The 125207-nt window shown below is 52.2% G+C and overlaps 4 protein-coding genes across 14 annotated transcripts; all 4 read left to right on the plus strand.

Annotated features, from left to right (window-relative positions):
* The first annotated feature begins 473 nt into the window (after positions 1 to 473).
* On the plus strand, positions 474 to 87313 carry FAM178B (family with sequence similarity 178 member B). Of its 4 annotated transcripts, XM_082746874.1 has the most exons (15): positions 474 to 901; positions 2194 to 2255; positions 3969 to 4076; positions 8467 to 8619; positions 15200 to 15305; positions 19074 to 19158; positions 41797 to 41902; positions 48271 to 48364; positions 48654 to 48830; positions 49113 to 49210; positions 62996 to 63083; positions 70759 to 70884; positions 84924 to 85001; positions 85332 to 85484; positions 86951 to 87313. In XM_082746874.1, the coding sequence occupies exons 1-15, from the start codon at positions 638 to 640 to the stop codon at positions 86978 to 86980; spliced, it is 1728 nt and encodes a 575-aa protein (XP_082603000.1). In that variant the 5' UTR covers positions 474 to 637; the 3' UTR covers positions 86981 to 87313. The 4 variants fall into 4 exon arrangements, with proteins under 4 accessions (XP_082603000.1, XP_082603001.1, XP_082603003.1 ...); XM_082746875.1 differs by lacking the exons at positions 474 to 901; positions 2194 to 2255; positions 3969 to 4076; ... (5 more) ...; positions 48654 to 48830; positions 49113 to 49210 and adding an exon at positions 58948 to 59157; XM_082746877.1 differs by lacking the exons at positions 474 to 901; positions 2194 to 2255; positions 3969 to 4076; ... (6 more) ...; positions 49113 to 49210; positions 62996 to 63083 and adding an exon at positions 66519 to 66542.
* A 4114-nt stretch (positions 87314 to 91427) lies between these two features.
* On the plus strand, positions 91428 to 102207 carry SEMA4C (semaphorin 4C). Of its 8 annotated transcripts, none has more exons than XM_082746854.1 (15): positions 91428 to 92006; positions 94536 to 94679; positions 96205 to 96353; positions 96703 to 96765; positions 96930 to 97028; positions 97129 to 97225; positions 97373 to 97489; positions 97584 to 97735; positions 97822 to 97997; positions 98327 to 98471; positions 98584 to 98806; positions 98942 to 99054; positions 100033 to 100190; positions 100278 to 100345; positions 100430 to 102207. In XM_082746854.1, exons 2-15 carry the CDS (start codon positions 94571 to 94573, stop codon positions 101257 to 101259), a joined length of 2499 nt encoding a protein of 832 aa, XP_082602980.1. In that variant the 5' UTR covers positions 91428 to 92006; positions 94536 to 94570; the 3' UTR covers positions 101260 to 102207. The 8 variants fall into 8 exon arrangements, with proteins under 8 accessions (XP_082602980.1, XP_082602978.1, XP_082602975.1 ...); XM_082746852.1 differs by having other exon boundaries at positions 94539 to 94679; XM_082746849.1 differs by lacking the exon at positions 91428 to 92006 and adding an exon at positions 92242 to 92494.
* Positions 102208 to 103529: 1322 nt separating this feature from the next.
* Positions 103530 to 115682, plus strand: ANKRD39 (ankyrin repeat domain 39). Its single transcript, XM_082746923.1, has 4 exons — positions 103530 to 103737; positions 109443 to 109546; positions 109954 to 110157; positions 115238 to 115682. The coding sequence occupies exons 1-4, from the start codon at positions 103638 to 103640 to the stop codon at positions 115379 to 115381; spliced, it is 552 nt and encodes a 183-aa protein (XP_082603049.1). The 5' UTR covers positions 103530 to 103637; the 3' UTR covers positions 115382 to 115682.
* A 2592-nt stretch (positions 115683 to 118274) lies between these two features.
* ANKRD23 (ankyrin repeat domain 23) lies at positions 118275 to 123647 on the plus strand. The gene is made up of 9 exons (XM_082746909.1): positions 118275 to 118357; positions 119641 to 119787; positions 119973 to 120101; positions 120898 to 121023; positions 121288 to 121386; positions 121473 to 121571; positions 121665 to 121763; positions 121894 to 121992; positions 122078 to 123647. The coding sequence occupies exons 1-9, from the start codon at positions 118331 to 118333 to the stop codon at positions 122171 to 122173; spliced, it is 921 nt and encodes a 306-aa protein (XP_082603035.1). The 5' UTR covers positions 118275 to 118330; the 3' UTR covers positions 122174 to 123647.
* Positions 123648 to 125207: the final 1560 nt, after the last annotated feature.

Consider the following 125207-nt stretch of genomic DNA (forward strand, 5'->3'; position numbering starts at 1 on the left):
AAGGTCACTTGGAGCCCCTTTCACCCCAGCAACTTGATCTTCATGATGCATGTGCTTGGTCCTTAGGGTAGAGCTGGAGGGGGATTTCCATCCTGGGCACCAGTGGGCCCAGGCCCTCTTCTGTAGGGAACTTAGAGCTTCCGAGCCTTTAGCTTCCTTCTGGAAGCTCACCTCACCTGACAGACAGTTCCTTCTAGGACAGGAAGTCCAGTGGTTTGCAGATGGCCAGGCCTGAGGAGACTCTGCCAGCCCTTCCTCAGGACGAAGGTAGGTGTCTCTCACATGTACAGGTAGAGCCGTTCTGAAGCTTGTGGCCATGAGGGAGTGGACAACCCATGGCTGAGGGATTCTGCTTGCATTCTGCCCACATCAATCCTGAGTTGCCTCCTCTCCTCACCCAGCATGGCACAGCGGCCAGGATGGTGGTGGGTAAGTGGGGATACCACAGTACTCCATCTTATTCATAGGGGGCCAGGAAGATGAAGGGACGCCCATCCTGTTGCCCAGCCCGAAGGGCAGCTGCTTCGACCATCCCCTGCACCAGGGGTTCCTCCATGCCACCCGGCGCTGCAGCAGTCCTACCTCAGCTCTAACACCTAAGGTGTCAAAGAAGCCCAAGGTGCATGCAGCCAGGGACATGTTCCCCATTGACTGGAGCCCGCCACCTGTAGAGTTCCTGAACCTGAGGGTACCACCAGCAGGCAGGGGAACCCCAGGCCTGAGGTGGGTTGATGCAGTGGAGCCTCACAGCCTAAGGACATGGGCCCACCAGCTGCCTGACAAGTTAGAGCAGGAGCCCCAGGACTCGGACCCCCAGGGGAATCTGGCCTCGCTGGAGGAGCCATTCTGGAACATGGCAGGCCCAAGCCAAAAGGCTGAAGTGATGGACACCCACACCTTGGTAAGCTGGTGGACTCCCCTTGGTCTCCTCTCCTTGCCACTCCTCCTCAGTCACCCCTGCCACTCCCTTTTTGGCCATTCTTCCTTGGCCATACCCCAGCTACTTTTCATTGGCCAGCTCCCTCTAACTATCCCTCATCAACTGCATACCCTCTCAACCTCTCCCCAGCCCTTGGACCCTTGTGACTGGGGTGCATCTCTCCCCATATTTCTGCTGCTAACCTCTGCTAACAGTTGGCTTGGGGTGGTGCCAAATTTGATGCTACTTTTGTATGGCATCAAGGCTTTTGTGCCTAAGGTTGAGGATATCCCCTTTGGGAAAGGGGGACCTTGGTGCCCCGGTCTAAGCTAGACCAGGCACAAAGACTCAGGCTGACTCTGGTACAGTGGATTGGAATGTCTAAATGGAAACTTTAATGATGAACTTTAACTTGGGTGGGAATAAACAGCTCTTCCTAGGTAGACTGGGAACAATTAGGGGCCCACGGATCCAGGAAATTTATTTTAAGAATAGGACTTAATTATTTGTTTTGCTTATTTTTTTCTTTTTAAATAGAGGTTACTCCTTCTTGTGGGAAACCTTTTTTTTTAAGACCTTATTTATTTGTCAGAGAGAGAGACAGAGCACAAGCAGAGGGAGCAGCAGGTGGAGGGAGAAGCAGGCTCCCCATTGAGCAAGGAGCCCAACTGAATCCCAGGACCCTGGGATCATGACCTGAGCCAAAGGCAGACATTTAACCGACTGAGCCACCCAGGTGTCCCTGGTCTTAAATATTTCAAATAGCCCAAGACTGACGATAATCCAAATGCCCACCACTAGGGAATTAATACATTATGTCCTAGTCCTACATTAGAGTACCCCGAAAAAAATTTTTTAACTTACTTATTTAGTATTGATATGGAATGACCCTGAAGACATTCTATTAATTGAGCAGAGCAAAGGGTAGAATAGGATTCATAGTTTACTACCATATGCTTTATGGGGAGGGGGAAATCTGTGTTGTATTACTGTTTGTTTGTCTGTGGATAAAATGTCTCCAAAAGCACACAGAGGAGTGAACACCTGTGGTCACCTGTGAGAAGGGACCTGGGTGGCTGGGGATGCTGGTGACGGGAGACATCTTACCGCATGCCTTTATGCTTCTCGAATTTTTAATCATGTAAAGGTATTGCTTATTCAGACACATAAACAAGATAAATAAAGGGCTTAATTGAGATTAACTGAGATTAATTTTATTCTTCTCGCCCCTTGTCTGTCTTTCTGTCTGCTATTCTCATGTTCCACTGCTCCAGTTCACCTCTGGGGCCTCAGAGAGCTATGTCAATAGCTTAGACTACTTACTGCAGGAGAAGCGGTGAGTGTGGGAGGAGGTCCTTTGTGGGGTCTGCATTCTGTGGGGTGGGCATTGATTTCGGGGGATTGTTCTCTAAGACTCCTATCACCTTCCCTTCAGGATCGAGCAGCCTACCACCCTCTTGCACAGCATGTCTCCAGGAGCGCAGAGCGCCATGTGTTCTCTGATCAATAATAAGCACATGGAATGGTAGTCAGGTTGAAGGGGGTCATCCCAAAGGCATAGAACCCCAGACGAGCAGGTCGTGAACCTTGGGTTGGTGTGGAGGAGAGACAGGGAGAATCCCTTTCTCTCTCCTGCCCAATTCATGCCCATGTGGGGCCTCTTGGCTCCTGTTCAAGTGTTCCATGAGAGAGAAGGGGAAAAGGCATGTGGCTTTGACCAAGGAGTACAGCCTGAGTATCGCCACGCCGGTGATGCGGGCAGGTAAACTCATCAGGGCACCCGGCACTGGGAGATTCTTGTTCTGCTGGGTCCCACACTGGGTATTTGGAGGAGATGGTGCGGCCCCACTCACCTGGACATTTATCCTAATGTTTCTAGTATTTCCCGTGCTGTGAGGTTGCTGTGGCGGGGCCTGGAATACTGGCACCTAGTTTAACCTGGGGGTCAGAAAGGGCTCCCCACAGGTATCCTTATCTTTGAACCTGGGAGAATTAGAAGATTGGTGGGGTGGGGGGACAGCATGGGTGACGACACATGTGAAGGTGGGTAAGACAGGTGTTCTGGTGGCTGACTAGAGCTGGAATTCCCAGTGCTGGGACCTGGGGGTTGGGGGCTGACAGAGCAGGCAGTGCAGCCAAGATGCAAACCGGGGCTGGGTCACTAGAGGCCTCATGAGCACAGGGTCGAGTTGGGAGAATTTTAAGTGGGTAGTATTGTGTTTCCCACTGTGTTGCAGAGATCGCTTAGGCCACATTATGGAGAATGGATGGGAGGGAGAAGAGCAGAAGTATGGTGAATGGTGATGGGGTGGGGCCCTGGGACGAGGGCAGTGGGGCTTTGATGAGTCTGCTGACCTGGGTGGCTGGGACTCTGGAACCTGTGTGGAAGAGAATTCAAACCTATGCATGTGGCTTCGGAGATGCTCAGGCACATTCAGCTGAAATCATTCAGTTGTCACTGGCGGGGAAGATTTCCAACTGCAGACAGTGACCTGGGCTGGAGGTGAAGTCTTTAAGAACTGAGGACTTTTGGGGCAACGCCAAGGCAGGCCCCTCGAGGGGCAGGGCAAGGGCTGGGGAGGCTCTCAGGCTGTTGAGGGGCCAAGGATCCGCAAGGCACAAGGTTGGACTCTGCCTGTTCAGGGATTTGATGTGGTTAGAGCAAGAAGGAGGTGAGGGAGTCAGGATTTCAGCAAGATGATGGTTGGCATGCAGGGCTGTGGTGGGGACTGGCCTCTGAGGCTGGAGACCGAAGGGTACGGCTGGAAAGGCAGGTCATGTGTGAGGGACTCTAGGAGCCATGAGCCTGGGGGCCTCCCCAGGTCAGTGTGGCCAGACCCTGGGAGGAGGAGAAGGGGCTAGGCACAGGCCTTGTTGTGTTAAAAAGTGGGCAAATACTAAACAAGGTACACAAAGGGAGGTTTGAAGTTGTGTGGTGAAAATCCCTATTCTTAGGCCTTGCCATGTTCATGGGGTCTGCAGCTCAGTGTCCAGGTCCCTTGACTGGGGACAGCACTGACCTCTGTTGTTGGCTCTCTGCTCCCTGCAGGGACCAGGCCCTGGAGCAGGAGCAAGAGCAGCTGCTTCTGCAGGACCGTCCCCAACTCAGCTTCTCGGATCTGGATGAAGATGATGTGCCTCTCACACCTGAGCACAGGTTGGGTATGGGCACGGGAGGGGCTAGGGCCTGGCCATTTTTCGGGGCGGAGGGGAGTCCCTGCCCCTGCCTCTCAAGGCAAAGGATTGAAGTGTTGACAGGCTTTCATTTTCAGACAGAGTTTCAGCCAGCAATTTGTATGTATTTGTAAGTTCTCAAGCTGCCTCCTTTTCTTAAAATGACATTCAAGAAAAGCCCTACATTCATTCTTTGATTACAGAAATATTGGATCACCTATTGTGTATCAGTGTCCAGTGTGGGCCTTTGAGGGCGCAAAGATAGGAAAACACAGCCTACTTGGCCCCAATTTTCCACCCAAATTTGTAGAACCGTGTCTCTTGGGGGAATAAATCTACAAAACCACAGTCTAAGATGAATCTGCCCTTAAAGGGGAGAATACGACTCTGTGACATTTTTCATTTTCCCCCATCTGGGGAAAAGAAGATGATGGCTTTTATCAGTGCTCTCACTGGGTGGGTGGGGAGGTATATGCCAGCCATGATCTAACTGGGCCACTGGCTCGAGGCAGGCAGTCTCATTTGCTCTGTAGTGTCTCAGAGATGCTGAGGGACCACAGCTGAATCCATCATGAGGGTCCCTGTTAGCCAATCCATGTATTCAGCTGGCCAGCCAGCTGGTCAGCCAGCAGACATCTACTGAATCCAACTTTGTACCAGGCTCTGTTACAGACTCTGCGGATACGGCAAAAACAAAACCAGACAGAAAGCTCTATACTCCTGCATGAAGAGAGGTGATAAGTGTTCAGGAGAAAGGATAAAGTGGAGGGGGGATAGGAGGAGTACAGAAGGCCTATGAGACTATGCAGGAGGGTCAGGGAAGACCTTGAGAAGCAGGTGGCTGGCTTCTAGCAGGAAACTGTAAAGGAGGTGAGAAGTAGCTCTGGGACCCTATAGGGGAGCATAAGGGCAGCTGTGGAAGGGAGGGCTGGGGAGAGAAGGTCAGGGAAGCCAAGAGTGGGCTCGATGCAGGAGCTCTTCCTCCGTGTGAGCTGATTGCCACTGCTCCACAGGATCCTCTGCCGCCATGTTGAGGATAAACTGGGGAGCCTGGGGCAGGGCAGAAGAAAGGAGACAGGGGCAAATGAGCCATGGTAGTCATCCTGAGAAGTAAGAGGCTGGGAGTGAGGGTGGGTGGTGAGGAGTAGGCACAGTCTGGATATATTTTTAGGGTAGAACTGACAGGATTTGTTGATGAGCTGGATGGAAGGTATGGGAGAAAGGGGAATCAAAGAGACCCCCCCAGGATTTGGGCCTGAGCAACTGGAAGGTGGGAGTTGTCTAATTAAACTAGAGAAGACTAAGGGACAAAGTCTGCACTGGGGGCACTTGTGAGGTCAAGAGTTCATTTGGGGGATCCCAGGGGCAAGACCAAATAGACTGTCTGGATCACCTCTTCTGGAGAGAGAGGCTCAGGAGTCACCACGTGACGTTTAAAGCTACGAACTGGATTAGATCACCCGGGAAGCAGGTATATAGAGAGAACAGGGGTCCAAGGAGGCAAAGTAGACATCATGGTGACCTTGACAAGAGCAGCTCTGGTGGATCACTGAGGGTGGCCCTGACTGGAACAGGCCCATAGGAGAACAGGAGGGGAGGTCGAAAGAGAAAAATGTGCAGAAGCTGAAGGGGGATTGGAGTCAGGTTAGATCTTTCTGTATATCTCCCTTTTCTCTCTTTTAATTGGGTCCTCTCTTGCTTCCTTCCCTCCCTCCATCAGGAACCAAGTGTGCTGGGGGGTGGGGGGGCAGGTACTGCAGGGGATGAGGTCACCTCAGCCATGCAGCTTAGGGTAGGTTGGTCAGCTTGCCCTGAATTGTCGGCCTGTCCAAGGTTCAATGTTTTTTCCTGTCAGCTTGAGTTAGGTTATTAAACATTGGTCTAAGCAGTGACAGGTCACGTTTTCTTGCACATTCTTAAGTTAGCATTCTTCTAATGAAGGAAATGTAGAGTCACAACCTACAGACTTCTTTGAAGCCTCCATCTTAGGACCCCCAGAGGGTTTATGTTGTTTTTGTTGCCCAGAGATGGTTGTAAACATCACCGTGGCTGGCTCTTTGCTTTTTTCCCCCAAGTTTTTCTGATAATCATCTCTGGACTCAATCAGGGATCAGCAAACTCTCTGTATTTGTAAACAATAAATATTTTAGGCTTTGAGGGCTGTCCAGTCTCTGTGGCAACAACCTCTCAGCTCTGCTGTTGTGACAGGGAAGCTCCAGTAGACAATATACAAGTGAATAAATATGCTTATGTTGCAGTATAACCTTGTTCACAGTAATGGGCAGGACTTGGCCACAGACTGTAGTTTGGTGACCCCCGGCCTTGGTTAGGAGGACCCCAGCCTCCTCACTGATACTTTCCACTGTGAACCTCTGTGGGTGTTCAGATTGGAACAGCCATCCCACAGAGGATGTGGGTCGGAAAGGGTGAGGCTGCGGCTGGGGGCCAGCCACCATCTGCCAGAGCAGTTGTTCGTGACCAGGAGTCACACACCCGCTGTGGATGCCCACCGTAGAAGAGACCCCCAAGCACCCAGAGCCCAGCATCCCCTCGTGCTCTAAGGATTGGCTTGCATCTTGAGTGGATGCCATCCTACGTTCTCTATTTCTTAAAGTTAAAAGACCTTATGTGTGCACTGAGGCAGGGGAGGGGGGAATTTTTCAGCCCTCACATCATCCTTTATCCTCACTTCAGGGCTGCACAGGAAGTTCCCAATTAGACATGGAAGAGTCATCTCAGAACTCTTAATAATGCATATACATTATATTTAGTCTCACAAAAGTCCCTTTGTATTATGGTTTGGGGGACCAGACTAAGACCCTCTTACAGATGAGCCCAATTCCTGTAAACTTTTAATAATTTGCAATTCTTCCTTAGTATAAGAGCAACAGAAGCCATAGAACCCCAAAAGCTGAAATGGCAAAGAGAGGAACAAAACAGAAAACTGTTCTCCTATTTGTGTGGTGGTTCACACAAGTTGCTTGCAAAAGTCTACAGGAGCAGAAGTCCCCTGTGTTTTCATGGCGTTTCCACACCCTGTGCCATTTAACCCTCCAAATAAGCTGGTGATGTGAGCCAGTGATGAACATTGGCCTCTTTCCTCAGGTTGGGGGCCAGAGGGAGGCAGATTTCATCCAGCCAGTGGTAGGCCGCCAGCTACACAGCTCAGCCTGCAGAGCCCGCTGCTTATGTCCGAGACCCCAACAGAAGCCCTGAGCATAGTTCCCCATCCGAGTCCTACATCCCAGGGCCCAGGCTGGGAACAGGAGGGGATGGCATACTTGTGGCTTGTTTCATTTGGCTGTCAAAGGTGCGTTCTGTTTCTATTGAATCAAGCAGAACACAGTTGTATGAAGTAAGCAGGAAAAGTCTCCTTGCTGCTGCCCCCAAATCCTATTCCCTAGGGATGACTCAAGCTCATAGCTGGCCATGTCAGTTATGTGGCGGGTGTTGCCCGTGTCTAAGAATGTGTATGTGCCTATGTCTGTGTGTATAACTACACCACACACACGCAAACACACGTACACACACCCTATTCTGAAACTTGCTATTTTTACCCACCAGGGCACTGTGGCCAGTCCTTCATGAAGCAGAGATTTGCTGTGTTCGTAGGAACTGTATTAAATGCCTCCCTTTTCCCCACTCCCTCCTAACAATTTTTACCCCTCCCAATAGAGTTGGAATGTATCCCTTCTTCTCTCTGTTCCTTTCCTGTCTGTGGGACCCAGCTCTGATCTACTGATCAGATACACAAGGCAGGGCAAAGCCTGGGCATCCGGAGATCCCTGGGGAGTCCTCGTGATCACAAGAGCTCACAGACTGGTGCCCCAGTAGAAGCATCCCTGCTCCTTCCTTGTGTGGATGCCCTCCCTGACCCGGGCCACACCTGAAGCTTCTCTCCTCCGCCCCTGGCCGTGCCTGTGTAGGCAGTTTTGTGGTCAGCCCACTTGCCGAAGGCTATTGTGGTGATTTGTTTACCCTTCCCCTAGGCATGCGATGGCTGCCCACGCCTGACTCATCCTTCAGCACCTGGCACCCACATATCGTGGGTGCCCAGTGAAAGTTTGAGCTGAACAAAGGGAATGGGCAGCACTGGGTCTGGGAGCAGGACTTCTGGCTCCTGGGCTAAAAAAGCCCAGAGTAAGGGGCTGGGATGCAGGACCAAGAGTGGGATGGGGAAGAGCTCCTGAGTCAGCATCTTGCAGGCCAGGCTCCTTCTTTACCAGCAGGTGGCGCTGTCCTCCCCAGTCTTCTCCCCACCAGGCAACGGTCACTAAAGCAGGAGGCACCATCTGGCTTTCCCTGGCGTCCTTCTGGGCTGCAGACCAGGTGCAGGTGTTGACTCTCGCCTTTCCGGCTCCTTGCTTTGCCAGGATGCTGGTGGAGAAGTTCTCCGTGTCACCGCAGGTCATCCCTCTGGTGCACCCTGGGGAGATGGTGTTTCTACCCAGGCATCAGTCCCTGCCCTGCATCCTGGACCATTCACAGCTCAAGCCACGGAGCCACCTGGAAGAACGGTTCCTCAGGTAAATGTCAGCATGGGATGGCCAGGCCCTGTCCCTTCTGGAGCCCAAGGATAAGGGCTGGCCCCAGTGAGGAAACTCAAGGCTGTGCTTGAGTCAGGTGGGACATGTCAGTTTTCAGGATTATAGATGAAATAGTCTCACATGTCGACTTACCATATTTAATTTAGTGATTTAGATGCACTTACTTTAAAAAAAGCCCTACATTGCAGCAAATATCAGGTCGCTTGTGTATTTATATATTCATAGCGCCTTTTCCTCCCCCACACCCTGGGAGCATAGAACTCTAGTCAGACTCACCATACATGCCTCTGGGGTGATGTCTCTGCCGACACTGGAGCCACTTTCTGGGCCATCCAGCAGTTTTACAGCACACATCATCGTCATTTCCATCTGCTCATTGGAGACAACACCCTTCCATCGATGTGTGATGCTAGCAGTGAAAAGTCCGTCCCCAGCCCCAAGTGCACACTGTAACATTAGGACAGCTGCCCTGTCACACTCCTCCATGGAAGGAAATTTACGTTCGTTATCACACAGCCATGGGTTCTGTTGCTTTTTAAGGGGATTTTAAAAGCTTGACCACAGCCACATCCAATACTTGCAGTTGGGAGTTCATCTATCTAAGAACAAGAGAGAAAGCCCACAGGACTCAGGGCAGCTATCCACTCGTGCTCCTGAGGCCAAACCCTGCTGGGCATTGGTGGCCAAAAGGGATGGGGAGGAGGCCACTGGGCCCACACCAGACGGTAGGGAGCCCAGAAGCTGAGCTGTCCGTGGTCTCTTGAAAGCAGGAGTCTTGTCTTTTCCAGCTCTTCAGGGTTTCCTTATATCTGTTTCACTAATTCTAAAGCCATCTGATTGTCACAGGAAGTTTCAAGTATACATAGAATAGTGTAATGATTCCCCATACAGTTATCACTCAGCTTCGGCAATCAACTCTAAGGCAATCCTGTTCCGTCTCTACCTCTGCCCACTAACATTATCCCCTCAGGATTATTTTTAAGCAAATCCCAGGCACATATAATTGAATCAGTAAGTACTTCACTGTGTGTCTCTAAAAGATAGGGCTCTATCTTTAGATAGAACTTAAATGCCATTATTACACCTAAAAAGTCCAAATCCTTCAGAGCACTGATATCAGTCGGTGTTCAGCTTTCCTCAGCCATCTTCTAAATGTGTCTTATATGTTGTGCAATGAAGAGCTCAACAAGGCCCTAACGTCGCCATTGGTCATGACGTGAATGCTGAGAGAATATTGCCTAGCACGAGGCCTCAACACCTTTAGCCATTCTCCACAGCATATATGTTACTTCTGACCTTCCTCCTTTATAAACGTAGTGGTAGAGAACAACTTCATACCCAGAGCTTTGTCTGGAGCGTAGCCCCGGAAGCAATACGAGGTGACTGGACCTGAGCATCTGCATATCGGTAAAGGCCGACGTCACCACGCTGAGAAGGTGTCTCATAAAGGGACGATGAAAGGGGGGAAAAGAAGCAAGAAGGGTTGAAGGGAAAAGAAGGATAGCCACACTGAAGAGGAGGGGCGGGGAAGGAACAGGAGAGAGGAGAGGAGAGAGGAAGGCATCTTGCAGTGCTGCTTCGCTGCCTTGGCCAGCCATGGTCTGTGTGACAGCAGGTTTCCTGTCCCAGACTGGACAGGCAGCAGGAAGTATTTGACAGACAAGAGGGCCCATGTGGCAGTGACCGGGGGACTGAGCAGCCCTGCCAAATGGGGCCAGGTGGCCGGCCAGCTTCCCCAGAGTGAGGAATTCAGACCCTCCTCCCTCAAGTATGCTAATGAGGCACTGGAGAGGCGGCCTGGCCAGCCCTGGGAGCCCAAGGCCTTTCTGGAGGAATGCCCACCGCCTTCCACATGGTCCGGTCAGAGGGCCCCTGCTATGCAGTGGGTAAGGGCCACTTCCTGAAGGTCACCACTTAGCCTTGGGGTCACTCTTATTTCCTGTTTATGCCAAGGACCACAAACCCAGACACAAGAGAGGAAAATTACCCCGTTGTGTTCAGCCGGAAGCATGAAAATGAAGGGAAAATAAAAAGTTACTTGATCTCTCAAGAGGCAGTATGGTTCAGTGTTTTGCTGTGCAAAAAGTTGACACTTGGAGGTTACAGGTAACTTTTATTTTCCTTATTATATTCTGTATTTTATGAACACGTCTCATTTTTACCATTAGAAGTTTTAGGGGGGAAAAGTGAATGCGAGTTTTAAAAACCACCTCTTGAAAGAGATCCATGCCTCCTTACCCATCTGTGAAGAGGGGTATCAGTACAAAGTGGGCACTCTTGGCACGGCGGGGCACAGGGCAGCTGCAGGAGTCCTTGTCCTCACCGGGCAGCACCTACCTAGGTTTCCATGCAAGAACGCATCTCCTGGAGCCCGGAGCCCCAGGATCGGAGATGGCCTGGCCGGTCTGCTCACATTCATCACCCAGCTGGATGTGTGACCTCAGATCAGTTCCCTGGAACCAAAGTCACGTGCCTTTACAACAGAAGTTGGTATCAGGGGCTGAACTTTTTCCTCCCTTGACAGCTGTTCAAAAGGAAATCCGATTCCCCTGCGTGAAGTGTTGGGACCTATGCCCACATGCAGCTCTGAGGCCAGAGCTGTCTCCCCAGGAAGGGTGGACATTGCCCGCTGAATGATTCATGGTCTTCCCTGGGTCCCCACAGAGCACGCTGGAAGGGGGTGGGGGGCTGTCCACCTCACTGTTCCAGTGAGGTGCTCATTGTGTATGCTCAGGGAGCCCTTCCTCCAGGAAACGTCTTGGCAGGAGGAGGCGGGTGGCACTGAGCTGTGTGTGTGTCCGTGTGCTTGTACACTGGGTCTCCCTGAGGCCAGCTCCCAGCTTCTGTTTTGCCAGGACCTCTTCCTCTTCCTGGTGTTGCTGGCAGGCAGGTCTGAGGACCTGGGAGGTGGGGGGAGTGGGGGGTTCCCGTGGGGCCAATCAAACGGTCTCTGCCTTCATGCAGGACGGGAATCAAACATGAGCTAGCAGAAGGCAAAGGCAGAATTTGGTGAAGATGTGTAGAGAGAGACACAGAGCGTCCGGACAAGTGGGAAAGGAAAAGAGCAGGAGCCTCGTCTTTGTTTGGGGGTCTGAGGTTTTTACTGAGGATGGTGGTCTGATGTGTATGTCCCCTCAGATATCCAAAGATGAGAGCCCCGGGGGTTACTCCTTGGAATCAGGGGGTCTTGGCATCCAGATGTCTCGTCAATGGTCTGATATATGCATGTGATGGCTTCCTCTCATCCCTCTCACCTGGTCCTTCCTTAGGGGTTATTCTAGAGAATCATTGATTCCTTGTCCCTTACAAAGAAGTTGTAACCTATTGACATTACCAGGAATGTGTAAAGTGAGGTGAGGGGTGCAGGTTCTAGCAAGAACAGAAACAGGATAAGAAGCAAAAAAAAAAATAGCTTTTTTTTTCTCCTTTTTTTCTTCTTCTTTTTTTTTTTCTTCTTTTTTTCTGGGGTCCCTTCTGTTTCTCTGTCTCACTGGCACAATGGGGTTGAAGCCCCAGGTGAAATAAATCCATCAGTTACAGAGTGTGGATGGACCAGAGCGCCCAGCTGGTCCAACTGTCCCCCCAAAATAAAGAGCCAACAGAAGCACCCTGCTGGGGCGTTGCTGGGATCCCTGGACTTCTGACCCGAAGGGTGCTCACTCATTTTTAAACAAAAGAAAGAGAGAAAAAGAGGAGGAATGGGGATGGAAACTCTGACCATTATTCCGTTCTATTCTCCTTTGGCATTTTACTTAAACTTGCTCTTGAGGAACTTGGCAAAGACACAGAAACTGATACTGTATAAATAACTACACTTGGTGCTTATCCCTCTGCCATCGCTTGGGATTCCCAAGGCATTTGGATCCTTTGCCCTCCAGGACTGCTGCCCAGAAAATACATGAAGATAGAGAGCCTAGAGGAATGTTGACTTGGGCATTATCAGGAACATACGGTCCAGGTAGAAGGTGCCAGCTCGGCCCAGGAGCCCAACCTGCTGACCCAAGCTGACTTGTGTTTTGTTCGATTCCCCTTTGGGACTAATCCCCCTCTCAATTTCCACCATCCCCCTCTTATTGCCTTCAGCTCCTGTAGCCTTCTGTCTTTGCCACGGGGTCTGAGGGTTAGCAGTATTCTTGACTGTGGCTGTGTCTCATCCCAGATGGGAACCTCTTTTACTGGGATCCTCAGGGCTGACAGCTGGGACTTCTCATCCAGCCAGGCCTGCATGGCATCTGCTGCCCAGGAGGCCCCATCCCTCCCCTTCTCACTCCGGGGTCTTCTGACATTCTCAGGATGACTTTGGACTTAGCATTGGCTTTGCAAAAGGCAGAGTCACCCATTTGGACCCGGTGTCCACATTCTTGGTTTGTGGACATGCCGTGGGTTTTTGCAAACTTAACAAGTGATTCTGTAACCCAAGGGTTTTGAGTTTTCAGTACACACTCCTACTTTGCCAACCCTTTTCCTCCAGGCTTCCCTTCCTGCCGCAGATCAGGACAGTAGCTGCAGTCAGCCTTGTCCCTTGCACTGAAGGGGAGAAGGCTCGTGGTTCCATTGAGATGAAGCAGCATTCCCCTCCTGGAGCATGCACACTGGGCTTGGGGTCCAGCAGCCTGCAGAGATTCCTTGCATCTCATGGAGCTCTAAGCTCAGAATTCCTTGAAAGCCATTCGCTTCAAGGCACAGCTGGGCTGCCCTTCTGCCTATCTCTTGCTCCTTGCCTTACCGGCTAACCCTCACTGGGCAGCAGAGAACTTGAAGGCAGACTGATCTTTTCTCTGGCAGAAACTGTGCTGCGAGACTGGCATAGCCCAAAGGAGACATTGTAAACCGAAGGGTATTTCTCCCTCAGAGCAGCATTTGGAAATGTGTTGATCCGAGCCAACAGGGGTTTGTACAATCAGTTCTCCTACTGAGAAACTAGAGAGGTGCCCCCCTGAGCAGAATGCCAGAGCCAGAGTCTCCTTAGAGTCCCTGGGGCACCAGCCTCCTTGCCACGTGGCCTCCAGCCAAGGCCTGCCAATCTGTGAGGTCTTCTAGGCATTGTCTGCTGGGGTATTGTCTGCACTCGGGGTGCAGGGCTCGAACTGCACATGCATTGCAGGGTCGGGCCCTGAAAGTGTCCGGGTGACAGAGCACGTGAATTAGAGCAGAGTGTGCCAACAGCCCTGGGGTGCACACGTGTTCGTATGTACAAATAAAGGTCTGTTTGAGAGTGGTCAGCTTCACAGACCTAGGAACAAAGCCGCTTTCTCCTCTGAACTTAAATAATTTGGAAAAAAAATATATACAATTTGTAAATTGCCTGGACATAATCAAGGAGACAGCAGCTTGGCTCAGAGGAGAATCTTTGTTTTGGAGCATTCTGTTCCTGGCAGATTAAAATGTGTCCTTTTTAAAAGAGAAGAAGAGGCTGGGCCAACCGAAGAAATTTCTATCTAGAGTCATGACTTTAAATGCTGTCTGAAATATTCTTTGCTTGGATTTGGCCATGAAAAAAAGAAGGACGGACCTGAAATTCCTTTTTTCATTTCCTAGAATCCTATTCATTGCCTTAGGAGCATCATGTAGAGCAAGAGAGCAGAGGAGAAGCAGCCTGCCCCAAACCCAGCCTCTCTGAGGGTCACCAGGAAGGGTGACACAGTCCAGCCAGCCCTTCTGAAGTGACTTCTGAAACACCTTGCCCCAAAGGCCCTATGACCACATGAAATACTTCAACTCCTTTTACAGGGCTGTGGGATCCTTTCTGCCCAGACAGTCTGTGGGGTGGCAAGAGTACTCAAAGCTAGGCTCCTCTCCACACTGGCCCTTTGAGTCTGGGAGCTCCCGGTAGCAAGGAGAGGCCCCCTAGGGTCCTGCGGTAAGGGAAAGCGCAGGGTAGGAGCACAGGTGGGAGGTGAGTCTCAGTGCCATCATCTCCTCTTGACTCGGCCCCTCCCGTGGTTTCTGAAGAACCCTCCATGGCACCCTTGTTTGTTCTTTCCTTCCCCGAATGGCTCTGTCTTGGGCCCCTTTCTGTTATTTTCCCATCTTCTCAGATGTCCTTTGTTTCGGAAAAACACAAGATGGGGCAGAAATGCTCTGTGTAACCAGAGCTCAGACGCCGGCCCCACGTGGGCCCCGCTGGTAATTCTGCCTGCCTGGGAGCCGCCCAGGGCCCTGGGCTAAGGGCCGTGACTCCTGGGTTCCCTCCTCACCTCCACAGGGGTCCTTTCTACAACCTCGGTAAATACCTTCCTTTCCCCCTCCCCCACAGGAAAAAGGACAAAAAACGTCCCTTCCCCTCTTGTGCTTCGAACACTGAGCCACGTTCAGGAAGGTCAAATGACTCCAGTGATGGCATGGGTGTGGGTGGTTTTTCCTTCTGACAGCTCCTGGCATCGGAGCTCGAAGCGTTTGTGTCCCTAGTGATTCTGGGGTCAGGTGAGGATGCAATATGGGATCCCCACACCCCCCGCCCCCCGTGGCTTCCTCAGACAGGCGTGTTGAGGAAAGGCTGCCAGGCTGCCTGCATGGAGGGCCTCCCACCTACCCTGACCTCAATCCTCTGCCTCCGCAGCTGCCCGCCCGCCCAGCAGCTCTCCTTCCTGCGCATGGGCCTCCTGAGCAACCTCTACTTGCACACCCCCGACTGCCCAGTGGCCCTGCTCCGGTGGCTCTTCCAGGTGAGGAGCACAGACCTGCCACTAGGTGGCGGGAGCACGCTGGCCGAAGAGCCTGGGCAGGAGTGGGTGGGGTGGGGGGATGGGCATGTCCCTCTTCTGGCCTTGGGTGCTGCCGGGTGTGTCCCAGCGGGGGCAAGAGGTTCGAGGGAGGCAGCCTAGGATGTCCCCCGTCATCACAGAGTCCCGGGGCCAGCCTGTGGTCTCCATCCACTCACCACCAGAGCCTGGGCCTCACCAGGTATCGCCTGTAACCCACAGAGCCCTCTGTGACTCCTGGTTACTCAACAGGAGCTTCCATTGTGTCCACGCTGCCCCAAGTCCCAGGTCCGGGCCCTGCAGCACCCTTAGAAGGGTGAGGGCCCTTGTGCGTTCACAGCTGGGTGTGTGCTCAGGTGTTTGAGCATTTCCCCCTCTCGGTGGAGTTGTAGGATGCCTGGAAAAGTCTAGAACAGCTACTCTGTGTCTACCCCTTTCTCCTCCTCTGGCTGCTGAAACGTTTTGCCTTGAGGTAACATGCCCAAGGCTTAAAACCTCCACCCTGAGAAAGACAGAAGCCGGCAGGAATAGCCCAGGGACAGGACCACCTGCTGTCATCTGAATGCAATGTGTGAGGATGCTGGCCTTGGCCCCTACCCAGAGCCATCACTGCCTGGGGATGGGCAGGTCACAAGCTCCAGCTGGTCTCTTCCTGCCAGTTGGGGCCTGGACCCCAGCTGTAAATTAGAGCCACCATGCAGGGTGGGTTGTTTAGGAACTCCCCAGCCTGGGTGGACTGGCTGGCTGCCTTCCAGAAAAGGCCCCCCTACTCTCTCCTCTCCCTTCTGGGATCCTTCCCAGCATGCCCCTCCCTGCCTCAGAGGAAAAAGACACCCTCAGCTCCTGGGGCCCAAGAGTGTGGCTGCTACCCTCCCCCAGGCCCAATGGGACAGGCAGAAGGGAACAGGGAACAGTGTTGCCATTCTTCTCTGCCCCTAGTCAGTGCAGTTTCTCTCTGTTCCTTGCACAGTATATGGCCAAATGCACAATCAGGCATTGGGAGGCACAAAGAGCCCATCTGAGATGTGGCCCACAGAGGGTCCTTGTGTGACCCTGACACTACATGAAGTGCCTTCCCTGTCAGTCTGCCCGGGGAGGAGCGGGTGAGCCCTGCCCAGCTCTTCTCCCAACTCGGTGACCTCTGCAGGGGGCCATAGAACAGAAAACCTAGCCCCAAGGCCAGATAGACACTAGCTGTGAGTTCGAGCTCTGCCCTGTTCTACTCTGTGACCCTGGATGAGTTATTTAATGTCCCCTCTTTGACTCAGTTTCTTACTCTGTAAAGTGGGACTCACTCTCCCAGGTGACAACTAAGTGAGAAATTCCTGTGACCTGCCTTGTCCTTATGGGTCCTACCACAGCTCTGCCCAGGGCCTGGACGTCATTAGGAAGGGATGATGTTAGTGCAATGGCTCTGGTTCTCCATCTTCAGGAAGGAGAAACAAAAGCTCTCCCTAACCCAATGGCTGAAGCCAGATAAGTGAAAAGGGTGCCCTTGGCCTTGAGAGCGTTCTGGGCAAGACTCTGCCCAACAGCTTCATCTCCGGAAGGGGAGGGAGGAGCACGGCAGCTGAGGTCTTACAGGCCTTAGCAGGATGGACTCTGCTATTTCACTTTGGAGGTTTTGCCTGTTAGAACAGATATTCCTATAGAAACAGTAGCATTCATTCATTCATTCTCAGGCTCGGGTTGAGTTCCTGCTACTTAGTAAGCTCTATGGATAGAAAGATCTTGGAAATGGTGTCCCAGAATATGGCCATGGTGCTCAGCCTTCTTCAGAACCTCACATTGTGACTGAGGAGTAGGGCTAGGAGAAGGCAGAAATCCTTGGGGGCTCCCTGAAGCCGTTGGTGGGATTCTCCTAAAGATGCAGGGGTGGTTCCTGGAATCCAGGGGTAGGGGTATGGCTGGGCTTCAGGAAAAGCTGGAACCACAATGGGGAAGGTTTAGGGTCCCAAGACGGGCTTCAGTTTCTCTCTACTCGCCAGGCTCCATGACCAAGTTAATTCGCAGGAAGGAGTCTTGTTGATCCAGTAAAGGTTTAGTGACAACTCCCTTCCCCAGTCCAAGCAAACGCAGCTAGGTGTGTAGGGTCATGGGGCTGCTGGGGGCTCATATATGTGCCTGGGGTTGATTTGAGAGCTAGGGGATGGGTGAGCTAGGCAGATTTCTCCAACCCCACTCATTCAACTGTTTTTTTGGAAAAGGACATCCTGTGTTCCCATGGAGACTAAATCCTGCTTCCCACCACCCTCCCTCCTAGTGGAGTGTGTGGTGGCCACTGGGTGAATAGCTTTGGCCTTAATGCTCATGAATTCCTAAGCTGGTCACTGAAACCTTAGTGTATAATTGGAGGAAGGTGAGGCTTGCTGGGGAAGGTGAACAGAAGCAGGTAGCATATGCTGTCAGTGAATGTATATTCTTGTTGGGAAATGGTAGGTATGTAGAAGTTACAAGAAGCTATGAGAAGAAGAGGAAAGCAGAGTTCTGGCTATCATAGGCCCAGATCCTTGAGACAATGACTCTGAGATGTGGTTTCCCTGAGGTTCCCTGGGGAGGGTTCCCATAAGCCACACTTCCTGCAGAGTGAGAGTTGCTGGGAGAAGGGGAAGCCAAATGGCAGGGCAGATTCAACAGGCTACAGCCAGTTCTGCAGATGCTCTGGAAATGGGGTGACTTTAGAGTTGCTCCATTTGAGGCAAGGGGTCCAGGCCTTTGGATTCCAGTACCAATGGGGCCAGATAGCAGACTAAGGCTGCACTTGGAAAGGGAGTGTAACCTCAAGTGAGGCTCCCTTACTGCAAGGCCATTGCCCAGAGAGGGACTTGGCTCAGGGCTCTCATCAAGCAACAACCCCAGCCCCTGGAGATGAGAGCTTCAGGCCTAAAGAGGGGATGTGCCCAGAGAGTCCCCCACAGCAGGCTTTGCTCTGCACTCTCAGAAGGATGGTATAATATGCAGCATGACTGACCATGGCAGGAAGAGGGCCACCAAGGCGCTGCCCCGTCTCTAAGGCCTGGCCTCATCGGTGTGTCCCCAGGCTGGATGGACTTTTGGGTGTGGGGTGCTGTCCCATTGTTCATCTCCACATCATGTTCTCTCCACATTCCAAATCCTCACTTGATGACCCTCAGACTCAAGGAGCATTCAGGTAAAGATCCCAGTGAGTCAGATTGGTGACCTGCCCCCCAACACCAGGTTATTTGAGGGTTGGTACTCAGTACCAACTTCTTCCCAGAGCATGGCCTAAGATGATTGTAAGTTAAGGCAATGACCTGGAAATGATGTAAGGATCATGGACAGTAGCTGGCTTGTCATTGTCCAGCTGAGTGTACTTTCTGCTTTGGAGCTGTGTCTCTTCCTCACACTAGTAACTGCCCTGGAGGGGCATGGCTGTGGCCACAGGGCATGAGGGGTAGAAAGACGAAAACTCTCACACAAGGAGGTGGACAGAGTAGGAGATTTCAAGTCACAGAGGCCTGGGATTGAATCCTGGCTTTGCTCCTTACTGGCTATGTGTCCCTAGGAAGCTGCTTGAGCCCTCTGAGTGTGATTTCCTCACCTGTAATATGTCAGTAATGGCAAGATCCTTCTACCACGTGGACTTGTGAGGGTTAAATGGGATTTATTTAATACAGAGTAGTAAAGGTTTACTACCTTTATACCATACTGCTATTATACCAGCTAACCTAAATGGCATTTTTTTTGTTTTTGTTTTTGTTTTTCTTCTAGCTGTTGACGTGGCCTCCAGAAACTTCTTCGGGAGCCTTCAGTCTCCTTTGGGATCTCAGCGTGGATGGGCTCTTCCATCTGTCTGGTCAGTACTAGGGAGCAGGGTGGAGACTTGAGCCCTGAGTAACCCAAGCCCGAGAGCCTGCGTAGTACACAGCTCTCAGCAGCCGTGGAGCCCAGCATGCAGGAGAGGTGCTGATGGGGACTTTGCGTCACCACGGCACGGAGACATCAGGCCATCTTTGGCTCTGCCTCCAGCATTAGTAAAAAGCTGAGCCAACAGGCTCCTTGGCACCTTGATCTGGCTTCAGATCCATGTCACTGTGGCCAAGTCCAGGCTGACCTCACAGACTCTTGGGATCCCAGAACAGTCTGGAAGTTGTGTTTTCTGGATTTAAGGGGACAGCTTGCCTCTGAGTTCTTCCTGAGAGTCCCAGTTTGCTTGCAGCTGGGGGGTGCGGTGGAGGGGTATTTCAGGAACATCTGCATCAACTCAGGGAAGCTCCTCAAGCTGGAGTCACAAAGGGGAAGAGCCTTGACGCTATGCCCCCACTGGCAGTCCCCCTTGGCTCCTAGGACATCAGAGGAGCCCCTTAAGTTTGGTCTGGGCAAAAATGAAAGCCTTGAGTCTATACCTTGGTCCTGGCATCGAAGGGGTGATTTAAGTCATCTTTATACTTGAGGATGTTCAAAGCTCCACAGAGCAATCAATTTTCCCTTTAGTGGCGGCACCTTCCCAGGCTGTCCTCATTTGGTATCTGAACCTAGACACTTTGGCACCAAAAAATATCATGTAGCCAGCAGAAAGGTGCTTACAGCAGACTGGGAAAGGGATTCACAGGCATCTAGACCCCACCTTTGCCCACAACTTCAGTCTGCCCACACTCCCACTAAAACGCAAAAGCACGTATGTAGCTCAGAAGGCCAGAGTTAGAGACCTGCAATGCACCCTCAAGCTCCCCCCCAACCCCGCCCCAACCAGCCCTTCAGACTTCTGCTTTTGTGCCTCTTGTACTTCAGGAGTTGGCTGAGTGGAGGCCCATCTGTCAAATGAGAGCATTCCAGACTCCTCCTGCTCCCCCCTCCCACACCCTTTACCCCTGATCTGTATGCCGGGACCCTTGCAACTGAAGTCTGAATAGCACCAATCCCGGCATCCCCATCCTTTTCATAACCTCTGCCCCTGCAGCCTGGGCTGCCCTTTCTTGAGCGTCTAGGGCCTCCTCTGCGGCATGCCTGCCCTTTGGGGGAACAGAGGCCTTCCTTGTCTTGCTCTTCTCCTCTGTGCAGTGGTATGTGTCTCCTCCCGCAGGGGCAGAGGGGACATCCCACTCTTCTTTACTTCTTGCCACATTGTCCCTTATTTGCCTTCTGTCGGGAGGGGCAGGGACCTGCTCTGGAGTTCCCAGCCGGTTCAGCTCTGGCTCGCATCACCTGCAAGCCCAGCCTAGGCTTCTCTTTCTCTCCCACTGGAATAGAGACTGGCCTAGAGAATTCCATCCCCAAGGTCAGGATCTTGACTGATTTGGGGAAAGTCAAAGGCCAGGTCTGCAAACGAACCGAAAGAAGGGACTTAAACATATTTGTACACCCACATTCAAAGTAGCATTAGTCACGATAGCCAAAAGTTGGAAGTAACCCAAATGTCACTGAAAGATGAGTGAATAAACAAAACATGATATACACATGCAGTGGGATATTGTTTAGTGTTAAAAAGAAGGGAAATTCTAAAAAAAAAAAGGAAATTCTGACACATGTTACAATGTGGATGACCTTTGAGGACCTTACAGTAAATGAACAAGCCAGGCACAAAAGGACAAACACTTTCCACTTATCAGAAATACCTACGGGCGTCAAATTCGTAGAGGCAGAAGGGTAGAATGGATGGAGAGTTCATGTTTAATGGGTGCAGAGGATGAGATAGTTCTGGAGATGGACGGCGGAGATAGCCGCCCAACAGTGGGAGTGTACTTAACACAACTGAGCTGTACACTTCCAAATGATTCAGATGGAAAACTTTATGTTACTTGTTTTTTGTTTTTGTTTTACCAAAATTAAAAACAAGTTTAGAGACAAGAACTAGGTACCATCAGAGAGTCTAGCAAAAGGGGTAACTAAAAATCAGCCACCAGTTCAAGAAGCATGTGCAAGGTGAAGTTAGAGCAAGGATTGATATAAAAGGAAGTCCTGCTACTCAGGATTTGTTAGCAACTTGAGTTGCTCCGCAGGACCCCATCCTCTGTGGGACACAGCCCCCCGGGGCCAGAGCCTTGAGCTGCCTTCCCTCCCATTGGGACTATGATCACTGTAATGTGTTTTCAGGTTGCCTGGCCTTTCGGAGATTTGCATGTGTATTCATTTCCATCCTTTCCTGGATGGGGAAGGTTTTAGAATATTACCTGTATCCCAATATGCCTCCCAAGTAAAGGGATTGCCGAGGCAGGCTGAGGCTTCAGAGTGGACTTTTACAGGTGTACTCCAGGTCACCAGGGCTGAGGGCTGAACAGAGTTCAGGTCCAGGGGTCACTGAAGTTTTGGGGTAAGGTGGATACTATTGTCCTAGTTTGAGAAGAAGCACAAGTCACTGGTTAAAAGCTCCTTGGTGGGATGCCTGGGTGGCGCAGTTGGTTGGACGACTGCCTTCAGCTCAGGTCATGATCCCGGAATCCTGGGATCGAGTCCCACATCAGGCTCCCAGCTCCATGGGGAGTCTGCTTCTCCCTCTGACCTTCTCCTTGCTCATGCTCTTTCTCACTGTCTGTCTCTCAAATGAATAAATAAAATCTTAAAAAAAAAAAAAAAAAAGCTCCTTGGTAAGCTTGGAGAATGGGATATTTCAGAACACTGACATTTTTCACTGCAGGGACTTTTCTTATTTAGAAAAGATGCATTGAGTGTGTCCTGTATTCGGTACTTTGCTAGATGGCAGAGGGAGATTCAGGGATGAATAGGGTGTGGTTCCCGCCCTCAGAAGGATGATGGCCAAGTGAGAGGGGACGGAATGCACAATTATGACAGGAGACGGACACAGCCACAAAACTATGGGAATTCCAAGGAGAGGAAGATTACTTCTAGCCAGGTGGGGTTGAGGGTGCAGGGAAGCTGGAGACAGGGAGGGCTTTGTAGGAGAGAAGACAATTGATTCATCTCTCCAGAGATGTATAAAGCAGGGATTGTAAACTCATTGGCCTGTGGGGACCAAGCAAGTCTATGACTAGAAAGGTCTTACCCTAAGAGGCTAGTAAGTCTGGTCTTGCCAGATCTCTGTTTTCAAGAGAAGCTGTGTTTTAGTTAAGATGTACTTTTACTGTAAACAACAATTAAGAGAATTAAATACCCAATTAAGAGAAGTTTATTATCTCACATGACAAGAAATCCAGAGGTGAGGGGTTCTATGGTATATTAGCAGATCTGCAGTATCAGGGCTCTGGCTTAGCTTCTGTGTCTCCCTTCTCACTACTACTCCTCAAGGTTGCAAAATGGCTGCCATAGCTCCAAGTATCATCATGTTCTCCTGACACAGCAGTTCAAGGCAGAAAGAAGGGTAGAGGAGATGAGGTCACTCCTTTTCTCTTTTTACCAGGACACTCCATTTTGTCTCATTAGGCAGAACTGGGTCACAGACTTTAGAGCTAGACACTTGCCATGTTTTCTGACTGTGTGGTGCCCTTGAACACCTTGCTATGTTTGAAGAATTTTTAGCCTCATGATCCTACACCCCTCCAGGGTAGAATCCTGGAGACTTACTCTTCCGGCCTCCTTTCAAAATTTGAATTTTTGGTTTTGGAATTTCCAGTTAGTTCTGTATAATTTTTATTTTATTTTATTTTTTTTACAGTTTCTATTTCTCTACTGGGATTTCTCATTTGTTCATTCAATATAAGCATCTTTTCATTTATCACTTTGAGCATAGCTATAATAGCTGCTCTAAAATCCTGGTCTGTAATTATAACATCTGGATCATCCAGTTCATTAACATGGAAAATTAAGTATGAAAATGAACATTTGTTTAGAATGAGTAGAGAAATCATACTAAATACTTACCTTGGAATGTTCAGGTCCCATTCTCCTGGATATCTTTAAGGTATTTTCCAGAAATGTTCACATAGAAATGCCCACTGATTGTAGCTTGGCTTCCCTTTCTAACCTAGAACATTCACAGGGGGCCGTGCAAGGGAGGGCTCCAGCACTTAAGCTACATTAACTTGATGGTCAGCTGGCTTCCGACACATAATAAACCGTTTTCTGTTCAAACAGCTAGAGCTTTCCTCTGTTGCCTGTGGCTCAGAGCTCTGACTGCTCAAATAGCCACCCCAGATCAGTCCCTGCAGAGGTAAGTGGGATAACGTGGTTCATCCACTGAGGTGGACTGGGTTCCCTTAACAGGGAGGAAGAGGAGCATGGCCATTGAATCAGCAGCCAGCAGAGTCCACCTTAGCCAGAATACCAACATTCATGTAAAATCTCCTCTTGGTAACTAATTCAGTTAGAAGATCAAACACCCAAACCCCCACTGTGAACCCATCTGCAGGCTAGATTCAACTGGAGATGGAATACAGCTCCACTGGTTTGCAGCCCTGGGGGTAGGATTCAGGTGTGGAGAGATGCAAGGGAAGCAGGACTCAGTGGGAACAAAGACAAGGAGGAGGGGAGAGTAGAACTTCCTTAAAGGGGACAGAGTTGGGGATAAAACTGGACGTTTGGGGCCAGATCTTGGAGGACAGTGGGGGCCATTGTAGGCGCAGTGAAGCTTTATTAATATTTATTAAGACTGGTACAGAATTGGAGTTGTTTAGACGTAATTCACACGCCGTGTAATTCACCCTTCTAAAGCAGATGATTCAATATGATTCATAGAGTTGCTTAACCATCCCCACTATCTAATAATTCCCGAACATTTTCATCACCCTAGGAAAAAACCTCATACCCATCAGTGGCCGCTCCCCACCCCCAATCCTCCTAGCCCCTGGCAACCCCTAATCTACGTTCACTATGAACTTGCTTATTCTGGACATTTCACATAAATGGAATTATATAATATCTGACCTTTTGGGGGTTTTTTCCTTAAGATTTTATTTATTTGAGAGAGAGAGAGAGAACAAGCAGGGAGTGGTAGTGCAGAGGGGCAGGGAGAAAGGGAGAAGTAGACTCTTCTCTGAGCAGGGAGCCTGATGTGGGACTCAGTCCCAGCACCCTGGTATCATGACCTAAGCCAAAGGCAGACGCCCAACAGACTGATCCACCCAGGTGTCTCAGTATGCAAACTTCTGTGTCTGGCTTCCTTCACTAGCATAATGTTGCAAGGTTCATGAACCTTGTAGCATGTATTAGTACTTCATTTGTTTTCATGGCCGAGTAGTATTCTATTGTGTGGATATACCATATTTATCCATTCATCCATTGAAAGACACTTGGGTTGTGTCCACTTTTTGGCCATTGCAGATAATGCTACTATAAACATTTGGAGCCAAGAGTTCATGGGGACATATGTTTTCAGTTCTCTTGGGTGTACACTTAAGAGTGAAATTGCTGGATTGTATGGTAACTGTATGGTTAATTTTTTTTTTTTAATGTATTTATTTGACAGAGAGAAACCACAAGTAGACAGAGAGGCAGGCAGAGAGAGAGAGAGGGAAGCAGGCTCCCCGCTGAGCAGAGAGCCCAATGTGGGACTCGATCCCAGGACCCTGAGACCATGACCCGAGCCGAAGGCAGCGGCTTAACCCACTGAGCCACCCAGGCGCCCCTGTATGGTTAATTTTTTGAAGGACTGCCAAACTATTTTCTGAAGTGGCTGCATCCCTTTACATTCTTACCAGCAATATATAAGGCTTCCAAATTCTTCACACCCCTGTCAGCATTTGTTATTGTCCATCTTTTAATAGCCAAGCTGGTGGGTGTTAAATGGTATGTTGTGGTTTGGGTTTACATTTCTTGAATGACTAAGGATGTTCAGCATTTCTTCATGTACTTAGTGGTCATTTGTATATCTTCTGTGGTGAAACATCCATTCAAGTGCTTTGCCCATTTTTTGATTAGGTTGTTGGGTTCTTTCTTTGCTGAGTTGTAAGAATTCTTCATAGACTCTGGATACTAGACCCTTCCCAGATATGTGATTTGCAAATATTTTCTCCCATTCTCTGGATTCTCTTTTCACTGTCTTGATGGTGAACTTGGATGCACAAGGGTTTTTTTTGTTTGTTTTGCTGTTTCACTTTTAAATAGGCCCCACACTGGATGCCCCTAAAGCACAAGTTTTAATTTTGATAAAGCCTAATTTATCTATTTTTTTCCTGTTGTTGCTTGTGCTTTTGGTGTCAAACAAGGCATCATTTCCTAGTCCAAGGTCATGAATATTTTTCCCTTATGTTTCCTTCTGAAAGTTTTAAAGTTTTAGCTCTTGCATTTAGTTTTTTGACCTATTTTGAGTTTGTTTTTTTGTTTTTTTTAATATGGTGTGAGATAGGGGTCCAGCTTCATTCTTTTGCACATGGCTATCCACTTGCTGAAAAACACTATTTGTTGAGAAGACTATTCTTTCTCTATTGAGTGGGCATTCATGTTGAAAATCAATTGACCATAGATGTATGAGTTTATTTCTGGATTCTCCATTCCATTCCACTAGTTTTTTTTTTAAATATTATTTATTTATTTATTTATTTGAGAAAGAGAGAGAGAGTGTGTACGAGATGGGGTGAGGGGGCAGAGGGAGCGGGAAATAGAATCTTTTTTTTTTTTCTGTTTAGAATGCAACTTTCTTTTTTGCTGTTGTTCAAATTCAGTTAGCCAACATAAAGTACATCATTAGTTTTTGATGTAGTGTTCAATGATTCATTAGTTGCATATAACACCCAGTGCTCATCACATCACATGTGCCCCTTAATGCCCATCACCCAATTACTCTATCCCCCATCCAGGGAGAGAGAATCTTAAGCAGGCTCCACATTCAGTATGGGGCCCACTGTGGAGCTCTATCTCACTACCCTAAGATCATGACCTGAGCCAAATTCAGATCAGGCACTTAACAGACAGCCACCCAAGTGCCCACTACGCCAAATTCTTGTTCACTGCAGCTTGCAGTATTGAAATTGGAAGTGTGAGTCTTCCAGCTTTCCTCTTTTCAAAATTATTTTGGCTATTCTGGGTCTCTTGTGTTTCCATATTGATTTTAGGATGGTTTATCAACCTCTGCAAAAATGACAGCTGGGGTTTTAATAGTGATTATGTTGAATCTGTAGATAACTTTGAGTATTATTGCCATCTTAATTATATTGAGTCTACTAATCATGAATATGGGATATCTTTCCATTTATTTAGATCTTCTTTCATTTCTTCCAAAACTGTTTTGTGGTTTTCAAAATAAGTCTTATACTTATTTTGTTACATTTATTCCTAAGTATTGTATTATTTTTTTAAAGATTATTTATTTATTTATTTATTTGAGAAATAGAGAGCATAAGCAAGGGGGAGGAGCAGAGGGAGAGGGAGAAGCAGACTCCCCACTGAGCAAGGAGCCCAATACAGGGCTCATTCCTAGGACCTCAAGATCATGACCTCAGCCAAAGGCAGATGCTTAACCAACTGAGCCACCCAGGCACCCCTTCTTATTTTTGATGCTATTGTAAATTGAATTATTTTCTTAATTTTTGTTTCAGATTGATCCTTGCTGGTGTGTAGAAAGAGAACAGATTTTTGTATACAGCCCTTGTATTTTGCAACCTTGCTGAACTCATTTATTAGCTCTAATCATTTTTTTAATGACAGAATTTGGTTTTGAAAGCAAACATGTTCTTGTGCAACTAATTGCTTGAAAGAAATGACCTCATGTTTCTTTAACAAACATGCTTTGGCCGTGCCAATGTAGGACTGGCCAGTCAGTCTGCCAAGCACACTGAATAGGCAGCAGTGCCTGGAGAAAGGGAGCTCCATCAATGAGATCAAAACACTTTAGAGAGGGAGTAAAACATGCGTAGGTTCTGTCCCATCAGCTTCCAAGACAGTGTTGTTCATTTTACCTACCCATTCCATTCCCTACCAGCTTCTATAATATTTGTGTGGGAGGGGAAGAATATAACAAAATAAAATTACCCTGGCCAGTACATTCTTTGGATATTTTTTAAGTGGGTGAGAAATTTAGTTCTCAGAACAAATCAGTTTCATTTTCATGAACAGTATCTTTGGACACTTTGTTCTTCCTCACAGTGATCACCATGCTTTCTCCTCTTTGTTCCTGGGGTTTCAGCATTATAGACATTGGCGCCTCGGGGCTCCCTGGGACAGGCCCCTGTTCTGTGGGTCACTTTCTTTTCTTGCTTGTATTCTGTCTCCCTCCTTCTCTACCCTCCTCCCTATTCCCTTTCAGATAATAATTATAAGATTGCTGCTTGTAAAAAGAGTTAAAACAAAACCAAGACCAATAACCTCACTAGCTAGGTAACTAACCCCTGTTGTTATCTTAAAGTATTCTATGTATCAGGTGCAGAAAATTTAAATGTTAGAGACAGGTACAAAATGAAAAGTGAAAACCTCCCTGCACACTCACTCCCTGTGGCACTTTCTCTCCCCAGAGAGTTATTATTAAAAATCATTTCTTGCGATGATTTTCAGGAGCAAAAGCCACATAATACACACACTCCACAATCCACATAATCTATGTTTTTGTATTTATGGATTTACTTACACCGTATTTCTTCCGACGCTTTGGTATTCATCTGAAGTTACCTCCAGCCAAGGGTTAATCTAGGACTTTCCCAGCTCTCTTCCCCTGGATGTCAGGAGAGATCACAGCCTACATACAGGATTTTCTAGACCAGAGTCTCCAGGGTGGAGGACCTTTGAGGTGGGATGAACCACTAGATGCAGGAAGAAGCATTAACACCTCTATTTACATTTTAGCCCATCTTTTTTTTTTTCCAAGTTTTATTGAGGTGTGTAATTGACATATATTAACCCATACACATTTAAAGCATGCAATTTATACACTTGACATATGTATATATCCATAAAACTGTCATCAGCATCCAGATAATGATGTCCGTCGCCTTTGTTGTTTTCTTGTGCCTCTTTGTAATTAATTTCTCTCTCGTTCCCCCTTTGTCTGTAGGAAACTGCTAATCTACTTTCTGTCTCTGCAGATCAGTTTGCATTCTCTAGAATTTTATATAAAAGGAATCACACAGCAGGTACTCTTTTTTGGGGGAGGGGGTCTGGCTTCTTTAACTCAGGATAAAAATTATTTTGAAATCCATCAATGTTGTTGTGTACCAATACTTTATTCCTTTTCGTAGCTGAGTCCTATTTCACTGTATGGATATCCTATCCCTAATGACAGTTTGGGTTTGTTTTGTTTTCAGTTCGGGGACTATTAAAATCTGCTATAAACAGTCTTGTGCAGGTCTTTGTGTATACATCTGCTTTCTTTCCCGTTGGGATAAATAACTATGAATGGATAGGCTGAGTCATAGGGTAAATGTTTAAATTTTTTTTAAAGCTTACTTATTTTTGCTTTAGGAATCTCTGCACCCAAGTGGGGCTTGAACATGTGACCCCCAAGATCAAAATTTGCCTGCTCTTATCACTGAGCCAGTCAGGTGCCCCACTGATACTTTATAGTGGGTGCTTTTAGTGCCATATTTAAGAAGTATTTGTGAAGTGTCGCCTCAGTGGCTCAGTTGGTTAAGTGTCTGCCTTTGGCTCAGGTCATGATCCCAAAGTCCTGGGATGGAATCCTGTGTCAGCAGGGAGCGTGCTTCTCCCTCTGCTTGCATCTCCACTTGCTTATGTGTACTCTCTCTCTCTCTCTCTCTCTCTCTGACAAATAAATAAACTCTTTTTAAAAATGAATCATTTTCTTAATTTCATTTTCAAATTGTTCGTTGATAGTGTACTGAGGTATACTTGATATTTGCATACTGATCTTGTATGCTATAACCTTGATAAACCCCTACTTCATTGAGAACTTTTATCAGGGATGGATGTTAGATTTTGAAATGCTTGTATGGTTTTTCTTCTTCAGTCCCTTAATTTGGTGAATTACATTGACTGATTTTTGAATGTTTGTTTAATCATTCTTGCATTCTGGACTAAATCCTACTTGGTATTAATTTTGTATGTATTGTTGGATTCAATCTGGTAACTTTTTATTGAGAACTCTTAATGTTTATGTTCATGAAGGATATTAGTCTATAGTTTTCTCTTTCTGTTTTGGTGTCAGAGGAATACCGGCTTCATAGAATGTGTTAGGAAGTATTTCTTCTTCTTCAATATTCTGGAAGAGTTTGTTTAGAACTGGTATTATTTCTTCCTTAAGTGTTTGGTAAAAATTAGCTAGTAAAACCATCTGGGCGTTGAGTTTTCTTTATGGGAAGATTTTAATTTACAAATCTAGTTGTTAAAAATAGATATATGGCTATTTATATTATCTGCTTCTTCTTGAGTGAGCTTGTTTAAAAGAAAAAAAAAAGATTTTATTTATGTGACAGAGATCACAAGCAGGCAGAGAGAGAGGAAGAAGCAGGCTCCCCACTGAGCAGAGAGCCCCATGCGGGGCTCAATCCCAGAACTCTGAGATCATGACCTGAGCCGAAGGCAGTGGCTTAACCCACTGAGCCACCCAGGCGCCCCTTGAGTGAGCTTTTAGTTTGTGTCCATTTCACCTGAGTAGTCAAATTTATCAGCATAGATTTGTTCATAATATTCCCTTACTATCTTTTTAACGTCTGTTGGATCAGGGATGATGATCTCTTTCTCATTCTGATACTGGTAATAATGTGTGTTTCTTTCTTCTTCAGTCAGATCAGTTGGGTTTCAGGTTTATCAACTTTATTAGTCCCAGAGAACCAGCTTTTGGTTTCATCGAGTTTTTCTGTTTTCTGTTTTACTGATTTGTGCTCTTATCTTTATTTCCTTTCAAATTCTGCTTATTTGGTTTTTTTTTTTTTAAAGATTTTATTTATTTACTTGAGAAAGAGACAGTGAGAGAGAGCATGAACGAGGAGAAGGTCAGAGGGAGAAGCAGACTCCCCATGGAGCTGGGAGCCCGACGCGGGACTCGATCCCGGGACTCCAGGATCATGACCTGAGCCGAAGGCAGTCGTCCAACCAACTGAGCCACCCAGGCATCCCATTTTTGGGGGTTTGATGTGCTCAATTTTCCCCCAGTATTTTAAGGTGGAAATCATAGTAGCTCATCCTTTTTTAATTTTTTACTTTTCTTTTTTTTTATTTTATTTATTATTTGACAGAGAGAGAGACACAGGGAGAGTGAGAATACAAGCAGGGGCAGAGGGAGAGGGAAAAGCAGGTTTCCCGCTGAGCAGGGAGCCCAATGCAGGGCTCGATCTCAGGACCCTGGGATTATGACCTAAGCAGGTCAGCACCCAGGTGCCCCTCATCCTGTCAAAAGTAGCTCATTCTCTCCTTTTTTTTTAAGATTTTATTTTAAAGTAATCTCCACACCCAGCATAGGGCTCCAACTCATAGCCATGAGATCAAGAGTTACGTGCTCTACCGATTGAGCCAGCCAGGCGCCCCATAGCTCATCTTTTTAAAATTTACTTTTTAAGGGGCACCTGGGTGGCTCAGTGGGTTAAGCCTCTGCCTTTGGCTCAGGTCATGATCTCAAGGTCCTGGGATCGAGCCCCAAATCGGGCTCTCTATTCAGCAGGGAGCCTGCTTCTTCCTCTCTCTCTGCCTGCCTCTCTGTCTACTTGTGATCTCTGTCTGTCAAATAAATAAATAAAATCTTTTTTAAAAATTTCACTTTTTAACATGTTATATCACAAACATGGCATATTAGCATCAAGGTACATTTGTAGAGCTTATAAATGTGCATTTTAGAGGTATACATTTTTAAAAATTTAATGATGGATATGCACCATCAAAAAGTTTTGGAGGGGCACCTGGGTAGCTCAGTAGTTTGAGTCTCTGCCCTTGGCTCAGGTCATGATCTCAGAGTCCTGGGATTGAGTCCCGTTTTGGGCTCTCTGCTCAGCAGGGAGCCTGCTTCCCCTACCCCTCTGCCTGCTTCTTGGCCTCCTTATGCTCTCTCTCCCACTCTGTCAAATAAATAAATAAAATCTTAAAAAAAAAATTTGGAGAGCAGCAGAAGCATTCATTGATTGGAGCTGCAGGCTGATGCCTTCCTGGGAATTTTGACATAATGTGGGAACCTGGGGATGCACGATGGGTGACAAAGCATAGGATGGGGGGCGCCTGGGTGGCTCAGTGGGTTAAGCCACTGCTTTCGGCTCAGGTCGTGATCTCAGGGTCCTGGGATCGAGTCCCGCATCGGGCTCTCTGCTCAGCAGGGAGCCTGCTTCCTCCTCTCTCTCTCTCTCTCTCTGCCTGCCTCTCTGCCTACTTGTGATCTCTCCCTGTCAAATAAATAAATAAAATCTTAAAAAAAAAAAAAAAAAAAGCATAGGATGGGGTAGATGGAGTGGATACAGGATGTCTGACAGTCACTCCCTTGGGAAGACCCCTACAGCAGCATGCAGCAGCATCAGGACACAGAAGGAACTTGGCTATTCGACTGACCGAGTTCTCCTCCAAGTGGCCAGCAGTGAGCACTCAGGATTTCAGAGTTTTCAGGGTCGGCAGCAAGAACAGAGGTGGAGCACTGGGTGTAGAATGGATACTCGAAATATGATAGCTATTAGCAGGGCAAAAACGTATTTCTACATGACTCAGAGATGGCTAGATAAACCAAAGGAGCCAAGTAGCACAAATACTCTGATCCCTCTTCTTCTTTTTTTTTTTTTTTAAATAAAGACTTTATTTATTTATCTGACAGAGAGACACACAGCAAGAGAAGGAACACATGCAGGGGGAGTGGGAGAGGGACAAGCAGGCTTCCCATGGAGCAGGGAGCCTGACGTGAAGCTTGATCCCAGGACGCTGGGATCATTACCAGAGCAGAAAGCAGACACTTAATGACTGAGCCACCCAGGCACTGGCTCTTCCCTCGTCTTAGATCCTCTAGTTCTGTTTTGGCTGTTCCTATCTCACTCTATTCTCAGAAGATTGGTTTTTGTTTTTCTTTCCTCAGGTGGTTTCTAAGCAGTCAAAAATCCCTTAATCTATCTATTCGGTTGACACTTTGCACCCTTCACTGTCTCATTAGAGGTTGTCCTCACTTACCCTGACCTGCCTCTCATGGTGCAGGGAGAGTTTCCCTCTGGGGTGGTTGGAGCAACCCATCCAGAGCGTCCAGCAGCCTCCCAGGATAGAGGCCCTGCCGAGAACAGCTGCCCCTTGGGCTCCACACAGCCTGGGATCCCATGTCCCGTGGTAGCAGTGGTGGCCATCCACGTGCAAGGAGCACTCCTGTACGGGGCCCAGAGCCCAAGCCCTCTGTTCACGTGAGGGTGACCTTCACTTCTAACTTCACAGAGCAGGTGCCTCTCTCCCTGGGCCAACGAGGCAAGTTGGGATCCAGCTGTACTCTTAATCCCCACACTGGTACTTCGAGAACATGGTGCAGACCCAAAGGAGCGGGCAAACCCTGTGAGGACCACCTTGGAGAGCCCAGCCCCCTCAGAGCTGTCATTTGCTGGGCCCAGCCCCTTCAAAGTCTCCAGTTGGAACGTGACAATAACAGTAATTCAACTTCAGAATTGATCCTCATTTTAAAAACATATTATTGTCTATAGTGAGCACTATAGCTCACGTTTCTAGAGAGCTTGTGCCAGACCCTGAGTGCTGGGCCCAGCCTATCTCATTTAATCACAAGGGCAAAAGTCTCCAAGTAGATACTGTGATTTTCCCTTTTCCTAACCAGGGGGCTGGAAAGCCCAAGCTTCACACAATTTTCATGACCCACAGCCTCCTGGGGGACGTGGACCCCCCAGTTCTAGCTCATTTATCACTTTATCTTCTTTTCTGTTTTGCCATCTGTGCTCTAGAGTGCAGGGCCTGTGGCTTTGCTTGCCTTCGTTTTACCTTCTCTTGAGTTCCTGGTGGCTCCAGCAACCGGGATGCAATAGACTCTGGCTGTATTCTTTGGATGTGCAGTTGAGTGTCGGGAATGTGTGCCTTGTCCGCAGCAAGACATCAACATCTTTCCCACCAGCCCCTCTGATCCTGTGCTATCAGGCGACTTTGAAGCTGTGTGCGCGGGCCAGACTCCAGACGTGCTGTCCAGCTGTCCAAGGTCAGAAAGCGGGATCCGCTGGCCCTGTGAGGAACAGGCGTGTGTGTGATACCCCAGCCCAGCCAGCATCTCCCTCGTGTCCCTGCCAGGGTCATGTGCTGCCCCCCAGGTGGATCAGCACCTCCAACACGGTGACGACAGTGCCTGGCATGAACTTTTAAAGCTCCCAGGTGCTTCTCATGTGCAGTCAGGCAGAGAGAGCGCCAGGTTATGAGGCTTTAGCCAAGTGCATAAACCTCACGCAGTAATATGGTGAGCACTTCTTCATGTTAGTCTCTCAGACCCTGATCAAAAAATCTCCATGGCTCCCCTAGGACACAGCCTCTAGCCCCAGTTTTCAAGTGTGTCTAAGCTTTAAAAAGGACCAAGGCTGGAGTCCTGCCCTCAGAGACTGGCCTGGAGTACAGCCCGGGCAGGGGCATTTTAAAACCTCCCCAAGATGATTCCAGTAAACAGTGGGGCTGAGGACCTCTGAGTTCCTGCACCTTGAGAGCAAGGCTGAAAGCTGGGGGTATGCGGGGAGCTGGGGCTGCCTTCTGTGGGCTCCTCCCCACACCCATCCCACCCCAATCATCCCCCCAGAGCATGTGTGGCTGGGTGCCTGTGTGCCGTTCTGGAGTGAGGGCCACAGCTCTCATTAGCTCGGTGGTTTCCCAATGTAGCTGCATTTCAGAATCCCTCGGGATTTCTTTTTTAATTCTAGAGCCCAAGCCAGGCTAATTAAACCACAGTAGTGGGGCACTGTGGGGGACAGCTGACAATAGCTTGTGAAGCTGCTCCCTAAGAGATTCCAGAATGTGTGCACAAGTCTGAGAACCACTGCATTCGGTTCTCAGCTGGGTCCTTGATCCAGAATGCAGCGAACCCCAGATCCCTTAGAAGGCGGGGAGGGGCCGCCCACCCTGCTGTAGTGGGAGGGAGACCTTTTCCACTGTTCCCTTTTCTCAAGAGTTCCTTATTTTTATTGTTGTTGTTTAAAGATTTATTTATTTAGGAGAAAGTGAGCATGTGCAGGAGGTGTAGAAGGAGAGGGAGAATCCCAAGCGAACTCCAGGCTGAGTGCAGAGCCCAACACGTGGTGTGATCCCACAACCCAGATATCAGACCCAAGCTGAAACCATGAGTCAGATGCTCAACACACTGTTGCCCCAGTTGCTGTTGTTTTAGAACAGTTTTAGGCTTACAGAATATTTGATCAGAAAGCAGTTCCCTTATGACTCCCTCAGCCTACCAGCACCGCCCCCAGCGCACACTAGTTTCTTCTATTGACATCTTGGATTTGTACGGTATATGTGTTAGGATTGATGAGGCACTATTGATACATTATCATTAACTGAAGGCTATTGTTGAAATTAGGGTTTACTCTGGAGCGCTTCAGTGGCTCCAGCAGTCAAGCCTTCAACTTTTGATTTCGGCTCAGGTCATGATCTCAAGGTCCTGAGATCAAGTCCCACATGTGTTGGGCTCCATGCTCATCAGAGAGCCTGCTTGTCCCTCTGCCCCTTCCCCTGCTCTCTCTCTTTCTCTCTGTCTCATATAAATAAATCTAAAAAATATTAGTGTTCACTCTGTGTGTGTACATTCTGTGGGTTTTGGTAAATGTATGACGTGTGTCCATCATTCCTGTATCATATAGAGTAGTCTCGCTGCTCTGAACATTCTCTGTGCTCCCACTGTTCATTCCTTCCCCTCTCTGTCCAAACCCTGGTAGCCCTGGATCTCTTGGTTGTCTCTAGAGTTTTCCTTTTCCGGAACGTCATCTAGCTGGAATCTTGCAGTATGTGGACTTTTGGGACAGGCTCCTTTCCCTTAGCAGTATGTATTGGAGGTTTCTCCGTGCCTCTTCGTGGCTTCCGAGCTTATTTCTTCTTGCTACTCGGTAGTAATCCACGGCCTGAATGTACCACAGTTTGCTTAGCCATTCACCTCCTGAAGGATATTTTGTAGTTTCCAGTTTTTGACAACTACGAGTAAAGCTGCTGTAAACATTCCTGTGCGGCCTTCTGTGTGGGCATACATTTTCAGTTCATTTGGGTAAATACCAAGGAGCACAATTGCAGGATTGTGTGGCAAGAGTGTTTTTAGTTTTGTAAGAAACCACCAGACGGTCTTCCAAAAGGGCTCTTTCACATTCCCACCAGCAAAAAATGAGAGTTCCTGTTGCTCCACAGCCTTGTCAGCATTTGGTATCTTTTGTTTCATTTTAGGTAGACATCAGGAATATTCCAGAAATTTCAGGTTCAGAAATCCAAAGTGAGAGAAATCCTGAAGGGCCATGCATTCAGGGACATTACTGGGAAGCTCTTGATCGACTCTAAATCTGTCTCAGATTCTTGCTTTTTAAATGTGAGAGGGTGGTTTGCTCCTGCCTTCCTGAGTCATACTGAGGGGGCCTTGCATCATTAAAAATAACCCAATAGTGCATCCTGAGGTAGGAAAGTGAGGAAGTGGTTGCCTAGAGTAGAGACACGACAGCTGGGCCTCTGGCAGCCATCCTGGACCATGAGGCGATCTTAAGGAGAGGCACATGCTGAGAAGGGCAGAGCAGAAGGGCACTCAAGATCCTACAGATTGGTCAGGTCCCTGCACTAGTGTGGGCCACCTGCTTCTAGACTTTCTCATCGGAGAGAAATAAAATTCTAGCTTATCTAAGCCCAGGTAGGTTTTTTGTTTTGTTTTCAGTCTTTTTGTTATTTTTCAGCAGAACCTAGTTCTAGCAGTTCTGGCGGTTTGGTGGTTTGGCACAATGCAAGTCTGTCCTACACAGAGGGGCCAGCAATGCTCCATGGTGTTAGGTGACAGTGGTGTCAGTTACAGAGGGCAGGAGAGAGGAGAGGTGGCCTGGGGACGGCCTCACCTACCCTATATACACCCTCACGCCATGAACAAAAGGACCAGGGGCTGACACGGACTCTGTGTCAGGGTGGGGTGGGGGTGTGGTTGAGCTGGATGGGTGCTCTGTGTGTGTGTGTATGTGTGTGTGTGGATTGGCACTGTATGTCTGGTGTGTATGTCTGGTGTGTGTCATGATATGTGCAGTGTGTGTACAGATGGGGGCGTGTGCATAGTATGGGTGTGGTATAGGTATGCACAAGTGTGTGTGTAGGTGGGTGTTGTGTGTGTCTGTGGCATATGGTGTGCATGTATAGGGGTGTGGGGGGGTTGTGTGGGTTTATATGACTGTGTGTAATGGGTGTCTATGGGAAGGTGTGCATGGTGGGTGGATTTGGGGGTGCATATGTATGTGTGAGGATGTGTGTGTGGTGGGTGGGTGGATTTGGGGGTGTATGTGTGTGTGTGAGGGTGTGGGGGTGGGGAGTGTCAGCTGGATTACAACAAGGCAGGCATGGTGTTGTAGGGGCACCAGCAGGAGGTCCTTAGCTCAGGGTGAGCAGGTAGGAAAGGGAAAGCGAAGGGGTAATTGGGATGGGTTGCATGGCAGGGAAAGAACAAAAGGAAGACTGGAAAGAATGTGGGTATAGCCGTCTGGAGAAGGAGCCAGTGGGGATGGGAGGCTAGAAGATCTACCAGGTCGGAAGCTTATCCGGCCCCAGACATGCTTCTGTCCCTGGTGAGAGGCAGCGCCAAGCCCGGGACAAAGCCAGGCTCCTTCCCCTGCTCACATTGTAGTTGGGCCAATGAGATGCACATGTTTTTAAAATACAGACTTGATGGAATTTTGTGTATTTACCACATACAGGGATTCCTTTGATCACATCGCTCCATCCTCCTGAGACCACTTGCTTCCTGGCCCCAGTAGGCAGAGTGGGTGTGGTGCGGGCAGGCGGGGCCCGAGGACCCAGAGGGGCACCCACAGGGCCAGTCAAGAAAGTTGTTGGCTTCGAACAGGATAGAAATCAAAGTGAGCCAGGAGGAAGTGAGAGCAGAGTTGATCCAATAGCATTAGTGATAGAGTATACCAGATGGGTTGTGCGAGGGGTTCAGAAGGGAGAGGAGAGTGAGTCTTTCCTTTGCGTGGGCTCTAGGCTTTTCATTGATGATGGTGCCCATGTACTCTCAGGAACCCAGGAACTGGTGAGAACAAGGACAAGGGTCCAAGTGTCCTCCACAAGTCACTTATGCCCAGGAGCCATGGGATCTTAGTGTCAAGATGTCTAAGGTCGTTGAGTCTGGAATAGGTACCTGAGGACCCCACCCAGTCCCTCCTTGGATGTTATCGACTATGCCGGAAAACTCCAAAGAAATCATGCACACCTTGACCTTTACAGTTAGGACCTATGTTATTTGTACTCTAAGGTGTGTGCAAGGTGGGGCTGCGGGTCCTAGCAAGAACAGAAACAGGGAGAGGAGCAAAAAGGTCTTTCCCTGTCTCACGTGGGTCTGCCTCCCGCTTTCTGTCCTTAGCCTCTCACCCCTGGGCATCGCACCCCTCCGGCACCCTGGGTTCCTGGCTGGGCCCAAAAAACAAGGAATGGCAGCCTGGCCTCAGGGTGCACCCAGGGCTCCTCCTCCTGTCTCTAGCTCCCCCTGCCTCCACCCCCACAGCACCCCAACTGCCTTTCATTTCCAGCCATTTATAACACCTGGCTTCACTTGGTGTGTTTATTCTTCATGTGTTTTGTCTGTTTCCCTGCTCAACAATCAGCTCCATGAGACCAGGACTTTGTCTCTTTTGTTCACTGCTGGGCCCCCAGCGTTTAGAAGAATGCCTGGTGTCCAGTTACTGTTTACTGAGCAGTGAAAAGTTTAAATGACAGGCTGAAGCTGATTGCCTAAAGCCAGTGATATTGAGACACGTGTAAATTTAAATACAGAAGGTCAGAGGGAAGTTAAGTAATCACAATCAGGAGGACAAGAAATGGTGAGAGGGGCGCCTGGGTGGCTCAGTTGGTTAAGCGTCTTAACGGGTTTTGCTCAGGTCCTGATCTCATGGCTCATGGGATGGAGTCCTGGCTCCATGCTCAGGGCGGAGTCTGCTTCGATATTCTTTCCCTCTGCCCTCCCCCACTCCAGCATGTGCACTTACTCCCATTCTCACTCTCAAATAAACAAATACATCTTTTTTTAAAAAAAATGTAAGATTTGTTAAAAAGAAAACCACAGACCCAGTATGGCATCACTTAGGCCAAGTCACCAAACTGGGGCTTAAAACCTAACCTAACTACAGTTTCTGCCTCCCTCCCCACCCCCTTAAGTCTGTCAGGCATTTTCTGATAGACGTCAATGAGGTAATCTATCTGTATAATAAGACCCCCCTGCCCTTTCTCCTAAGGGAAGGTTACCTTGCAAGGAACAATCCTTTCTTTTCTTTCACTAATAACATTCTTGCCCCACCCTCCTCCCTATAAAAACCCTTCCGTTTTGTTCAACTCCTTGGAGCGCCCAGCTCCCTGCTTGGGGGGTTGGCCTGCATGATGGCAGAATGGCTTAATAAAGCCAATTGGGTCCTCTTAACTGGGTTCGATTATGTTCAACAGATAGTAAGCTTCCCCTCAAAGTTGTGAGGCCACTCCAGTTGGGATCTGGGCTCAAGTCTGATGAGGTAATTGCTTACTTTTCCTGAGGAATAAGCACCTCCCTATTACGGGTGGTGGGGACACCCCTCCTGGAGAATTGTGGGGTCTCTAAGATGGCGTCAAGAATCAGGACCCAGGCAGATGGTTGGCCCTCCTCAGACAGCTACCCTGAACATTCATTAACCATTCGATTTGGGGTTCCGGGGAGGGGGAGAAAGAGACCAGATTCAGGCAGACCCTGTGCCCTGCCATCAACCCGCTAAGGCCCAGAATGGGATCTGCTGTGTGGGAAGGGGTGATGGAGGCCTGTGGAGGGGAGCTGCTGGGCCAGCACGTCAAGCCGAGGGAGGTTCTTGGGATGTGTGTGTGGTTTTCCCATTCCCTGACAGTGGTGCCAGGAGAGCGGAGGCGGTGGTGTTACGTGAAGTAACGCTTCTTCTGAGGCACAGATGGAAAAGTCACTTTTATTTTAGGCCCCGTGCTTTTCCTCCCCTGCCTTCCCCCAGAGCATGGGTTCCATCCCAGGAAAACCACCCAGAGGGCCGCTTCCAGACTCTCAGCCTCGAAGCAGAGCCTGGGAGCTCGGGCTGCCAGCACTGGCATTTAAAAAGGCACAGGGCCTCTGCTGCTCCCCTGGGGAATGGCCTCCAGGGACTGTGGTGTGGGTGTGGAGGAGCAGAGGGAGGGAGCTAGAGCTGGCAGCCTGGCTGAGTTCTGGTCTGTGTCAGCTCTCCGGAACCCCCCCCCCCTTCCGGACACTCCGTGCTTAGGAGAAGCTGAGCGCATGGCCTAGTTAGAGGCAGTGTTAATTAGGCGCTCTCGGGCGCCCGTCGCCATCCTCGTTGTCCTCGTCACTTAACCAATTTCCAGTGCTGTTGATGGGGCCTGATACATCCCAAGGCAGCCCAGGCCCCTTGCTCTGAAACCTCTCCTGACCTGTCAGCCGGGGTCAAGCAGTGATGCAGAGCCATTCCCAGGTGGGAGCAGGGAAGGGGACAGTGCGCGGCTCCAGGTTTGGAGCTAGTGGCACCCCGCACCCGCAGCCTGCTCCCAAGGGACTTTAAACAAGCAGCGGATGCACCTGCACGGGCTGAGGAGGAGGGTTGAGGGCAGCTGTGCACAGCACCCTTTGGGGTCCTACACTGCTGGCAGGCTGTTCCCCCCCTGCCCCAGCTGGGCCTCCAGGGCCTCACCCTAGGCCAATTCTCTTTGCACACACATCCTCCCTCCCTGGAAAGTCCGTCAGCCCGCCCACACGTGCGTGTGCGAACGTGCACAACCCCCAAGGGGCCTAGTAAACAGCGCTCGCTCACGCTCGCGCACTCTCTCTCTCTCTCTCTCTAGTGAAATCTCATTGTGTTTTGCAGACTTCATTCTTCTCAGCTCGTTTGTGAAGCGGGCAAGGGGTATCATTACTCTTACTTGTTAAGTTGCCTGAGAGGAAAAAAAACAAACAAGAAAGTTTTTCCTCCTCCCAGAGTCTAATTACTTGTTGGGTGAGCCCCAACCCATATACATTTCTAAAGAGAGAGACACCGGATTCCAGTGGAAGAGAGGGCCTTGGACAGGGTTCAGAGACCCTCTGACAGCCATACCAGACTGTTGCCACAACTTCTCAAGGTGCTGAGGATGCTTTGTTTCTCACCTTGAGCTGCCATGCTCTTCCATGCTTCTCTGCCATGGTCATTTCTGTCCTTTGCTGTCTACCTGCTTCCTTTCCTGTGACCTGTACCATGTTCCCTCCCACCCACACCCTCACCCCCGCCCCACCCCTCACCCCCAACCTCTAGTGAACTGGAGTAGGCTCTCTGAGTAGGCTCTTCACCTTTCCCCTGCTTTGCTTTTGAATACACTCTCCTATATTTATTTCTCTGCCTGACTCCCCTCTCTACTAGACTGTGAGCTCCCTGAGGTCAAGGTCTTCCCCACCTAAACCCTGCCACCTTTTTATCCTGGGCGCCTGGAATGGTTCCAGCACACGGGAGGACCCACTGAAGTGGGCCTTTCAGAGGGAACTCTTAGCCCCAGAATGGTTAGGGCCAGCCACCTGCTGCTAACAGCCTATTCGCCCCATTTCCAAGCTCTTGATTCCGCCTCATCTGTCAAAGTCGACATCAGTCAACATCCCTGACGTGGCCAGCTTATCTTACCGCTGGTCTTCAGTTTCCCTCCCCACCCTCCAGGCACTTCGTGTGCCCAGCGGGCCCTGCCCTCATGGAATTTACATTCTAATGGGGAGACGTAGAAGAGAGGCCCGTGTATCAATCAGTAAGATGCTGTAGAGGAAGGACCAGTGTAGAGACGTGGACTCCGCCTTTCGGTGGGGTATGGAGAGGTCAGGAGCCTGTGGGAGGCAGACAGGTTTGCAGCCATCTTTGGGAAATAGGATCCTCCACACTGGTTTTTGTTTTTCTAGTTTCCTGGTTCTGAAAAATGTCCTTAAGTAGTCTGACAGAAGAAAGCCCCGAGTCCGGAAGGTTTTCCCTCACTGTTGGTGAGATCAGATTACGGGTCATGGTTTGTCAGACTAGTCAAGAGACAGTGCTACCTTGAGCTCAGGCTGGCTGCAGAGACACATCCTAGGCTGCGGGGAGGGCCCTGGGCTGGAATCCTGGACCTGACAACACCCCGCTGTTGCTGCAAGGACAGCGCCGAGTCAGCACGAGGCCCAGAGCTGGCCTCAGCCCTTAGCGGCGAAGGGCCCGGGGCTGCTGAGACTTGTGTCTTCCGCATCTCGCAGTTCTAAGGCCTGTATTTTAAGTCTCTTCATCGGGCTCCGCTCTGGGCAGCTCAGCACCCTGACGGCTGCCTGATGGAGCAGGTCAGGGCACCGTCATCCTTGGGCCCTTCCACTTCAAGGTGGCCAAAGCTTAAAGACAGGAGAATGAACGAACAGGTTCCCAAAGCTCCAATGCATGTCTCAAAACCCCTAGTTGTTGGATTCCTCCAGAAAATACCTGCGGTGCCCGACAAGGCAGGAACAGGTCCCCTTGGGCTAAGCGGTCCAGGGGCTGTCACATCCTGCCCTCCCATGGGAGTAGTATGCTGTATCCCATCCGCTGTCCCTGACCCTCTGCCCTCCTTGGCCTGACAGATGGAGACAAGCGATGGTGGTGCCCCTCGCTGCAAGAGGTCATGGAAACATTCCACAGCTTGGGAGCCCACAGCCCTGCGCTGGACCCCAGTCAGCCTGGTGAGAGGTGAGTATTTCCCCTTCCTCACTGTCCTTTCCCATTCCTTCAACACTGTGTATCTCCCCTCCAGCCCCTCAACTTGTCCACCTTAGATACATACAGGTTTTTCCCTATCAGTTACACCTCCGTCAAAATGGTAAAACAAAACGAAACGAAACATTAGCCGAGAAAGAAAGATGCATTCTTCTCAACGTGTATTCATGCTAAAAAATATTCAAGTATTTCCTATTTTAGAAAGGTAATACAGCATAATGGGCCATTCGTTGTACAAAACTATCCATCTTATTATTGTTTGTGGTCTGTATCCTCAACTCCATAAGCATTGTGAGTTAGAAAAATGGAAGATTCTCTCTGATTAGTATTTGAAATTGTGTGCATTTGGGGGGAGTAAAAAAAATTTCCCAGACTTGGGCTCTTAGCCCCCATGCTGAAGCCCTCTGAGGGATTCTAGAACAACCACACACGAGTACCTGTGGATATGGGCCTCACACCATGAATGGCAAACGTTCCGGTAATTGACCCTGCTCCCAGCTTCGGGAGACGGAAGAACAAGGCAGGGGTGGGTCCTGCTGCTTGGGCTGACATCTTTTCCTGCCCCTCAGTGACTCAGAGCCCTCCCTGCTCCTCCTCTTCCAGGACATGTCCCAATCTCTCTGGTCTACCTCCAAGCCTCAATTTTGGCCCATTACCTAATAACAACTCATGGCCAGCAAGGCACAATCTTGCATGTAATTTCCACAATGGCACATTTGTTTTGTGGGTGCCCCCTTTGTGCACTGGGCTGGGTTGGGGGATGGGTACTAATTTGCATGCCCATTGTCCCTGCCCTCTAGGAACAGAGCCATACAATATGTAAATGACTGTTGTTGGGTGGACAGTGATTAGGTCTAGGTTATAAAAGTGTTACATATTGTAAACTTGTTCTACAAATTATATTACATTCAAACTCTCTCTTGATGATTCTTTGAGAAGATTTAACAGAGTGTTTAGAGCCCTGGACAGGATGTTACATGGGAGCACAGCACCCCCGTCCTGGTGACAAATCTTTGGGCCCCAGGAGGTGCAGGGACCCTTTTCCTTGCTGTGGCGGACAGGCGGGTGTTCCTGAACAGGGAAGGCCAACACTTTCATAAGAACCTGTTCCACGACTGTGTTTAGTAATAGTCTGCCAAACCAAACCAGACCAAACCACACTTGCTCAGCTATAAATACCCCACGCATGTGCCAGCCTGCCTCGCTCCTGCCTTGCTCCTGCCCCTCTCCCTTCCCGCAGAGCTCCACATCTGGTGTAATAAGCCACTTGCCTCTTCCCCAACACAGAGCTTCAATCACACCGCCTTCTAGAAGGAGTCAGGGAAGAATTACACTTAGAAAAATAAATGCAGGTAGGAGGGGGGCTGAGGAGCCTGTGGGGTTTGGAAGAGCTATTTCTAACTGTCCTGATGAGCACTTGGTGTCCACCTGGAAAGTGAGAGGTGCCACCGCAGACAGAGGCTTATAACCACCCAATTTACTCCACACCCTGCAAAGCGCCACTTTCTCCCCCGCCCTTCTCCCTTCCCCCAGGATTCCATGGCTTCCTGCTCCTTGTGCGTCGTCCGGGACAAATCCATCCTCTCTGGAGGCCATGGTGGGGGTTGGGGGTGCACAGGTGGGCATCAGAACAATGGCTGTGTAAATCTGCCACCTCAGATTCTTGGGAACACAAAGCCTGGCATGCAAACTTCCAGCTCAACCAGGCAATTTGCCCTGTGTGAGAGGAAGGCAAACCCACGTGGTCCCAGAGTGTCGTCAGAGCTGCGTGGTCAGTCACATCACCAGACGTGCCATTTGGACACCCTCCCTCTTCCCTTGGGCCTCATGTTGTTGGCCGCGATTCCCCGGAGAGGCCTCAGAACCAGCCCAGAGGACCTGGCCGATGGCTTCAGGGCTGACTTGCTTATTGTGGCCCTGTGGAGGTCTTTCTGCCTGAACACAGCCTCTTTTTTTTTTTTTTTTTTAAGATTTTATTTATTTATTTGACAGAGATCACAGGTAGGTAGAGAGGCTGGCAGAGAGAGAGAGAGAGAGAAGCAGGCTCCCTGCTGAGCAGAGAGCCCGATGAGGGACTCGATCCCAGTATCTTGAGATCATGACCTGAGCCCAAGGCAGTGGCTTAACCCACTGAGCCACCCAGGCGCCCCCTGAACACAGCCTCTTTTTGAAACACAAACACATCCTGGAGACCCTTCCAGTGCCCTCCCCGAGATGTGAGGTAGCAGAGATGCCTGGGTGAGTTACCCGGGCTGCTCGCTGGCCTCTGCAGTTGGGGAGGCTCTGGAAGTCATAGGGTTGGAAGAGAGCTCTTCTAACTGCTCAGGAAGATCTGGGAACATTCTGGCATCTCCTCCACCGGGGAAATGGAATCCTTCATAGACACATGGACCACAAAAGGAACATCAGAGCAGGCTGCCTTCTCCCCACTGTCTTCCTCATCCTGTTCCTGACCAAGCTCAAGTTCATCCCATGCCAGCTGGCTCCATGTCACTCACCACTCTGCAGACTTCTGGGGATGTCCTGATCTAGGGATCCTCTGGGGCCCCTTCAGGGCACCCACAGAGCCCTCACATTGACCAAGGTTGGAAATGAGGGGTAGAGATATCGCTGCACGTGGCCCCACAGCTGGGCTGTCTTTTTAATGACTGTGGGAAAGACTGTCTTTCTTTCACCATTTGTTCTTAATCTCAGATTTCCTTGAAACCCATCACCATCTCATCGAATGCTTCAAGGTCTCCTTTTATTTTTTTTTTATTTTTATTTTTTAAAGATTTTATTTATTTATTTGAAAGACGGAGATCACAAGTAGGCAGAGAGGCAGGCAGAGAGAGAGAGAGAGGGAAGCAGGCTTCCTGCGGAGCAGGGAGCCCGATGCGGGGCTCGATCCCAGGACCCTGAGATCATGACCCGAGCCAAAGGCAGCAGCCCAAACCACTGAGCCACCCAGGCGCCCCCAAGGTCTCCTTTTAAACGATGCAGTCTTTCTCCCGCTGGACCATGCGATGTCCACCTCATTGCAAACACAGTAGCCCTCTGCCCAGTGACGAGACTGGGGAGAGAGGAATCAGGAGGATCTCTGGGGGCAAAAGGGCAAAAGAGAGACCAGAGCCGAACACCCGACCAGGAAGCAGAGGGGAGAGCTTGAGGGGGTTGTGCTGCACGGCTGCGCAGACAGTCTCCATCACCGGCTCCCGTCTCACCTTGGAAGATGGGGAAGGCCCTTGGTCACCAACAGCTGGTCTTCAAAGGCTGCTCCCAGGCTGCTCCCAGCTTACAAAAGCCCAGGCAGGTGCTGGGAACCTCCATCTACTCTGTTCTCTGAAAGGGCAGTCTGGTGCAGAGGCCAAAGGGGTAACTCCATGACAGTTAATCCATTGAAAGGGTATCCTATCCAGTGTGGGGGAGGCTGGTCAGTGGCCATCTCAGGACACTGTAATCTGACCCAGGTAAAATGTACTTCTTTCCCTTCCCATTAGCTCAGCATCGATTTGCCTTCGCAGCATTGACCTTGGCTCGTAGGGCCTGGACAGGTCCAGTCTGGTTCAGCAGTACAAGCCCAGGGGAGAGCATTGCCTGCAGGGTGGGGGCCCGATCCCTGAGTGCCTTGAGGATGGCTCACGGTTACAGAGGTGCTGTGATCATCCGCCTGTCTTACCATACCCCTGCTGAGAATGTCAGTGTACCCTACAGACTGTAACTTAGTACGGTTTTCAACCCTTGGGGAAAACGAATCTAGAAATGGGGGTAGAGGTCAGTGACATACCCCTCTTAAGATTACTTGTGAGTGTAGAACAGTGTCATCATAACCCAACCTCCAGCTCCCGGGTGTTGGCCACAGGCTGAGCCCAAACCCAGCCAGCTATAGGTTGGGGCTGAGGGGCAGGGCTGGGACAGAAAAAGTGCTTTGTCAATGGAGTCCAGTGGTGGGACCGTCTCCTTGTTCTTAACCTGCGAAGTCCAGGAGGGGCACGGGGTGGCTAGGCTGTGAAGGCCTGTGCTCTGGGGCCTCCCGCTCGGAGTGTGGAGATGGAGGCCTGGGCATCAGTGGATGCCACATCCCAGAATAGCAGTCACAGATGCAGCTGGTCCGATGAAGTGGTTCCTCAGAGCCTCGGAAAGGGAAGGGACAGAGGACCCCATTACATTGCCTGCTGTGCCCAAGGAGAGGCGGCACTGGAAATGCTGGAGCACGCACTGGGAGTCTGTCGAGCCTCTCCACTTGCCACAGACACACTTCCCTCCCAGCTCACGTTTTCCACACTCCTGCTGCCTCTGGCAGCACCAGCCTGTCGGAAAGCCCATTCCTCTTCAGCGGAGTCACAGTCAGTTCTGTGCCCGCCCCCACCCTTGGGGAAGTCTGAATGTGTTCCCACTCGAGCTTCTGGCCCCTACGCCTGCTCTCAGGCTGGAGCAGACCAGAACACCCCTCCTGCACGGACACGGACCCAGCAGGTGCCCAGATGTGCACATGCAGCCTTACCCATTCCCTGGCCCTAATAAAGGCTGAACTCTGGAAGAATGGCCGAGCCCAGTCCTAACCACTGCCCCCGCCCTGACTTCTGTGCGTGGTCACCAATTCCCCTAGTGCCTGGAGATGGATTTCTCCTCCTTCCCCTCTGAGAAGCAGCACCAGTGTTAAGTAAAGAAGACCAGAGAGTCTTCCTGGAGCCTGCTGGAACGGAGGGCTGCCCCTTTGTCAGCAGTCAGGTGGCTACCCTCAAGGCTGCCCTGGTCAGCAAGGTTGCTGTACTCCATACCTTCGTTTGTGGAGAGCCCGCTGTTCTCGGGAGCTCCAGGCCAGTTGGTAAGAGTGGAGAAGTGGATGAGACGGCACACAGAGCCTTGTCGTAAACTCACCTCAACAGTGTTCAACAATCAGCAGTGTACACTGGACCAGAGAGAGAATCATTTAGTGAGACGGATGCTACTGTCTTCTGTCCAGCGAGCGGACATCTGGGAAGTTTGTGCAAGTGTGGTGCAGCTCTGCTATCCCCTGATGGCCCTCCCACCAGAAGGCCCTTGCCACTCTGAGTGTGACTCTAGTCTTTAAAGAGGTGTTGTTGTTGTTGTTTTCCTATGACTCTAAGCTCTAACTTCCTCTGAGCTCAACCAGATTTGTCTTGCACTGGGCAAAACTAGCCGTGTCGCTAGACAGCATGTTAGTGTGAGACCTGTGGAGGGGTTCTCAAAAATCATTTCTACTCCAAATTTCCCCATATTACTGGCTGACATTGGAAACTGGCCCCCACATAAGCTACCACGTGGCATACTTTTCTACACATGCAAAGAGTCACTATACTGCTATGGACAAAGGCTATTCTTTTTTTCTTTTTTCTTTTTTTTTAAGATTTTATTTATTTGACGCAGAGAGAGTGAGGGGGAGAGAGAGAGAGAGACAGAGAGCAAGCACAAGTAGGGAGAATAGCAGGCAGAGGCAGAAGCACGCTCCCTGCCGAGCAGGGAGCGGATGTGGGGCTCAATCCCAGGACCCTGGGATCATGACCTGAGCTGAAGGCAGCTTCACTTCACTGACTTCAGGCCCTCACTTCACCGACTGAGCCACCCAGGCGCCCAACAAAGAAATTTCTTGAGGAAGACTCTTTCGGGGCAATGGAGTAGGATTTTCTAGTCTTTGAGTTCCTGAGAAGAAAATCCAGGGGCCTGGCTGGAATGGCAGCAGTGGAGAGCCAGCCCCCAGGGTTCCCCACCTTCTGGCATTCCTCCCCCGTGTGGCTCTCACTCCCACACGGAGTCTGGATGGCCTGTGCAGACCGTAGAGATCAGCAGAAGTGATGGGGATGTCACCTCCAAGACCAGCTTATAAAGGCTGTGGCTTCTGTCTCTCATTCTCCCCTCTCTCAGATCACTCACTTTGGCAGAAGCTGCCGTGGGGTTGAGGAAGCCTGTGGAGAGCCCCCCAACCCCTGACTCCCTGTGTAAGGACCTGGAAGCCTGCTGGCAGGCACATGAGTGAGCTTGGAAGCAGTGACTCCAGCCCATTCCGTCCTGACATGATAGCAGACCCACCCCCAACATTTTGGAGGCAATGTCCCAAGAAACCCTGAGCCCTGGCCTCCCAGCTAAGCCGCTCCCAGATTCCTGACTCTCAGAAGCTGTATGACATAATAAATACTTGTTTTTAAGCCTCTGTGTGTTGGGGTGATTTGTTATGCTGCAGTAGAGGACCTGTGCACACAGGGCATGAGTGTCCCAGGCTGCATGGGCCATCCACAGGCTCCCTGCTCTTGTGCAGCACCACCCCCCCCCCCGCCCGCCTCAGTTCTCCCCTTGCGTCCACCTCCTCTCATGTCCTTCCTTTTGTTTTTGTCTTACCTTAGAGTGCTTAAAAATGACATCAACCTGAGCTGGAGTCAGCAGCAGGACAACCCCCCAGAGACTGCCTTGGACCTTAGCCTGAGCTACATCTATAAGGTTAGTCAGACACACACTTCTGTTCACTTTCCAGACCTGCTGGGCAGGTGCACGTGGTCAGTACCACTGAGCACATGGCGGGTGCCAGTACTGATGCAATCGAAAGCCCACAGTCCCCACAACTGGGCCTGCCACCCGAGTACCCCATGGGGGGCTTGACTCTGGGCTTCGCTGCTTGTTTTTCTCAGCCACTGCACAGCCCAGACACGGGGCTCACAGAGCCATCCCCTCCTGCCCTGCTGGGCCCCCAAGGGAGGCCCTCCCTGTCCTAGCTCTCTCTCCGCTCCAGTTCCTGGCACTGTGTGCCCTAGCCCAGCCAACGGCCTACACTGATGGGGAGCTCTTGGGCCTGATTGAGCTCCTGTGCCGAGCTGGCCTAGATGTGGGGCTCCGCCTGCTACCCAAGACCGATCTTCAGCAGCTTCTGCTTCTGCTCCTGGAGAACATCCATGAGTGGCCCGGGCAGGTACCATGAACCCCCAAGCCAAAGCCCAAGCCCTAGCCTCCTCTTTAATGTCCTGAGCCTCCTCTTTAATGTCCTCCCACAGCCTTGTCACTAGGGACTGAAGTCGCACATGGGAATAGCAGGCTTGGAGGTCACCAGGAGGCCAGGGAACATTCTCACCAGTCCCTGGCCTCTGTGACCGCCACCCCCCTTGCCCCTTAGTCTCTGGCTTCCACCCTAAGAGAGCAAAGGGTGGAAGGCGCGCCCTCCTGCAGCCCACCTTGCTTCCTGCCATCCCCACAGCTCCAGCCACTGTGCTGTACCCTGAGCAAGGTGTCAGATCACCACCACAACCTGCTGGCCCTCGTGCAGTTCTTCATGGACGTGACCTCTCGAAGCAGGTGGGTGCTGCTCCACCCCTGCCTCCTCCCTCTGAAGCTCATCCCTTCCCCTGGGACACGGTGGGGTGTGGGGGTCCATAATCCTCCCCATCAGTCCCAACAAACCTCCCCCTCCTGCCTGATCTCTAACACCCAGGAGAAGGAACTAAAAATACAACTCACTAATGAGTTCATTACGAAAGGAAAAAAGCCTAATTTTCTTAACATGGTCTTATTAGCAAAACAATTGCCTTATACAATTAGCTTCTGACTGCAGCAACGCCCCCCCTTCCTTCCCACTGCCTGCCGCTTGCCAGCCCTTGGTAGAGGGTTCCTTCTTGTCCCTCAGACCTCAGTTGCATTGTGTCCCCTAATCCCTCCTCCCCAACCCCTCTCCCAAACCCTCAACTCATCATTCTGCTTTGTTTTCTGCACAGCCTGGCTTGCTGCCAGAAATTTATCTTACTGTTTGTTCCTTGTTTTTGGTGCCTTTCTTCCATGTTACCTCCAGGAGAGCAGGTCCCTTAGTGGAGTCACTGCCATATCTCCCAGCATCTAGAATAGTACCTGACGGGCTCTTGGCAGTCTGTTCATCCTTTTCAAATGAATGAACAAGGTGAATGAACTCAGCGCTCTGCTCCCCCAAGGGTGAGACCCAGTCACTGGACCTGGCTCCACCCAGTCTCTCCTCCCCTCCTTCCTTCCTTCATTTTATAGGCTACAGCCAAAGTGAATTCCTTGCCCTTCCCAGAGCAGACCATTCCTCATCAATCCTCTCTTTTCACTTAGAATGATGGCCCTCCTCACCCTTGCAACCGGGCCCATCCTAGGACCTTCCAGGAAGACCCCCAGCTTCCCAGGCTTCACAGCCACCTTCTTGGTAACCCTATCCACGGGGGCCATTCCCCTGCACCTCCCTCCCCAGAGGCAGCTTCTGGAAGCAGGCTGGGCACTCCATTCAGACCTATATCCCAGGACCCAGTGGGTGCAGTCATGCTGAGCTTCAGTCCTGAGATGGAGAATTCAGTCTCTTGTCTGTGAATAAAGAGAGGAGGCCTCTCCACAGTCCTGAAAGGGAGTTGTTGCTCTTTATTTGAAAGAACTGGGCTTCCAGAAGCTCTGTCTGAGGCCTTTAGGTGTGAACACTAAAGCAGTGCCTCAGTGGGTGCCATCTGCATTAAGCCCAGACATGTGGGAAGTCTTGCCATAGGATCGGAAGAGGCTGACCTCTGCCTCCAGGTTCCCTGCTCAGCCCCAAACAGCTAGTCCGCTGTGTCGCAGAGTCAGAAATTGTAGGCTCAGAGGTCTCTCCCATCCCCAGTCCGTTATGCCCGTTCATCCTAAATCCTGTCCATTCTGAGTTCCAAATCCCAAATCCTGTTTGTGGTTGCCTGTCCATGTTAGCTCAGTGAAAACAGATCCCTGTCTGGGTCTCAGCCACCTCTGTCCCACCTGCTCCTGCTTTCATGACCCGTCTCTCACCTGGATGGATGTTGGCAGTGGCATTCTGTCTCCCCCCTCGAAGTCTGTCTGCTCTATGGATATATGGGATTATCGTGTGTCTGCCTTACTTCAGGCCAAGTCCAAACCTCCAGGGCCCATGTTGTCCCACCCCAATTTCCCATGTGCTCCCGACAGGCCACATTATTGGTACTTGCTTATCTTCCTTTCTTCCTTTCTTTTTCTTTTAAAGTAAGCTCCATGCCCAACATGGTGCTTGAGCTCACCACCCTGAGATCAAGAGTTGCTTGCTCTACCGAATGAGCCAGGAGCCCCTGTCAGTCTCACTTTCATGTATTTATATATACATGTATGTATATGTCTACATACATATATGTATGTGTATGATGAACCTCATTAATTTTCATAGCCGTGTAGTGTTCCCAGGTATACATACAACCAGGGTACACGCTTTGTACATCTATGTAAATATTTCTATAGGATAAACTCTTTGAAGTGAAATTGCAGTCCTAAGGTATATACATTTAAAATTTGGCCTCTAACGAAAGCTGTATTAATTAATAATACCGCCAATGGACATGAAAATGTCTGTTTCTCCACTGTGCATTCTCAGTTTTGTTCTTAAGTTTTAGTCAATCTGGTAAGTGAAAAATGTGATCCTGTGGTTCTGATTTTTATTTCTCGGACTCCCAGTGAAGTTGAGAATCTTTTTATATGTTCATTGGCCTTTTGTGTTTCTCTTATTGTAAATTATATCTTGATACTTCTTGCCCATTTTTCTGTGGGGCGTTAATCTTATTAACATATTGGTAGTTGCTTATTCTATATGTTTCAGCACTGTATTTTCTTCTAAGTGTATATACCTTTTTTTTTTTTTTTTTTTGCACATCCTTTTTAAACCGTGTGTGATATCTTTCGTTGAACTGAGGTTTTGGGTTTTTCTAAGTTTTATTTTAGAATAGATGTTGCTTTACAGAAGAGTTATGTGGATGGTATAGAGAATTGATTCTCACTGAAGCTGTGTTGAAAAGAAAAGCCTTCCCCATCCCAAGATCACAAAAATACTATGTTCACTTTCTCTCAGTGCTTACGTTAACTTTGTTACTATTGGTCCTTAATCCCATCTGGAATCTATTCTTTGAAGATAAGAGATGAGGATGTAACTTTATTTTTTCCACCTCTGAAGAGCCAGCGAGGTCAACACCAACCTTTTTTTTTTCTCTCTCTCTTCATAATCCACCTTTCCTAGCAGATTTGAGACTCCCTTCAACATATCCTAAATTTATGATGTCGTTCATCTGTTAATCGAGTACAGTTGATTCCAAGGATCCATTCTTTCCAGGGTGTCTTTGTAACTCCAGCACCCCCACTAAATGTTCCTTAAATGCCAGGCGTGAATATAATGGAACACTCTGGTCTCACTTTTTTTTTTTTTTTTAACGATTTTATTTATCTGAAAGAGAGTGAGAGGGATCACAGAGGGAGAAGGAAAGGGAGATTCAGACTCACCGCTGAGCAGAAAGGCTGACACAGGGCCCGATCTCAGGACCCTGAATCATGAGCAGAACCCAAAGCAGATGCTTAACTGACTGAGGCCCCCAGTCAGTTTCAAACAGTCACTTCAGCTAGGGTGATAATTCCTGCCACACTCCTTGCTAAGAAAGAGGGATGGGTATTATTTATTTATTTCTCTATCTGTCTAGAAACTTTATCTTACTTTTCTAAATAGATAAAACATTCAAATAGAACAAAATTCAAAACACACCAGGAGTACTTACTGGAAATGTGCCCCTCCCCCTACCAGCCACCTAGCTTGCCTCCATTTCCCCTCAGGGCTTCTTGTGCCTGTTCTCCTCCCCCTTCTTTTCATTTCAAGGTATGTTTTGGCAGTCGTTCCAAATGGGGTCAGAAAGCGCTTCTAATTCTTTTTTACAGTCTCGCTGTGGTCCTTTACCAGCCAACCCCCACTCCCCAGCCCATGCTCCCTGTGGTGGCCATGTTGGAGGAGCTTGTTGGCGGCCTGTTCTGCCCTAGTTGGTGGCTGCCCCACTGGGCTCAGTGCCCAGACTGACCCCAGGAAGGAGGGCGTACTGTTGTACATTCTGTCACATTCTTCATCTACTCACTGGTTAAGCACAAAGCAAGAACTTCCACCAGCATTTGTGTGAAGCACCTCCTCCCCCCACCCCCACCCCGACCTTGGTGACCGAGATTTCAGGGAGGCACTGTAAATTGAAGGCACACTTGAGCTCGACCGAGAGAAATGAAAGTAAATACAAGAGCAGACTGTTTGAAATGAGGCCAGTGGGAAGACTTTCCCTTGGAAGAGAGTCTCTCTGGGGACTCTGGCCCCTCTGGGGTAGCTCCAGGGAGCTGGGGGAGGGGGGACAGGCAGGCGTTGGGGGGGCTTGCCCTTCCAGCCTCTGTGCAGGGTCTCCAGTGTATGTTCTGAGTGAAGCCCTGCAGCCACTTCCAGGAGCCCCTTTAGCGGGAGGACAGAGGCTGAGGGCTCTCACTCCACCAAAAGCTGATGTGCGCAGGCTCTAGGACCGCCTCCTTCACCACCTGCGAATGTTTATTAAATATCCCGGGGATGCTGTTTAAACTGCAGCCTCCAAAGTAGAGGGGAAGATGAAACCAGCTTGAGCAGGCTGCCGGATCAGCCAGATTCTGGCCAGCAAGGAGCAGCTGACTCCCCAAGTCCAAGTGCGAGAGTCTAGGGGAGAAGGTGGACTTCAGAGGCTTCAGATCTTTGCACCCTGGGAATAAGGGCCATGGCACGTGCAGGCACCCCATAGTGTTCCCCAAGTCCTTCTCATTTTCCTTTGTGTTCCAAGCTGCTGCGGTGGGGCTGCTCACTCCCCTCTGGGCAGGGCCAAGGGCTACACCTTAGCGGGGAGTCATGCCCCAACGCCTATTGATGCATCTTTTGGTGCGGGCCCTAAACAACCAGTTCGTTGTCTCCCAGTCCATCTGCCTCTGCTGCCTTCATGTCCTGGCTCCTTGCTCCACCACAGTTCCTTTGCTATGTGCCACCACACGTGGCCTGTCCCTACGTGGTCCCCTGATCCCTTCTGGCTGACCAGGACCCACTCTGAATGGCTGGCCAGCCTCCTGTGGCCCTCAGTGGATTCTGGATGTCACCCTGTTTCCCACTGCTGAAATCTCTACCTCAGCAAACGGCTCTGCCCCTTCTTTCTCTACTGTCTGAGTGCCAGCCACCCATACACCAAGTGAACCCACAACTCACCTCCTTGCTTTTCTCCTGGCCCCACCTCCCATACTCAGGACCCCAGCAGTCCTGCCCCTTCCAAACCTTCTGCAGACGCCCCTTATTCCTATCCCTTTCACTTTTTAGTCGCTGGTGTCTCTTCCTCTGCAAATACATGCACTCGTGTGTCTCCCACCTTAGGATAGCAGTTCTGCTGCTGACCCCCTCCTCCAGCCCCTCCTGCCCCTCTAAGCTTCCCTTCCCTGGTCTCCCTTTACTCCATTCATCCAAAACAGGCACCCCGAACCCTGCCCACCCTGGACACATGGTGGATTCTTCAGAGCTCAGAGTGTTGGACAGAGTTCTCCCCTGAGAAAACAGACATCTCAGGCTCTGGGGGTGGGCAAGGCCAGAACATTCTAGAAGGAGGCAGCCATGGTCCAAAAACCATCCAAATTTTAGAAGGTCTCAAAATCCAGAGGGACAAGAGGCAAGACGAAGATTAGGTCTAGGGGTCGAGAGGCCATGCTGGAGCTGAGAGGACAACAGAGAAAAAGTGGGTCCTGATGAGGCCAGGAGAGTGAGGGGTTATGGCTGAAGAGGATCTGCCTTGCCTTTATGAGTGGGTACGCATGTAAGGGGTGGTAGGAGTGACCTAAAGAGCTAGGAGTAGAGGAGACTCACCTCATCTGGCACTCTAGCCAAACTGCGTTATCACCCCTGACCTACTGGACTTTCCCCAGGAATAATCTTATCATTTTCTTTCTTGGCTATACAGTATCATTCTCCCGCCCGACTCCCCTCCCCTTCTTTGGCCCATCCTTCTCAGTTGCCGTCACCCAGTTCCTTTCTCCATAGCTCCTCAAGCCTCAGTTTGCCCAGGAATTTTGCCCCAGTGCCTCCCCTGTGGTCCCTCTGCGCAGTCTAGGGAGCTTTCCAGGCTGGGCACTGCGGTGCTCTGTCCATATGGTCCCGCTTCAGGATCTGGTGCCTCCTCCCCAGCTATGGAGTGTCACCCTGCCAGCCTACCCCAGGAATTCCCTTTGCTGAACACCATCCCCTTATCTGACGTTAGGTGCCTTCCTTAGGAACAGCCCAGTGCTGGGGACAGAAAGGCCTGCCCCTCTGCCTCGATCTGGGATGTCTCTGAAGGACTTTGCCAGCCCCAGAGGTCCTTGCAGGGTCAGCCAAAGCGCTTTGCTGTGACTGCGTTTCAGCCAGGCTTTTCCCTTTGGCACATACCTGCTTCCTTCTTCCCTGTAGGAGGTCATCCCAAGAACACCTGTCTCCCCTTCTCCCAGCATGCTCCCCTCTGCTTCAGAGTCCACCTCTTGGGAAACTCGACCTGGGAGACACTATCTCTTCCTCTCCATGGCTGCAGCTCCAGGCACATGCCAGGGGCTCCCAAGTCAATACCTTTGGCCAGATTTTTCTGCTAAGCGCCAGATCTGCATAGACAAGTATTTCTGGTTTAGCATGTGCGGAATAGAAGTCACCACCTTCCAAGGAGGACCACCTTCTCCTGGTATCTCCAGGTATCAGCACCTGCCTACTGCCTGAAGCCTGGGAGTCTGGGGTCACCTCCTGTCCCCCTCCATCTCCTCCTCCCCAACAATAGCCACCTCTCCCATTACCCTCCCACAGTTCCAGCTCTGGCATCTACGTAAATCTACCCCCTGGACTGCCACCTCCTCCAGGCTGTCCTCCATCTGACCCATGCTTGCTGTGTCTAGCAGTTATCACCTCCCTTAAGATGCACAGCTGGCCAAGTCCTTCTTTTGCTCTATTAAAATCCCTCAGGCTTTGGTCCTCAGGATGAAATTCAAACAGTGGCATACTAGGCCTCTGTGCCTTCTTTTCCAATCCTACCTTATCCTCCTGCCCAGCGTCCTTGGCAGGCTCCCCTGCTCCTGCCACCCTAACTCAGGATTTGTCTCAGAGCCTCTCAGCATCAGTTCTATCTTCCCTTATCCCTCTCCTCCTCTTTGCCTGGATTTCCTCGCCCTCAAGATGAGGCTCAGACCAAGGCAACTCTCCTGAGAAACCTCTTGATACAGGCATTGATTGTCAGCACCCTTGGCTCACCCCTTGGGCTGTGAGCTTCGTGAGGGAGGAGCTGTGACTTTGCTCCCGGGGGGCCTTGGAGCCTGGCACTGAGGAGGGACTCATGCAATGAGTGAAACAATTGCTTCTGGACAGCAAATCTCAAAGAGCATAGAGTTGGGTTTTTAGTAGCCAATTTCAAACAGAAAGATGGCTCAGGCAGGCTCAGAGATGGGGTGTGGTCACACTTTGAATGCAGATTGCAGATGAACCCAGTAAGGCAAAAGGGGGAAGTATCTGAAGGTCACAGGGACTGCAGCCAGAGTTCAAGCATGATCTCGGATTTTGAAAGATGCAGAAGATGGAAAGTAGGACGCAGAAACAAGGCAGATGGACAAACGGCACAGACCAGTGTTAGACCCAGTGGGGAACACGGAGGCCCAGAGGAGGGACTTCCGCGTAGTTGTTTATGAAGCAAGGAATGCTGTTTAAGGCTGGCAGTGAAATATTGACCCTGATGAAGAGAGAACAACACTACATAATTTCTATTTTGCTTCTCTTCTCTTTGTCGAGGAGCATAATCTTTCATCAGGACTCCACTATTGATCAAAGGGAATTGAAGCCTAAGACAGCACAGGAGGAGACAGCAGGGGCGGTCTCCCGCTCTGCTGAAGGGGGTGCGGAGGGTTAAGTCCCCTGTGGTACAAGGGTGTCCCCTGTCAGTCCTGGGAGAGGAACAGACAGGGTCCCTCGAGTTCACAGAGACCTCCAGAAGTGGGGAGGGAGGGTGCAGAAGGAGCATGGCGGGCTTGAGGTGCCCCCCAACTCATTCCCCAGGGATGGTTTGCCAGCACATACACAGCAAAGGAAGCTCTGCTTTCTAGGATTCCTAAGAATAAATCATACCAGACTAGCCTCATTTATGTTTTGACAGGCCAGCCAGAATAGTACTCTGGAGAGGGCTGTCTGGTTTTTTATAAGGCGCTTGTTACAGACTACCATCCAATCCTGAGGACAAGGTGAGAAGTGTGGGCCGGGTGATTGATACTGAAGTAGCTGGGCTCCTCGTGGTTAGGTGCGGCTGGCCAGCAGAGTCCAGGCACCCAGAGTCTTGTCTTAACTGACAGGTTGGTCAGGGAAGACCCAGTGTCTCCACGGAGGCCATTAATGGAACAATAGTCAGACTCACACATGACCTGAATACAGCTGACAGAGAATGGAAGATCCCAGAAGATCTCAACAAACCATAATGACAGTCTGAGAGGAAACGAGAGACCCAGCTGCACAACTAACAAGAGGATCTGGGAAACGGGATTTGACAGCAAGACGTGTGAGAGAGACTTTGGGCTGTCTGTGAACTGCGTCACATGGTGGGGGCAGCCAGGAAAAGGAGCCTCAGGGCCAGCTTGGAGCACCTCAATGACGAGAATGTTGACAGGCCCCAGGACCTTCAGAGGACCCAACCCACAGTGGCAAAAAGATTCTGAGAGAGAGAAAAGTATGGGTGCCGCATACATAGAGAAGAGATAGTTGTGGGAAATGACGGCCACCTCCCTCAAGTATGTGAAAGGACGGATTAGACGGACAAATCTGCGGTCATGAGATGGCGTGACTTTTTTTTTTAAAGTAAGCTCTACCCCCACCATGGGGCTTGAACTCATGACTTACAACCCTGAAATCAAGAGTCACATGCTCTACCAACTGAACCAGTCAGGCACCGCCTAGATGGGGTGACTTTGAAGATGTGTTCTAAGCCTGAGGTACTACGGATTTCCTCATCATACGGAAAAGAAGAAAGAGGGAAGCAGGATGGTAAAGAAGATAGGCGTTGGGTTGTAATCATCTGTCTGAACTTTATTTACTGAACAGCAGTAATCTCTTTATTTGTATAATATACTTGCGGGAAAGGTTGCATCAGAGGGGGCTACTCAGTGCTCTCTGTGAAGGGGACCGTCTGTGTAACTACTGCTGTATCTCAGGGCAGACCATCACCTGCTCCCCAGAAACTCCCTCGAGCCCATCACAGGCATTCTCTCTACAACGAAAACCCCGTCCCTGACTCCCATCCCATAGCTTCGTTTTGCCTGTTTTTACACCCAGGCGTAAATGCGGCTGTGTACAGTGTTCTTTCTCGTATCTGGGTTCCTCGGCATAGCGGCGACACTTTGTGGCTTCATCCACAGAGAAGTGAGCTGCTGTGGACGGATCCTTCACGTTGCCATGTGGTGGTCCCCCGTAAGGATCTGTGGCTGTGTCTTCCTGAATGCACTGTGCATGCCCACACTTAAAAGGGTCCCAACATGTATGTGGATGACGGGGCGGACTCCCAAGGGGATTGCCCTGAGCTCCGAGCCCGGGACCCTGGTTCTCCCTGCCTGGGCACTATATGCTCAGGTGTGGGTAGGCTTCAAGTGAAGGACTGGGGGCATGGGGGATGTGGAAGTCAGCTTCATGATGGGGGGCCGTGATGCCTGAGAGGCAGCGTGGACAGTCCCTGGGAGGGACACGGGCAGATGTCCTAAGGCAGGCTGTTGGGCAGCCCTTCCACAGCGGAACAGGCCACTGTTGTTGCTTCCTGAACTGCCCTAGAGACATGGAAAAGGCAGTTCACGCCTTTGGCCAGATGCCTGATGGCCTTTTAGGGTAGTTCAGCTCTGGCAGGACCTGGTTCCCTTCTGAACAAGTGAAGGCAAGGGGCACCAGAGGGGGCCACGCTGACCGGTAGATGTCCCAAGGCCCTAGCGGCCCACACTGGTTAGTGCCTTTGCCCTCCTCTGAGTTCTCGTGGGGTGCCCGGCGCCTGGCTGGGCTGCCCCTTGCAGGAGCTAGAGGGAAGGCTGGAGGCTGGGAAGCAGAGGGCCTGTGTTCCACTTCTCAGCTTTGCTGTGGATTTGGAAAAGTCATTTCCAGGTTTCGAAGTGCCTTAGGCTCCTCTGAGCGCTAATCCAGTGTCCTGATCTTACAGAGGCCCATGAGAGGAGGGGGGCTGGAGAAGTGGGGAGGGTGGCAGGGCTAAAGCGGAGGCCTGGCCTGGTGTGAGCTTACAGAGCTGGAGCTCATTTCCTTATATGACAGTGGCTGGGATGGCTCCAGTCCCTTCTGCATCCTCCTTTGTCCGTCTGGTTTGAGTTCCGGGGAGGCCTTGCTGGGTGGGGTCAGGCAGCTTCTAGGAGAGGAAGAGCCCCTGGCCAACCTCAGCTGGGCCCTCAGGACCCCTTTGCTTGCCCACTGAACAGTTTGGGTGTTATTTGGGGTGAGTCTTTGCGTTTTTCTCCTCCGTAGAGTAAGATCCCCTTCAAAATTAAAAAGCAATCCTGTCCCCAGTCCCTGTGTCCCAGTGTGAACTGAGAGCGCAGGAGCCTGTGTTTTAAAGACAGGGGGGCTGTCATAATGAAAGGCAGTGGGCAGGCGGGGACAGCGATGGGGAGCATGCCACCCTCAGATGTGGGTTCCTTTCATCCATTCACCCGGTGCTTTTTCTGGTGCTTTTCTTCTTTTCTGGACTGCAGCCCTGTCCCGACCCACCCAGCCTGCCTCTTCCCTTCTGGAACCACCCCAGCTCTGCTCCACTGGCCTGCCAGCACCCCCATCCTCAGGTTGGGCCCCTCCCCACCCTGTGCAGGGTAAAGGAGCTCCCACACAGGCCTGGGTTTCAGATTAATGAAGCCCAGATGCAGAACTTCTGACTTTGACTACAAGTTAGCTTTGGAGCAACAGCATAGAGGGGCCGCTTACCTCCCACTGTGCTCTGGGGCCAGCTGCTGCTGGGGCTCCTGGGGAACAGCTGGAGAGCAGGTCCTGGCTGCCAATGAGATGGAAGCCATGCGGGGTGTGCCCGTGTGCCGTGTGGCCAGGGCTCAGGTACAAAAGGGAAGGTGGGGCTCCCCCTGAGGGGCGAGGGTCTGGCCATGCTTGCAGGGGTCTGGTGTGGGGGATGATGAGGGACTCCTGTTTTCTACGCCATGCCGCTAAAGGAGGCTGTCTCTCAGCAGCTCTCAGAAGGTCAGGTGGGGATGCTGAGGTGCTCCGCAGAAAGGGATCAAGGCTAAAGGGAGACAGGGTCCTGGCGGGCCCCGTGCTGGTTAATGTCAGGTCTTCCTGATCAAAAATGGATCAGGGATGGTTGGCCCCTCCCTGGGTTGCCAGATAAAATACAAACATTGCATGGGGTGTGGTTGCGGGGTAGGGGGGTCAGACATATGGTAAGAAATTGACTCTTTGTTTATCCATAAGAAATCACATTTAACTGGGCATTCTATATTTTTCCTGGCTAAATCTGGCAATCCTGTCTCCCCCTCCACCTGAATTTCTTCTCTGCGTAATAGTTTTATTGAACTACAGCCTACAAGCAAAACAGAACCCAGCTCATAGGCACGTGGCTCAGCGGATGGCCACAAGGGGAACACGTGTGAAACCAGCACTTAGAGCAAGAAAGGCAACAGGAGCAGAACCTGCTGGTCCCCCCAGCCATTACTACTACCCAGGCTGCCAACAGCTGCTCTTTGGCCATTTTTGTACTTCATAGGAATTGAATCGTGCACATGTATTCTTTTGAATCAGGCTTCTTTGGCGTGACACTGTGAAGATCATCTGGGACTTTGGGTGTCATTTTAGCTCCCTGTCATTATGAGGAGGATTGAATTGTATCAATAGCGCCCAACCAGGATATGCCTTCTAATGGTGTATTTAAAGTGCACTTCTGTCTTATGTGTGCGTGTGTGTGTGCGCGCGCGCACATGTGCATGCGTAGGTACCGAGGAGGAGGATTGCTAGGTCATGGGGTGAGCACAAGTTCATCTTTTGTTGATCTTGCCAAGCAGTTTCTCGAAGTGGATATACAGTTCGAATTCCCACCGGCTGGATGTGAGCGTCTCTGCGGCCCACACCACCCCCAGTGCATTGTCCCCTTTCTCATGTTCTCCTTTCTGATGTATGGTGGTACTGCCTGCTGGTGCTTTTTTTTCTCTTTTTCATCTGTGGCTTTGCTGATTTTCTTGACAAAGTGCTGAGAACATCAGTAAGGCCTCTGGTTGCGGTACTAGCCTGTCCAGCCCCACAGCGACATTGAGGAGCCCTTCCTACCCCAGTTCCTACCCCAGTTCCCCATTCCTACCCCAGTTGCCTCTGTCATGTGAGGCCTGGGCAGCAGCAGGCCCTGCTCTGGGGAAGTTGCCGTGGACCACCAAGCCTGGAAGTGGCCAGACTGGATCCTGCCTCCCCAAAGTACTTGCTTAGCATTTCCCAGTGCTGCCTGTAGCAGGCTGTTCCCAATGTCCAGTCTTTCAGTTCCTTGTGCCGTCATTCCAGGAACACGGGGGAAAGCAGCTGTGGGCATCGTCTCAGCAGTGCTGTGACCTGAGGGCATGTCTCCTCTGAGGAGCTGGTTCCAGCCCAAGTGTCTTCCTTCAGGTTCCTTCTGTTTCCTCTGGCTTCGGGATCTCTCCTTTGCTTCTGCTGATGGCGGCTCTGATTTCTGATGCAGAAACCAGGGACTGTGACCACATCAAGGTCCAGACCACATCAAGGTCTTCTGCCCGTGGGGAACCACTGTGTATGGAGATGCAAGAGAGACATGACCTTCTTGGTAGAGATGAGCTATGGCACGGAGCTTGGGCAAAGGAGAGGCCCTCAACCTCTCTTCCCATCACCCAGCCTCCTCAATCACTGCCGCCCCAGTGTCATCCTCTGGTCTCCACCCCCCTCCTCTTTTCTCTTTCTGCTCACTCTAGTCCTCAAGGACCTGTGGAAATCAGAGCCCTGAACATGAGCATCTGAAATCCCCATCAGAGGTCTTGAGTCCCAAAGAGAAGAGATACTAGCCCCATGAGTGAATCAGTTAAGACTAGTGCTAGGGGCACCTTCCTTTGGCTCAGGTCATGATTCCAGGGTCCTGGGATTGAGCCCCGCATCTGGCTCTCTGCTCAGTGGGGAGCCTGCTCTCTTTCTCTGCCTGCCTTTCTGCCTACTTGTGATCTCTGTCTGTCAAATAAATAAATAAAATCTTTAAAAAAAAAAAAAAAAAAAAAAAGCTAGTGCTAGACTCAGAAGCCCAGCCCAAACTGACTGAAGCCAAAGGCACTTTATTGGCCCACATGGCCAAATGACCTACTGAATGGTCCAGGGGCTGGGGGCTTCAGGCACAGCAGGCTCTAGGCTCTAGGTATTGTCAGAGCTCTGTCCCTGTCCTCAGTCTCTATTTGCTTCATCCTCCAGGCTCTCCCACAGGGAGGCAGGATGGTCACCAGCAGGTGTAGGATTGCCTCCTGTCAGATAAGTGGCCCTGCTGGACAGGTACACGCTCTGATGATAATTACAACCAGGGCACCTCTAAGTGGCTCAGTCACTCCGACTCTGATGGGCCATGCCTGATTCCTGGGCCCACCCTGGCTGAGCAGCTTCTCTAAAGGAAAGTTGATGCTGGGTGGAAAAAAAAAAAAGACAAAGTTTAGCCCCACTTTCCACTACCCTACCCTAGGTACCTTTTCAGCCTACCCTACGTGGGCTGAAAGATTCTAATGCTGCAAAGGACAGAAAAGGCCAAGATCTTGCAAAAGTAATTGAATGTTCCTTATTTCTGTGTATCCTCAGATAAGCATAGATACTCAGAAAGACCAACTCAGAAGAAAAACACTGCTGAGCCAGCCTCTGGAATTACCAGTGACTTTAATTTTTTTTTCCTTTTGCTCATTTTTCAATTCTACTGTCATGTTTTATTGCTTCTAAAATACATGATAGGGGCGCCTGGGTGGCTCAATGGGTTAAGCCGCTGCCTTCAGCTCAGGTCATGATCTCAGGGTCCTGAGATTGAGGCCCGCATCGGGCTCTCTGCTCAGCAGGGAGCCTGCTTCCTCCTCTCTCTCTGCCTGCCTCTCTGCCTGCTTGTGATCTCTCTCTGTCAAATAAATAAATAAAATCTTTAAAAAATAATAATAATAAAATAAAATAAAATACATGATAAATACTATAAACCAGAAGAACAGGGCAAAGTCCTCCAGACAGCACGCCTCTCCCATGAGGCCCCCGTGTGCGCCTCCAGCCCACTCACTCGCAGAGGGTCCCACCCTTTGTCCTTCTCACTCCTTCCCTCACAGGCAGCTTCGAAGCCAGCTCAGCCTCCTGGTCATTGCCCAGATGCTGGACCAGCAAGAGACGCTTCCTCTCTGGCAAGAGAAGGCCCAGGTGAGTCTTGGCTTCCGCTGCGCAGCATCCCCTCAGCCCAGGAAGTCTGTGGATGAGCAGAGGGCTCCTGCCAAGGCCTGCCTGCTCTTGTGGTTTTTCTCAAAGGTTGGGAGCCTCAGGCCAAGAGAGCCAAGTTGAGGGTGATTTTTTTACTCATTCAGCAATTAATGATTTGTATGCCTACTGTGTGCTAGGCGCTGAGGCTGGAACAGTGAGGGGGTAGCATGTGTTGCTTGTTTTTGCTTTTTTTTTTTTTAGTTGTGGTAAAATATGCATAACAGAACATTTACCGTTTTAACATTTTTTGCTGTTTTTTTTTTAACCATCATGACAATTTTAAGTGCAAAGTTCAACCATTCGAAGTGTCCAGTTCAGTGGCTCTGAGTCCATTCACAATGCTGTGTAGCCATCAACACCACCATATTTTTTTTCACCCTCTCAAGTAAAATCTCCGTACCCATTCAGTGCTAATTCCCATTCTCTCCTTCCCCGTCCCTGCTTATATTACTTCTTATAGGTGGGGGAAAAAACAGTGCAAGTGAAAACAAACCCTATGCCCTTAAAATTACTCACTCCTAGTGCCTCTCCTTTTCCAGTGTTAGACATTCTTGGGGCAGCAAGAAAAGTAGAGCTTTGTCTTCTTTCCCCACCCCCCTTCTCTCCAGAAAGCTCTGACCACAGCCTTTGCAGCTTGGGGCCCTGGGCGCAGCGTGGGTCCCAGCCAGCCAAGGGTAGATGATGGGGAGGCTGAGCATGCTGTCACCCTCTCCCCCTAGAAGCTTCCTGGGATCCCAGAATAGTTGCTGGGTACCACCAGTCCCTCCAACTCAGCAGCACAAGGGGGACAAGGCAGTCCCTGTGAAGGGCTGTGTGTCTCTGCTTGTAGAAGTGTACTTGGGAAACCTGCGTCACCCCTTGCCCAGAGCGCTGAGAGATCGTTCTGGCACATCCTGGGGCAGGCTGGACAATATTGCTGAGTTTGCAGTGCTGGGATTGCAGAGCGGGAGCTCAGAAAGCTGACTGGTTGTGTTGGCTTTTCCTAGTGGGCTTGGCCTGGCTTTTGCCCCTGCTGCCCTCTTTGCCGCAAATACTTTCTCGAAGGACTTAGCCCAGCTGGAGCTTCTTGTCATTCCCGTTCCTGCTGAAATGTCACCTCCATTCAGAGGCCTTTCCTAACCACCCAAGCCAAAGTCCCCGGCACATCACCCTGTATTAAATGGTTTACCTCCTGACATTTTCTTATTTATTGGGTCAGGGTCTGTGTACACACACACACACACACCGGCTGCAGCTCATTGAGTGCAGGGACAAAATCCTTCCTATTCATCACTGCCCGTCTGCACCTAGCACAGTGCCTGACATACAGGGACTCCAGGTGTGCTTGTGGAGTGAATGAGCCTGAGGTTGAGCCCCTGGAGTGTGCGAGAGGAAGTTCCCTCTTCCCTGGGGAGAGGTAGGGGAGGGAGACATAGCAGGCAGACAAGACCGCCTGGTCCCAGAGGGCTCTGGGGGTCAGTGAGCCCCAAGGAGAACAGAGCACGGGGTCAGAGCGAGGGGAAAGGCCAGAGTGTCGCTATCAGGAAAGGCAGGGCCGGCTGCAGGTGGAGGGTCGGGACGGCTGCCCCGCTGCAGTGTTTGGCGGCCACCAGAGAGGGGCTCAAGCATCAGGGCCTGGGAGCTCCCAGCTTCTGGGGCCCAGCCCTGCCTAGCTCCAGGGCTCTCCAGCCATACTAGTCACCCGCATGCCCACCGCACCCATCTATTCAGGAGAGCCCAACTAAGCATCGCCTGTGTGCCCGGCTCAATGCCAGGCTCTGCATCCAGGACCAGGCCTCCGAAGACAGGGTGTGAGCAAGGTGGGCTGAGGTTGCAGTGACTAACACTGCCCGAGGGCAGTGAAGTGGCTTCCAGAGAAGGTGTCCTGAGCCAGGTCTAGGAGGCTGAGTCAGTGCCTGTGTTGCCCAGAGGAGAGTCTGCTGGGGGCCGATGCACGCCGTGCATGGCTGCAGCAGCCTCCTGGGGCTCTGGGAGAAGAAGGACCAGCCGGGGCCTGTCTGCGACCCTCCCTGTGTGCTTCCCCCATCTCCACTGTGGGCTTGGGGCTGCTGCCAGCACCTCCCAGGTCTCTGGGCTGTAGGGAGTCCGCTTTCCAGTCTGGCCTGTCAGATGGATATTCGCCTTCTGAGGGCCACCACTGTGGCCCCAATAGCCACCCACGTGAAAGCCCACAACGCCCCCTCTCCCAGCTTCTCTATGCGGCCTGCCCTGCCCACGCCACTGCTCTTCCCAGTCCTTGTTGTGGGCCAGCCCTGCTCTCCCTGCGCACAGCTCTGTGCCCTGACCTCCCTGTTTGTATCACATTCCAACCGAAGTGGTGGGAGCTAACATTCTGCCTAGCATGGGCTGTGTGCCGGGGCTGTTCTCAGAGCTTACCTCTCATAGCAGTCCCCAGCAGTGAGGACTGTTACCATCAGACATTTTTCACAGATGGGGAAACTGAGGCAGGCGCTGTTAGGAAACTTCTCAGGGTCATACGGCAGGAAAGCCGTGGAGCTAGGATTCAACTGCAGGGCCCTTGGGCGTCTCTGCAACTTCAGCCCCTTCCTCTGCTCTCACTATGGTGAGCCCAGACCATGCCGGCCACTTCCTGCTGAAGGTGCCCTGCTAGTCCCTTGAGCTTTATTCCAAAGTGGCGGCTAGAAGGACAGGGGCTGCGGTTTCTACTTCCTTCATTGATGTGTAAATACTTGATAAACCTTATCAATTGATTGACTATGAAGGGGACCCCAGGGATTGAGAATTGACTCGTCTAGGAGAGGTTCTGGGGTGAGTGCCTGGGCAGAGGCCTCTCAGGACACACCGCTGGGCAGGAGGAGTCCCTGACCCTTGGATGGCTTGGCTCTGTCTCAGGCTGAAGTCAGAGGCCCTACCAGCAAGAGCTAAAGAACTAGAATTTAAGGAATGAGACTTCTGTAGGTGGTCAGGATACAAGCCCCTCCCCACAAGGCCCGCATTTTCCAGGAAAGCCTTGGGTCAGGCCGCTTGCTGTTGTCCTTGGGAATCCTGGCAATATCCCAAAAACAGTAGGGTTTTAGCTTCATGCACCAATGTGCTCTAGACCCTACTCAGAGCACTGAAGATACAGTTCTGAACAGAAATTAGTCCCTGCCTTGTGAAATTCAGTCTAGGGGCAGACGGACAGACACAGGCGCCAAGAAAAAAGTAAATGTTTGCCATACCAGATGATGATAAGGGCTCTGGAGCAAAATAAAGCCAGATAAAGAGGAGAGGGAATGTTGGGAGATGGAGACATTTGTGCACAGAACTAAAAAAGTCAGGCAGGTTTCTCAGGAGAATAGCAAGTGGGCAGATAGAGTTCTTTTAGGTTGGAGGAAAAACAGAAGCCACTGTGGCTGGCAGAAGACTGAGGATGGAGTAGTAGAAGTTGAGGTCAGACAAGTAAGTGGGGACTCAATCCACCAGCATCTCTGGGCCATGATAGTGGCTTTGTGTTCATGCCAAAGTGGAGAGCCACTGGGAAGTTTTGATAAGAGAAACAAAATCTAATTTATAGAATTATTTATTTATTTATTTATTTATTTTTAAGATTTTATTTATTTATTTGACAGAGATCACAAGTAAGCCGAGAGGCAGGCAGAGAGGGAGGAGAGAAGCAGGCTCCCTGCTGAGCAGAGAGCCTGATGCGGGACTCGATCCCAGGACCCTGAGATCATGACCTGAGCTGAAGGCAGAGGCTTAACCCACTGAGCCACCCAGGCACCCTAATTTATAGAATTTTTTTAAAAGATTTTATTTGGGGCGCCTGGGTGGCTCAGTGGGTTAAAGCCTCTGCCTTTTCCGCTTGGGTCATGATCCCAGGATCCTGGGATCGAGCCCCATGTCGGTCGGGCTCTCTGCTCCGCAGGGAGCCTGCTTCCGCCCCTCTCTCTCTCTGCCTGCCTCTCTGCCTACTTGTGATTTCTCTCCCTCTGTCAAATAAGTAAAATCTTTTGAAAAAAAAAAAAAAAGATTTTATTTATTTGGGGTGTCTGGGTGGCTGAGTCATTAAGCGTCTGCCTTTGGCTCAGGTCATGATCCCAGGGTCCTGGGATTGAGCCCCAGGGCTCCCTGTTTCTCCCTCTCCCACTTCCCCTGCTTGTGTCACCTCTCTTGCAGTCTCTCTCTCTTTGTCAAATAATCTTAAAAAAAAATTTTAGGGGCACCTGGGTGGCTCAGTGTGTTAAAGTCTCTGCCTTCAGCTCAGGTCATGATTTCAAGGTCCTGGGATCAAGCCCCGTGCCGGGCTTCTGCTCAGCAGGGAGCCTGCTTCCTTCTCTCTCTCTGCCTGTTTCTCTGCCTACTTGTGATCTCTGTCAAATGAATTAAAAAAAAAATTATTTGTTTATTTGACAGAGAGAAAGGGAGTACAAGCAGGCAGAGCAGCAGGTAAAGGGGGACGGAGAGCCAGGCTCCCTACCAACCAGGGCGCCTACGCAAGACTCCACCCTAGGACCCTGTGATCATGACCTGGGCCAAAGGCAGACGCTTAATCAACTGAGCCACCAAGGTGCCTCTAATTTATAGAGTGTTTTTAAATTACTCTGGTGACATGTTGGGCTTAGGCGATTGCAATAATTCTGGTAAGAGATGACAATTGTTTGGCCTGGGGAGATAGCGGAGAAGGTGGTGAGAAGTGGTTGGACTCTAGGTGTGTTTCCCAAGCAGCCAGTGGGACAGGAGATGTGAGAGGAGGGAGACCAGGAGGGCTCTAGGACCAATGCAGCTTGGCAGGATGGAGAAGCCCTTTACCAAGATCAGCAGGACACAGGTGGATCAGGTTTGGAGACCAGCTGGGAGTTTGCTGCTTATCCCAGGCCACCTCTTGCAACATAGCAAACCTCCTTTGTCAAGCCATGGCTTCCAGTTTGGAGTTGGGAAGACATGGGCTTTAAATGGCCGAAGTGCAGGGGAAGAGGGTGTGCATCTCCTAGGGAGAGGCAGTCTTGCCCTGCCCTGCATTCATTCACGGAACAAAGGCTTATGAAACATACACCATGTGCCGGGGGCTGGGTTTGACCCCCCCAGGACTGCAGGAGAACAAAACTGCCCTCTTGGGCCTTACGTTCTAGGGAGGGAATGGGGACAGTAAGAAACATAGTAAACAAGTAAATTACAGAATGCCTCAGGAAGTGGTAAATGTGGTGGACGCAGAAGTCCAAAAGGGGGCAAGGGAATTAGCAGGTGTGGGTGGCATGGGCAGCAATGTAGACCTGAGGGCCTGGGGCTGGTCGGTGGACAGGGGCAGCTACGTGCATCTGGTCAGAAGGCCCGGTCGGGGTGTGGGCTCCAGGGGACAGTGGGGCTGCTTGAGCCTCACAGACACTTAAGATCCTGGCCTTCTGGGACACCTGGGTAGCTCAGTTGGTTAGGTGTCTGCCTTTCAGCTCAGGTTGTAATCCCAGGTTCCTGGGTTCGAGTCCCAAATTGGGCTCCTTGCTCAGCAAGGAGCCTCCTTCTCCCTCTGCTTGCTGCTCTCCCTGCTTGCACATTCGCTCTCTCTCTGACAGAAAAAAATCTTAAAAAAAAAAAAAAGGAAGAAGAAGAAATCCTGCCCTTCTCCACTAGGCAGATAGAAACACTACTGGGGCCTGAGCACAGGAGTGACCAGCCATGTATGTGGCCAGCCGCCTGGCTGGAACTCTCTGGCCTTCTCCTGCCTGCCGGGCAGACAGAACCAGTGGAGGCCTGCCTTCTTGAGTGATCCTTCACCACTTGCCTGGAGGTGTCTGTCCTAATGGGCTGAGTGTTTGCAGAGACAGCTCCCAGCGGTGGGGGGGAGGTGGGGAGGTGCGATGTCAGGCCCTGGCCCTCCCTGCTGGGATGCACACTGTCCAAATAAGCCCTGGTCCGGTGGCGGGGGGCGTGGCTGCCAGAACTGGAAACAAAGGAGAGTGAGCGATCAAGGCGGCAGCTTGCTGCGCAGGGCCCGCTGAAGCTGTTTTCATGGAGAGGAAAAACAGGGGAGCTAGCCGAGCCAGCGAGCTGCTGTTGCAGCCCCGCCCAGGGCTCCCGTAGCAGGGAGGGTCTAACTGGGGCGAGGCTGCCTGCCTGAGGACAGCTTCTGGGGGCGTGGGCTGCACAGCTGTGATCCCCAAGCAGGCAGGGCCCTTTTGGAAACCATCCTCAGCGTTGCAAGGCCTGAGCGAGATGGCACAGCTCTGGTCTGGGGGAAGCTCCAGATGGTGCCTCTCTTCGCCTGGAACCTTCTCTCTTTCCCTGCCTCCTCCTCTTCCTTACTAAAGGGATCAGACACGAGGCCAAGAAGCCCTGGCCCCCTTCCAGGAGCCGAGGCCCTAGGCCTGACTCCTAGACCTCAGCCCAGCTGCTCTTGTGGGCTGTCTAAGTCTGTGGCCGGCTGAGATGCTGAGCAGGTGTCTTCTCGTGAGTCAGGGAGAGGAAGCCAGGTGTGCCGGGCAAGGCTGGGCTAGAGCAGAGAGCTGGGCTCCGGGGTTGGGCCTAAACCCTTTGGGCCAGCCTACACCTGTTCCATCTAAAAAGATGGTGCGTCTGTGAACTCCGATGTCTCTGCTCCTTCATCTGCATCCCCCACTCTCCCAGGGTGGCAGGTGGGCCCAGAGGCGCCAAGGGCCCACATACTGCCTGCCTCTGTCCTGACCACAAGTTAGCTCCAGGGCAGCTGAAGGGTCCTTGTTGGGGCTGAACCCAGGCTGCACAAACCAGGTGCAGGGGCTGGGCCAGAAGGAGTGGCTTCCTGCAGACAGCGGGACTCCCTTGGGCCCTGTTCCTGGGAGGGGTGGGGGCACTCCCATTTGTTCAGAGAAGGTCAGCAGTTTACATGGGGGGTGGGGGCGGGACAGCTAGCAGATCAAGGAACAACCACACGCAGTGTGCGGCCCTGGTGGGCAGTCCCCATTCCAACAACACAACAAGTAAGGACACTTTTGAGACAATCAGAGAAACCTGAACGTGGTGTTAGAGCATATAAGGAGTTCTTGGTAATTTTGCTGGGCGGGAGAATGATACTGTGACCATGCTGGGGAAAGAAATCCTTATCCCTTTCGGTGAAAAGCTCTTTATGGGTAAAATGATACAGTGTTTGGATTTCCTTTAAAATCCCCTGGAAGGAAAAGGGCGGGGGCGGAGAAATGGGGGCAGACAGAGTGATGGGGAGCAAGCGCAGCCGGCAGGAGAGGGGGCTGGTGGTTCAGAGCCTCTGCTCCTCTGTATGTCTCTCCAAGCCCACAGCAAGTTCAGGGGAGTGAGGGACTCGAGCAATAGCTCGGGGCAGGAAGGGTCTGGCCCTTTCTGGGTGCCTTGATTCTTCCAGGCCTGTGGGCTCCCTCCAGGGAAGTGGATCAAATCCCCAGCCTACAGAGCTCTTCTTGGTTCACTCCTTTAAAGGAAGGCTCAGCCTGTGCCAGGCCACATGTGCAAGCGTGACTCTCCTGTCCTGGGAAGAGGCTGTGCTGTTGTCTCCATTTTGCAGATAGGACCCTAAGGCTCCAAGAAGCCACACAACATACTGGTGAGGGGGGATCCAGGCCATGGTAGCTGGTGGTCTGGCTCCAGAGCCCATGCTCTGACCTACTGGTGCCGGCCAGGTCCCCCAGTATCTCAGCCACCCCTGTATGACAGCATCTCTTCTCCTTCCCAGCTGTTTTTGCTCAGCCAGCTCCTGAGTCTCATGAGGCCATCATCTCTCAGGCAGCATCTGGGCTCTGTGACCTTGCCACCCGGCCAGGAGCAACAGCCAAAGGCCAGTGCTGAGCTAGACCACAAGGTGAGCACCCAGCACCTGCCCGCATCGGCCAGGCTCGAGGGAAGGCAGGGCCGGCCACGCTGCCCGGCCTGCAGGGCCTTCATGCTGCCCGTCCTCCTAAAACCCCAGGGCCTTAAAATTCCAGCAAGCTGCCTCCCTCTGGTGAGAGGAGGTGCTCACCATCCCTGCAGAGCCTGTAATTAGTGCCCTTCATGGAGGCATAGTGGGGCGCTGTGTGCTTGGGCATGCACAGCCCCCTGGCCCTGCTCCGGGGTTGTGCTGCATCCTTTATGGTCTGTTAGGGATGTGTTAGCGTGGGGTGCTCTGTGAGCCACACAGCACAATTTAGAGAGATGCAGGAGGTAAATGCTGCTGAGGGAAGTGGAGCTGGGCGCCTTCTCCCTGTTCCTCGTGGTTGCCACTGAGGCTGAGCCCTTGACCTTTTCCCCCAGTTGTTCCTTTTTTTTTTTTTTTTCTAAGGTTTATTTATTTACTTGATAGAGAGAGCACAAGGGGGGGCAGAGGGGAGGAGCAGAGAAAGAGGGAGAAGCAGGTTCCCTCTGAGCAGAGATCCCAACATGGGGCTGGGGTTTGATCCCAGAACCCTGGGATCTTGACCTGAGCTGACATCAGCCACTTAACTGACAGAGCCACCCAGGCGCCTGTCCTCCAGCCCTCTTAACTGACTTTCCAGACATTGCCCATTTCTCCTGTAAGCCCAGCTCTGGCGGGAGTCAGGGACAAAGAGGTACCCCCGAGCCTGCAGGTCGTGTGGTTTGGAATGGGGAAGACTGTAGACCCTGGGGGTGAAGGTCAAGCAGGGGCAGTGGTGTGGGATGTAGGGGCTTCAAAGTGGGAGCCCCAAGCTTGGCTCTGGGAGGCGAGGAGGGCAGGGGGAGAGGTGTGGATCTCAGTGGGCTCCCCTCTCCCTGGGGCATTGAGGATGAGAAATGGAGATAGAGATCTTTCTAATTTAGGAAAGTAGTTATTCCAAAAGCTCACTTGGAGGTTGGATGTTGACAATCTAGAAGTCCACCCTTTGGGCATTGCTCTGCAAATCAGATAAATGAATTAATTTACTTAATGAACACAAATGAACCATTAAGAAGATATGATAATCCCAGGTGTATGTGCCTCTTTTGGAAAGTGTAGGTAAGGTTATCTTTGAGTTGTGCCTAATGTTAGTGCATTTACGAGACAGCCGCCTGCCTCCCAGGAGAGCCCGAGCCATGTGCATGAACCCATTCTGGTCTCCCAACGACTTCCTGAGAAATGAGCTGGTGCAGAGGCTGCGTTTGGATATTCCAGGGCCTCTAGAAAAGAGATGGGCTTGGTCCATGGGCGGGAAGGGTCTCTCTGAGCAGAATGCAGTGGGCAGGCCCCAGGCTGGACTGAGGGGAGGAAAAAGGAGAGAAAGGAGGGAACAAGGCTTGTAGCTGATCTGCCCAGTGAAGATTGTGCACTTTAAATACTTTGGAGGCTACTCCTGTGACCACACCCAGCAGAGCTGTGACCACCAGGGCACAGACCTCCACTTGGCTCCTTGCTTTTAGGAGCCCATCTGGTAGCAAATGTCTGTTCCACACCCAGGGAAGAGGATTAAGTGGTCTGAGGGTGTCCTTTATTCTGAGCACTGTTCTCAGGCATGTAAAGGAAGCTGTGTCCCCCAGTCAGCTACCATATTGGAAATGACCTCTGTGGCCTGGAAACATGGAGGGTTCAGGGTGGCTTGACAGGGTGTCCCAGAAGCCGAGAATGGGGTCCCCACCCAGGGCAGTGAAGGAGGCACATGAGGCCAAGGCAGTTCTCCAAGGCCTTTGCTGCCTCTCCCGCCCATCTAGGATTGGTTCTGGCCTGACAGGGAGGTAGCCAGGAGCAGAGGAGGGCAAGGGCACTGGCCCGGAGAAGGGGAGAAGGAGGGGCTGGTGCAGGCATGGGGGTCTGCACAGCAGTGGGAAGCGTTCTGTCCCCCTGGGCGGGTGGTGACCAGGCGGGGCCAGGTGGGGCAGATGCCGGGCTCCCACAGCCCAACCCTGCTCCCACCTTGGCCAACTGACTCCTCATTAGGCCAGAGAACGTTTCATCTTCAAAGGAAATCAGGCTACTCACCAGCCAAAAAGAGCAGCGGCGTCACCCGCCCTGTTTTACAGGGAGTGGTGGTCTGCGCTGGGACTGAGCCTTTCATCCCTAGGGCTCAAAGTCTTTGCCTTCCTTCTCTCCAGGGGCAGTGGGGAAACTAAGGCCAGAATGAGCTTGGCCCGAGGCAACCCAGCCTGGAGTAAATTAGGGCTCTCCCAGCCCTTGGGGCGGCTGTGCTGAGCCCCATCCGCCAGGCCCTGCTTACCCCTGTCTGGGAGATTTCCTGTGAGAGGCTGGGTGACAGCCCTCCTCCAGCCCTGAAGATAAACACTTCTGCCAGGCCCCCCTCCCCCTCTGCTCTCCCTACCTCTTCCTTTGCCCCAGGGTGGGGTGGGGTGGGGGGGCTTGGCTCAGTCTCCTCCCTTTCTTAGGAAGGTCCCAGCCTTCCTCCCCTCCCTGGCCTGCCCTCCCTGGGGGCTGGGCGAGCTGCTCTCCCTTGCCCAGAGGTTGACTCTCTCCCCACTGATCCTGTGGCTTTGCAGTTGACCCTTTACTGATGGGTCTTCCCAGCTAGACCGTGGGCACAACAGGGGGGCCTCCCACAGCCCCAGTATATTGGGCACCGGATAAGTGAATGAATGAACACACAGATAAGCACAGTTTGAGTTCCTCTCTCCCTCTCCGAAGTCTCTCCTTCCACTCCATTAGGGCCATCCACTCTCCTTACCCTGTTTCCAGAACCCTCTCCCTCTGCATGCCCTCCAACCAGCCTCTCCGTGTCAGCCCCCTTATCTCTGGAAGTCCTTGTTTTCATGATGGCCATGAGGGTGTATAGTGGAAGCATCTTGTGTTGGAGCATCTTGTGTTGACTTCAGAAGCCTTACCTGCTCACCAGAGAACCAGTTGCAGCTCATTGTTTGCGATTACAGCTGGTGAGATTCCTGCCTGGAAAAGTTCACCACCAAGAACAACAAAAGCAGCGAGCTGGTCTGGCTGCGGGATCGCAGGGGGGCCGGGGGTGGGGGGAGGCTGTGGCGGGGTGGGGGGGCGCCTGGACTAGCTGGCTGTCCCAGCCTGGTCAGAGCACCAAGTGTCCTAGCAAATCACGGCCGCACTTGTGTAGAATCTAAGACTCTGCTTCCTGGCGAGATGAGAAAAACACTTTGGGCATTTTCAAGTGCTTTTGGTAAAGAAATGGTTGCTCAGCCCTTTGGTGGTTGCTGGGGGCCTTGTGCTCGCCTGGTTTGAGCAGGGCTGTCCTGGGGGAGAATAAACGTCTAAGTCAGAGTGAGACGGACCCTTGAGAGTTCAGCTGAGAGAGGTGGAGAGGATGTGTTAATGCAGGAGGCGACTGCAGAGTGGGCGTCCCAGGGCTTCCCTTGGGTCCTTGGATCCTGTTCTGTAAGAGACCAGTGCGACCCTGGGCACCAGGTGGGAGCCTGTCCTTTTGTCGGCCCTGCAGACAAACGTGTTACTGGACATACTTTGCTACCGTCTCCTCAAAGTGCCCCTCTCAGCCTCCCAACCCAGAAACCAGAAGTTGTGGCTTGCATGAATGGTCTTGGGCCAGATTTTGTCCAGTTGCATTCTGCCCAATCTCAGAGTCTCAGCCTATTCACTTTTATTGCTGTTCTTGATGTTTTGGTCTTATTGGACTCACCATTGTATATTCTATTCACCACACTTTCCTGTTGTTACTTGCTTTTCCTCAGGCCGTTTGCTATAATGAAGGAACTTTTTTTGTCCCATGTTTCCCCTCCTGGGGATTCGGAAGGTCTACAGACCCAGGATCTTTACAGTGGGATGGAAGTTTTCCCCCCAGTTTGGTGAAATCTGGGACGTTTGAGGAAGTTAAGCGTCATCTGGGAAGAAAACGGAGCTCCCAAAAGGGGCATACCCAGAGTTGAGGCTGCACTGAGGCACCAGGAGCTGGGTTCCTGTCTCCCTGTCTTCTGGGGCATGTACCCCACATAACCTGCTGAGTGTCCTCATGCGATTACAGCTGGGTCCCATGAGGACACTGTATCTGTGATGGTCTGTCCCCGCCTCCAAGGGGCCAGTGGTGGGACTGAGCCTGGGGACCTCAGGTGGCTCCCATCAGCTTCCTCACCGTGCACACCGAGTGCTCTCTGGCTCTGTGCTTCCAAGGCTTGGGATGGCTTGTGTGTTGGAGAAGTGCGTGTGTAAGGAGTTGGTTTTTATACGGGGGTGGGTGAGTATGCCACGCTTGAGTGATGCTCTGGGGTAAACAGACTCTGTCCTGCTGCATGAACTCCTTTGCACCTCACCCCTGGGTCTCTGCACATCTTCTACAGAGGCTGTGGGCTTGCCACGCACGTATACACACACATGTGTGTGCACATGTGTGAGCACACGTGCATGTGTGTCTGGATGCGAGCATGTATGTCTGTGTACATATGTGTTGTGTGTATCTCTGTATATCTTTGTGGTCTGCCCTTGTGTTAATAGAGCTGACAAACACGTCTGACTGCTTTTGCTCCTGCTGGCCTGCCTCTGCGTCTGGTGACCCTGCCAAGAGCCACTGGAGCGACTGGGGTGTGGTTTGGGAAGTTGTGGGGAGTGGGCAGGGAGGGTGCCCTGAGGCCCTGGCAGCTCTGTGCCTGGCTCTGCCTCTCCCGCAGACACAGCACCAGCAAGGGGACATAGTCCCTCAGGCTTGGCTGGAGTTCAGGCCCCTTGCCCTGTGTTAGCCAGAAGCCCAGGGGGAGCAGGGGCCTTTCCCTCTCCCCGTACCCTCTGCTGTCTCACCTACAAGTGTCTGTCCTCATTTCTTGCCCCTTTCTCCATGGTGTCAGGAGAAACATGCCCACAGGACTGGAGACCTTGGTCAGGGCATGATTAGGTGAGTTGGGAAGAAAGGAACTGGCTTGAAGAAACAGAAAATAGATATTCAGGAATCCTGAGTTCCTCCTCGCCTGTGTTGGGTTCCTCCTTCCTTCCTCCAAATTGAGTAATATCAAACATCTTTTGAAATAAACCTTGAAGAGATGGCCTCTGGGAAGCTGACCCCGAGGGGAGATCCACGCACCAGCCCAGGTCACACCCACCTCGGAGGTCCCCGAGCCTCTTCGGGATGGGTACTTGTGAGCAGCTGAAGGCCACTTACGGCCCAGGCCCAGACCCACTTTGTTTGGGTCCCAGGAACTCTGACTTCTTTGCAAATGTGCAAGAGGGCTTGAAGTGACAGAGTGAAGTTGAGGAGGGCAGGCTTGGGTTCGTTAGGCAGCTTCTGAGCCTGTTCTCAGCCGCAGGCCCAGTGGTCCTGGGATTCTTGGGGTACCTCCCCCAGGCACAGCCCTTGCTCCACGCAGGGTGACTCACCTAGCACTGACACTGGCTGGCCTGACAGTCCATCTCTTCCACCTTTGAGTCCTTCTAGACAACCCTGTGATTATCTTCTTCCCAGTCTTACTTAGGGAAAGGCAATCCTAAGGGTCCGTCTCATCACAACAATCACATTCAGCCCCTCTGTCCGTGGGACCTACTTCATCCCCACTGCTTTTCTCCCACACGTCAAACCACACTACTTGATTCCAGGCAGCAGCCATCTTCCCCAGACATCTTTGCTCCTGATGTTCCTTCTTCCTGGCAATGCCTGGCCTCTCTCCCCTGTCCTTGGATTCCCGTGGTCATTACAGTCTGTTCACCTGACCCATGGCCTGTCCATATGCTGCTTTATGCACCTAAACTGTCGCCTTTGAGGATCGGGTCCAGAGTCTAGCTCAGCAACATCCCACTGCTCCGGCTAAATGGGTGCCCTTGCAGGTACAGCCTTTGGGAGGGACACTTGCCATCTCCCCTGCACCCAGCCCTGCCCAACTTGTCTCTTCTCCCAGGCTATACCTTCTCAGGGACAGCACCTTGTAAGTGCTGCATCTAAGCAGCCTGGGCTCAGCTCCCACCACGAACCTAAGGAGGACCAGGAAAGGTGTGTGAAGTCCCTTACTTATTTCCGCAGTTGGAGGAGCAGTTGCCAGGAAAGTTATGGCCTTCTCAACTACTCTTCTGTTCACTGCCTTTTTGGTCCCTTCTCCCCTGTCTTTGCCAGGACTTTGTAGTAACAGAAGCACAGACACACATCTTGGAAGGTTCTAGAATAGCCCATCAGCCTCAGCTGGACCAGGAACTGAGCATCTCCCAGCTCTCTGCATCTCTTGGCTCTGCCTTTTGGTATATTCCCAGGCAGGCTTTCCCTGCTGGTCCTGAGAAACTCCAGGTTTATGTCCTTCCCTTCACAGCCCTAGCCAGGGGGAAAGAAAGAACTTCTATCCGACAGTCCTAAACAGAATCCCAGAGTTGAGTCTCATTGGCTTGGCTCATCTGTAAGCCAGTCAAATCGGCAGGCATACAGTGGCTGGCCCAGGTCACATGTCTTTCCCCAGGATCAGGATTGAAGTCATTGCCATGGATGGAGTATAGGGGATTGGAGGCTACGACACTCTGACAAAGGAGGGGCCAGGATCCTGGGCACCCAAAAACCATGGTTGCCCATAGCCTGGTCTGCAATCATGGGCAACGGTCCTACTTTCCCATGTCCATGGAAGTATAAGGACTGAGTGCTTTCCAGGGTCTTCCCATGCCAGCACACCAGGAGACAGTTCAGGGAGTGAAAAAGATACAAAAGAGAAGAAGCTATTGCTTTTGAGGAAATGGCCTTTGAGAAAGCCATGACTCTCCACGGGCTCTCCAGCCTCTGGCAGATGCCCGTGTCCTGTGCCCTGGCTGGTTTCAGTGGTTCCATCCAGTACTGGCACCCACATACTGATGTGCTCGTGCGTAGCCCGTCCTAAATTCTCAAACATTTGCACTGAGAATCTGGTTCTTCTCTGGGTGATCAGCAAAGCTGAGCTTCCGGTCCAGATCCCCCTGGGGTCAGGGTCTCTAGTGCCAGCTGGAGGAGCAGGAAGAGCCAGCTAGTCCCTGCTTGTCATCTCCCCTACAACCCCCCCCCCCAGGTCAGCAGGAAGCCAGAAAGGAAGGGTGGGCTGGGTGGAAGCCCTCTAACCAAGGTTTGCCTACAGCCCCTTGTTCCTCCCCCCAGAAGACAGGAATGGGTCAGAAGCCCTGAGATAACCTCCCTGCAGCAGGTCCACAGAACTAAAACCCCTCAGCCTTACTGCCTTTGTCCCAGACCCCTCTCATTCCCACCCCTGCCCCGCTGTGCCAGGGCCTCCTCGTTCCCTCCTCATCCTCAGTACCAAGGGCAGGGACTGGTCCCAAAGCTTAGAAGAGAATGTCTTTGTCTGTCTGGAGTTCAGGGTCTGGAGTGTCTGCACTCATCGTCTGGGGATCTGGAAGCATCGGAGCAGGCGGGCTGGGCCTCCGAGGTCCTGCAGCAGGCCCTGTAGACGCTACCCGCCTGGCTGCCCAGCGGGGACCCCAGAGCCAGCTTTCCAGGCAGCATCTGAGCCAGAAGTCCCGTTTCTGGGCAGACTCTGCCAGCCTGTCTCCCATCACCGTCAGCTGGCCTCATCCGTGCTCCATGTTGAGGGCCCCCTCCATCCCCGTGCCCAAATAGGCACTTCCACTTACAGAATTAAGTGTCTGGCCTTGTAAGCCAGAGGGTAAGTGTGACAGGCCCTCCCTGCCTGTGACATCTTCTCTCCTGCCTCTGTGCTCTGTGCCTTCAGGGACCCTGGGCTAAGGAGAGATGTCATGTCACCCTCTCATTTCCTAATTATCGGTCATGCATCCTTGTCATCTCCTTCTTATAAGCTCTCACTACCGATGACCTGTCCTGGTCCGAGTCTCTTCCGAACTCCACTTTCTTTGGGCCACAGCCCTCTGCTTGCGGCTTTCATACTGGCCCAAGCCAAGGTCAGGGAGTAACCTTGGAGCAGGAGCAGCTTGAGCAAGGGGAGTAGGTCAGGCAGTTTGCCTGTGGGCACAGGGAAGAAATAGCATCCTAGAGATGATGGTAGGGCCACACTCCAGGACCCGTCTAGACGGGATTCACCTAGAAAAATGCATCCCCTCTCATCTTGTGTTCTATGACCATACCAGCTGGACAAGGTTTGGCTCTTTCCACCAGACTGAGGCTCTTGGCCTGGGGCCTCTAAGTAGCCCTACCTCAGGATTACTCATTACTCATTATTGTTGTTGTTTGCCCATCCTGTGGTAGAGTACTGAGACCATGCCCTTGGGGCTCAGGCTTGGGGCCCCACTCCCCGTCCTAGGGGCGCAGCCTCATCCTCTCTCTGTCCGGTGGCTAACAGGCCCTTGAGCCTCTGCTGTGCAGTGCAGAGGGACTTGTTCCTTCTGAAAGAGGGTGTCTCCTGTTAAATCCCCTTTATGGGAAATACACACATACATACACATGCAAACGCATGCGCACACACACGGAACTTGTCAGCCTTAGGGAGAGAGTACAGACATCTGCTTCAGACCTAACCCTTATTGGAGATGGTCATGCAGTCAGGGGATCTCTCCAAGCTCAGCTTCCACATCTGCTCAAAATGAGAATCATTAGGCCTCTCTGGGAGCCCTGCTGGGTCTGGGCCCTGTGAAGTGGTGTAGATTTAAATTTGATTAAAAAAAAAAAAAAGAAAAGAAAAAGAATTTGTGGAGGCCTAGTTCTACCCTTGGGTCTGAAATCTGCCTGGGTAGACAGACTGGGGCTGCTCCAGGCTCCCCCAGAACCAGATTGGTTCTAGAGTTGACCCTCAGCATGTGTGTGTACATCTGTATCCAACAGAAACAAAAACCCACATGAGGCAGGGATGGGACCTATGCAGAATTCTCCCCCTGGGGCCCAGCGTCGGGCGCTCTGGACAGGGCTGAGAGCAGCCCAGCCAGACTGCGATTGAATGTAGGTTCCCCCCGCACCCTCAACCCCAGCAGCCACGCAGTCACACCCCCCCCCCAACCCAGGGCTTGTGAGCATGGACAGATGAAAGCAAAGGAGGCTGCTTTGGGGTCCCTGCATCCCAAGCAGAGGGCTGGCACCCCTAGGCCCTTCAGGGCCAGCATTCTGAGCAGAAGCCCCTTGGCCCCAGCAGCCAGGCTGGGAAGGCCAAGTTTTTCTGGGTGAGTCTCAGTTTTCCCCAGCAGGTGTTCCTGAGTCAGCCTTTGTGTCCCCCTTCCAATCCCCCTCCCAGCAGCTGTCCCAGAGCCTGGCTGAACCTGCTCCCACGGGATGCCCACCCAGCTTGGCAGCTTCCAGGGAAAGGGCTTGGTTTGGACACTTGCCTGGGGCAAGCCTAGATTCTTGGTCATGACCTGAGGTGGGAGAAACCATCGTGTTCCCGCCAGAGGGCCAGAGCGAGTGACTTCCTGGGAGAGCCTCTGCCTCCTCCTTTCTGCCCTATTTTTGTGTAAATAACCCAGGCCACAGCCTGCTCCCTTGGCATTAGCTAGAGGGGAATTTTCTAAAGGGTGAAGTGTCTGGGAAACGTTCACTCTTTTTTCCTTCTGTCTTATGACAAAAGTGCTGCAAATGGAGCCTTGGCTGGTGGTTCCTGGGGTGAGAACTAGCGGGGCCAGGAAAAGGAGACTCTGACCTTCTCCTCCTCCTTCCTGCCTCAGAGGGTGACAAGGCCTATCTCTCATCCTTGTCATCCTTCCTCAGGGGGAGGGCAGGGCTTTTTAAGGCTCTAGACCCAGGAAGAAGGCATCATGCATAGAACTTCCCAGAAAAGTTGGCCTGTTGCACTGTGGGGAGAGACCCAGAAAATGAAAGCTACAGGCCTCGCTGGCGGGGGATCGTCTCATCTTGTCAGCATTGGGTCTAGGCACGTCCCACTTCTCACCCTTACCCTTGGACTCTGCCATTCCCTGAGTTGCTGACTGAGGTTTCCCTGGCTCTCTTTACCATGGGGACTTCCCAAGCCTCCACTGACCCCCAGTGGGGGAAGAGCTGGGCAGCCTGCACTGCTGGGGGCCCATTTCTCAGACAAGATTCTGAATGCCTGAGAAGCATAGCACTCCCCTCCCCAACCCCAAGGAGTGTCTCTGCACTACCCTTTAACCCTGAACCCACACTGACTACTACATCCCCTCCAACACATGACCCTAGGGACTTGGAAGTTGCCTCAGGTGAGGAAAGGGCCACCTTGTTCTTCCAGCTGTGGAGGCAATGGAAGCCGGCAGAGGGAGAGGTCTTGGGCCTCCTCATCTACCAGCCCAGCTGCTGCATGGCCTCCACCCAGCTTCCCTTCCCCATCTTAAAAGGGAAGACAGAGCCCTGTGTCTCTGTGGTGCCAGCCAGGGCAGGAATGGGCTTGCTAAGTTCAGGAGCTGGCCACAGCGTGACTGGAACAGGAAACCCAGCTCCCACAACCTGGCTGTTTACTTTGTGTCCCCAGGAATGGCCACTCTCCCCACTGCTGCTGGTGCTCTGGGCCTTCCTCTCTGAGGAAAGAGGCTCAGGCACAGCCCACTCCTTGCCAGAGCCCCAGGTTCTGCTGATGTCTGCTTCTCGGACCTTCACAAAACAGGGCCGGGGGTGGGGTTCAGAAGAAGCTTTGCGTGCACCCAGTGCCACCATCTGTCCAGCTGTCTGGATGAGAGCAGATGCTCTCTGACCTCAACGCTGGGGCTGTGGGTCTAGGGGAAGGTGGAGGACCGTATGGGCTGGGCACTACCCATGCCATGTGAAATCTTTTTTCCCCCCAAAACACTACCGTAAAGACTGCTGTCTTTGTAGGGAATCCTGGGCACAGGTGGAACTCTATCCCCCAAGTTGGATCAAAGTCTTGCTTAAAGGGCCTCCCCTCACTTAGGCCCAACTCCAGGGGGTCACCCTTGAGGGCAAGGAAATAAAATGCCCTCAGCCTTCCTTGCAGGTAGTGGGCAAGGTTTTCTTCCCCCTTGGGGAAATACAGCTGATAACTTACGCTCCACAGGGATTAGTTTCAAAGCCACCATTTCCTTCTTGCTATTCCCGCCCCCTCTCCCCAAAAACACACATTCAGAATAGTTTCCCTGGGATTTTCCCCCTGGATTCAATGATGGGAATCAGCATTAAGAATGAAGTTGTGAAACCCGTCCTTGTGGACTCAAGTAGTCCCTAGTTCTGCTGCTTTTTTTCTCAGTAAATCCCCACTGCACGAATTTTCCTCCAGGGCGTTCCTCAGATCCTGGACCCATCTTCACCTCGCCTCCCACTTAGGAAGATAGATTCTGCCCTGGGCTGGGGGTGGAGGGGGAGGCAGGGGGGCGGGGAAAAGGGGTGCCTAAGACCACCCCCCACCCCCACCCCAACACAGAGACTGGCCTCTGTACCAGTCCCAGGGTGGCTCCGATGTCCCTTTTAGCCCCAGCACTGGGGCCTCTGAAATGCAAAGATCTCTCAGGCCCTCTCTGCCTCTCCTGGCCTTCCTCTGACAGAGATTGGCTCTGTGGCCCCTGGATATTTTCCTTGGTGTCTCCCGCCACCACCACCACACCTCTCCTCTCACAAGCAGCTTGCTCAGTACCTTCTCAAGCAGGGGCCTGGGTCCTGAGAGTGCAGCTCCTTCTCAGGGTCACATGTCTGTCTCCCTTGCCCCACACCCACCCCAAACCCAAGAGACTCAGGCAATTGTAACTGGTATTGTCTCATTTTAAATTAACTTTAATTGTATTCAGATTATAGGAGTAAAGCACACACACTGTAGGAAAATAAGCTTAGGAAAGAAATGATGAAGGCTGTCTTACAGTCCTTTCTGTCAGAGACAGCCACATTTTCTTGCTGGTGGTCTTCCATCTCAACTGATTCTGATGCCTCCTGTCGGGGGGGGGGGGCAGTCTGTCCCCCACAGAGCAGCTTCCCTGCTCAAGACCCTTGAACCACCTCCACTGCCCACTGCCCCCACCCTCCGGGGCCAGCCTGGTCCTCAGGGGGCCCCCTCCTTCCGCCCTGCTCCAGCTCAGCTACCTGGTGGCCGGTCCCCCAACGAGCCCTGCCTCTGTTTCTTGCATCAGCCCTAGGATCTGTCTGGTGTTGCAATCTCTGCCCTGCCCCCACCCGCACAGGGCCATCTTCACCTCCAATCCTACTGTTCCTTTGAGGCCTGGGCTAGGCTTAGTCACTTCCTTCCTGAAGCCTTCTGAGCTGCATCCCACCCCCTCCCCGACCAGAAAAATAGAAAAAATATCCTAGAAGGACCCTTTCTCTTTTTGGTCCATGAGGAAGCGGAGAGTGTCAGTATTTGTTGACCAAACGACTGCCTTCCTGAAGTATCTTTTTCTAACATCTAAGTGTTTGTGGCTCTGTCTTAGTCAAGGAACAGTGTCTGGCACACAGGCCTGTGCCTGCTTTATGGGGGCGGCGGGGGCGGTGGGAGCCTTTTGCCAGGGCTGCAGACTGAGAAGGAGTTCTGAATGCTGTGGACCTCCTCAAGACGAGGCCAGCCTGGAGAAGGGGAGCCTGAGGGGAAGCAGCAGCTTGCCAGCCCAGATGGGGGATGCAGGCCTAGGTAGCTGCAGGACCCCGCAGGGGCAGCTGGCTCGGAACCTGGGTCTCGCCCCACATGGGGTGGCCTTGCTTGGAGACTCGCTAAAGGTCCCCAGGGCTTTACACACTGCGTCTTCTCCCAGCCTGCAGTGTGTGCAGTGTTGTCCAACCTGGCCCAGGGGTCAGGCCCCCCCATGAGCCTCAGCTGTGGTGCTGAAGAACAGTTTGGGTCCTGGGCAAGACAGGTGCTGCTGGGGTGGAGGTGGGGTGGGGTCTCTTCTCAGGATTTTTGCATTGTGGTATTTTGAGTTCAAGAAAATAGTACTCCAGGGACAGCTGGGTGGGTTGGTGGGTTAAGGGTCTGCCTTCCGATCAGGTCCTGGGATCCAGGTGGTTGGGCTCCCTGCTCAGTGGGGAGTCTGCTTCTCCCTCTCCCTCTGCCACTCACCCTGCTTGTGCTCTCTCTTTGTCAAATAAATAGATGGAATCTTTAAAACAAACAAACAAACAAACAAACAAACAAGATAGTCCTCCAGAGTACCATCTGATGCCCTCAAAAATGGTTCTGGCTTCTGCCTTCATGAGGTCTGTGCAGAGTGGTGCTGCTGTTTCTGGATGAGACGGGCAGGGGAGATAGGGGCACAGGGGAATCTTGGGCTGGTTCCGAACTCCAGCCTTGTTGTTACCAGGCCCTGCCAGCCTTCTCCAGAGCTTGCCTTTCCCATCCCGGCTCAGCCTCAGAGCTAGTTATCTGCAATGGGCGCAACAGTGAGGGTGTTTCCTGGCCCCCTCTCTGCCTTAGACGTAGGAGTCTAAAGGGGACCAGGCGACAGGCACTTTTGAGTGGAGGAGTTCAGACTGCCAGGAGCAGGCTGTCTTTCATGGCAGAAGCCACGCCTGTCTTTGAGGGTGCTCCCCTCCCTGTGCCTCTCTTTGTCTGGATGGCCCCAGAAGAGAGTGGGTGCCGACGGAGTCCAGGAGCACCCTGGGATCCAATCATTCCCTGAGCCAGTGGAATTGGCCTTTGTCCTGTCTGTACCTCTCAGAATGTCGAGGGGGCAAGAGCAAGGGTATGAGCCAGAGGTAAGTGTACAGATGCTGAACTGAAGCCATCTCCCATCTGCCTCTCCCCTCTTCGCTGGCCTCCTTGGGTCAACACGGTCTGACTGTCCACACAAGGGGTGTCCTGCCGACCCAGGAGGCCATGTCCCCTCCTTAGAGAATAGTGGCACCTGCTATAGGTGCCTCAGGGAACAGAGCAGGACCACAGACCCTGTGCAGAGGGGAGAGTGGACAGGTCCCGCTCCCCAGCAGGCTTTCTCTTTGGGCCTCTGGGACAGGCCTGAGGAACAGGATGGGTTTCTGGATGGCAGAGATTTCTTCTGAATGAAGGAAGGAAGGACAATCATCCATTGGAGGGAGGGTTCTGATCTAGGGGGTCCACAGCCCTCCATTAGGATACCTCCCTAGAGACTGTGCCTGGAAGCCCCAGCCAGCAGTGGGCTGAGTCCCCACCACAGGCCTGCAAGCATGGAGTCTGAAGGTGACGGACTGAGGAGAGCCTATCTCTCTGTGCTCTTTCCAGGCCTGCTACCTATGCCACAGCCTGCTGATGCTGGCCGGGGTGGTGGTCAGCTGCCAGGACATTACTCCAGACCAGTGGGTGAGTCTCCCAAGAGGCCGAGATGGAGGCCAGCCCACTGTTGGGAGTTGCAAAGAGTGGGAGGCTCTGAAAGAGTGGGAGGCTCTGAAAGAAGTGGGCCTAGGGGAGCCAGGCTCCCTCCTCCTCCCAGGGTCCTGCAGGGCATTCCCAGGGGATCCTGACCTGACCTCCCAGTGGCTGCCCTGTTCCTCTCCTCCCTTTCCCGCCCTACTTCTGAGCAGTCATTCAAATGCATCCCTCTTTCTCTGATTTCTTGCCCCCTCCTCCCGTTCTGTGGAGGGGCCTGGCCTATGTAACACCTTCCTCCATGCACTCCCCCCACCCCTACAGGGGGAGCTGCAGCTGCTGTGCATGCAACTGGACCGTCACATCAGCACCCATATCCGGGAGAGCCCCCAGGCCATGCACCGGACCAGACTCAAGGACCTGGCAGCCCAGACCTATATTCGCTGGCAGGAGCTGCTGGCCCACTGTCAGCCCCAGGTGGCACCCCCTCTGGGCCCTAGACTTGGGAGGGGAGGGAAGTGGTCAGGCAGGCTGACCAGAGCTGGCAGCATATCCACCCCCATGGCAGCTTCTGACTGGCAGGTGGGTAGAGATGCCTCAGAGGACCTTCACCATGGTCACGGAGAAGCCAAGCCCCTGGCCAAATGCAAAGAAAATCTTCGCCCTGGAGAGGAGGAGCAGTAAGCAGCACCAGGAAGGGGCACCTTAGGCACCAGCTTTTCCCCCTCTGAGCGCTTGCCTTGGGGCCTGAGGCTGGCCTCCTGCTCCTACTCCTACTCTCAGCCTGCCCTGGCTGAGGTGGCAATTTCAATTCAATTCAATTCAATTCCCAATTTCAGGAGCAACAAGCTCCATGCCCCTGATTTTTGTCAGGCTCTCTTAGGGAATAATATTCATAGCTCATACATACTGAACAAAGATGCACTTTCTCCACAAAGCGAGATAACCCCCGTGAGACAGGTACTGTTACCATCCCATTTTACAGATGAGCAAGCTAACCAGAGTCATTGAGAGGTTGAATAGCTTGCCCCATCCCAAAGGCAGTGTGTAAATGTCAGAACCAGGACAGAAATCCAGTCTGACTCCCAAGCCTGCAGACTTTCTTTTTTTTTTCTTAAGATTTTATTTATTTGAGAGAGAGAGAGCATGAGCAGGTAGGGGGAGAGGGAGAAGCAGGCTCTTCGCCAAGCAGAGAGCCCAACGTGGGGCTAGATCTCAGGACCATGGGATCATGACCTGAGCTGAAGGCAGCCGCTTAACCGACTGAGCCACCCAAGTGCCCCTCAAGCCTGCAGACTTAAGCACAGTCCAAGCCCCGCTCAGATAACATCTCTTCTGGCCTCTGTCCCTCTGACAAGCAGTATCAGCTGCCTTGGGGGCTCTTCTCTACCCTAGGCCCCAACCCTGATGGAGACAGGCTGGGTCTGGTGAGCATCTCTCCTCCCCTCCTCCCTCAGTTCCCAATATCTCTATCCTCTGACTTCTCTGCTCATCCTTCCTCCTGTAACCTCTGACTTGGGGCTGACACATTGGCCACAGGCTGTGGCTTGGGTCTCAGATTTTGCAAGTCTCTGAGAAAGCTGGAGAGCAGACCTCACCCTCAATCCCTGAGGAACTAGATCACACTAGTCTCTGGTGGGAAACAGCATGTTTGTCATGAAAAAAAAGGGAAAAGTGCTTTGTGGCCTGGCCATGTCAAGGGGCAGGCCCCACCTTCCTGTCACACTGCTCTGGGCCTTCAGGCCATGAGTAGAGGGCACCCAGACAGAGCACCCATGTGCTGTGCTCAAGTGGCCTGTTGACCCGCCATGCCCTCTCCTGGATGGGGAGCCGCAGGACTTTTGTGGCTCAGCTACAAGGGCACAAGGAGGCCTGTAGTGGGTGTTGACGCTGGACAGTCACCAGGCCCCAGGGCCATCGCATTGTTTTCCTCCTTGCCACAGGCCCAGTACTTCAGCCCCTGGAAAGACTAAAGGAGCAGGGCACAGCTGGTCCCCAGCTTTTGGCTCTGGCTGGAAGTGAATGGGGCTCAAGCAACAGGAGGAAGTGAAGAACAGAGGCCAGAGGAGGGCCAGTATGATGAAGTGAGAACCTGCTTCCACACTGGCCCTGACCCCCACCGGGCAATGGATATGTCTCCCTCCCTGCTCCTCAGCCCTCCTTCCCTCCCAGCTTTCTCCTCTGCCCCAAGCCCTTTGTCTCCAACTCTCCGGTTTCCCAGGGCCTCCTGGGCCCTCCCCACCGTCCTTCCTCTCTCTGTCACTAATGTGAGCTTTCTTTGTACACACTAAAGTCTTATTTCAGCATCGGTGGTTTAGAAAATTTCCTTCAACCCCTGTCCTGAGGGCTCTTGCCCAGGGTCCAGTTTCCTGACATCTCTCTACTGGGACTGTGCTGAGACAGTCATGTGATGTGGTCCTCTTAGGCTCCTCCCCCGTCCCAGAAGGCTGTTTGTAAATCCTGAGGGAAGTTATTCCGGTCAGAAACACAGGCAGGAGGGCTAGGGAGGATGGGTTTGGACCTGGTCTGGGACCATACCCCCCCACCCCTTACTCACTGCCCTCTCCGGGGACAATCCACAGACTGAGCTGGCGGGTCAGGAGTGTAACTACACTTAATTCAGTTTATTGTTGAGTTCTGAAATCAACTCCACAGACTTAGAAGTGGGGAATGGGGGATGGATGGTAGGGGCCAAAAGACAGTTCTGGATACTGCTGCTGCTTTCCCTCAGCCTTACCCTTGCTATGATTATTAAGGAAGTGCTGGATGTCTTTGACCCACCCCCCCTTGAGAAGCAAATGGGCCCTGAGCAAGCCGGCGAGATCCTTGGGTATGCCCATTCTCTGTCTACTCCTCCAACCCCAAGAATCCATTTTAGCACGCTCCTCCCAACTCTGGGTTGGGTCCATAAGACATGGAAATAGCAGAGGATCACCCCTGCACCACTGGCCCATGCCCATTCATCAGCTCAAGCCAAGCGTGTGCCGACAGCTTCGTCATGGCTGGTGCTTACGACTTTCTCTGTTTATGTGCCCCTTTCCCTTGTACTTTTATGCCACAGGGGCAGGACAGGCTAAATAGGAGAAAGACTCCCCGTATATAAAGGACCTTCAGGGCAAGTGGCTCAATTTGCAGACCTGCAGGGTAGCCCATCACTTCCTGGGCCTGTCTTATTTATTTGTTTGCTTGTTTTGTTTTACTTAAGTAGGCTCCACACCCAGCGTGGAGCCCAACTCAGGGCTTGAACTCATGACCCTGAGATCAAGACCTGAGCCAAGATCAAGAGTTGGATGCTTAACCTACTGAGCCACCCAAGTGCCCCCCGGGGCTGTTTTAGACACAGCTGCCTCCCTCCCCCAGAAGGCTGGGACCTGGGACATCTATAATTCAGAGGGCCTGAGCACACAGCCGAGCGCTGGGTGCCATACCGGTCGTCGCCCTGCCATGCTCCCTTTGCCAAGTGACAGGTGGAAGAAGTCCTTGGCCAGGGTGACTTGGATGCCCAGATGACTTGACTGAGAGTTCTGGTTTCTGTTCCTGGCCACATCACAGGGCCCCCTGGCCAGGGCACCATGGAGGCCCCAGCAGCATCAGGTAGGCCTGAGATGGTCTGATAAAAGTGAAGGCTCTGATGAGGCAGCCTCCTTCATGTCCCTCTAGGCTGCCCCGACTTCTGACACTGTACATCCTGACAGCTAATCCTCAGCTCTTCGGTATGCTCTGGAAACCTGGAAATCACCTTTGAAATTTCCCCCCTTTGTTCTCACTGCCAAGGGCAGAGAGGGAAAGGTCTAAGAGGCTGAACTGGGGAGTTTCCAATTCTCGAAGCTGTCCCTACCTGGCTCCGAGAAAGAGATCATTCTGTCTATCAGCACAGACACCTGGGGCCTTTCTCCCCAGTCCTGGTCCTTGAGCACTGAGCCCTCCTCCCCTGTTCCCCAAACACACTTGTCCCCAAGGGGGAAACAGATACCAAGGAGAAAGAAGGTGTTGGTGACTACTCAGTCCCTCCAGAGATCTAGCGGTAACCTGAGCAGAGGGGTGTGCTTCAAGGTCACCCAAGGGCGTCCCATATCCCCTGGGACATGTAATGGGCCCTCACTGGAACTGGCTGGAGGCTGACCAGATATTCTAAAACCGGTCTGGGACCAGTTAGAGACTCAGTCTCCTCTAGGCCAAGAATTCCACAGTGCTGCTGGCGACTTCACCACTTGCTCTTTCCAGATCCTTAAGCCCCTGGGAAAAGGCTGAGGGATATCCTGATTGAAGGCCCTGGAAACGCAGCATCCGGGGCTGTGATGACGGATGTTTTCCGGCTTCCTTTTGGTGATGGTGGCAGGGAGGGGCTGGGAAGGGAAAGGCTTCCCAGGTGGACAACTTTGATAACTCTCTTCTAGGAGGAAGTAGAGGAAGTCCTTTTCCTATGTCCCCACTCACCTCAGTCCCCAGCCCTCCAAAAGATCCCTGAAGGGTGGCTGACCCAGGCTTTCTCATTTCCCCCTCTGTGAGCTAACAACAGCTCTCGGATCCTTTGGAAGTTGGCCAGGAAGTGCTCACTGGAGAACCCCAGTGTGAACCCTGGGCTCCACTCTGGTCTGAAAGCTGCCTTGCAAGAGCTAGTGGTAAGGAGCTCAAGTGAGGGACACCATGGCACATGACCAGTGTGTGGGAGAGAGACTGGGAGGTTGACTTTCAGACAAGACCCCTGGACCCATCTGTAGGGACTGAGCTGAGTCTGAGCTGAGCTGCCAGTGGATCCTTGGAGAAACTCGGAAAGCATTTAGCATATGTGGGCTTTCCTTGACTTGGCCACAAGCAGATGAGCAAGAGGGTCTATCAGGGCCTAAGGCTTGAAGCATGGGTACTTTAAATAGAATATGCCAGATAGGCCCTAGAGAGACATGACAGGTACAAGAGACTTTCCACCTTCTCCTTCTTCTTCCTCCTCCTCCTATTCCCCTCCTCCTTCTTCTTTCTTCTTCTTCTTTTCTTAATTTAAAACCCAGGAATGTTCATTTTTGACCAGTTGTACTTTTATTTTTTTTTTAAGATTTTATTTATTTATTTGACAGGCAGAGAGAGGGGGGGAAGCAGGCTTCCCACTGAGCAGAGAGCCCGATGTGGGGCTCGATCCCAGGACCCTGGGATCATGACCCTAGCCAAAGGCAGAGACTTTAACCCGCTGAGCCATCCAGGCGCCCCCGGTTGTACTTTTATTAAAAAGTATGAATCATGAGCAAGTAGTCATGCAGGAAACTTTATCCTCTGCCCACCCACCCATGGAGAAGGCCAGTGCTAGAAATTAACAGCAGGAAATGAGTGAAGGTAGAAAAGGGGAGTGGGGTGGAGAGCTGCAGCCTTATCTTTGAGGAGCATTTGGGAGGGAAGGGCTCCCTGAGTCTGTTAGCAGGAACAGAGAAGCCTGCCATAACATACAGAAGACTGTCCCTGCCAGTGAAACCAAACCACCTTTTGAAACTTTCCACTGGGGCTGTCTTGCAGGTGGAGCTCTGCCTGGTGGGGGTTGGAGCAGAGGTGAGGGAAAACAGCAGGAGACGAGTTGTTTAGGGCTTAAAGGTTGTCCAGATGCACTCTGACTTGATGGAAAGACAGGACTGGGAGTCCCAAGACCTGATTTAACATCCTGACCTTGCTAATTATCTACGTTACTTTGAGCAGGTTGCTTCATCCTTCTGAGACTCATTTTTATCTGCAAAATCAGAGACAAAGATACCTGCCGTTTGAACGGTGGTCAGGGTGGATGATGTGAGGAAATGAATGTGAAGGCAGGTGGCAAAGTGTAAAGCACAGAACAGATATGAGTGCTATCTGCATATCAGTTCACCTCCACTCAAAAAGACTCAGGGTCTAACCTGGAGGAGGCATCACACCCAACTCCCTCCCAGCCAGCAGAGGCAGAGCCTTCCCTGCCCACCCATGCTAACTGTTAAGGCTTGCCCTCTATCTCCAGAATCTCCAAGACCATGGCTTTTTTTTTTTTTTTTTTTTTGCCTAGTGGAAAGGAGCTGGGAAATAAGGCTTTGGCCAGTTCAGGAGAAGGGCCCTTTATGTGTACCAGCAAAGACCCAATTGTTACTGAATCCAAACTGGGCTGCTTTTCCCAATTATCTCCACTACTCTTCTGGACTCCATTTTTAGATGCCAAGTTTTAACTCAGAACAAAAGCTCCTGTCGGGACTGATTTATAATGCAGATTTGCTGACGGGGCCCTCCAGTGTTCCTCTCCTCCAGGACTGCGCCTGCTTAAAGTCCCCACCAAAGCCTTGGGGCTCCAGTCTCTTTACCTCTGTCCTTTGCCCCTAGCCAAGAGGAGGCATCTGTGTCTGGGTGCCGATGGGGCGGCTTCCCTGGGGTTTGTCCACTTGCCCAGCTCTGAGGACCAGCTGGCAAGGTCCACGCCAGCACCACTCCAGCGGAGCGGGCCAGAGCTACAAGTGACTTCTAGGAGCTGCTGTGGGCGGAGGCAGGCGGTTCTAAAAGGTGGTAGCTCTCCAGCGCGCCTTCCCCTCAGCTGCTTTCATCTGAACTTTAGGACTCGTGTCACTTGTTACTCAGCCTTCTGGCATCAGAAGGACTCATTTCTTGGGGGCAGGCTCTGTGCAACAGGAGTCTCCCGGAGGGCTGTCTTCCGGGGGAGCTAGTTGGGCAAGGGCGCTGCTGTCCCTCTGTGTGGAGCATGAAAAACAAGGAGCAGACTCTCCGGAGATTACTGGGTCTAACTGGTTGGTAAGACCGGTTCCAGTCTGATTGCGGGGGCCAGCTGGTGTTGGGGCCAAGAAACGAAGCAGAATTTCGGGCCAAAAGACCCATTCTGGTCTGCCCCAAAAAGGAGCCTCGATTTCCCCGGCACCCCTCCCCCGGATACTCGCCCCGAAGGGGCTTGCCCGCGTTGGTTCCAGTAACTGCAGAGTGGGGAGCTCCTCGGCCCCATTCCCGAGCCCAGCTGCCCAGCCTTGGGGGACACTTCGGAAAGACCGGGTGAGTCCGATCCCCTCAAGGCAATGCCCGGAGTCCCTCCCTCGCCCCACCTCCCCGCGCTTGTGGCGTAGACCGCGACTCCGAGGCGCGGGGCGGCAGGGCGCGGGGAGGGGCAGGGGTCCGAGTCCGCCGGCGGGGAGCCAGTGGGGGGGGGGGGGGTCGCGGCGGGTCGCAGCCCCCTCCTGGGCCGGACCTCGCGTCCCGCCCCCGGCCTCCGCTCTACACCCCCCACCCCGCCTGACGTCAGGGGGGGAGGGGGCGGAGAGCGGCGGCAGCGCTGGTGAAAGACCCAGCGCCCGGCGCGGTGGCGCGGGGAGCCGGAGCCCAGGGGCGCCGAGGAGAGCCGGGACCGAGGGGCGGTGGCAGAGGGGACAGCGGAGGAGGGCGGGCGGGCGCGCGCAGGCGGACGGCGGCGCGCGGGTAGGGGCGGACCGTGATCCGAGCTGAACGCGAGGGCGGCGCCCAGGGATTCAAGCCGCGAAGAAGAGGTGAGTGAGGCCAGGGTTGCGCGGGGCGGGAGCACCAGGGCTACGGGGCCACCGCTTTGTCCCCCGACTCGCGCAGGAGCCGCCGCATGCGCGAGGGACAGGGTCTGGGGGCGCACGGAGGGCTAGCGGCGGGGACAGCAGTCGGTCCGAGATCCTTCATGCGCCCCCCGCGGGCTGGCCGGCGGGGGCTCGGGAGCCGGGCAAGCCGTGCCCGCAGCCATCGCGTCCCGAGGCGCGCACTGGTCTAGGAGAGCGGGGCTACGCGGAGCGGGGGTCCCCTGTGCTGTCGGGTCGGCGGCCAGGATCCTCTCCCAGGCCTCCGAACTGCCCCCGGCTCCCCCACCCCCGACGGAAAGTTTGGGGCGGGCTTGGACTGAGGCCGATGTTGTGGGATCGGATTTCCCTGCCGCGGCCCCCCGCCCGCCCGACCGCTCCGCTGGGGAGGCGGGTTGTCCTGGAAAGCCAAGCTCCTGACCCGAGCCTGGCCGCCCAGCCCCTGACGGGAGCGCCCGCCCTGCAGCCGCGGAAGCGCCGTTCGCGCCCGGCTGCTCGCGGTGGGCTAGGGTAGGGGGGCGCACCGCCTGGGCCCCGCGCTCCTCCTGCCCCCACCCCACCGGCTGCTCCTGCTTCCGCGCCCTGAGAGAAGCTGGGGGTGGGGGCATCGCCGTGCTGGCCGATTCTCGGAGCGCGCCGTGGGGTCCGGCCCGAGCCTTGGGTAAGGGGCAGAGGGAGGGCTGGGGGTGTGTTGGGGGAACGGAGGAGGGAGGGGTGAACGTGTGCCTAGCCCCCCGCCCTTCCAGTGCTGGATACTGGGCCGACAGGGGGCGTCCGCCGGCCAGGCTCGCCACGCTCCCTGCGCCGCCGCTTTGTTTGCATTCAAATCCCGGGAGCTGGGGGAGGGGAGAATCTGGGGTGAGTGGGTGACCAAGGAGGAGGTCTTGGCGGGGACCCTTTGTTTTGGGGTGAGCAGGTCCCCAGCTTTTGTGTCTCTGTGCCCGGCACTGGAGGGCTGGGGCACTGGCAATTAATGTAGATGGCTTGCCCAGGCTGGGGTCCCAGGGCGCAATCCCTGAGTTGGGAAGGTTCGTCAGACCCGGCGGGGGGAGCGCAGCAGGCGCCGGCCCTGCACCGGGCGTCCCCGGCGGTCGGAGCGCGCTCCCCACCCGTCCCTCTACTCCCCCCACCCCCGCCTGAGAGCTTCGCTGGGAGATCCCTGATTAGACCGGAGCCGGCTCTGTTGTCCCGCCGCCCCAAAGCGTGAGGGCTAGTGTCTCCTAGGAGGCTGTGTAAGGAACAGGATGAGGCCCTGGTCATTTCCACGCCCATCCCACCCACTTCCTGCCTCCCGTCTTGGGCAACAAAGGGGCCTCGGGAAGCTGGGCCCCTTAGGCTCCCGGCCCCACTTCGGCCCTGATGATTTGGATTAAGGGTTTGGGGCTCTGCCTGGCTATTGTCTGGGGGTAGGGGAGAGGCTGGGGCCGGGACCCCCGCAGGGCCGGCTCCATCAGGTGGGGGGGAGCAGAGGAGGGGTGGGGGGAGGGGGGGCTTCTGCAACCGCCCACCCACTGTATGCCCCTTTACCCAGCCGAGGGGTGCCAAAAGATCTTGGGACTGGCTGGAGCCCGAGTGGGGGAAGGTCCTGCTCCCAGAGGTTATTTTAAGAAATCCTTAAATCTGTCAGGCTTGAATGTGGGGGAAGGGGTCCCCTTTTAATTTCTTAAACAACTTCCTGTTGGGAGGGAGTGGGTGAGGGCCTGGAGGCCAGAGAAGGTTTCTTGGAGTGTCCAACCCTCCGGCTGACTCAGCTCCTCCCCTCCCCTCTGGGATTCCCACATCTTTTGGAATCTGTGGGGGCTGAGACCAGGTGTTTGGGGGGAACCAAGTCTCTGCTTCAAGGATTGGGTAAGGAGGGAACCCAGGAGGCTCCTGGGGAGGCTGATCAGGTCATATGTCCTGTCAGTTTCTCCTGGCATGGGCTTGTGTGGGCCCCCTTCCGGTCTGTTTTCTCTGGCTGTGATTCTGACCCTTTCTTTTCCCCCAGCAGGGCAGCTGGCCTGGAGCTTAGAGGCATTTGCCATGGCCCCACACTGGGCTGTCTGGCTGCTGGCAGTGGAGCTGTGTGGCCTGGGCATTCGGGCTGAGATGTGGTGGAACCTGGTGCCCCGGAAGACCGTATCTTCTGGGGGTGAGTGACTAAAGTCCTGAGGAGGAAGACCAGTGTGGGGAGGAGAGGCCAAGAGGGACTGCAGCGGGGAGAGGAGCAATTGCCCCTAGATATGCCAGCTTTATTCTGCTCTCGGGCTCAAAGCCTACAGGTGACACAGCTGTCCAAGAAATGGGAGTGAGTGGCCCCAGGGACCCAGAACTGGTAGTCCTGGGATATCCCTTCTTCAGATGATTAGGACTTGGCTGCCCCTGTTATGCAAGGAAGAGAGACCCTTCTCTTCTGTATCATTCTCCCCATGCCTTACTTGTGGAACTAGCACTTGCACTGAGAGCCCACTAAGAGAAAACAGAGCCCGGATGGGCATAAGGCAAAGAGTGTCATCACCCCCCTCCCCAAAGTCCTCCTAGCTTTTTGCCCCCAGGAGCCCCCTTATTAACCATAATACATCCCCTCTGCTACCTTGACACTTGTGCCCTCTGGTGGCTCTGGATGTGTTTACGCACGTGCTCCTGGTGGGGGGACAGCAGACCTGACAGTCCTTTGATAGTCTTTTGCACACGCACACACCTGTATTAAGAGGTGATGTCAGGTTGTTTGTATCATCAGTGCACTCTGGGGACCTGGGATGAGCTCACCTCCCACAGGCTCCACTCTGGTGCTAATGAAGCCCTCCTTTGCTAGCCTGTGTCTGGCTCCAAAGGCTCAGGCTGATTTAGGGGGACCCTGAGGACAGGTGGGCAGCTATTTGGGGGCTGATGTAGGAATTCTCTGTCGTAGTGTCGTAGTGTCATAGTGTCTTGCATGGTGAATAGTAACAGGGCTTCAGTGCCTTCTCTGGTCCCAGGCCTCTGGTTTCCCCAACCACCCTGGCCTGGCCTCCCAGCCCAATTCAGTCTCCCTCATTCCCACCTGTCCCAGTGGCCAGCCGTGTTTGGATCTCTGGCAGCCTGGATTTGGGCCCCGCTGGACTGAAGAGTGTCCCCAGGCAAGCAGTGCCTATAACTTCAACTTCAGTACCCTCTGCTGTGCCAAATCCCAGGCTGGGGCCTGGCCGGAGCCTGGTGTGCGCAGCGGGTAGCAGGCAGCAAAGAAGGAAGCAGTAGCAGAGGAAGCGGGGAGGGGGAAGAGCCCAGTTCTGCAGCCAGAGGTGCTGTTGACCCTGAGAGTGAGGGCCATCAGTCTGATGGCTTCCTCTGGCCGGAAGCTGTGGCTGAGATATCCTTCCTTCCTCCTCACCAGCCCAGATTTGCTGCCTCCCAGGCTGGGAAAGGCCAGGGAGGGGAAAGGGAGCTGTCAGAGCCAAAAGGCTATTAGAGAAGGCTCTTTATTGCCGGTCAGGGTGCTTAGCTGGCATCCGCTTGTGGGGTGCTAGCTGTAATGTGGGGCAGCAGGGGTGATTAGGCCCAGGAGACCACCATACAGAGGAAGGCTGATTCTGTGGGGAAAAGGATGCCTGGAGCCCCGGGAAGGCCTCTGCCCATTTCACCACCCTGCTCACTCCCTCTCTTGTCTCCCCGCCCACCCCTGCTTCTTGGCCCTGCAGAGTTGGCTGCAGTAGTCCGGCGGTTCTCCCAAACGGGCATCCAGGACTTCCTGACGTTGACCCTGACTGAGCAGACAGGGCTTCTGTACGTCGGGGCCCGGGAGGCCCTGTTTGCCTTCAGCGTGGAGGCTCTGGAGCTGCAAGGAGCGGTGAGAGGTGGGGGAGCGGGAGGCACACAGGTGTGGGGAGAGTGGCAGGACCCAAAGGGGCGTAAGCCTGATGAAGCTGGCCCCTCAGCCCTGTTCTTCCCTGTGGAAATCTTTGCCCAGTTTCCATTCCCACCCTTCTAGCAGAGCAGACACGCTGCTTTCCCTCCTCTGCAGCTTTGCAGCAGTCTGGGGCTTCTGTTCTCTGTTACACTCCCGGGCAGTGGGGACTGTGTACGCTCCCTTCTGGTGTACCCATGTAGCTGCCACGAGCCATGCCTGTGGCACATACTCAGGGCACGTGCTCAGTGGCTACTTGGGATGTTGATGTCTCCCCCCACCCCCTTCCCAGATCTCATGGGAGGCACCTGCTGAGAAGAAGGCCGAGTGCATCCAGAAAGGGAAGAGTAACCAGGTGGGTGCTCAGGATATGGCCAGGAGAACCAGAACCACCCCCCACAATTCTGTTGGCCAGGCCTGCAGTTGTCCCCCACCTCCACCCTCTCCCAAGGGAGAGGTCCTTGTGTCAACCATGTCCCATGTTCTCATAACTTTAAGTGAACCGCTTTCTCTCCCCAGACGGAATGTTTCAACTTCATCCGCTTCCTGCAGCCCTACAACACATCCCACCTGTACGTCTGTGGGACCTACGCCTTCCAGCCCAAGTGCACCTACATTGTGAGTGCTGCTTTCTCTCCTCAGCTCCCATCCTCGCCCTACTCTGCCCACCCCCACACCCGCCCCGGGCGCTTCCGCATTGTCTCTTCCCTGCCCCTAGGACATGCTCACCTTCACTTTGGAGCGTGGAGAATTTGAGGATGGGAAGGGGAAGTGTCCCTATGACCCAGCTAAGGGCCACACCGGCCTCCTTGTGGGTGAGTGGCTGTCCCCACGGCAGGCTGGGGGAGTATCCTACCCCCACTCCACCCCCACCCCTCCGCCTGCCATCTCATTGTGGATCTGCGAGGCCTGAACAAATTTTCATGTCACTTCTGGCCTGCCTGATCCGCTGTGTTCCATAGACGGCGAGCTGTACTCTGCCACACTCAACAACTTCCTGGGTACAGAGCCAGTTATCCTGCGCAACATGGGGCCTCACCACTCCATGAAGACAGAGTACCTGGCCTTCTGGCTCAATGGTGAGCCCTGAGGAGCTTGCGTGGGGCCCAGGGGGAGCCATGGGTGAGAGGCCCTGCAGCACCCACCCTGCTAACCCTCCTCCCCTTCCCGTAGAACCTCATTTTGTAGGCTCTGCCTACATCCCAGAGAGCGTGGGCAGCTTCACAGGGGACGATGACAAGGTCTACTTCTTCTTCAGCGAGCGGGCAGTGGAGTATGACTGCTATGCAGAGCAGGTGGTGGCTCGGGTGGCCCGTGTCTGCAAGGTACAGAATCCTGTGGTGAGTGGGGAGCCCCGGGAGGCCTGGTGGCTCAGCGGGCCTGCCCAGCAGTGCCCCCTTCTATCTGCCAGGGGGACATGGGGGGCGCGCGGACCTTGCAGAGGAAGTGGACCACATTCCTGAAGGCAAGGCTGGTGTGCTCAGCCCCGGACTGGCAGCTCTACTTCAATCAGCTGCAGGCTCTGCACACCCTGCGGGATGCCTCTTGGCACAATACCACCTTCTTTGGGGTTTTTCGGGCACGATGGTGAGTTGGCTGGGAACCCTGGGGGGTGGAGGGGAGGGGGGTTGCTCAGGAGGGATGGTTGGGGTTGCAGGCCACTGGGTAAAGGCTTAAGTGGTTCGCTGATCGGAAGGCAAGGAGGATGTTGGGCATCTGCCCCTCTCTGAGTCCCCCCTCCCCCAGGGGAGGTGTGCAGTGCCCTTGCCCCTGCGGTGGGTTAGAGTCAACATGACATCACACATGGCCATGACTGCTTTGTGTGTGGGGAGGGGGCTACCTTCCTGGTCCATGACATGAGCTGGGGTAAAGTGGACACCACACCTCACCCTTTGGTTCCCTCCTTGCTATGACAGGGGCGATGTGGACTTGTCAGCGGTCTGCGAGTACCAGCTGGAAGAGATTCAGAGGGTATTCGAGGGTCCCTACAAGGAGTACCGTGAGCAAGCCCAGAAGTGGGGCCGCTATACCGACCCCATCCCCAGCCCACGGCCTGGCTCGGTGAGTCCTTCAGGATGGGGATGGGCTCCTGCCCTCAGCCGCAGTAGCTCTCCACCATGCTGACAGCTCTCCCCTCCTCCCCCCTGCCCACGCCCCGCCCCCCACTCCCCAGTGCATCAACAACTGGCACCGACGCCACGGTTACACCAGTTCTCTGGAGCTGCCGGACAACACCCTCAACTTCATCAAGAAGCACCCACTGATGGAGGAGCAGGTACGGCCCCGGTGGGGCCGGCCCCTGCTCGTGAAGAAGGACACCAACTTCACCCATCTGGTGGCTGACCGGGTCACAGGGCTTGACGCAGCCACCTATACAGTGCTGTTCATTGGCACAGGTAGGCACCTGGGGAGGTGGGTGTGGCTGCTGGAAACTGGGTAAAGGGCTGTGTGTGTCAGGGCAGGGAGATCTAGAGATCCTCCAGGGGCCCCATGCCCTCTCGTTCTTGCCTGTCCTCCCCAACCACCCACAGGAGATGGCTGGCTGCTCAAGGCCGTGAGCCTGGGCCCCTGGGTCCACCTGATCGAGGAGCTGCAGATGTTTGACCAGGAGCCTGTGGAAAGCTTGGTCCTATCCCGGAGCAAGGTAGTAATCAGGCCCTGTCTACCACTGTCCCTACACCTTCCTCCGTCTTTGTCTTGGCCAGGACAGGGCTGGGGAGGCACTAGAACACACCTCGCTTAGCTTGGGGCAAGTTCCAGGAAACGAGCGTGCTAACGGAATCTGTGCTTGGCGGCTGGCAGGCATTATATATAGCCAGGTCCCCGTGGGGGCAGTGTTCCCAGAATTGGGCTTTGGCAGCGGCTTGCCACGCTTCCGTCAGACCCCTTGAGGCTGTGCTGTGCCTCTGTGACCTACAGCCTCTTCTCTATGGTGCTGCGGTGGTCGGGGTTCCTGGGGCTCATGCTGCCCTCATGCTGCTGGCTGTCTTTGTGCCCCCATCCCCCCAAGTCTGGCCCTCCACTCCCTTTGCTGTTTGCCTGAAGTGCTGCTTGCACCTACCCTTCCCTTCCTTCTTGCTAGTTTGTGACTCCTGTGAACTTTCGTGTACTCGCCCTTGACCAACTGTCGTGGCTCAGATTGTTCCCCAGAACGTGGAATAAAGGCAGAAAGAAAGTCCGTGGTTGAAGAAACACGGATTGGCAGTGAGCATTCAGAGGAAAACACCTTAATGCTGTGCCCATGCTATTATGAGGACTGATGGGCCTAGCGGAAAACAGGCTTCCTGCACTATTTATACTGCACTGAAGCGTGTGTGTGTGTGTGTGTGTGTGTGTGTGTGTGTGTGTGTGAGAGAGAGAGAGAGAGAGATTATATTTCTCAGCCTCGCACTTCCACTGTTCTGCCTAAGAAGGTCATGTCTCTAAGGTGCTTAGGATTGTGTCTGGCTTGTAGTAAGCCCTGGGTGCGTTCTTCAGTCCTTCGATTTCCCTCCTCAGAGTTTAGCACTGCGTCCTTCGTCCTTGGGCCCCTTTGCCCTCGTGCTCCCACGCAACCATCAGAGCTGCCCCCCAGGCCATGTCCCACCCTGGCTGAACCTCCCACACCCCGCTTCTCTTGCAGAAACTGCTCTTTGCAGGCTCCCGCTCTCAGCTGGTCCAGCTGCCCCTGGCTGACTGCGCAAAATACCGCTCCTGTGCCGACTGTGTCCTCGCTCGGGACCCCTACTGTGCCTGGAGCGTCAACACCAGCCGCTGCGTGGCTGTGGGTGGCCCCTCGGGGTGAGTGGGGCTCGGCACGTGCTGGGACCGGGGTGGGAGCAGGGTGGTTGGAGCCCCAGTGCCCATGGACCCTGTTTCCCCAACCAGGTCCTTGCTGATCCAGCACGTGACGGTGTTGGACACCTCAAGCATTTGTAACCGTGGCAATAAAAAAGGTGAGTTGCCTTTTTTCTCCCTCTCCCCAGTAGGATGGGCCCTGGGTTTCCTGTGCTAACTCTGCTCACTCTCTACTATTGCAGTCAGGCTCACACCCAAAAACATCACCGTGGTGGCAGGCACAGACCTGGTGCTGCCCTGCCGCCTCTCTTCCAACTTGGCCCACGCCCGCTGGACCTTTGGGGGCCGGGACCTTCCCGCAGAACAGCCTGGCTCCTTCCTCTATGACGCCCGCCTGCAAGCCCTGGTCGTGATGGCTGCCCAGCCCCGCCACGCCGGCGCCTACCACTGCTTTTCGGAGGAGCAGGGGGCGCGGCTGGCTGCCGAAGGCTACCTGGTGGCCGTGGTGGCCGGCCCATCGGTGACCCTGGAGGCTCGGGCGCCCTTGGAAAACCTGGGGCTGGTGTGGCTGGCTGTGGTGGCCCTGGGGGCCGTGTGTCTGGTCCTGCTGCTGCTTGTTCTGTCGCTGCGCCGGCGGCTGCGGGAGGAGCTGGAGAAGGGTGCCAAGGCGGCGGAGAGGACCCTGGTGTACCCCCTGGAGCTGCCCAAGGAGCCCACCAGTCCCCCCTTCAGGCCTGGCCCAGAGACTGACGAGAAGCTCTGGGATCCCGTCGGCTACTACTACTCGGACGGCTCCCTCAAGATTGTGCCTGGACATGCGCGGTGCCAGCCCGGGGGCGGGCCCCCCTCTCCACCTCCTGGCATCCCCGGCCAGCCCCTGCCTTCTCCAACCCGGCTTCACCTGGGGGGTGGGCGGAACTCAAATGCCAATGGCTACGTGCGTTTACAGCTAGGAGGGGAGGACCGCAGTGGGCTGGGGCACCCACTGCCCGAGCTGGCCGACGAACTGAGGCGCAAGCTACAGCAGCGTCAGCCACTGCCGGACTCCAATCCCGAGGAGTCCTCCGTATGAGGGGCCCCACCGCCTCGCAGGGGCAGCGTGGGACGCGTGGCTCCTCCGTTTTTGCACAGGCACCAGCTACCTCAGGGACATGGCGCGGGCACCGGCTCGGACTGGGGCGGACCCTGCCCCGCACCCGCCCGGCCATGAGGACCTGCTCCGCTCAGCACGGGCACTGCCACTTGGTGTGGCTCACCAGGGCACCGCCTCCCAGAAGGCATCTTCCTCCTCTCTGTGAGGGGCTGTGAATCACGGACACATGGGACCCCAGCCGCCAAAACGTTTCAAGGCAGAAGTTGGAGATGTGGGTGTGTTTGTATCTAGGTGTATGTGTATGTGGGTGTGTGCATGTGTGTGTGACCTAGTCATCTTGTTTCTGTGTGTGTGTGTGTGTGTATGTGTGTGCGTGTGAGGTAGTCTTCCTTTTTCTGTCCAGTCTTCCCTTGGCCTGGGGTCCTCCTGGTGAGTCATTGGAGCTATGAAGGGGAAGGGGTCGTATCACTTTGCCTCTCCTACCCCCCTCTGTCCCCCGTGGGGGTCAGTGATGTACATAATGGGGGTGGGCTGGGCAGGGTGCTGTGCCCCTTTTGGGAAGTCCAGGGCTCTGGGGTGGGCCTGGTCCTGCTCCTAGGGCTGTGAATGTTTTCAGGGTGGGGGGTGGGAGATGGATTCTCCTGTGTGTTTTGGGGCAAGGGTGGGAGGGGCCTCCCACTTGGCCCTGGGGTTCAGTGGTATTTTATACTTGTCCTCCCTTATTGGGCTGGGAAAGGTTGTGTGGGGGGAGGGGGAGGGAGAAGGAGGGAAGAGGAGAGAGGGTGGGCATGCTGTGGATAGTGCATATCCTCTCCCAGCCCTAGGAGGAGGGCTCCTAACAGTGTAACTTATTGTGTCCCCGCGTATTTATTTGTTGTAAATATTTGAGTATTTTTATATTGACAAATAAAATCAAGAAAACAGTAAGTGTTATGTGATAAGGGTAAGGCATATGGGCTAAAACCTTCTGGGCAGGACTAGCCTCACCTCCCCATAGCTCTAGTGCAGCTGTCCCTAATGTCCCTGCCTGCTTGTGCCAGAGGGAGGATAGTCCAGGCTCCAGTGTTTTCCCACAGTGGTAGCTCTGGGGCTGGGAACCAGACCAGGGCCCCAGCCTCCTGGGAGCCAGCTTTGGCTTCTGGTCAGAGGGAGAAGTTAGGGCATTGGGACAAGGCGGGAGAGGAGGGGCCTGGCTTCCCAGAACTATGGGGAGAGGGAAGTGGGAGTGAGGGGCTAAAGGAGGGGGACTTCCTAGAAAGAGCTTAAGGTTGTATAGACTAGCTTATGTGAGGATGGGGCTCCCAATTCGCCTAGGGGAGGAAAGGTAGTTACTTCCAGAAGACTTTCAGCCTTCTTCCTACCCTCCAGGAATTTAGTCTTGAATGCTCCGGCTATATGCAACATGGAACTTTCCCCGCCGCCCCAAGTGTGCACCAAGCCACTAACCTATGCAAGGAATGGGTACAGGGAGGGCCCAGATACTTGTAAGGAAGGGAAGACCTACCCTGGATTCTGTAATTCGTGCCCACAGCTGGAGGCAGTCGTGAAATGGACTTCTTTCATTTGACTGGTCTGGAGGGCCTGCAGTGGCTGAAAGGGGCTGCTGCCCTGTGTCCTTAGCTTTAGGAAGGGGCTGTGATGGCCGACTTCTGGGTATGCTAAGCTTTCAGCTTGGTCATTAACCTCAGCCCCCAGGATGTTTTGATATGTGAAGATCGATACAGTAAACTCCGCTCCCACTGGGGCTGGGTGGTTTGGCACAACCTAAGGCTCTGTTCTTGCCTTTGGGGCGTATGTGCTCCTAGTGGCAAAGGTGGTGGCCACCTGCCTCCCACAGGTTTTCAGGAAATGGTCAGGAGGCGCGAGAGCAGGGAAGGGGAAGCGAGGTCACTGGGCCTGGGGTGGTGCCGAGAAATGGGGCGGACCTTGGAGCGCGCCCGGCGACTCCCCGCCCTAGGAAAACCAGTGGGACTCAGGGAACCGTGGAGGGCTGGGCTCTGGCGGGCGGCCGATCCGCCCACTGCGTTCCCCACAGCCTACAAGGCTGGCGGCCCGCGGGCGGTCCGCCTGCAGTCCAGATCTGGTGATGCAGCGCAGCACCCTCGGCACTCCGCTTAGCCTAGGGCTCCCTCGCGCGGCGGTCTCGGAGCACCGTGCAGCACCACAAGCCTCGCCCCGCCGCCTCGATTGGTTCCCGAACCAAAGCCCCCGGGGTTGGCCTCCGTGGACTGCGCGGACTGATCCCAGGCCCTGGCTCTAGAGCTGCCGCGTCGGCCCCGCCCTCCCCCCCCAACGCCGGCCACGCCGCGGCCGCGCGTGCGCACAACAGCCGGGGCGGAGCCAGCTGCGGGGTCAACATGGCGGCGCCGCATCCTTGTGCCGACGGCCCTTGCTGCTCCTGGCCGGGTGCAGCGTCCGGCGTGCAGCAGACGCTGGACGAGATGGACTTCGACAGGGGTGAGACTCCCGGCTCTCTCCAGGTCGCTGGACAAGGAGATGGGAGAGAAGCGAGGCCCTGAGGGCCGCAGTGGGCGTGATGGGCGTGTGGGCGGACGGTGGGCTCACAGCCCCCGCATCACTGAGACCCCGCCAGGGACCTGGCACGAGCCCGGCCACTAGAAACTTGGTCTCGGGTCTAGGTTGGGAAGCCGAGAGCCTGGTTTCAGTAACTTTTCCAAGTGGTGGGGCGGGGCCCGGCCCCTCAGCTGGTGCGCCCCGGGGAGGCTCGGGCCCGCGCGGGCGGTTGGGCGTGGGTGTGTGGGGGTGTATAGGGGGAGTGTCAGAAAGCAGAATCTGCAGCCGGGGTACTGCAGCCACCCCGAGGGCATGGAGCTTCAGAGGGGGTGCTGCGCTGCCAAGGGAACTAACGTGCTGACCGATGTGAGCCGTGATGTGGCAGGCCATGTATGCTTTAGATATGGCCGAGCTGGCCCTCCACGCCGGTGGTGATATCTCTTAGCTTTGGGGCCCGGAGAGGTAACTCCTTTACCCCACACTCTAAGGAGATTATATCGCCTATAAGGAAAAGAGTAGAGCTGAAAAACAAGTCCGCTCTTCCTCGGAGGCTGTGTACCGTGTGTCAGTGCAGAGGCAGCTTATGCAGTAATAACATTTTCATCAGCCCTGGGTGGATGCTACGGTTTTGTTTTGTTTTTTTTTTTAAGATTTTAGTTATTATTATTATTATTATTTTAAGATTTTATTTATTTGTCAGAGAGAGCGAGCACAGGCAGACAGAGTGGAAGGCAGAGTCAGACAGAGAAGCAGGCTCCCTGCGGAGCAAGGAGCCCGATGTGGGACTCGATCCCAGGACGCTGGGATCATGACCTGAGCCGAAGGCAGCTGCTTAACCAACTGAGCCACCCAGGCGTCCCAGATTTTAGTTATTTTTATTTGACAGAGAGAGATCACAAGTAGGCAGAGAGGCAGGCAGAGAGAGAGGAGGAAGCAGGCTCTCTGCTGAGCAGAGAGCCCCACGTGAGGCTTGATCCCAGGACCCTGGGATCGTGACCCGAGCCGAAGGCAGAGGCTTTAACCCACTGAGCCACCCAGGCGCCCCGATGCTACGGTTTTATATGCGTTCTGATCTATCTAACTTACTCTTAAGGGGCTCGTGCGCCAGTTCAACTCCCTCCCCGTCGCCAAGCTCTGGGCTCCTGAAGCAATTCGCTCCTGGGCCTTCCTCCTCCCACTGCTGCCCTCCTCCAAAGTTTTCTGCTTCACACAGAAGCCAGAGTAACCTTTTGAAGATATTAAATCAGATTATTTCATTGTTCTCAGAATAAGTTCAGATTCCCTTCACGGCTCACACAACTGTGTGATGTTCTTGCTGCCTATTCTACTTCTCTGCCCCCACTTTATTTCTCAGTCTTTTCTTTCCCCACTCACTATGCTTCGGCCACACTGGGCTTATTTTGATTTCTGAGATATGCAGGATCTCTCTCACTTAAAGCCATGGTACTTGCTGTCCCAGCTCCTTGGAATGAACTTCCTGCAGCATTAGGCTAGCTAATGCTTTTCCTTCTGGTCTTGGTTTAAATGTCACCTCCTCAGAGAGAGGGACCCTGGACACCGAATTATGGTAGTTCTCAACTTAGGAGATGGGCAACAACACCCCATTCTAGTAGTTCTCAGTTGGGGGGGGTGCAGTTCTGACCCTTAAGGGTCTTTGGCAATGACTAGAAACAATTTCAGGTGTTAAAACTGGGAGGGTGCTACGATCATATAGTAGATAGAGGCCAGGGATGCTGATCTGCAGCCTACAATGCACGGGACAGTTCCTTGTAACAAAGAATTAACTGGCCTGGGCTGTCAGTTTTGCATCTGTTGAGAAAGAAACTGGGACGCCTGGGTGGCTCAGTTGGTTAAGCAGCTGCCTTCGGCTCAGGTCATGATCCCAGGGTCCTGGGATCGAGTCCCACATCAGGCTCCTTGCTCGGCAGAGAGCCTGCTTCTCCCTCTGCCTCTGCCTGCCTCTCTGTCTGCCTGTGCTCGCTCACTCTCTCTCCCTCTGTCTCTGACAAATAAATAAAATCTTTAAAAAAAAAAAAAAAGAAAGAAACCTTGCCCTGAAAGTAAGGCCCCTTCCTCTCCAGGTTTCTGTATCACCTTGCTTTCATCAAAGCAGTTTTTATAACTGCTACTTTGTTTGCTTACTCATTATTTATTTCCCACACGAGGGAAAGATCCTTATCACGTGGGCTTTTTTTTTTTTTTTCTTCTTCATATCTTGTCTCTGGGTTCATTTTCCCTTTCCCTAAAATATATCCTTTGAAAGTTTTTTCAGTGAGTATGATTCTCCATCTCTCTCTCTCTCTTTCTCTTTCAACTGGTAGCTTACTTAGTCAGGTATAAAATTCTAGACTGACAATGTAATTCCCCCCCACTCAGACCTTTGGAAATGTTATTTATCTTCTTTATCTTCTACTGCTGTTAAGAATTTCGCTGGGAGCACTCAGTTGGAAGAGTGAGTGATTCTTGATCTCAGAGTCATTGTGGAGATTACTAAAAAAATAAACTTAAAAAAATCCTGATAATCTGATTATAATTCTTCAGTGACTGGGGCACCTGGGTGGCTCAGTGGGTTAAAGCCTCTGCCTTTGGCTCAGGTCATGATCCCGGTGTCATGGGATTGAGCCCCACATTGGGCTCTCTGCTCATTGGGGAGCCTGCTTCCTCCTCTCCGCCTGCCTCTCTGCCTACTGGTGATCTCTGTCTGTCAAATAAATAAAGTTTTTAAAATCTTTAAAAATAGTAATTCTTCAGTGACTAATGAGCTTTTCTTTTTGGTAACTCAGATGTTCTCTCAATGCTTGATGTTTGGTCATTTTACCATAGTAGATAGTTAGTTTAATTCTCCTTGGGATTTAATGTGGTTTTCATCTGAGAACCCATGGTTGTCTTCACTTGAGAATAATTCTCAGACGTTATCTCAAGACATTTCCTCTCTCCCATTCTGTCCAATTTCTCTCTTTTCTGTTGTTTGAAACTCTTGTTAGACGTATGTTGGTACATTCTGTCTTTCATGTTTCCTTACCTCTCTTTAATATTTTTCTCTTTACCATTCTGCATTCTTGGTGATTTCCAAGTCACTCATTCCCTCCCCAGTGGGTCTGCAGTACTGCCCAACCATCTGTTATTGTTTTATTTCAGTGATTCTATTCTTTTAATTTACTGACTTTAAAAGTAATCTCTACACCCAGCCTGGGGCTCAAACTCATGACTCGGAGATCAAGGGTCACATGCTCTGCTGGCTGAGCCAGCCAGGCGCCTCTGCTTTTATTTTAGATCTCCCTGTCCTTTTTTTTCCTCCCTCATGTTCTGTTGATTTGTGGATTGTATTCCTTTTTCTTTGTGAACACATTAAAAATTGTTTTGAAGTCTTTTAGATTGTGCTCTTATGGCTCATTTTGAAGTATGCTCATTTTGAAGTATGCATTTTTCCATTTGTTGTACTTGCTGACTATCTCATGTGGCGGTGGATTACTTCTTGTTTTGCAGCTTTTAATTTTTGAGCTGGTGGGGTTGCGGGGGGTGTCTTCTCTTGTTAGAGATTATCTGCAACAGAGCCACACCTGTGTTGTCCTGTGGAGGTATCCTCATAGACATTTTTTGTTTTTTTTTTTAAAGATATTTATTTATTTATTAGAGATAGAGCGCTCACAAGTAGGCAGAGAGGCAGGCAGAAAGGGAGGAAGGGAAGAAGGGAAGCAGGCTCCCTGCTGAGCAGAGAGCCCCGATGCAGGAGCCCAGGATCACGACCTGAGCCTAAGGCAGAGGCTTGAACCCACTGAGCCACCCAGGTGCCCCCATAGGACATTTTTAAAAAATTGCTTCTGTGCAGTTCGTATAGCATCCACTTGACCTATTTTTATGACAGAGCCTTAGCTTGTGGGTCTTGTTCCCTAAGGCTGTGAATAGATATAAGTCTCCTTGTACAGTGATGTATGTCAACTCTTTCTCCATAAACCTGGAAAAAATATGCAGTTAATAAAATTTACATGATGGGAAAAATGCAAAAACAAATAAATGTAAATATATATCCCACATCTCCAAGTTGAGTAGGTCATGGTATCTGATTTTTTAGGTTTCTTCTGCCTTTGCTGTCTTCTCACACCTATTGAAATGGTGCCTTTCTCATTTCCTTTAAGTTTCTCTTCAGATGTCATCAGAGATGCCATCCCTGACCACTGCTTGTATCCCTTCTCTGTTTTATTTTTCTTCATAGCACTTAGCACCACCTGACTTATTTCATTTTTTTTTTCTTTATCTGTTTCCTTAGTTAGAAAGTAAACTCCAGGGCACCGGGGTGGCTCAGTGGGTTAAAGCCTCTGCCTTCACCTCAGGTCATGATCCCAGGGTCCTGGGATCGAGCCCCGCATTGGGCTCTCTGCTCAGCGGGGAGCCTGCTTCCTCCTATCTCTGCTTGCCTCTCTGCCTACTTGTGATCTTTGTTTGTCAAATAAATAAAATCTTTAGAACAAAAAAAGAGAGAGAAAGAAAATAACGTCCAGGGTGCCTGGGTGGCTCAATTGATTAAGCCACTGCCTTTGGTGGCTCAGGTCATAATCCCGGAGTCCGGGGATGGAGTCCCGCATCAGGCTCCCTGCTCCATGGGGAGTCTGCTTCTCCCTCTGACCTTCCCACCTCTCATGCTCTACCTCGCTCTCTCTCTCAAATAAATAAATTAATGAAAAAAAAAGAAAGTAACCAAAGTAACCTCCATGAGACCAGAATTTTGGGGGCAGCCCTGGGAATTGGGGACCTTTAATTCTTGGCTGACCCCTAATTCCCAGAACAGTGCCAGATGCATGATAAGTATGCAGTAAATACTTGCTGAGTGAGTAAAGTGCCTGGGCCTGGCAGCTCGCTTTCTGCTGCTATTCAGAACAGGAAAGTAGAAATTTTTCCAGGCCCCGTTCATGCGTGAGGTGGTACTTCTGCCTCCCAGCTTTGTGTACAGAACTTTGTTGTGTCTCTTCCTGGCCATGCACGTGACCTGCAGCCTTTGCTCCAGACCCTGCCTAGTTGTTCAAGCCAAAGCCTCTAAGGTGTGTGTCCATTTACACAGACTTCCAGGATTCTGCAGGTGGACGCCCTGCTCACCACTTTGGCTATGGTTTTCACCTTCTTCTGGCAACTGGCAGTGTCCTTTTCTTGCTTTTGAGTTTGCTTCTATATTCAGACATTTTAAACATTACTTTATTTAATATTTATGTGTTTAAAATGGGAAGAAGGGATTTATGTCTGCACAACCATACTGTTCTGATTCGACAAAGCTCCTGTCTGTCTTGTTCACAACTGTAGCGCCAGCTGCTTGGACAGTCCTTAGCACAGAAATCTCAGTTAAATTTTTTTAAGATTTTATTTTTTTATTGATGGATGGATGGATGGATGGGAGGGGCAGAGGGAGAGAGAGAATCTCAAGCTGAGTGCTGAGCCTGACTCTAGGCTCGATCCCAGGACCCTAAGATTGTGACTTCAACCCAAACCAAGAGTCAGGAGCTCAACTAATTGAGCCATCCAGGTGCCCTTCAGTTAATATTTGTTGAATGAATAAATCCCCATTGTATAGATGAGAAAATAGAGGTGATGAGGTAAAGGAAGCACTAAAAGTCTCTAGTCACTTGGCATTATTCAGCACTTCAGTTGTCTTTCCACAGGAATCTGGTCGGCAGCCCTGAATGGAGACCTAGGCCGAGTCAAATATTTCATCCAGAAGGCAACAGACCCTAGCCAGCCCGACTCGGCTGGCTACACTGCTCTGGTGAGTTGGGGAGGAAAACCTGCACTCGGGATACCTGCTCCCCATGCGGAAGGGGTCATGTTGCCTTTAGTTTGCCCTTTCTTCTCTCCCAGCAGGTTTTCAGTTTTAAGCACTGTGTGAACCTTGTTCTTGATTTGTTTGTTTCTTCCTTAAGTATTAAGTGCTTTATATCCTTTATTTAATTTCATTTACCTAACAATCCTTTGAGGTAGGAATGATTATTATCCCCATTTTCCTGTTGAAGAAACTGATGCTAGAAATGAAGAAGCTTGGCTAGGTCCCATGGCTAACGGAGGTAGCCCCTGAGGTCATTGACATCCTTTTGCTCCAGAGCCCATGCTCTCACCTGCCCACCGCCCTTGTCTGCCTGGGCTCTGCCATCTGACCTTGGTCTCTCTTCCCTGCAGCACTATGCCAGCCGCAACGGGCACTATGCCGTATGCCAGTTCCTGCTGGAAAGCGGGGCTAAGTGTAATGCCCAAACCCATGGGGGCGCCACAGCTCTGCACCGGGCCAGCTACTGTGGGCACACCGAAATCGCACGGCTCCTGCTGTCTCACGGGTCCAACCCTAGGTTGGTGGATGACGATGGCATGACAAGTCTGCATAAGGTATGCTGCCCTCCCCAACTTCACGAACTTGGTTGTTGTCATTATAAACATGATAACATGTTTACTGTAGAGAACATGGGGAAAGCAGAAAAGCACTTGTGATGTCATTGCTTACCAATCATCACCTGAGGGTTAATGTGTAACAGGCCAGCATTTCCCCTGTGCATATAAATTGGAATTACATGTACAGCATCATTTTTTTCTTTGCTTTCATAATCTGTCATGAATGCTCTTCCAAGAAGTTAGTTTTCTGAAGCTCACACCTACTCACGCCTACCCCTGCAGCCCACTTTCCGTATGATAGCCAGGGTGATCACTTTAACTTTCTTCTGACCAGAAATTCCTACACGTTGTGAGGAGTTTGAGGATACAGAACAGTGCAGCATGAAAACATTTCCCTTCTACCCTGATCCATGGTACCTCCGTCTTCCAAGACACCCTGCTCAAGGCAGGTTATTGCTTATATATTTTGCATATTTTTGACATATATCTGTAAATGCATTCTTTTGTGAATTTTAAGAAAAAATTTTAAGTAGTTGACTGCATGATGTACCAGAAGAACCTGTGGCAGACGCTTTTTGCAGTCCACTGAAAATTTGTGCCCACTCTGTCCTTTTAGAGACCTGGCTCTCAGACAGTGCTCTATAATCACACACTACATTCTGCTCCTTCTAGCATCTCACATGGCCAGTTCTCAGTCACTAGAAGACAAGACACACCAGTGAGCTTTTTTCCAGGAGGAGAGCAATTAGGAGCCGGTGTTCCTACTCCACACATTCTCCTTGGTCACCTCAGGCAGGACAGACACCTAAAGGTTGGCAGATCCCTGTCAATCAACTTGGACTCCAGAAACACGTTAGCCCAGAAGGGTTGCTTGCTCAGTGACAGCAGCCTTGAAGTGTTACCCCCCACAAAGATAGAGTTCTTATTTTTATTTATTTTGTACTTCTGACTATTGAATAATACATACTATTTTTTTTTTTTTTTTAAGTATGATGGGAATAGGGTTAACACTTTGGTAGAAACACTAGTAGAGATATTTAAGAAATAGAGGAAGACTGGGTGGCTCAGTCGGTTAAGCATCTGCCTCACGCAGGGTCCAGGATGTCAGGGTCCTGGAATTGAGCCCCACGTCAGACTCCCTGCTCAGCAGGAAGCCTGCTTCTCCCTCTGCCTCTGTTCCCCCTGCTTGTGCACTCGCTCGCTCGCTCTCTCTCCCCCATTCCCTCTGACCCCCCCCCAAAAAATTTTTTTTTTCCCCAACAGGTTTTGTTTTGGTTTTTATATGTCATGATGCCTCTTATGTGAGGCACAGGCACACCTCAGAGATAGGCCGACCACCATAATAAAGCAAGTTGGAGGAGTTTTTTGTTTCCCAGTGCACATAAAAGTTTTATTTATCCTATACTGTAGTCTATTTAGTGTACACTAGCATTATGTTAAAAAATCATTGTTGTATGTACCTTTTTGAAAATACTTTCTTGCTAAAAAATGCTAACCATCATCAGAACTTACAGCAAGTTGTAATCTTTTAACTGGTAGAGGGCCTTAGCTCGATGGGGATACCTGCATAGGGTATCAGGGAGGTCAGGGTAGTAGTTGCTGAAGGTTTAAGAAATTGCTGGGGAGGGGCGCCTGGGTGGCTCAGTGGGTTAAGCCGCTGCCTTCGGACCGGGTCATGATCTCGGGGTCCTGGGATCGAGTCCTGCGTCAGGCTCCTTGCTCAGCAGGGAGCCTGCTTCTCTCTTTCTCTGCCTGCCTCTCTGCCTACTTGTGATCTTTCTGTCAAATAAATAAATAAATAAATAAATCTTAAAAAAAAGAAAAAGAAAAAGAAATTGCTGGGGCACACTGATTCTTACATTAAGATAGCAATGAACTTCGCCACATTGATTGACTCTTCCTTTCTACTTGAGCACTGAAAGGCCATTGTCTGGTTATAAATTGACTTACTTTCAATGTCAAGTTTCTGGGAATAGGGAGCCACGGGGAAGAAAGACTGGGGAACAGGTGCCAGAGCAGCAGTTAGGACACAAGTTTATAAATGAAGTTTGCTGTCTAATATGGGTGCAGCTCCTGGCATCCCAAAATAATTACAGTAGTAGCATCAGTGACCACAGATGACAGATATAATGATGATGATGAAAAAGTTTGAAATAGTTAAGGAGTTCATGAAAACGTGTCCAGATATGAAGTGAGCAAACACAGTTGGGAAAATGGCACCTACAGACCTGCCCGGTGTGGGGTCGCCACAAACCTTCAGTGTGTTAAAACACAGTGTCTGCACAATGCATTAAAGCAGAGGGCAATAAAATGGGGTGTGCCTGTGTGGAAAATAGTCCTGACACAGGAGCAGAGTGGGACAGTGGTGGCTGGGGTGGTCTGGAGGTGCTCTTGAGCTGGCGCATTGTCCCTGAGGTAAGTAGATGAAGCGCAGCAGATGACACTGCGTCTGTGGGTGACCGCGCTGGGTGGTTTGTTAGGAAGGACGCCAGCCCAGCTGGATCAGTCAGTAGAGTATGGGGCTTGTGATCTCAGGGTTATAAGTTCAAGCCCACATTGAGTGTGGAAGGCGGGGGGGTGGCTATCATTAAACAAAAAGAACAATTACCAAAAAAATTTTAAGTAGGTTGATTGATTTGTTAAGAGGTCAGATTTCATCTGAAGTGTTCTTATCACAGTAAGAAGTTGGGTGGGAGGGTATTTCAAGGACCAAATTAATTTTTAGGAAGCCAGATGTGACTATTTCACAGACCGAGGATTTGCAGATATATTACACTTGTGTGCATTCATGGGAAGATGTCAGCGTTTCCCTCCTCCAGTTTCCTTCTTTCTTTCTTTCTTTCTTTTCTTTTTTTTTTTTTTTTTTTTAAGTTAAGCCATCTCTGTGTCCAGCGTGAGGCTCAAACTCACCCCTCCGAGATCAGGACTTCATGTTCTTCCAACTTAACAGCCACATGTCCCTATCTTCATCCCCTTGTCTTTTATCCTAAGGCCAGTTTCTTGACCCATCACGGTGACACTCCAGAGCCTTACATGTCACACTATCTCTGTCCAGATGCTTCTCCCCTCCTAGTTTTCACCTGGCTTGTTGCTGTCCTTTCTGGATCTCAGCTTCTGTATCACACCCGCAGAGGGCCTCCCTGTTCTCTGGCATGGGTGGCTTCCCCAACAGCACAAAAGCACCCTGCTCTTGACTTCTTAGAGCTTTTCTCTCTCTTGAGTTTCTGGATGAGCTCTTTCTTCCGAGAGATAGTGAAGACTTGATCTTGTTCACTGTGGTGGCTCCAGCTCTCAGCACAGATGCCCAGTGAATATTCGCTGAGTGAACAACTAGATGTCATTTTATTTTCTTTTAAGATCCTTGCTAGCTGGGGCGCCTAGGTGGCTCAGTGGGTTAAAGCCTATGCCTTCGGCTCAGGTCATGATCTCAGGGTCCTGGGATCGAGCCCCATGTCGGGCTCTCTGCTCAGCAGGGAGCCTGCTTCCTCCTCTCTCTCTCTGCCTGCCTTTCTGCCTACTTGTGATCTCTGTCAAATAAATAAAATCTTAAAAAAAAAAAAAAAAAAGATCTTGCTAGCTGAAGAGGCAGATTGCTGCTTTCTCAATGGTCCACACTGGTGTTGCTGGGATGGTATAAGTCCCCTGGAGGGTGTGTACCAGCAGGACACTGCGCACCTGGTGCTGGCAGGTCTTACAACCTGAGGCCTTCTTGCAGTCTCCAACCCTTTCATTCAGGGGATGCAGATGTGGGAGGAGTTACAAATTCTTTCTTTTTAAAAAAATAAGCTACTTTGGAATGTTGGTACCTTTTATTGTACAAAATTCTTTGGACTGCATCTTGCGTCTCCCCAGAATGCACCCCAGAACTGCTCACAACATACCACTGCCTGAATTGAGGCGACAAAACTGGGAACCTTATGTCTGTACTCATTAAGAGGACTGGCTGGATTCAAATTTGAGGTGGTATTTGCTACTAATACTAATTTTGACACCTCTCAGAAACTCCTGTGGTGCATCAGTCTGACTGTTGAGAGGGAATAGAGTGGTGTAACACAGTTGTTAAGAGTCGAGACGTGGCAGTCAGACAGACCTGGTTTAGGATCCCCAGGCTGCCACACAAGCTCTGTGACATTGGCCAAGTCACTTACCGTGTATGAACTTCAGTTTCTTCATCTGTAAAATGGGAATGATGGTAGTTCCTACCTTTCATGGTTATTATGGAAGTTATATAAGCTAATCTGTGTAAATCACCTTAATCTTTTCTGGAGAAGGTAGGTTAAAAATTGACATCCAAGTTGGGATAGTGTATTTCAAAGGAAGAGGAGAAAGCCAAGTACCTGAACCCATTTTTCTGTGCTCATCTGCACACTCCTGGAGAGCAGAGGCTGTGTCTGGTATATCTTGTGCCTACAGTACCCAGCTAATAGAGGACTGAACATTTATAAAAGATATTTAGAGATCCAAGTTTCTATATTTGTTTTTGTTTGTTTAAAGATTTTATTTTTAAGTTATCTCTGCACCCAGCATGGGGCTCAAACTCACAATCCCAAGACCAAGAGTCACATGCTCCATCAACTGAGCTGGCCAGACGCCTGTCTATATTTATATTTAATGTGCAAACCTGGACAGAGAAGAATGGCTGCGGAGCAGAGAACACAAGAAAGAAAAACTCAAGCTAACTGCCAGGAAAAGCACTAGATAATTCCACCAATCTTTATGCAAGTTGTTGGACTTTGGTAGGAATTAGGGGAAATCTATTTATTTTTTATTTTTTTAATATTTTATTTATTTAGTATTTTATTATTTTGAGAGAGAGAACACAAGCAGGGGGAGAGGCGGAGGGAGAAGGAGACTCCCCGTCAAGCCAGGACCCGGAGATCATGACCCGAGCCGAAGACAGACACTCAGCCATCTGAGCCACCCAGGTGCCCCGGAATTAGGGGAAATCTACTTAGATAGCCAGTGTCTTCCATTTCCACAAGACCTGTTTTAGGACCAAGAGATTCCCCGAAGTGGAGAAAGAAAGGGCAGGGCCCAATGGGATTATGGCTTTTGAATCTGGCATCTTTCTCCACAGGCTGCTGAGAAGGGTCATATGGACATTTGCTCCCTGCTCTTGGAACACAGCCCAACCCTGAAGGCTGTCCGGGATCGGAAGGCGCGCCTAGCATGTGACCTGCTGCCCTGCGACAGTGACCTGTGGGACCTGCTGGCCACCTGAGCCGCCACCTTTCTGTCTTGGGCTGCCATTCAAGAGGACCCAGACTAGCACTCCTACCCCCTGTCTTGGTGTGCATCCGTGCTGCAGGGTGGGACGTTGAGGCCCGAAGAGCCCCATTCTGGCCGCTGTGGGAGCGAGGGAGTAGTTGTGGGGCTGCAGGTGCTTAAGCCTGGACAGATGATCATACTCTAAATTAGCTCATGTAGAAACATCTATCTGTTTGGAAAAATAAAACTGTATCCTTACCTCATCCCATGCACAAAAATAAACTTCAAGTAGATTAAAGACCTAAATATAAAAACAGAACTATCTAAGTATTAGAAGAAACTGGGGGACATCTGACAAAAGCTGCTTTCTAGCTGAGTGCCCTTGGGAAAGGTCACTTTGCCCATCTGCCCCTGGTTCCTCATCTGTGGTGAGGATGGTTGTAACAGGGACTGCCCCAGAGGCCTTGTGGAGGTTAGATGAGCAAGTAGATAGAGGGCCCCAGACTATGTCAGAGCACCCAATTCTACTTTCTTCGATTTTAACAACCTGATAGAATGAGTGCTTTTGCTTTGTTGTGCGTTGCTAGTGGCGACCTATCTTCTCTGAACTTTCTGTCCATACATGTGGCCTGTTTAAAGATTTTCTTCTTTTTATTGATTCATAGGGATTATATATTCTGGATATTAATATTTATATATGTGTATATGAATATATTTGTGTGTGTGTGTGTGTGTGTATGTTTTTCTTTCTTACCATCACTTTGTTGGTGTCTCTTCATGGAAATTGGTACACCCACCATAGACAGGAGTTTGGCAATTTCTCTTAAAATTTAGGTGAGTAGGGCCAATAATTTGATTTCTTTGTAGCTACCTAGAGAAATGTCCACATGTACAAAGATAGTTATTTACAGAGACATCTACGGAGTTGTGCATTAGAGCATGTGCTGTAATGTAAGGAAGAAAGGAGGTAAGCTAAGTGCTCCTAGCTAGGGAAATGATTAAATTCTGGTACAGGAGGGCGCCTGGGTGGCTCAGTGGTTAAGCCGCTGCCTTCGGCTCAGGTCATGATCTCAGGGTCCTGGGATCGAGTCCCGCATTGGGCTCTCTGCTCAGCAGGGAGCCTGCTTCCTCCTCTCTCTCTCTCTCTGCCTGCCTCTCTGCCTACTTGTGATTTCTCTCTGTCAAATAAATAAATCTTAAAAAAAAAAAAAAATTCTGGTACAGGAGTCATTGGAGTACTGTGTAGACTAACACGGAAAGGGTCCTGAGTTGCAGTCACAGTATGATGCCTCTTAAAACAGGTCTATGGAAACCTGCATGTACATGCACACGATTACAGGGAACAAGTCAGGAAGGTGTGTTACGCTGGTACCTGTGGTGGCCCTGGGTCTGCTGTGGTGAGAGGGGTTTGTCAGGAGCCTTTATTTGTTACATTTGGGTTTTTTACAAGGAGTGATTTTTTTGTTAAGAATTAATACCAGTCAATTTCCTGTGGAAGAAACTAGTTTTCTGGTAAGAATTTCAGATGAACCCTGTTGGTACAAAATGCCCTTGGCCTTGAATGTTGAAGAAGAGGAGTTGTAGTTGGCAGACTGGGGAGTCCAGAGCTGTCTTTTTTTTTTCTTATTTACTCTCACTCTAGTCTAGGCAACTTTCCCTCTTCATGACCACATAACCAATGGTAAGAAAGCATCTTTGACCAAAAACCCCTAACACATAAGGACTGAATTTCTGTTAAAAGCTCTGGATTCCCGGGGCGCCTGGGTGGCTCAGTGGGTTAGGCCGCTGCCTTCGGCTCGGGTCATGATCTCAGAGTCCTGGGATCGAGCCTCACATTGGGCTCTCTGCTCAGCAAGAAGCCTGCTTCCCTCTCTCTCTATGCCTGCCTCTCTGTCTACTTGTGGTCTCTCTCTGTCAAATAAATAAATAAAATCTTTAAAAAAAAAAAAAAAGCTCTGGATTCCCTAAGTCTCAAAACTTGGATGTATTTACTGAGAAGCCAGCTGTGGGTGGAACCATTCCCAGCCCTTCAGGGCCTGGGCTGGCCTTGACCTGTAGTTCTCTCCCTCCCTCTCCTTCTGGTCATCCCTGGTCATGCAGCTCCAGGTCTGGAGTCTTACTATCAGGTTTCCTTTCAAAGGTCAGGACAGAATTCAGGGCATAGCTGGGTGAAGGACATGCTGGGCGTCTTAAATGAGGAAGTTTGGTGGCTTGCGACAGCTTGTTTTGTGACTAGATTAACATTCCGTACTTGGACCCAGAGCCAATCTCAGTCCAGCTTCTCTGTGGGATGGCATGTTCCCTGCCCAGGAGAGCACCGGGAAGGGGACCTGCATGTGTGGGGCATGGAAGGCTTTTCAAGGGGCGGGAGGTACTGATGACAGGCTGGACTTGGTGCCTGGCCAGGGTGTAGTTTAATACGCTGGCTCTCGGAGTGGTGCAGGAGAAGCGAGGGGCGCCAGGGGACAGAATTCGGCAGGAGTATGGAGGGCAGCCTTGAAGCTGTCTGGGAGCGGGGAAGCTGCTTGAAGCCTGATTTCCTCCTGTAGTTGCCATGCAGATTCCTCACGCAGAGGTCAGCCTCTTGGCCTTTCCTTCCCAAGGTCTTTCAGAGTCTCAGGCGCTGAGACCTGTGGCAACATGGACGCTCACACTCGACATTTTTCTAGTGGCCCAGGCACCCCCCGGTTACATTTGTTGGTCGAACTGATGAGCAGGTGTAGAGGATAGCACAGGTGCAGGAGAGTGGGTGTCCGAGGGTGCACCTGACTCAGCCCAGGGTGGCTCCTGCCTTCAGCGGGCTGCAGGCCCACACTGGTATTTTGGTCTGTGTTACAGAACCACTGAGCTATCTGGCCCAGACACGAGCCCCTAGTTGGCCCTGCCCCCAGGAGACTGCTCTCTATAAAAGGGCTGAGCAGCTCAGCACCTCTCACTGGGGGCGTGAAGAACAGGGGGGACCATGGATATCATCAGCATCCAGCAGTTGGTAAGGACATGCAGCAGGCGGTGGGAGGCAGGTCATGGTCTAGACGTCCCCAGGCCAGCCCAGCAGAATGAGGAGGTCCTGCGGGAGGCAGGCAGGTGGCTGCGTCCTGGGGTCAGAGCATAGGGTCAAGAGCGGAAACATGCAGTTGTTTTTTGCTGTGTCCGTCCGGTTCTGCGAGGCAGTGAGAGATGGAAGCAACGGGAAGATACCAGGTGATGGTTGTGGACATGACGACCCTCGAGTTGACTCTTGCCCTGGATTGGGCGGTGGGGAGGAGGGGGATGAAACAGGAAATCACAGGCTACTTCAGAAGACAGGAGCGTGGCCGCAGAGTGGGTTTAGCTCTGCTGCTGTGATAGCTGTTGCTCTGGAAATGGTCCAGAGGGTCTGGCTACTTTGGTCGGGGAGGAAGAAGGGTGCTCTTGAGTTCCCTGGGAGTGAGAGAAACGGTCACATTGGTGACACTTTGGGGTGTCTGTTTTGGTGACGTGGGGCCCAGGAGTCACACTGGCCTGCAAGCCCCACCATGGTGGGCCAGGGCCTCAGCCAACCCTGCCTGGTAGGAGCTGCTCCTGAGAGGCAGGTTGCCAGCATGTACTATAGAAAAGAACGTAGTTTGTTTTCCGTGGCTGGAAGCCCTAGGGTCTGCTATCCTATCATTTCTAGCCTTTTCCCTCTCCTCTAGCGTGCTTGTTCCTCAGTGCTCCCCAGCTCCTGAACCTCTGGTAGGGGCAGGAAGGAAGAACAGGTTCTGCCCCGGTTTCCTCCTCCCAGCCCTTTGAGCAAGGTGCTAGTTTTACCCCATTGACCTGACGAAGAGACAGAGATTTGAACCCAGGAATTCAGCATTTTACCCAGGAGGCATCTCTGTCCCGCTGAGCTCAGGGTCAGGTGGCAGTATGGCTTGATCTGGTAGGAATGTAAGGACAACAGCCCAGGAGGGAGGCTGAGGTGTCACCTATACTGAGCGTACCTGGACACAAGCCCAGCAGTATAAATAGATGTGGTGTCATGCCCCCGACCCTGTGTCCTGCTGACAGGACAAGGTAGGCGGTAGTTATCCTCCTGGGCCCCGGGCAGCACTACAGTGGGTGAGAGCCAAGAGCCACAGGCATCAGGGGGCATGCCAGCAGAGCGCCAGGAAGCTTTGCAAAGGCTCAGGCCACTCTGACATCCACAACACTAATCTCTGGGTCAGCTCTTGTCAGGACCCCTGTACTGCACAGCTGTGTTTTAAAGCTTCCTCATTTTTCTGAGTCTTTATCCTTATCCTGCTCCTACAGGTATGTGGAGACAGGGTTGGAAGTAAAGTGTTGGGATGTGGACATGGAGTTCCTGATCCTGGAGGCGGGCCCGGGGCCTGGAGGCCCAGAGCCCAAGAGGCTGTGGCCCGGGAGCAGTGGAAACTGGACGAAGAGAAGAAGAAGAAAGTGAGCAGTGGTGGGGATGGGAGGCGGTGGATGCCGACCCTGGGCGGATAGGCTCTGAGCAGTGAGGACCTCAGGTGGCTGGGTCCTCTTGTAGGTGGGAGAGACAAGGGCCGGACCCACCAGGAGCCTGCCCCCGAGGCTTTGGTGCCCCCGTGGCTGACCGCTGGCCTGCTCTTGTGCCCCAGCTTGAGAGATTTAACAGCTCCAGACTCAATCTGGAGACTCTGACTGACTTGGAAAACTTGGTTCAAAGACGAAGAGAAAAGCGACTGAAACGCAGAGTCCCCCCCAGGGCACCTGAGTCCATGGTTAAGGTGAGTGACAAGTCAGGGCCACATGGAGGGGTCAACACCTGGGGCTTGAGTTTGTGAGGAAATCTGCTTTGTGTCCCCACGGGAGGGCTTGGGGAAGAGTGGATGCTGTCAGGGCCTGCTCAGCTGGAGGCTCTGTCCTGGAGGCCCCACAGCCCTTGTGACTGCTTGCTGGGGACCACACACACACAGTGGCTTAGACAACAGAAATTTATTCTCCCAGTTCTGGAGACTGGAACTCGGAGATCAAAGTGATGGCAGGGTCGGTTCCTTCTGAGGACTGTGGGGGAGAATCTGTCCCCACCAGTCTTCTAGCTTTAGGTGCTTGGTGGCGGGCTTCAGTGTTCTTCAGCTTGTGGGTGCATTGCCCCGATCTCTATTTGAGCTCATATGGCACTGGCACTGTGCATGCTGTGTCCACTTGTCTGCTTTCATTAAGGACACCAGTCATACTGGATTAGGGTTCCCTTTACTCCAGTGTGACTTCATTTTAATTACAGCCATGATGACCTTATTTCCAAATAAGCCCACATTCTGAGGTCCTGGGGTTGGGACTTCAACAAACTGGGGGTGGGGGGGGTGGAGAACGGCAACCCATGATGGGGATAATAGATGCCGCGCCAGTCCGAATCGGCCGGGGGGTGGGGGGTGGTTAAGAATTATGGTTTGTACCAGCCGCAGACCAAATGTAGTCCTCGGCTGGCTCTCAGGAGCTGCTTGGCTCGAGTGGTGATGTGACGGTGCCCCAGAGCCCTGCGGTTTGAGAAAGGGATTTGGTCTTGTCCTCTAACGTACCCAGCCGCAGCCCCAGGCCCAGCCGGAGTCTGTGGACCTGGAGATGTTCCTGAAGGCAGCTGCAGAGAACCAGGAGGCCTTGATTGACAAGTACCTGACAGATGGAGGGGACCCCAATGCCCATGACAAGGTAGTAAGTGGGGGGGAACTCGGACTGCAGTGTCTGAGCTGCAGGGGTGCCACCATTTGCATGTTCCAGTCTCGGCCTGGGAAACAGCTGGGCTTTCCTGTTCTGCAGCCCTAACCTGCGGTGCCTCCTGAGTTGGGAATGGTGGGGCCCTGGGTGCGAGCAGGGAGGGGGCAGATGCGTGTTCGGGGAACATAGTACTGGGAATAGGACCCAGGAAGGGTCTGCAGGGGGCAGCCGTGCTCTCTTGCCCATCTCCCCCCACAGCTGCACCGCACAGCCTTGCACTGGGCCTGTCTGAAGGGTCACGGCCAGCTGGTAAACAAGCTGCTGGAGGCAGGTGCCGCTGTGGACGCTCGAGACTTGGTGAGAAGCAGGGAGGGCCCATCCTTACAGCAGGGGCCCTGTCCCTCACCCTAGCACGCCCGTGCATGGATACTTTGATCTTGTAGCTGGACAGGACACCCGTGTTCTGGGCCTGCCGTGGAGGACACCTGGATGTCCTCAAACAGCTGCTTAACCAGGGAGCCCAGGTCAACGCCCGGGACAAGGTGAGGGGTATGCGGCTGGGGGTTGGCCTCATCCTGGGAAAGAGAGCGCGTAGTCCCTCCACCCCAGGGGTGACACGGATTCTCACCCCCCAGATTTGGAGCACCCCCCTGCACGTGGCCGTGCGCACGCGACACTGTGACTGCCTGGAGCATCTCATTGCGTGTGGCGCCCACATCGATGCCCAGGACAAGGCAGGCGCTTGCTGTTTGGTTTGGGTCTGCTCCACCAGGGGGCCTGAGCTCCGGGGTGCTCCCGTGGACTGTACTGTGCAGGGGGTGAGGGTGGGGGTGTCAGGAGGATGACCCCACCCTTTTCTGGCAGGAAGGGGACACAGGTCTGCACGAGGCAGTGCGGCTCGGCCACTACAAGGCCATGAAGGTGCTGCTGCTCTATGGAGCCCAGCTGGGTGTGCGGAACGCGGTAGGAGCCTGAACCCGGCCCCTTGGTCTGCAGAGGGTGGGGCCTCTGAAGAAAGGGCTGACTGACCCAGGGTCCTTGTTCCCAGGCTTCAGTGACCCCAGTGGAGCTGGCACGAGACTGGCAGCGGGGCATCCGGGAAGCACTGCAGGCCCATGCGGGCCACCCTCGCACTTGGTCCTAGCCAAGTGCAGCCTCCAGGGTCACTTCTCAGCCACCATTCCACCTCACCCTCCCCTCCCCTCCTCATGCCCTCACTGTGATCCGCACCCCTCTGGGGTCGTCCCCTCAACCCTCAGGCCAGCAGTGCCCAGCAGGGGACAAGGCTGGCCTCCCTGGTTCTCCACCAGGCTGCGCACAAAACGGCTGAGGCAGGGGACCCCAGAGAAGCGGGACACAGCGCAGGTCCAGTGCAGGAGAGTGGCGGTCCAGGTTGGAGCAAAACTGGAGTCCTGAGCCTTGAGCTGCCCAGGGTCAGGCACTCGGTGTCCTCCGATCCTCTCTCCACAAGAGCCGGTTTCCCACCCGGTGGGGCTTCAGGACGCAGCTGCCATCCAGGCCACACCGCTATGGCATGCTTCCACAGCTGACCAAGGCCCTCCTGGCAGGGGTTTCTCAGGGACTCCGTTCCTGTCAGCAGCAACCCTGACAGCAGGTGGAGTGGCTCTAGCCTGCTCTGGCTGTAGGGCTTCTGGAGTTGGGTCTGGCCATCAGGAGCAGGTGCCCAACAGGGTTAGGCCCCCCTGCAGGCCCCATCTGCTACCAGCCCGGTTGCCTCAGAAGCCCTACAGCTGAGCAGCTAGAGCTCATGTTTGTTTTAGGGAAACCTCATGCCTATGGTCTGAAGGCCTTGGTCAGCCTGCCTGCTGCCCTCTAGTTGGCCCGCTGACAGCGCTCCTTGTAGAGGTGAAATGCCTGGGAGCTGGGGATTGCTTGTGGCCCACCCAACTCTTGGGGTGGCGGCCCGTAACCCTACTTTGCCTTGGGCATCACCTAGCACTAGAACTTGAGCTCTGGCCTGGACAGCAGTGACACCTGCTTAGCTTCCCCCCACCGCTGGGACAGGACACTGAGGCGCTAGTGGCTCAGCCCCAGAGGGGAAGCAGAGGAGAGCAAGGGGCACACCTGCTTCCCCCCCTCTGCTGAGTGATGGCAGATTTAGGACCCAGACTCACCCCAGTTCTCCTCAAGGTTCCTTCCTTACTGCCTTTTCTGTTTCCCTCACACTGGTGTAGACCCATACCGCTGGCAGGGCTGGGTCCCGAAGTGGCAGAAAGTGAATCTTAAGGAACTCTGCCCTAAATGGAGAACCGCAGGCTGAGGGACCGGCTTTAGATGCAAGGTCAGCCTCCTTCCCATATGTCAAGTACCCATATGGACATCCATTTTGCAGCAGTTCCTTCCAGTCTAACTAATACTGGCGGCCTTCTTGGGCCAAGCACAATGCTATTCTGACTATGTGAAAAAGCGACTACAGCTCCGACCCTGCACAGAACTGTGGTGACAGTTCCCCCGGGTGCTGGAGCCATAAGAGAAACAGGTTCAAGTTCCTAGAGAAGACATCGCCCCATCTAGAAGATGGGAACCCTTACATGACAGACAAAAACACCTTTTTATACACTTCAGTATTTTTTGTTCATTAAACTGTTGACTATCCATCACAGCCTAGTTGTCTGTTTGGGGGAGGGGATGGGGGCAGCAGGTCATTAGGCCCAGGGCCTGGTCTTCCTCAGAAGCAAAGCTCAACCTGTGAACCACACTGGCCTGACAGCAAGATAGGCCCGCAAATGCCTAGTGGGGAGTGCAGGCACTTGGCTCTGTGCTCAAGGCATCTCTCCACTCAGTGATGGGCTAGTTCAAAGAGCAGCGGTTCTCAGCCTTGGCTGCTCCTCACAATCACAAGGGAAGGAGTTTAAAGCCCTAATGTGCAAGCTAATTCAGTCAGTCTCTAGGGGTGGGACCCAGGTATAATTATCCTGCAGAGGACATACTTAGGAAATCCTTGGGAATGTAAAAAAACACCTAGAATAATGGAATTTGGCAAGATCTCAGGATAGAAGAGAAACCTACAAAGACCTATTTCTATGTATTAGCAATGACTACATGAACACAAAAGAGCACAATACACTTAAAGTGGCCTTTAAAAACACTTAGAAGTAACTCTAACACTTAAGGACTTGTATGTTGAAAACTACAACACACTGATAAATGAAGTCAATGAAGACTTAAATAAATGAGACCTTGTTTGTGGATTGGAAGATGAGATCTAGTAAAGCGGTCTATTCTTTGTCAAATTGATGCACAGGTTTAATGCAGCTCCAACCAAATAACCCAGCAAGATTGTTTTGTAAATTTAGTTAGTAAGATGGTTTAAAAACTCATAGCTAAGGGGTGCCTGGGTAGCTCAGCTGGTTAAGCATCCAACTCTTGAATTTGGCTCAGGTCATGATCTCAAGGGTCCTGGGATCAAGCCCCACATCAGGCTCTCTGCTCAGTGGGGAGCCTGCTTCTGCCTTTCCCTCTCCCTCTGCCCCGCCCTGTGCTCTCTCACTCTAACTCAAATAAATAAAATTAAAAAAAATAAAAACTCATAGCTAAAACAATTTTGAAAAATAAAGTGGTAGGAGCCAGTCTACCCAATTTCAAGACTTACTATAAGAGCTCCAGCAATTGGGGCACCTGGATGGCTCGGTGGGTTAAATGTCTGCCTTTGGATCAGGTCCTGATCCTGGAGCCTGGGGACTGAGCCCCACACTGGGCTCCCTGCTCAGTGGGCAGTCTGCTTCTCCCTCTCCCTCTCTGCTCCTTCCCCTGCTCAGTCACTCTCTCAAATTTTTTTTAAAAGATTATTTATTCGAGAGAGGATATGTGCACAAGCAGGGGAAGGGCAGAAGAAGAGGGAGAAGCAGGCTCCTTGCTGAGCAGGGAGCCCGATGCAGGGCTCCACCCCAGGACCCTGAGATCAAGACCCAAGCTGAAGGCAAATGCCCAACCAACTGAGCCATCCAGGTGGCCTCAAATAAGTAAAATCTTAAAAAAAAAAAAAAAAAAAAAAAAGCTACAGTAATCAAGACAACGTGATATTGATGGACAGACACAGATCAATGGAACAAAACAGACAACCCAGAAACAGACCAAATATGCCCAACTGATTTTTGACAAAGGTGTCAAATTCAATAGTGGAAAGCCTTTGCAACAAATGGTGCTGGAGCAACCAG

The sequence above is a fragment of the Mustela nivalis genome (assembly GCF_964662115.1).
Source record: "Mustela nivalis genome assembly, chromosome: 8".
NCBI classification, from domain to species: domain Eukaryota; kingdom Metazoa; phylum Chordata; class Mammalia; order Carnivora; family Mustelidae; genus Mustela; species Mustela nivalis.

Bases quoted from the DNA above. Each gene is read 5' to 3' on its own strand.
- FAM178B (XM_082746874.1), top strand. From the start codon at position 638: ATGTTCCCCATTGACTGGAGCCCGCCACCTGTAGAGTTCCTGAACCTG. The intron at 2,256-3,968 runs GTGAGTGTGGGA...TGCTCCCTGCAG, and splicing joins TACTTACTGCAGGAGAAGCG to GGACCAGGCCCTGGAGCAGG. The intron at 41,903-48,270 runs GTGAGTATTTCC...GTCTTACCTTAG, and splicing joins CCCAGTCAGCCTGGTGAGAG to AGTGCTTAAAAATGACATCA.
- SEMA4C (XM_082746854.1), top strand. From the start codon at position 94,571: ATGGCCCCACACTGGGCTGTCTGGCTGCTGGCAGTGGAGCTGTGTGGC. The intron at 97,736-97,821 runs GTACAGAATCCT...TCTATCTGCCAG, and splicing joins GGGTGGCCCGTGTCTGCAAG to GGGGACATGGGGGGCGCGCG. The intron at 100,191-100,277 runs GTGAGTGGGGCT...TTCCCCAACCAG, and splicing joins GCTGTGGGTGGCCCCTCGGG to GTCCTTGCTGATCCAGCACG.
- ANKRD39 (XM_082746923.1), top strand. From the start codon at position 103,638: ATGGCGGCGCCGCATCCTTGTGCCGACGGCCCTTGCTGCTCCTGGCCG. The intron at 109,547-109,953 runs GTGAGTTGGGGA...TCTTCCCTGCAG, and splicing joins CGGCTGGCTACACTGCTCTG to CACTATGCCAGCCGCAACGG. The intron at 110,158-115,237 runs GTATGCTGCCCT...CTTTCTCCACAG, and splicing joins GCATGACAAGTCTGCATAAG to GCTGCTGAGAAGGGTCATAT.
- ANKRD23 (XM_082746909.1), top strand. From the start codon at position 118,331: ATGGATATCATCAGCATCCAGCAGTTG. The intron at 119,788-119,972 runs GTGAGCAGTGGT...CTTGTGCCCCAG, and splicing joins ACGAAGAGAAGAAGAAGAAA to CTTGAGAGATTTAACAGCTC. The intron at 120,102-120,897 runs GTGAGTGACAAG...TAACGTACCCAG, and splicing joins CACCTGAGTCCATGGTTAAG to CCGCAGCCCCAGGCCCAGCC.